This window comes from Python bivittatus, unplaced genomic scaffold (assembly GCF_059951505.1).
Source record: "Python bivittatus isolate LINGU-HERP-01145 unplaced genomic scaffold, Pbiv_v1 ctg000250_np1212, whole genome shotgun sequence".
Lineage (NCBI taxonomy): Eukaryota > Metazoa > Chordata > Lepidosauria > Squamata > Pythonidae > Python > Python bivittatus.
In genome coordinates this window covers 763,944-882,232 of record NW_028277057.1, presented here as the reverse complement: position 1 = coordinate 882,232, position 118,289 = coordinate 763,944, and the positions used below count along the sequence as shown (strand labels likewise).

Genomic DNA, 118,289 nt, shown 5'->3' with positions numbered 1-118,289 from the left:
CAGTCATTACATTGCCTGCCAGTAGGCTTCTGGGCCCAATTCAAAATGGTGATGCTTCATGGCTCAGCACCACCCATATATTTATAGGACCTTCTCTTTCAACCATAATCCACCCTTCCTGTGAAATCCTCCTGAGGGTCCCCACTCCACATGAAATGAATGCAGTGGGGGCCTGGAGATGTGCCTTCTTGGTTGTGGGCCCCCCGCCATGGAACTGTTTGCCTGAGATATGAGGAACTCCCTGAGACATGAGGAACTCCCTACTTGCTTGCTTTTCATCATTTTGATCCAGATGGTGGGTCTGGGCTGTGTAGCTTTTTTATATTACTTGTGTTGTTGTAGTTTCATTTTGTTATTATGGAAAACCACGTTGAGTCTTTGGAAGTCAGTAATATAGAAATGATGGTATAAAATAAAATAAAAAATAACGGGGGACTGGAGTGCAAAAGCTGAAAAAATGGAGGAATCTCAACTTAGAAGGGGAGATGGACTGGATTAGCAGGAGATCAGCTGATAAAGTGTTGCAAAGAGAATTCCTGGAGTATTGCCAACACCTAATTCAAGCAACATAAACAGATTCTACCCATGGATCTCATTGAATGCACAACAGAATCAAATCAATTATATAATAGGAAACAGAAGTACAATCCAGTGAGCCAGGACACTTCCAAATGCAGATTGTGGAACAGATCATGAATTATTGGTGCCAAATATGCAAGATGTGGCAGCAAGATTTGATCTGAAGGAGATAAGTCAGTATATATGAATAATGTAAGGAACAGATTCAGGATGCTTATGCAAAAGAGACTTTGATGAGCTGGGCGCAGGGGTGGGGGTGGGGAATGAGGAGGCTTGATAGAAATCAAAGCAGAAAAAAATATTCCCAACATGTCAAAAAAGAAAAGATCCAAGTGGCTTTCAGAAGAAACTATTATGATAAATGAAGGAAGACAGAGGATGAAAGCTTTGGATAACAAAAAGGACAAAGAACAACTGGATGCAGACTTACAACATCAAACAAGAAAGAACAAGGAAATATAGCCAAGAACGTCAACAAATAGAGGAACAAGAAATGGAAAATGAACTAGGAAAAAACATAGGAAAATGTATGACTAAGGAATACTCAAGAGTAATCACAGAAGGGCTATAATAAGAGAAAATTGAGGTTAAAAGAAGATGGGAGGGCTATAATTAATCCATTTGCAAACAATTAGACAACAACAAAAACATTTCCAGAGAGAAAATATATTAGGAAGCCATTCCATTAGACAGCGAAGTAGGACAGCCAATTGGCCAGCTGTCAGATCTGAACGCAGCAGGGGCAGATGAAAAGCACTGAACTGTTTAAAGCTGCAGGAGGTGAGGCAGTTAGAATGTTAACTGTTCTATGTCAACAAATATGGAACAAATCTGTGTTTCCTAAAGGTTGGAAAAGATTTTGTATGTCCTTACCTTACACCAAATACGAGAGATGCAAGAGAATGTGCTAGGGATTCAATCAGTGTATTCCTCAAAGCAGCGAAGATTTATTCATGTCCCACAAAGAATATACTGAGAGAGAGAAAAATGAACAGATTTCAGATGAGTTTTAGCTATTGGCGATCAGGTAACTAATATAAGATGGGCAATGGAAAGAGAGAGAAAAGGTTTACCTTTGCTTTCTTGGCTGTAGCAGGGCCTTTGGGTAGATAATCCTAGAAGATAGAATATATTATGGCTAATGGGTGCAGCAGGAAACTTAACAAAAGTTAAGTTTCCCTCAAAGGGAGGGAAAACATGTAGGGCATTGCATCTGGAATTCTTTCCAACCACTTTATGAGCAGTAGCTGTAGGAAGTGTTTCTACCTTCTTCTGCGTAACACAGTAATGTGTTGAGTTGTATGTTCTGCTCTCCCCTTGTGTTACATCTCTGCATTTGTGTGTATGTGTGCAGTGGGAAACACAAGATAGGTGGCATACACTCTACTCTGGGTCATGTGACCCAGGGAACTCAAAATGGAGCCAACAACAGCATTCTGAGTTGCTGCTCAACTACATCTCCTCTAATAGTGTTTCTCAACCTTGGCAACTTTAAGATATGTGGACTTCAACTCCCAGAATTCCCCAGCCAGCAGGCTGGATGGGGAATTCTGGGAGTTGAAGTCCACATATCTTAAAGTTGCCAAGGTTGAGAAACTCTGTCCTATAAGGATGAATTGGGATTTTTTTTGGGGGGGGCAGATTTCTTTTCTCTGCAGCTCCATAGCCAGATCTGACCCTTTTTTGAATGCAAGCTTTCTTTTCCTCTCCAAATTAAATTTGGTCCCATTGGAGAGCTGTTGTACAGATAGACAGAATCCGGACACACACACACACACACACACACACCCTTGACCTATTCTTTTCTCAACATGGTTGGTTTGGAAAAAAATAACAAGTGCTACTGGAAGAATTGAATTTTAGGGAAACGGAGCCTTTCAGAATAGGAAAGACAATGAGAAAAGGGCGCATTTAGTGCCCAGATCTGCTGAAATTACACAGAGAATACATGATAAGAAGGGCAGAACTGGAAGAGACAATAGCTGGAATCAAAAAAGGAAGCCAAAACAAAGTGTGAGATATTTATAGACAACACCATTTTGTTAGAGTAAACGTTTAGAAGAACCTATTAAGAAAGTAGGAATGGAAAGTGAAAAATCTGGTTTCCTGTTAAATATTGAGGACACAAAGAAATGCCCACTAGCATGCTTACTGAACTTTCTGTTGAAGAAGTGAAAGTGGTAGACCAATTTTGTTCAAAAAGAGAGAAAACTATTTATGACTAGAAAGATCAGAACAGTCAAAGGAATGGTCTTACTGGTGTAATGTATGGTTCTGAAAGATGGACTTGAAGAGAACAGAGGGAGGGAAACATACAAACTCTTCATCCTATGGATCTGGAGACAGCTACTAAGAATACCTCTGATTACCAGAATTTGTCCTTGACCAAATGAAGACTGACTTGAGCCAATGATCAGTCAGTAGAAGCTCCCATATCTTGGGCATGCAATTCAGCAGATGGTGGGCTGTATAATGCAGATCAGTATTTTTCAAACTTGGTAACTTGAAGAAGTGTGGACTTCAACTCCCAGAATTCCCCAGTCTGCATGCTGGTTGGGGAATTCTGGGAGTTGAAGTCTGCGCCTCTTAAAGTTGCCAAGTTTGAAAAATATTGATGTAGATGGATGGAATCACAGAAATTATAGGATTGTGAAATTGATGTAGATGGATGGATGTAGATGGATGGGATCACAGAAATTATAGGAGTCATTACTAGAGAGAGGCTGAAACGGCAAGATTTGAACATGTACTCACTGAGAATTGAGCCCAATTCAGTGGTGACATACTGATTAATCTGTTCCTATATGCCAGCCCTAGTTCCAATTTTTTTGCCAACAGAACACTGCCCATCAACCTTCTGAAATCCAGCAGAGGGAGCCATATAACTATTCAGCCACCAACCGCTTTCATTCTTTGCAATCTGATGAATATTGGGCATCAATTATATCAAAGCGTTCATCACTCTGTCCATCTGCTTCTGACCATCTGTCAGCAGAATACTCTCGGAAAACAGATCAGAAATGAGCCAACTTTAGTGGGGGGGGGGGAGAAGCTGTCAAAAGAGTTTGAAAATGGGCTGGATCTGCAGAGAAAAAGAAATCTGAAGAAATTCCCCCAACGGGAGAGGCAGAGGGACCTTCTGCCCTCCCTTCTGGTCATATGCACCAGCACTTTGCATCAACACATAGAAACTGTACATAAATCCACATCAATTTTTTTAAAGGTATTGGATTAGTATCTGTCACCAACTGCCACAACTGGCATTCAGTTCTTTTGTCCCCTTTTGAGGCTGGGGTGGTGATGGATACACGTCACAGGGAAAGAACATGTTTAAAGTCCCTGCATGCCCACCGTGATCCTAAAGGTTCTTGGTTTTCCTAGAGATGCTATTTAGGTAACAAAAATGTGCATGCTATTCTCATATTTCCACAATTAACATCCATCTAGCTTGGCCTTGGCTCTAGTGACTAGTTGAGGTGCCACCAAAGAAAAGACTCTGCTTTAGGGTTTCTCCCCACTTACATCTACCCACAGCACAAAGATGCTGTGGGAATTTTCTTCCCATGTCCCTCAACAGTCCATGAGTGGGACAAGCTTAAGACATCCTTAGTTGTAATAATATTAAAGTAGTCTTTTCCTCTTATTCTGGCACCATCCAAGGAGAGCTTTGAGGGATTTCAACACTGATCAGGTTTGTCACCCATTCCCTGGAGGACAACCAGGGGATGCAGTGAAGGAGAAGAGTGGCAACAGAAGCAGGATGGAGATCAGCAATTTCACGTTGGTCTCATTTTCTGCCAGCTGAAGGATAGTTGGAGAGCTTTTCAGCTAAACAGTGAGAAGTCCTCAGATATTCACTCACCTATACAGTAATGTAATAACCTTTCTTGTGATCAGCAACTAAGTTTAAATATGGTTCCATGGCAAGGCTTAGAGATCTTGGGGAAAATGTTAAAAGGTTTTTAGAGAAGTTGCCCCAAATAACAGAAAGCTGAAATACCATAAACTAGGATACAGGACAACTCACCTATAACTTGAAGACATGTACTGTAAAGGATTTGGGCTTTATATTAATAATTCTGCTAGGATATGAAGAAGGAGGAGATCCTTCGGATTGGAGCCTTCCAGGCATACCTTGAATGGGAAACAAATGGCTATCGAAGCTATTCTATATTATCTACAGGTGGAGGGCAGAGCAGTCTTACTTTTCAACTTTAGCCTGCTTCGTGGTTTGTTCTTTGAGCTCATCTCAAAGCAGCACAATTGAACTTATTAATTAGCAAGAAAAACTGGCTCTCCCCCTTCATTTGAAGCTGTACCACAAGAGACTTATGATTTTCATTAAATACACAATGGAATTATGTTGAAAGAGCCACTTTTTAAATAAAACCATTTCCCCCCTTGATTTATTTATTTACGAGGGCTTCTGTTTTGAACTTTTTGGGGGGAGGAACTCAAGTGTTTTCTGTAAAGAGGCAGAAGTCACTCAAACTGAGGCAAAGAAGAAAATTGTTCCCAGTTGGCCAGACCACATTTTGGGGAAAGCTGTTTATGCCCTATGCCACTGACATCTGCAAGCTGGAAATGGTTAGGGAGAATTTTTGCTGGATGTTCCCTCCTGATGGGTTTGGCTCAGCCTAGCTATATATCCTGACACCCTTCATTTTATCGCTAACCAGATAAGTAGGCATAGGCATGACCAGGGTGAAATCACAGCTTTAAGTATGTTAAGGGTTTCCAGAGAGAAATTTGAAGATTCTACTTGGTGGTTTTGCATTCCCTTTCTTTGGACTAGGTCTCTCTAAAAGATGGGTTGGAAGACTGAAAAAAATCAACAAACTTGTGTAGAATTCTCAAGGCTGACCTAATTTGCTGCTTCGGGCAATGAATAAGATGGCACTACTCCCATTCCATATAGAAAAGCCAACTGGGCTGGTAATTGAATCTTTCTTCAACTCTAATAATGGGGCAGGAACCTTGATGGTTTCTGAAGACAGGATGGGTCATGAGCATTATTCAGTTCTTTCCTCCAAGAACTTGTACCACCCATGAACATCTTAACCAGAAGCAATGACCTCAATCTGCTTAACAATAGGACCAGGGTTGAGAATTCTTTTCCCTAGCACTTCCTAGGAATTGCCAAGAGGCTGGAGATACGTTTAGTCCATCTTTCGCAATCTGGGTCCTTCAGACGTCTTGGACTACAACTCTTATGAACTCCAGCTACCTTGATTACAGGCTGATGTGGGTTGCAGCCCAAGACCTATTTCTACCTATTATAAATATGAAGAGAACGTTCAAACAATCTTAGAAGCGAGGCTGGTACAGAATGGTTCACTCTCTTTATATATCAAGGATGGGATGAGAAGCAACCATGTAGGATATGTTTATATATGACACCAAAAGTATTATCTTCAGTTCTTTTTCAAAAGACAGGAGGGAGAGGGCAGAAGGGACAACTCTTTTGCTTTCTGGAACATTCCCTCAAAATCTAACGAATTCAAATGCAGCTGCAACATGGCTTAGATTGGATTGGTGAAGGACACAGATTGGGAAAAATGGACTAAACGTATCTCCAGGGTGATCTTACAATTAGGAAGGACTCATTGGATGATCTGGGGTCAGTCACAGATTATTCATCTATGCTAAGCCAAGAGGTAGATTATCTATCATGCTGTACAAAACCAGCCATTTTGATTTGTAAAACACAGTTCCTGGCTTAGTAGGAGTCATCAGTTTTGGTTTTGTCAACGATCTATTATCAAGATAAGAGATTAGTAAAATGCAGCCACTATCTCTCAGCCTAACTAACCCTGCTGTGTGGTTGGGAGAATAAAATAGAGGCTGAGGAGAGCAGCACATAGCAGAACCTAGAGGACATAAATGGAACATGTAAATACATGCATACATAAAAAACACATTTCTATAATCCAAACAGGTGCAGCCATGTTGACTTGAGGGATGCCCTAGACTTCATATGACTTATCAAGGACTGAACTCTAAAAGAGAGCAGGAGCAGAACCTAAAGGGGTCCTTTTTTTTTTTTTTTTTGATTTTATGCCTTTTTTAATGGAGTGAAGGTATAAGACACTTATTTTGTCCCTTGAAATCTTCCTGTTGCTTGGTCATTTTTCCCCCTTGCCTGCTTTTTTTTGGGGGGGGGGGGGGTGAGTCAGAATCAGAAAATAAATACTGATGCCTTTTACACTGTGCCTGAATCTAATCTGTCTTCCCCAAGATAAGACCTCAACTGAAAACCTACAAGGGCTTTAAAAGTAGAAATGCATAGGAACACCTAATGATGGATCCCCATCCAGTCTTGTCCTTTGGGCTTTTAATTTCTTGATGTAATCAGTGGACCCCCTTCTTTTTCCCCCTGAGTTACCTGCAGGATATGGTCCAAAAAATCAAGATGGAACCAGACGCACATAAAAAACAGAGAGAGCTTTGATCGCTCCATCATGGTCGCCATCTTGATGTTTTGGACCACACCCTATGGACACCCCTGGTTACCTGGAAACTCTTTTAAGAGGAGCTGTCCCTTCCCTCCCACCAAGTCTGCATCTTGCCTGGAACAGACACAGCATGAGGATGCAAACGCTGTAACAGAGCAGAAGGGTAAACTGAAATTAATGTTTACTAATGAGAGCCGCCAGGCTCTCTGGGGACCAGTTTACGAAAAATAAATCACAGTGTCCTTGCTTTGGAGAACAGGATGTTAATTACAACTCACTTCCTTTTGGGACATTTACAGGAAGAGGCAGAAAGAATAACGGCCCATCAGTGCAAGCATTTATGGGACTTTTCTGGAGCTTTCAGCTGTTCAGTCTCTGCTTCGTTGAATGTCAAGGCAAGGTTTGATGCTGGCCCCTTATGCAATGTTTTGGGGGAAGCCATGACTCAGCCAGGTGAATTTTGAGATACCCCTTCTCTGACCTTTGTTCTTTCAGTTGCTCCACCCTCGACAGGATCCATTTTAATGCCTTTGCTGTCTCTCTGTGTTCCCTTGGAGAACATCTCTAGATCTTTGTTGGCCACTCTTGGCACCTTTTTCAGATATGGGAAAGGTGAGCTGCCCATCTCCTCTTACTATATTCAATCTTAATGCACTTCCCCCCTCCTTTTCTTGTTCTCATCCATTGAAGGTGATGGCTCAGTAAATGGAGTGCATTGAAAAACCCAAAATACTACTCTTGGACTTCCATTTTAGCTGATGCGTTTTTACTGCCTTGAATGAAACCAAAATGATCCATCTGATTATTTCAAAGATATAAACACTATGCAATTAATATGATTACTCATTGTGTGTGATTTCCCCTTCTGTAATGTTAAAGTCAATAGCAACTTTGGGAAACGCTGTGGAAACTGCATCCAAGGCTAATGTAAATAAGAACTTGCAGGGAGGGGAAACTGCAGGGGAGAGAAGACATTTCAGGAAATTAAAAAGATAAGAGAGTGGATCTCCAGGTTGCATCTTGGCATGCAAATGCAGGCTGAAAAACATTGCATGTCCTTGTGAGGCAATTTAGTTAGCATCTGTTTGTGTGTGTGTGTGTGGGGGGAATGAATCGTGAGATGTGCACATCTTGTGCTACTTTTTGAGGTGCTAAGAGACGATCATAACTGAAAAATGTTATACAGGAAGCACAAAGACAAGTCAAAAACAAACCCAACTCTGCCTCTTGACAGGCTTGGAAAAATCCAAGCCATATATATATATGGATTGTCCAGAGAGCTTGTCAGTCAATGGAACCATAACCATTTACAGTATTCTCATTCCACACTTAGTTGTATTCAGATGGGGGGCGGGGGCTGTCAAAAAGGTTAATATGATGTCTGGGCCCACATTTTTGAAGCCTTGTCCCTATTGTGCATGTGACACATGTGCGACCCATCTAAAAAAAAAAAGGCAAGGGCTTTGTGCAGTCTTGGCCACCATCTTGAATTTTTGATATACACCCCCACCTTCCCACGGATGCCCTTTGTTGTGCTTGTTGTTAAACTAAAAACTCTGGATCAGGTAGTAGTATGAAGGGAGGCGTTTCTTTTCTCTCTCTCTCTTTTTGACCCTTCCCTTCTGCATTTTTCTTGCTGAAAATCCGACCTCCTGAAAGCAACTTTTGAGAGCAAGCCGCAGGACCAACCGCAACAGAGGTTAGCATATTGTACAAATCTAATCCTGTAGCTGAACTGAAATGTAATATGCAAATTGGGTAAATGGTTCAATTATCCATCAATTACCAATTATCCATAGGGCACTCTAAATATTTCAGGTGTACTTTTAATATGTTCAAAGGGTAGCTGATCCTATATCAGGGTCCAAGTTGCATCTTTGCAATGCTTTCTTACTTTTTAAATTGCATTAGCTTGGAAGTAGCAGAATAATTAACAGAATAAGAGCAAGCATGGAACGCAAATTTAAGCTTTTCCTTCCCTCTGGCAGTTTTGAGGAAAATCTCTCTTCTGAAGCTGGCATTGGCTTCAGAGAAAATCTAGCACTGATGCCAATGATAAATTCTCCCTTGGTGTAAATAGCAGCTTTGGAAAGGGGAGAAAGATGTCTTGATTGTGCCATTGTGGGGGGAAAAGTGCAACCACACTCTTACCTGATGAGAGACCTCTGTACCTGTTATTTGTTTTTATAGATAATGAATATGCTTTTTGTTCATTACCTGCATTGGGCCAAAGACCATCTAGAGCAGTGTTTCTCAACCTTGGTGACTAGGGAATTCTGGGCATCGCTGGCTGGGGAATTCTGGGAGTTGAAGTCCACCCATCTGAAAGTCGCCAAACTTGAGAAACACTGATCTAAAGACTGGGTTTACCTACCAGGCTAAGGTGTGGTTTGCTTAACCATAATTTGATCAATAAATCATAATGGGCTGGGTCTGCTCAACATGCTAAATCATGAACCACTGTGTATAAATCACAGTGACTTGGTTAATACAACATTATAAGCCTAAATCAAACAAGCCACATTATAGCTTAGCATAATGCTCAGCCAGTGAGTAAACAGCAGAGAAAAGTGATGCATGTTAAGTAATCTTTCTAGATCCCCAAAGAGTAGAAACCTAGGTTCGGATCTCAGCTTCAGTTTAGGAATAGCTACAGGATCACTTTTAACGCTTTCATTGTTACCCTGCGTTTTTCCTATCAGATCTCATTCAATTCTCATTCAACTTTTGAAATGACTTTCCAAGGAAAAACCAATTTTAAAGAAAGTTACACAGCTGGAGCATTCTTACTGAAGTGGTCAAACAGTGTGTCTCTTTCGTGGCACCATCATTTCTCCAACAACTTATAGCCTACCTGGATTTCCAACCTATTCCACAAAATAGCTTGGAATGGGAACAAAATTTTCACACCATGATTTGAATGGGGGTAAGGAGCAAAATGGGTGTTTAAAGGTCCCCCCCTCAAAATCACCCAAATCTTTGGGGACTGGGGATGTAAGAGGTACAGCATCTCAAAAAACCTGGCCTAAAGATTCATCTTTCCACTACAGTAGTATCACATCACTAGTCATGTCCCAGATGGGCCCTTGCAGCCCAAAAAAGGTTGCTCACCCCTTAGGTGACTTAAGTACAAGAAATCAAGAACTCCTCTCCATGAATTCTCTTTGTAGCCTTTACTGCTTAAAATCTAGGGGAAGGAGAGGATATCAACCTGAGAACTGTGGCAACACTTGATTTTTCAGTCACTATGTACCACATGTCCTTGATGGAGCTACTTAAAGCCTCTTCTGTGGCCTCATTCTGGATGGAACCAAATTGGAATCTCTGAACAGAGTCCTACTTACTATCCCTGTTGGTACTTCCTTGACCAAGAGTGGTGCAGTGGCAAGTTCTGGCAGCTGTTTAATTTCCTGTAGTTCCTCAAAGCAACACAGCCTGAGGTTCTCCAGAGTATTGGGGGGAATATGAAATGGCAGATGAGATATATTAGTTCTAGCTGCTGCCGCCAGCCAAGATTGTAGCCAGGTGAATGGGCAGGTGTGATGGGCCAAATGCACCTTAAGGCTCTTTCCACAGAATTTTTTCCAAGCACTACCCAGACCTTTCTGGAACAGCTTAAACAGAAAATGCTTTGGGAATGATCTCTTTGAATAATCTTTTACTTCATGAGCTGTACCTTGCTTTGGTTTAGATGGATGAGTGGGGAGAAGAAGGAACAATTTAGCATTTTGATACAAAACAAGTTAACTTCTGGAGGACAGAAATGAAGCTGAGGACTTACAAACCTGTGGAGAAATTTGAGAGTTGGGGCAAGCATATACTCATAGAACCTCATCTAACAGGAGGACCACCTTTCAGAAGGAACCAACCCTTGGAGATATCTGGATTGTTGAAGAATCCTGCAAATCAGTTCCTTTAGTGAAGAACAACGGGACTTTCTAAAGTACAGGAAAAACTTTAATCATAGGTAAAGCATGAGCTGAGGACCTGCCTCATGGGGGGGTCTGGAAACTTGGGGTCAGTGAAGCATACTGGTGGACCCTGTTGTGGTCCTGACTGCCTGAGGGTTCTGACACCTTCTATCTCATATTTTATTAATATATCTTTATTTGTTGCTAAATTTATATCCCACATTTTATACAGGAGCTCAAGGCACATACACAGTATTCCTCTTCCTTCTGTTTTATCTCCACAACCACAATCCTGTGAACTAGGGCTGGGCTAAATCCAGATCTCCCTACCCTTAATCCAGCCCCTTTACCACTACATCCCACCGGCTCTTGGGCTGAGAAGGAGACTGGCCCAAAGTCCTGCAGGAAGCTTCCATGTGCTTATACCTGGGTCTCCCTGCTCCTAGTCCATCACCACCCTGCCTCCTGGCTCTACCGCTAGTGACTAAAGCAGCCTCCCCCACAGATGCCCTCCAGCTATGCTAGGTCTGCAATTCCCAGAATTCCCCACCAGCTGGTTGACCACCCAAGCTATCATGAATGACAGCTCAGAGCAACAGACTGGAGTTTGCAAGACGTCCTGCTTCTCGCCTCTTGTTTCTGTTGGCCAGGCTCTGCAGGCCCAAGGGTCCTCCTCCGCCTCCTCCTCCCCCCGAAGTTGCCTGAGGCTGCCAGATCACAAATGATAGGCTTCGCAGTGGTGAAATGCAAAAGGGTGGAAACTTAGATGAGGTTGAAAGGGAGGGCAAGCCATAAATGTGGGGTTGAGGGAAAGGGAAGCGGGCAGGGAAACACATGCTGAGCTGGAATATTACCCTTGGAAACAGACTTTTGGGGAAGGGCAATGTGGTAAGGCAATCCCACCAGAACTAGACCTGTTCTAAAAAATTCTATTTACCCCATAGATCTAAACCAGTGTCTCTTAAACTTTTTGCTCTTAGGACCCCTCCCCACTTTTAAAAATTATGGAGGACCCCAAAAGAGTTTTTGTTTGCATGGGTTATATTCATCAATATTTATTAAAAATTAAAATTGACACATTCATAGAATACTTGTTGAGTCATGTAAAAAGAACAGTATGAAACCCATGATTAATATAAATCTTTTTCATGAAAAAAACACTATTTTTTAACAAATAGAAAACAACAATGGAAAGAGTGACATCGTTCTAAACTTTTGCAAGCATCTTCAATATCTGGCAAATAATTTTGATTTCACAGATCCCTGAGAGAGGGTCTTGGGGGAGCCCTGGGGGTCCTTGAACCACACTAAGAAACACTGATCTATTGGCTCTGAAAGCAGATTCCTTGCCATTTTCTTTCCCCATGGTACATGGGGGGAGGCATCTGAGCCAGGATATTCCCCAGTTCCTGGTTCTGTGGGAGAAGCTGTGGCCCATGGCTGCTCCCCCAAGATGGGGCTCTTCCATTATGCGCTGGGTGAAGGGATTCCTTTTCGGTGACCCGAAACTTGCACCTCTCACCATCATGGCCCCATTTTCTGGTATTATAAAAGAGAAAGGAAACCTTTCCCTTCCTTGTTTATTTATAAAATGTACCTCCTCAAGGTTGCACGTTTTAAGGCAGCGTCAAAACCACCTGAGCTTTTTCCCATCCCCAGGAAACAAGGCTTCTGTGCTTCTGGTTTTTTCACTTAGGTTTCTTTTTTTCTTAAGGGGCTTGATCATTTCTTTCCAAGTTCTGCTTTGGCCTTTGGGGGCTTACTTTATGATTAGAGATGACAGATGGTGCTGTGGGTGGTTATTGTTAGTCTGCTGTTATTGTTACATGTGGTTCCATCACTTGGAAGCCCCCTTGGCTGTCCACACTTGATAACTGAAATAGCCCCATAGCAGAAACTCCATTTGGGTTTAATCAAAGCACAGATTTAATCCAACCGATTGGAAACTTCAGCTGGACTGTGTAAAACAAGACATTCGCATTCACTCTTAGCCTCCCCCGTCACTAAATATGAGTGAAAATATCATACTTGGTCTATGAAAATCTTACTAAAATGATCTTCTCTTTTACACAATATTTCAAAAGCATTTTTCCATCCAATCAAATAAGAGATAAACTGGGGGGAGGCCTGGCACCAATAATTTCATACATCTCTCTCGTGTCTCAACTTGCTTTTTCCCTAAATGGAAAAATGTCTACATAGGGAAGGTCTATGAACCTTGCTCATGGTGGCTCATTCAATAAACCATCGATTTGGGCTTATTGCATTGAAGTGAACAGGGCAGTAGACTCAGGGCAGTGTCATGTGAAACTGGCCCCACCAACCATGGTTTGGCTGCCTATATAGCTGGTGGGCCTTCTCACTTGAGAGTTATGTCTATGACCACCATCTTTTCTGTAGACTAAACATACCCAGATCCTTTAACTGTTCCTTGCACAATTTGATTTCCAGACCCCTCAGCGTTGTATACTTAGTCCAGTTGGCCATGGTCTGTTTTGAACTGCAGTACCCAGAGTTGGGCAGAGTATTCCAAGTGGGGTCTGATCATGGCAGAGCAGAGAGGAAGAATGACTTCCTGTGATCTGGACTGAATGCTCCTCTTAATGTACCTCAAGATAGCATGTGCCTTTTTTGCAGCTGCATCTCATGGCTGGCTCATGTGTAATTTCTTCTCAAAAGGAAATTCAGATCCTTTCCTTATGTAGTACTGCCAAACAGGGCTCCCACTTTCCATACTTGCGGGTTCTTTCCCACATCCATGTCATGAGAATGTACTTATAATACTCCATGGATTTCCTCTGTGATTTATTTTAACCAGTGGTAGTCATTGGCTGTTGGAAAATAAACTTTGGGAGGAGAACGGAGTTGCCAAAGGCATTGGTGGCTAAACCAGGTTGACTGGTGGCTGTGTCATGCAAATGTGGCTGTTTCTGAGTTTTTCACTTACCACACGCTCCCCAGAGTATGATTTTTGTGTGGGTGTACACAAGAACAAGACCATTAAATAAATGGATAAAATGAAAGACTTTCTAACCCTCATGAAACAATGTGCCTGTAGTTGAAGAAAAGCTTGAATCAAACACATAACACTCTGGAATACAAAGAAATTTCACACTCAAACACATTCGCTAGGCTCTGAACAAACCACTTCGTATGGTTTGTTTTTATCAGAATGAAAAATTGACATAATTATAATCTTTTCAGCAAGTTTCAGTACCTGCGTCTTTCACAGTGGCCATGCAAAGCATGTACTGCCAAGTGGGACTGAGTTGGATCAAGATTTAGTTCTAAGTAGACTAGATCCATAGAAAGCAGTGGGACTCATGATGAATTTTCCCTATTAATTTCAAAAGTTCAGATCTAAAAATGAACTGGAAATACTTTCAGACCACCACCTTCCATTCTTAAAGTATTTTAATTCCTATTGAAAATCCACTTGATATTGTTGTGGGCTGTTCAGACTATCTCAGATTGCTACCACCCCAATTATTCTTCTTCAGCCTTGAGGTTCCCACCTAAACATATACTTTTGCCACCTATTCCAAATAACAATAATAAATAAATGGGTGCCATTTCCCCATGTTTTTGTGCTCACTATGGTTTGTGTCTACAGTCCAGAGATTCCTGCATTTGAGTTCCTTTCTCCAGTCAACCCCAAGGAGAAAGAAAAACGAACATCCAGTGAGGACAGAGAACTTCCCTCCCAGCATGATTATGTGCTATTAAGTCAGTGTCAGCTCTTAGTAACCATATAGATATATTTTCTCCATGATGATCTGTCCCTAACCTGGTCCTTCAGGTCTTCCAATGGTGCACTCATCACCAATAAAACCAAGTCCCTCCACCTTGCTGCTGGACATACTCTTCTTCTCTTTCCTGTCATCTTTCCCAGCATTAGAGCCTTCTCCAGAGAACTGGGTCCTCACATAATGTGTCCTAAGTAGAATAACTTGATCCTGGTCATTTGTGCCTCGAGTGAGAACTCTGGGTTGATTGGTTTGATGATCCATTTGTTTATTTTCTTGGCTACCATCCCAGCATAATAAAGCTAAAACAGACTGATTGGAAAACAGTATCCATCATTATAGCTGTTCTCTGATCCACAGAAAGCATGGGACAAGAAAGCTTGTATAAATCCCCAACCATGGCATTATACAGTCTATGGGGGCTCATCACAAATTTCTCCCCTGATGAAACTCTGTCTGAAAGTGGTCTGGGGATCAACGATCTTTACCGAAATACTGCTTTCTACAAATCAGGTTCCCATTACAGGAGGCACAAGGCAGGTCATCAGTTGACAGTTGTCATGACTTGTACCTTTAGTCACTCTGTCTGGAATGAACAGTCATTGAATGGGCTGCCAGATGAGATTCTGGCATTGTTCCTTCCTGTACTTTTAAATGTTAACATTTAAAAGCTGTGGGAAGGAGAAATTCAGTCACCAAGCTCATTCTGGTACAGAAATGTTAGATGAAATTAGATCTTCTAAATATATTCTTACCATTAACTGTTGTATCACAACTCTCATGCTAGTTTGAGGAGACAGGACTTACAGTCCTGCTTATGCAGAGGACACTAGAGTGAAGACGGTTGGCCTATGAAACAATTTGTCCCAAGTCAAGAGGGTTCACAGCAGGATAAAAGAAAGTCAAGATAGCAGTCATGCTTGGACAATCAGAATCTTCCCCTTTTATATGCCTCATAAAAAGGGTCAGAGCTTCAACTGCATGGTCATGGCTGCCATCTTGACTTCTGCAAACCTCCCTTGCAGATGCTCCTATCTCAAGTCGAACTTCCAATATCAATCCAGACAGAAAGTCTCACCTCTCTGCTTTTTTTTCATATTGCAATGGTTCTGCTTTCTGATGTTCTCTAACTTCTCTCCTAAGCTGGGTGTAGGGCTGTCAGCTTCCCCAGGCTCAGAAAAGTATCTCAATCCAAACCAGAGACAGAGAAGACCACAGGCTTCCACTGAAGAAACATCATCATTATTCCTAACTATCAAAGAGTAACATATTCACTATGGTAGAAAATGGTCCTCAAAGGCCGTTTTGCCCCAGATCATTTCTATCCCAACTTGATTTGCTTTCAGTCACCCTAGAGAACCATAAGGAGCCTTTGGGGGGTGGGGGTGGGGGCCAGGAGCAATATGAGGCAAATAAATTGAGTCTTAGGTTTCATTGCCCACCCCTTCCATCTCTGTCTCCTTTCCTGTTATTGTTTCTTTCCCAAAGCAGAGCCTTTCCCCTTTTTTATTCCTTGGCTGGGAGTATTTATGTGGCTGGCGCAGACTGAAGGAATGTCCGTGTCTCCATAGATCATCCCCACCGCCGTAAAAGCTGGCAGAATGAAATGAGCTTAGTGTACGGGAAAGGGGAATTGGGAGGCGGGGGGAAAGAAATGATTGAAAATGTTACAGATTGGTCCAAGGCCTCATCTCTCTTTTGCAAGGAAGAAATGACTTCCCTTTCTCATCAGCTGATCCCAGGGCAGCCCTGTCTCCTTTTGGGTCCTGATTAAATCAGCTTCTGTAGCTTTTCACATATTTATTAGGCTCCCCGAGAAGAGCTGGGTGGAGAAAAAGGAGTCTACGATGTGTTCCCTAGACAGCCTCTATACATCATAAGGACAATTTGTCCTGCAGAAGGAAAGACTTGTGAAGGTCTTTCTTACAAGGGCCTGGTATAAGCAAGCAAGCAAGCAGACAAAGATTGTTACCAGTATAGGAACTAACCTAATTAGCACTGCATCACCTGAGGCCTCAGCAGCTTCTGGAAGCAGCTTCTAGAGATCATCATGAAGGCCACTTCATTTTCTTTCAACTCTGGGTGACTTCATGAACACTTCTTTGAACTTTTCTTCACAACAGTGCAAAAGGGGATTTCCATTGCCTTCTTCTTGGATGTGTTTTGGACTTCCCAGTCTAGCTTATAGCTTATAGGATTTGTTAGCAGTCTTCCATACAAAATTCCAACCAGATCAGATCCAACTTAACTTTTGAGATCTGCCAAGGTTGGCTCCGTGGTGTGTCTAGCTGGGTGAAACTTCCAAAAGCTGTTACCCAATAGTAGTTTTTAATGTAGCAGAAGGGGGAAATTATTTAAGATGTGAGAGGAGAATAACCATATTAATTCAGTTTGAGTAATATTAATTTCAATTACATGTAAGTGAAATGAAAGCAATGTTAATTTTTGTCCTAGTCTCCAGAATGTCACTTCAAGGTAGGGGGGTCCAAAAAGTCATGATGGCAGTCACAACCATGTGACTGAATTCCCTTCCCCCCCTTTTTTTTACATGTGTCACAACATGATTGTGGTGCCATCTTCACTTTTTTGACCCTTCCCCGCAGATATCCCTGGACTATAAGGCCATATGTGTCCAGAAAATGTACACCCTTGATTTAGATCAGTCTTCTCAAAACTAGTGCCTTCTTAATGTGAACCCCCTTTGAGGCTTCATACATAGACCCACCAACAAACTGTCTTAGATGAGCTATTACAGTACAGTATTACCCAACCTTGACAACTTCCAGGTGTGTGGACTTTAACTCCCAGAATTCTCATCAATGACCATGCTAGCTGTGGAATACTGGGATTTGAAGTCACCTGGAAATGGCCAAGGTTGGAAGACAGTGAGCTAAAACAAGGGAAAAAAGGAAGGCATTTGCTTAGCAGCTCTAGCCCATCACTTGTGGACCCTTGCAGAGAGCTTCTGTTAATCTTCTCACTCTAAAATATGTTCAAATTACAAATGGAGTCTACCTGCCCCTGAAACCATCTAGAACAGCCTGAAAAGTGGAACTAGACCAGTCAATCCATAGAGGGCAGAACACAATCACTTGATCATGTTAACATCAAACGTGGGGATTGCCCATATTGGGCCAATGTCCCTATGGTCACCTTCCTTAGGACCTGCGAGGCGTCCTAGATCATCTACTTTTAACATTAAAAAACACACTGAACTAAAAAAAAAACCTACAAAGGGTTCTAGCATATAGCAAAAGAAAGAACCAGCATAAGCATATGGCCAGTTACCTCCATGATCATTTTTAGAATACCAAACTGATGGGTGCTGTAACTCAACATTTTCTTCGGAAGTCTTCCTGCGTACAATACAGAAAGCTCTGCAGGAGGGAGAGAGGGCTAAGAGGAGAGTGACAGACAACCCGCTTAGTAATTTGGTGGCTTGTAACACGTTATTTTGTGAATGGGCATGCTGTCGCAGCAATGTTGTGAGAGAGCCCACCAAATGTTGCCAACGTTCCAAATGTCCCCAGCAGTTCAAAAAGTTGGAGATACTTGGGGGAATACCTATGAATAATAATAATTTAACCAAGTAATGAGGATGAATAAGCAGGGAGATCAATGCCTGTGGAGCCATTCATGCTAATTACCCCACCCTCCTTGGGCCAGCTTCTTCCCCCACTGTTTCCCAACCTTGTCCACTTTAAGATGTGTGGATTTCAGCTCCCAGAATTAGGGCACAGATGTGTTTCCAAGCCTTACCTAGATACCAGGGTACGTGGCAAGACTTTGTGAAGGTCATTTAGGACAGTGTTTCTCAACTGCAGCAGCTTTAAGATGTGTGGCCTTCAGCTCCCAGAATTCCCCAGCCAGCATGCTAGCTGAGGAATTCTGGGAGTTGAAGTCCACACATCTTAAAGTTGACAAGGTTGGGAAACATTGTTCCCCTGACTTATCTACTAAATTCCTAGAGACCACTTGCAATAACTACGTGGCTGCAACATTCACACTATTCATTGCACTTGTGTGACAGCAATGTAGGAACAGAATGCTGGAGTACGTGGACCTTTGGCCTGATCCAGCATAGCTCTTGTGATCATTTTAGGGCAGCACTGTCTGCATCTACTCTTGAGATGAAATCCATTTCACATATCCTGATGAGGAAATGACACCTCTCTCTTGGCTGACCTTAGTGATTTGGAAAAAAGCTAAGCAAGGCCAGAACTGGTTAGCATTTGGATGGAAGACCACCAGGAAATACCACAGCTGTAGGTTAGGCAGGGAAGCTGGAAAACCTGGAAAGAGGCAATGGGTCTACTGTTGCCCAGAGAATTGCATGGTCATGTCCACGAAGGACTAGCAGCTTGCTTGGCTCGGGGGTAATCTTTAAGTCTTCTCCTTGGTATTCCTGCTTTGGCCAGTTACTGGCAACCGCATCACACAGCCAGCTTTTTTAAACAGCTCAGAAAAAGAGCTGATTGTGGAGGGGCTGTTCCGTGCAGCACCTCTATGACGGCTGCAGTTGGGGTGTGTCTGCGCATGTGTCTCATCCTCAAAGGAGGATCAAACTGCTGTAATACAGCTGGTTTCTGTGGGCTCGACCAGAGTTTTAAATTACAGTACTCACGCTCCAAACCTGAGCCTCACCTTAAAACAAAGAAAAGCTTTATTTGGGTCAACTAGAAAAGAGCTGAAAATCTGTCATGCACAAAAATAAACACTGCGACGGCAGGCTAGCTAACACAAGGAGTCCTTGACTTGAAGCGGTTCAGGCTGCTCCTTGTTTGCTCCTAGCCAGAGCGCAGGCAGTGAGTACCACACCCAACCTGGGCATGTTAGAAGCTCGCGTTTCCCCTTTCCAGCAAGGCAAGGAGATCAAGGGAGAGGAGAGGGAGGGTGAGCAGACACACCTCTTCTTCTGAGAGCAGCCCTTAGATGACTGAAGTGCTGCTGGAAATCAATCCGATTCGGTAAAGTTGAATCCCTGTTCCCAGAAGATGTTGTAGGAGAGCCATGTTGGTCTGGGGTAGCCAAAAATCAGGAGGAGTCTGGTAGCCCCTTTTCCAACTACACGTTTTATTAAAAGGCAAAAGCTTTTGTAAGCTGCAGCTACCTTTTAATAAAATTCCTTAGTTGGAAAAGGGGCCACCAGACTCCTCCTGATTTTTGGCTCCCATTACTACACACCCACCTTAATGTAGTAATGCCAGCTGCCCTGGCCTTTAGCAATGGCACGTACCTCGTTTTTCTGTGGCCTGAAAAAGGATTTCATCTGCTCAGATGAAACGATGCTTTTCTGCATTTGAGATACCAAGGTCCTCATAAGAGACAGCTCGGAACCTCACAGGCAACCCTCAGAGGTCTGCCATGATTGGGGAAGAAATGTGGAACTAAGTAGAATTTTTAAAATGCATGCATATTGAATTAGTTAAATTAAAAAGCAAAGGATTTCATATCCGAGATGGTCTAAGCAGCTAAACTGTAGAGAGCAGAGGGAACGGCCTTGAGGGACAGGGGGAAGAGCCACTACCAAGACAATGGCCAGATAAGAGAGGACTGAATCCGGGCAGGAATATAACCTAAGTATTCAAGCCCCTCCCTAGTTCACACAAAGATAAAAGGTGGGAGGGGGGAAGCGCATTCTGAATTGCAAGATTCGGTTACTGTAGTTTTAGTAATACTGACCTACGTGACATTGGATTCCTAGCCTGATCTGCCTTGAAGGGCTGACATAAACTGACTTTGGATTCAGAAGATAAGCGGAATCCAGCCTGGTTAGTATTTGGATGGGAGATAATCAAGGAATCATCCCAGGGCAATAAGATTTATTGGGGAGTCCAAGAAGTTTTCTAGATGAAGACAATGGCTAACTACTTCTATCCTGTTGCCTCCCAAATTCTGTGAATACATCCACGTTGTCACCAGGACTTAAGCTCAGTTCAAGGGCACCATTTATCTTTTTTTTTTTAGAGATGGGTAAAATTTAAACTTTGCTAATTATGGGTCTCCCTCCTCATGTCTGTGCAACTCCTAACTCTCTGAACTGGTGATGCATGTACTTGACTTCACCAAATCATCTCTTTTCAGCAGCTAAAGCAGTTTTATTTTTCCCAGCTTAGCTGCAATTTACTAAGAAGTGCATCAAATGTGTATCTGAACTGGAGCGCCTACACAAATTCTTATCACACACACAAATCTATTCCTGTTTTCCACCAAAAGTTGGTGGTTTGTTTTGTTTTGCTGTGTTTTGGGGTCGAATTTAAGAGACAAATGAAAGGGAAAGGGTTATTTTTAATTTTTTGGAAACATTTAAATATAGAAAGTTGGCAACTAAGTTGCCAATTACCAATAAACTCAGACCTACCTTTGGAAAGAAGAAAGGTAATGGAAGAGCAAAAGTTGATTTGGATTACTGTTTTTATTGGATATTAAATGTTTTCGAAGTTGTGGCTAGGTTGACACATTGTACGTAATGTGGTCCTTTTATTTTCGGGTTGGCGTATTGTGAGAACCCAACCATTGTGGCTCACAAATCCTGGTTAAATAAACCACAACTTAGTGCAATGTGTGAATCCATTCCTAATATCAAAAATATCACATGCCTTACAGATTAAGCCAAGTCTGCAGCCAATATCCGAATTTTAGCATTCAATATTCAGTATTCAATATTCAGTATTCCAGTACAGTACTACAGGCAGAAATTCACTATATTCATTCAAAATTCTGAAGTAAAATTGTAGCTTTGATTGGGGAAACAGTAAAACGCTTAGGATCTGAAAATCCCAAAGTAACATTCAGAGATTAAAAATATGTGATTATAGATGTAGAGATGTCATTCAGTTTTTGACTGTGATTAAGATTTGTGGATCAAGATTGGGAAGATGGAAAAGAAGCAGATATCCCTTTGATTTTGGGCAGTGTTTCTCAACCTTGGCAACTTTCAGATGTGTGGACTTCAATTCCCAGAATTCCCCAGCCAGCACCGGACCATCTGTGTGCCGTTCCTTCTTGATCTGGGCCATTCATATGCATTCGTATCTGTTTTCAAATCCAAGAAAAGTCCCTGGGACTTTCTTTTAATCTATTTTTTTTTAAATCTATGTGGACGAATTGAATATTTAAGAAAATGCTGAACTCTCATTAAAAATGTTACTACTTTTAAAGTATTACTCTTAGGATTGGAGACAGAGATCTTATTTGTTTCACGTTCATTTCTCTCCTCTCACTTTGTCATCTTCAGTTTTAAAATTACAGTATTGCACACTCTTTTTCACCTAAGTGGAATTCTGGCATGTGTGTGCATGTGGATTTGACCACAAGGTTTTCCAGCAATGACTCTTGGCCGACTCTGTACACCCCTATTTTCTGGAAGGCAGTCTCTGTTGAATCAAGGAAACTAATCTCCTCTTGTTCAGGAAAGCCTTAAAGATGCTTTAAAAAAAATCAAATAAACCAAATGTCAATAGTTTAAAATTAATTTTTAAATGTAATGTTATTCTAATATTCTGGTTTTGTGTTTTTACTGTAAACTGCTGTGATACTTGGTGGGGTAAGATAATAATACATAAAAAAGCATACAATAAATGTGTTTGCTGTTTCTTCTCTCCCATACCATCAATGGCCTACCAGCAACTCTACAGACACACGGTCCCGCTTTTGGCCCCATCCCCATTTTTTGCCTCCTTTCCACAGCCCTATCAGGGCCCTCCTCTGACAGCACTGCCCAGTGGGATAGGTGAGTCCAGATGTGTGATGCACCAACTTAAATGGATTTAAAAGGGGATTAGCAAGCTAAGATTCCTGATAGTTGGGGTGGGTTACAGGAGGGCCCTTCTCTTTACTGATTGCTGGGGAATAAAATCTTTCTACTCTGCTTCCCCCATCAACCACAACTTAGCTACAGAAGACTGGATGCTTCGATCCCCAAAGTCTCTTCTTCCATTCTGGAGATCTATCATTCACTCCAGAGCAAATGAAAACCCCAATGTTAGATGGAAAAACTCAGTGGAACAAATCCAGGTAAAAGCCCAACAGCCACAGCATCAATTCTTGACGATTAAAATGTCATTTTCAGCCCGAGGCTCAAGATTGCATCCAAAAAGGGTGGGGGATATCGTGCAAGCCTTGGCCAACACCATCTTTTACATTAAACATCTTGCCAAAGGGAGCGGGCTCCAGAGTGCAGTGAAGAATGAAAGAGCTGTCCAAATGCCAACAGCTCAGTGATTTGAAGTGCTCAAAGAAACCTCTTCTTCATAAAAGTCGGTGGTATCTTTCAAGCATCTTTGCTGACAAGGAGTCAAAACATGGCGGTGTGCTAGAACTGATTTTTAAAGTGTGAAATGGCTTGAAAACAGGTTGCCAGAAGTTTTCCTCTCAGGAATAGGGGAAGAAGTTTCTCTGCCTCAGCAAAGGACAAGGGCTGGCCTGGGGTGTCCCAGGATGAAGAGGGAAAGATAATGCTGAAAAGTCAAGATGGCAGTTTTGACTGTGTGACTGCTATCTTGACTTTTTTGATGTTTTCCTCTGCGGGAACATCTGGGGCTGGCGCTTGAACGTTACCTCAACTGAGGGTGCATAATGTGAGTCCTTGGACCATGTGTGGTCCCTGAAAGTCTCAGATGTGGCCCTCAGAATTCTTCCAAAGAGTGAATTCTTCCAAGCTATGATTTTTACCTGCTGATGGATTAAAATGTTTTTAAGGACTTGGGGAGCTATCAAGTTAACTGCACTTAATGAAAATGAATTTCAGCTACACTTAAAGGGAGGTTAATTAAATCCATTTGAGTTTCTACTCTGGCCTTGTTGAGCTCTTTGTCCTGGCTCAGCTACACTTTGGAAGGTGCTTCTAGCACTCCAAGACCGAGGCTGACTCTCAGCTCCCTGAAGAAATCCAAGAAATACTAGAATTTCAGACAAATTGAATCTAATTTAGTATTATTTCCCAGCCTCTCAAGTTCTTTTATACAACAACTGCCGCAAATCCCAGTCAACAAAGTCAAATGGGAGTGGAGGCTTATTAAGGGAATTGTAGTTCAAATGATCTAGTGGGTTCAGATTGGGGAAGATGAATATGTACCAATAACAGTCACATTCTCTGAGTTGGGTTTATTCCTTTATTCATGGTATTATTATGCTGCTCAATTCCAAAATGGCTCTGAGTGATGTATAACATGTAGCTTGTTTAACGTTGGTTTAACCTGCGGTGTGCACTCAGTTATTAGAGTTTGTAAATCATGGTTTATAGCTTAATGCATTGCATGAATCCTTGTGTAGCTAAAATGCACCACAAGGATTGGGGAAACCTATTTTGCTTTTAAAGCCAAAGAAGTGTTTCCCAACCTTGGCAACTTTAAGCGGTGTAGACTGCAACTCCCAGAATTCCCCAGCCAGCCAGGCTGGCTGGGGAATCCTGGGAGTCGCAGTCCACACCGCTTAAAATTGCCAAGTTTGAGAAACACTGAGTCAAATCTTTAAGGGGCACAGGGAAGAGTTATTCCCACTTCAAACCACCCAATGAAGATTGATCATGTTCACTGCACAGGGGGTGGTACTGACAATGCCCCTCAAGCTTCTTGGTCAGTGGGGCCGGGCTAATGGGCATATAGAGAAAAAGAAAGGGACCTTAGATGTAGATTTCAGGAGTCAGCTGAGAAAATCACACTTTTTAGCATACTGATCGGACATCTCTCCCGCACGCCAGGTGGTTTCAGATTAAACATCCTCAGAAGATTTGCAGTGGAATGATGAAGTCTAGCAAATGCAATTCCTCCCCTCCCCTTAGTCTACATGAGGGGAAAATAATGCAGTGACTCAAATTCTATTTTATTTGTACCTATTGAAGGCATAGGAGTCTTATATTTTAATGAATGTAGTCTAGAGCTTACTAGTCAATTATTTCCATTTGGGGACACAAACTCAAATCCTTTTCTGTCCCATCCTCTCAGCCCTCATTGTCAATGTTAGCTTGATTTTATGTCAGTTTGAAAGCCACAGAGCACTGGTGTTGATAACAGCAGGCTGCCAATTGGCAGGGATGTGCCATGCAACTTTCCTACAAATCAGGTCAATTGTGTTGCCATGGTGAAAGGCTGTGATCTCATAAAGAATGGAATTATCAGATTATGAGCAGAACTAAGAGATTCCAATGAACGAAAGTGGAGAGGGGAGGTGGCAGGGGGATCAGCCAGAGATCCCATTATGAAGATCGGCAGAGAAAGAAAATTATCCCTCTGGCCTAATTCATGCAACATGCTGAGCCATCCTGTTGCTTCCTTACCGTTGCTTCACGCACTCAGTCATTATAGTTTGCAAACCACGGCTGACAGCTAAATGTGTTGTATGAATCCAGCCAATTGCAGTTTATTCAATAAACCATAGTTAAGCAAATGTTTTAATACTGTGAGCCAAATCTCTCTCTGCATATACTTACAACTTTCTTAGCAGAGGATACAAGAGAAGGACAGTCCTTTGTGTCAGATGGTAGTGTCATGATAGCGCAAAGTGAGACGTCCCCTAAGCTTTTGTTCAACAAGCGCTCATGATGCTTACTCAAATGCATGGGTAATTCCCACACACATGAACACCAATGCCTTTTGATAGCTGGTCGCTACCGTTTTTATACCACCCACACAGAGGCAGCTTAAAAAGTTTAGCAGGGTTCAATGTAGTTAGGAAAAACATCCAAATTCTGCAGCTGGTTGGAAAGAAGGAGCCTAGAGCCTAGATCTACTAAAGCTTGTTCTTTCCATTCCCAACATCTATTTTATCTGTTGTTCAATAGATGCTAGAAGAACAGCACAAGAGTGCTCACAATGAAACTATCATTTGAGCTGGTTTTCTTTGGAACTGCTATGCTTTTCAAAATAGTTCTCTTTCTAGCTTGATAAGAGGCAACATGTACCCACTGTAGTTGTAACACCAGCATGGTCACTTGCACAGGGAAAGGACTACTGAGACCACTTAGAGCTTTTATACCTTGAATTTAAAGTTTCCTTGTTCTTATTCCTGACTATCAGACTTGGGGTATGCATTATGCTAATGTAGCTTGTTTGGTTTTGGTTTAGTGGGTTGTGTGAATCTAGTCATTGGGGTTTATTTAACAAATTATGGTTAAAGCAATGGCTTAATTAAAAAAAACTTCTCATTTTCCCAAGCTTACTTTTCCTCCTTCAAATTATGGATAAAAGGTATAAAGGTGATCGGATTGTCATCTTGCAAACTGAGACCCTGAAAATGGAGGGAAATTGCCTTGGTGATTAATCTTAAGGGGGAGGAATAATGTGAGGGAGCATCTGCCTATTCTGAACACGCTCTAGCTCATCCTCATCGCTGTGTATGCTGGTGGCCTCAGTTTCATCTTCTTTCCTCCGACCAGAAAGATGATGTGATTAGAACTGTCCACCTTGATTTCCTCAGTTCAGATGACAATATGTATCATGGTCTGTATGCTAATTTTAAATCAAGATTTTGCATCCTGGTTTTCTAGGAAATGTTGAACTATATGGTTAAGTGATTAGAGTTAGCTTGTGGTTGGCCCCAGAGCATTGAGGGAGCATATAACAAAGCTATCTAGACATGAAACCTGCACAGCAAATAGTGGGGCCTTATCATTATTCCATAATGCAAACACAGGGTAATTTATTCACTGTAGTAACAACTCAGCTTTGGATCTCTTCTAATATTTTACAGACATCAAATGTGGCAGGAGTCCCAAAACTCTGCTAGTTAAACTCTTGACATCATGGCATGCATTTCTCATGTACTGCAATTTTGAAGGAAGCTAAGCAAAAAGGATGGTTGAAAGGGACCAGGACACACGGGGCCACGTGTTATGGAAATAAGGACCAAGAAGCATTGGAAGAAGGGAGAGGATTGACATGTGTAAGTCAATCCTTCCCAATCTGCCACCCACCGGATGTCCCAGAACACAAGGGACTCCTGTTGGAAGTTCATTTATCTTCCCTTCAAGATGCAGAACAGGAAGAACACTTTTAGCCTTACCTACTCTGGGAAGATGTCATTTAGATTTTGTTTATCACTGTTGATTTGAATTCAGCAGGCACTCTTGCTGGAGGATGTGCTCCTGAACATAAGCAGGGTGCTGAAAGAATACAAAGTATTTAAGTTGCAGAACATCCCATTAAAAAAAAAAGTAAAATATGTTGTCTTGGATGCAGACAATCATTATATCTGAAGCAAAAGCTAGGCTTATTAAGAAATACATGAGGATAGAAAAGCTCACTTTTATCTAAACTGCATTTTGGAGAGGAGGAGGGAGAGACAGGAAATTAAATACTAATATTTAAGTTAAGCCCTTATATACTAACTATAGCTCGTCTAGCTAGCAATAAGCCAGGTGAGAAAGATCAATACAAACAGGGACAGGTGAAGACCCTTCTCCTTATCTATCTCCAGCCATTTGCCCTAGTGGCCAAAACAGCTCAGAAGCCAGTTATGGGAATCGAACATGGAGTATGGCTTAGCCTCTGTCAATCAAACCATGTTGTAACTTACTCAGCAAACCTCCCATAAGCAACCCATAGCCTTTTAATGCAACAAATGACTCCAGGATTTTAAAAGCATCCTATGCCATGCTGAGCCATAAACAAACCACAGTAGTTTACTGTGATAGGTAATCCCAGCCGAGTGCTGACCCATTCTTTCCCAAAAAGCCGTGTTTGTAAAGGTAGTGGCCCCACTCTGCGTTGGAATGAGAAAGCACCCAGATGCAGGCAGGAAACTGCCCCATTACCAAGACAGGCTTGGAATGAACTACACCAATTTGGAACCTTTCTGATGGAGAACTGACTGATCATGTGCCGTCAAGTCATTTTCAACTCCTAGCGACCACAGAGATAGATTTTCTCCATGACGATCTTTCCCCAACCTGATCTTTCAGGTCTTCTAACATTGGACCCATGGCCACTGTGACTGAGTCCCTCCACCTTATTGCTGGTCATCCTCTTCTTCTCTTTCCTTCCACATTTCCCAGCATCAAAGAGTTGGGTCTTTGCATTATGTGTCCAAGATAGACAGACAGATGTACTATCAGTTGGAGACTGCATTTCATGACAATCTGTCCCTCACCTGGCCCTTCAGGTCTTCCAAGGGCCACTGTAACTGAGTCCCTCCATCTTATTGCTGGTCGCCCTCTTCTCTTTCCTTCCACCTTTCCCGCCATTAGAGCCTTTTCCAGAGAGCTGGGTCTTTGCAGAATGCGTCCGAAGTATCCGAGCCTGGTCATTTGTGCCTCAAGAGAGAACTCTTGTTTGGTGGAGAACTGTCGCTCCTGAAATCCTCAACAAGTAACCCATCGCATCTGGAAGGCCCACGATTGGTACAAAGTAACCCGCCCTCACTCGCAGCGGCCCTCCCGAGCCTGAAACGGGCCTCCTTCCCACCCCCGAGGAGCGCAACCTCTGCTGGAACGAAGCGAGCGCGGCCCTCCGATTTTCCCACGCGGGCTAGCCTCCTCGACGGGCGCGGCGGGGTGAGCCAATGAGCGATCGCCCGGGCTCCTCGGTTAGGAAAGAGTTATGGCGCGGCCACGCCTCTTGAGGAGGCCGGGAGCGAATCAGAGGAGAGGGGGCGTGGCCGGGTGGAATGTTGTGAAGGTGGAAGCGGAGCGCTGCGCGTTGCGAGTGAGCGGGCGGGCGGGCGGAGAGCGGCGATGGGGAGCGCGAGCCGGACTGGCGGCGCGCGGTGCCGTGACTGACGGCCGGCGGGGATACGGAGAAGGCGGAGGGATGTGGCTTGCCGCGTTACGGACTGCCCCGAGGAAGCCGGTGAGTGCGGAGTAATGCGGAATGCAATGGACTAAGAGGGAAGGGCGAACGGAAGCCCAGAAGCTATTAGGTGCGTTAAGGGCACCGCGCTGCGTTGCCCTGGGATTCCCGCCGTGTTTATTCCGGGAACCTCCTCTCGCGGTGCAAGTGGGATCTCTCGCCCTCGCAAGAATCGGATGATCCGGGCGCGGGAGCAAGGCGCAGAAAGCTCCAGTTCTCCGGCCAAAGGGAGAAAAGTGATAGGCGGATGGGGGGGAAAAGATAATAAAACCTGCACCGGGACAGAAATAACTTCGGTTGGAGAGAAAGGGCTGGTGCCTCGCAGGAAGTGGGGAGCAAATCGAAGTGGTCCCAGAAAGACGCGAAGGTGATGGAAAGATCAACAGGAAGGGTTAGAAAGACCTCCAGGAGGCTTCGGTGAAGGTTGAGGGTTAAGCTTGTTGAAACTCCTGAGTAGCCCAAAGAATAGTTCCGTTAATAAAACAAAGGAAAACCGCAGGAAAGCATTGGCTTGAAGATCATTGGTGGACAAAGATTTGGGCTTATTTCTTTGGGGGCAGAGAAATGTCTCCATCGGAAAGCACGCAGCGCCAAGAATCCAAGGAATTTGGGACTGCAAGCGTCGCTTTGAGTTTGTTCAAGGGCAGAAGACACAGTCACCTGGTTCCTTCGTTCTTTTAAAGTAAAAACTCAGATTCAAACCCAGCTCGAGTGGAAGAAAGGTAGATTCTCCACTAAGGATCCCGTAAGGATCCAGTACCCAGTGAGACTTTTATCTGTTACTTACCGGATTGTCAGATCGTCCCCTAGAGGTATGTGATAAGGGAATAGGGCTGTGTCAGGCCAAATCAGATACCAGAACAAAAGAAGAACCCAACACAGTCACAAACTGGAAGGGTGAGTTGATAAAATGACATAGATTTTTTTTTTAATCCACAGGGGAAGAAAGGGCAGTCTTTGAAGATTTAAAAAGAAAAAGAAAAAAAAGCACCAGGAAGTGGTAAGGAAAAAAGTAGCAATCAAACTCAGGCTGTTTACACAGACTAAAATAAATATGGAGTAAATATTGTAGATGATAAAGGCTGTGTGGTTCAGAACCACACCAAACTTTTGGAACTGAAGAAGCCATTAAATCAACTCTAACAAGAGAAACTGTGGAGAGGGGAATTTCAAGTGTACCCTAAAATGGGGAAAGAAATTGGACCCCTAGACATTGCCATCTGCAGCATTCTTAACATAGGCTCCAGTTCTGATGTTTGAGCTCCTGTTTCTCTCCAATGAATATAATTCCACCTTGTGCCTGAATAAGTTCACTTTCTGGATTGCTCTACTGATCAAATTGACTTCCTTTTCAAATAAGGATTTGGTGGGTTCTGTATGAACCTATGCAGGCCAGGAAAAAATACATGTTCATGACTCTCTTTGCCACGTGGCTTCTGCTTGTTTTGTTTGGAGGAGACCAAATAAGACGCTTTGCCTTTTTCTCTAGCAAAAAAGCTGAAATATTGAAGACCTGGCCTCGCTGGGCAGACAGGTTTCTTCTCAAGAACTTTGCAGATTCTGAGGAGCTCCAGAACAATGACAGGGGCCACAGTGACCAGTCTCCCAAAAGTCGGCGGGAGTTGAGGTTGAGTGTTTACAAGAACAGCAGGTGCCGTATGGAGACTTGCTTTGATTTTTCCAAATGTAGGGAACACGGGTTCAAAGTCTTTGTTTACCCCCTGGAAGGAGGGGATCCTGTATCAGAAAGTTACCTCAAAATCATCACCTCCATTGAAGAGTCACGCTATTACACCTCCAACCCTGAGGAAGCCTGCCTGTTTGTTCTAAATATTGACACACTGGATAGGGACCATCTCTCTGTACAGTATGTCCATAACATCAACGAGAAAATCCAAGGTTTCCGGCTTTGGAACGATGGGCGAAACCATCTCATATTTAACCTGTATTCTGGCACATGGCCTAATTACACTGAAGATTTGGGCTTTGACATTGGACAGGCTATCTTAGCTAAAGCCAGCTTTTATGTTGAGAACTTCCGCCCTGGTTTTGATATCTCCATCCCTTTGTTTTCGAAGGACCATCCCCAGAAAGGTGGGGAAAGAGGTTGGCTGTATAAGACTTCTCTCCCACCCAAGAAAAAGTATCTCTTGGTTTTTAAAGGGAAGAGGTACCTGACTGGCATTGGTTCCGACACCAGAAATGCTCTCCGCCACATCCATAATGGTAAAGATATTATTTCTTTGACAACGTGTAAACATGGGAAAGACTGGGAGAAGCACAAGGACAATCGATGTGACAAAGATAATACCGAATATGAAAAGTAAGTAAACACATTTTCTCTCTGAAGTGCATCATGCAGGGAGGCAGAGTGAGGTGCTAGATCTTGAATGTTGTTAATCATTTTTAATTAAATGTGCCCCAAGTTATAAGTGTGTAGGGTGCAATGTTTATTTTCAGCTTCAGGTACTGAAATGTTTAGGGCAAGCCCTGCTTATAGCTCAGATGGGTTTCTAAGTTGATTAGCTGTTGGAGTAAAGAAATTAGAGGAATCAGCAAATTTTTAAAAATGCAAATACTGTAGAGCAGTATTTCTCAACCTCAGCAACTTTAAGACAGGTGGGCTTTAACTCCCAGAATTCCCCAGCCAGCCATGCTGGCTGGGGAATTCTGGGAATTGAAGTCCACCTGTCTTAAAGTTGCTGAGGTTGAGAAACACTGCTGTAGAGGTTGTACAATTAAAAACTGGGACCTCTGGATGCCTTGTTTGTTGCGTGCACCTTATATCAGTTTTGCTTGAATGTCATTAAGATGTTTGCTCCAACTACGAGGGCTAAATTGTCCTTCTAATCTTTTCCACTTTCAGAGCCCAGGCTTGGAAAATGTGAAATGGAGCGTGTCTTTAAGCATAGATAGAATATTTTCCTCTCAATAGTAAATCTTTGCAGCCTTGCAGTTTTTGTAAGATGAGAGACAAAGGCACAAGAGATAAATTTCCCATCCCTTGTTCTGAGATTTGATGCCTCCACATTTCAGCATACAAATGTTTGTTATTCTCAGTATTTCGCATGATTTACAGGGCTTAAGCCATATGTGTTGTCTCCTGCAGCATCTCTCAACTAAAGGTCAGTAGAGATGGCTAAGTGATAATTTGGGTTTTTTTTCCCTCTTGGACTTCCTAACAACTAAATTTGAAGACTTCTGTGTGACTTTTAAGCTTGCATGGAACATTTATGGCACTGTTTGGCACTAATAAAACAATCGTGTTAGATGCATAGTGTTTCATGCTGAGTTCTGAAGCCAACAGTTGGTTTATAATCCTCCACTAACCTGCATATTTGATTTATTGAAATTGACACTTTGCAAATCATCTTCAGAAGGGAGGAGAATGTTGAGCACAGTTCATTGGCTCCTTTATCCATGAGATCATGTTTATCCTTTCCCTGGTATATTGATTCTTCTTGACTCAGTTTTAAAAGAAATATTTATCAAGATTTGAAAGGTACAATGACATCAGAATTCTATTTATCATTGTATGTCTTCTCAAATTCATTTTTTCAATAAATATAGGACAGAATGGGGAATTTGTTGATTAAGTTAGAGAACAATTCCGTAGATAATATTATAAGGTAAACCCACCGTATGCGTCTTAACTCTATTTGTGCAAAAGGTTGGTCAACATATAGGGTAGTGATGAAACCCTTTCATATTTTTTTTTCTGCTTGTTTTAAGAACGACTACACAGGGCAAATAGATTGCTTTTGATGCATAAGCCAAAATCTGCAAGGGTCCACACCCCTTCTTCTGTCTTTTCTGCATGAAGTATATGACAATACTTTGCATATAATACTATATTCTAAATAATCTGCCTTAAAAATATTTCTTAGACTTTTTTTGCTGCTTCGTCCCATAATATACAGTGGAGTTATACTAGCATGGCTTTGAGTTCTTGGTGTACTGACTATTTGATTTTTTTTTTCTCATTTGTAAGTCAGTCCTATAAAGACACCACCTTCTGGCAAACAGACGGATTCCAAGTGACAGAAAAACAAATCTTTGTGTGGCAAAGACAATTAATTCCCTGTCTTTATTATACTGTATACATGTTTTCCCCCGTATACTTCCCACTCATCCTTTAACATTTTAGTATGTTCTTTCTGGCCACCAATTTGCTGTAGACTTTAGTGTGTATGTCTGTTTAGGTAGGTAAAACATAAAAATGTTATGGAAAACCAGATTTGATCACAGGGTGTATGATGAATCAGGGAGGGAAGCTGTTTTATTTCTTTATTTCTCACTTTTTAAATCTTGTGCTGGTATAGAATGGGATTCTTGGTTTCAGGGAGAGTAACAGACGGTGAGCCATTTTTCTGGTTCCCTTTCTTTTACACCATCCCCTTATATGTCACTGCTCAGTTCTCTGGATGGGAAAGATAACGCTGAGGGATTTTCCAGGCAGCTCCTCATTAAAACTCAGATAATCTAACCCAGTATTTCTCAGCTTGGCCACTTTAAGTTGTGTAGACTTCAGCTCCCAGAATTCCCCAACCAGCATGCTGGCTGGGGAATTCTGGGAGTTGAAGTCTACACATCTTAAAGTGGCCAAGGTTGAGAAACACTGATCTAACCAAATCTGTTTCCATTTCCTTGTATATGACTCATCTCTTACCAGAATTCAGGTGTAAACAAAAATGTGATGAATGTTGTAGTGGTTTCACCAATACACATTTGATAAGATTCAACTTGAGGGGCCAGTTTAAACATGCACAACATTGCTTATGACTCCAAGCCAGGTATGTTAACTATCTTAACTGCTAAAAAAAGCAAGCGAATGGATGTTCATTTTGCTTGATCTTTGCAGATCCAGTCATACAGTATGTTCATAATGGGTTCGTCCATTTTGTTAAGCCACAATTTATTTATTGGTAACATTCAATGGCTAATATCAGATTTATGTTTATGTATCCATAGCTGTTGAATAAATCACCTTTGGCTGCGTTCAGACAATGTGGTAAGCCGTAACCCATGGTATATAAACCACAGTGGTTGAGTTCATGCAAGAGGCAGAGGTGAAACCAAACTAACCATGATCTGGCTCACCGCAGTGGGTGAATGCAACCATTGAAGTCACATCAGAGTGTGTGTGCCAACCAGCCCTTTGTGTTTCAAACTCTGTGTGGTTTTAGATCGTGTTCAGAATCCAGTGCATGATTCATCTCTTCTGTTCAATACCGCAGAAATGTTGGTTTGTGAGCGTTTTAATGGTTGCCTTATATGAACAGGATAACAGTCCAGAACAGAACATTTTGATGTAGTAAGAAAAGGAATTGAGAAGAAATGGTTTGGGGGTCTGAAATGCTGTTTGGGACTTATTCTCGTTCCTAGATACCATAGTGCTGATGTTTCATTAATATATATATATACGTATGCAAGGGAGAATGGCCCGGTTGTGACAGATTCTGTCACATAAAGCAGGATTTATTAGAACAAGCGTCACTTTTGCACCGTATCGGTTTTCTCATCCATTTTGCTGCTCTGTACTACCTTGTATCTGACGGCAAACGTTCCGGGGTTTACCAAACTGCCTTTTCTTCAATCTGAGCGACGAAACCATATTGTGAAGTCCCGATTAGAAATCCAGGACTGCAGAAAGAATCAGACTGCGGTCTGCAATCCTGAACTGGAGTTGGAATTCCAACCACCATTTCTCCCTCTGTATTTTGTAGTTTCTCGTTATGTCAAAAGTTTTGCATTAAAGGGTGCAAGAAAACCGGGAGCGAAAATTGGGCAACACGTTCTTAGCTTAAAAGACAGGAAATGTTATATTACGCTGAATTTCACAACAGTAATGAATGTTGGTATGTATGACCAGTTCTCGTGGGTGGAACCAATCTTATCGATCTTCCACCTTTTATTTCAACAACTAGGGCTAGTCCAAGCTGACTGAAAACTCTTGATTCTATCTCACTTTGGTATATAATTAAATTGTTTCTACAAATCCTTGGAAGATAGGCACTTTGTAATTTGTTTATAGACTTGAGACTTTCAATCCATTTTCTACGTGATGAGCCAGTAGTTGTGAAACTTTTTTCCAGCTAATGTTTATTTGGTTTCTTTACTTCTGATATTCAAGATCTTAAAGCTGGCTTTTTTTGCTGTTGAATTTCTGCATATAAATATAAATGCATTGTTTTCCTCATCCTTCTGTTTAGCTTTCTCCAATTTGTGTGGATAGATTTTGCTTAATTTGAGTTGCTTCTTTTTTTGCTTTGGAGAGGGGAAGGCGGGCCCTGAAAACAACTAATAAATAATTGGAACAAAATATTTACTCCTTTCCCACGGACCATCAACTATGCAAGGCAGCTTTAGTAGGCAACGTGTAAAACTAAATAAAAATGGTAGTTGTAGTGAAAGCTGTGAAAAGTAATAATTTTGCAGAATAATAATTAAAAACTTGCATCAGTATAAATTGTCACCCTTGAATCAGATTCTTGAACCAATGATCAAGTTATTTTTCATAAGGTGACAGCCTACTAATTTAAATAAAAAATCAAATCAGTTTGCCAAATCCAAACCCATCTGTACACATACTGATTATTGATAATTTGAAATTGTATTCAGGTAAATTAGTTTTTCCCACGTTTTCCCTGCAACACCTATCAAAGGCCAGGTCTAGCTCTTGCTTCATGAGATTACAGATGTGTGAAAATAGAGTGGCAGATAATAAATATAGAGATACATATATCTGAATTCTGTGGCTGCAGCCCCCCAGTCCTGTCCTTTGGCACAACCCATCATTGTTTATGTTGGGTGAAGCTGCCCATTGTAGTTGATTTGATAAGCCGCAGTTGAGCAAATCATGGCTCACTGCGGTGTGTGAAACCATAGATTATGCTGAAGCCTGAGCATAGATAGATTTACACTATTAATCATTTGTGGGGAAACCCCTTTCTCTGATTCTTTTGCCTCCTGCTTCCTGGGGGTTGCATTTTCCTGCCCAAAGAGGCTGCAATCAGTTAATTTGCAGGCTAAGCTTTGTTTCTTGGATCTCCTGTGGAGTGTAAAACCAGCCAGATGAGATAATGCTTCTGTCAGAGCATCAGAGAAAGGCTGCCAAAGGCTGCGTATGTCCGAGAGATCCCCTTCGTTTGCTAGGACTAGAGTTGCGGTGCAGCATTACAGCACAGGAGCTGGTCCCAGTGAGGGTCCCAGTTGTGTGGCTTCTTAGCAACCAACAGCAAGGACATTTGGGGCAGTGCTGCTCAGCTGGAAGGAATCCGCTGGCTTGGAAAGAATGGCCTTGTGTGCGTTGACGGAAGCCTGCGGCCAGCTGTCATTGGCCGTGTAGAACTGGATCAAAAAGGAGCAGCTTCCAACGATGCTATTTCATGAGAGGTAGATACAGGTGCCGGATCGATCCATCAGGAAGTTTACCCATATGAGCTGCGGTGGGAATGAGGACCAAACTAGGAAATCTTGTGGCATGAGCTGTAGGCTAATGCTGGTGTGAGGGGTACTGTACCGTTTTGACTTTCAAGATCAAATGCTAAAATACAGTTTAGACAATATACTGATGTTCAACCAGTGCATGCTGTTGGGGAATTCTGGGAGTTGAAGTCCACGCATCTTAAAGTTGCCGAGTTTGAGAAACATTGCATTAAACAGACCACAACTTAGCCTAATGTGTGAACCCAGTCACTATTTTAATGAGGATAAAATATGGGATGCAGGAGAGAGACATCTGCACATGATAACTGAGTTCCTTGGAGAAAAAGCAGGATACAAATCAAAAAAATAAATCAAGAGTCCACTTTGGTCCTGGAATGATTAAATTGTTTTCTCATATATGTACCGTTTCTCCCTCTTCCTCTGGATCTTGTTTGCAGCTGGGAAGAAATACTGATAGCAGGGTGAGGTACTGAAAGGATATTGAGAAAAATAGATGAATTCATTAATTTTAAAAAAAAATCTGCATCTTGATTTATATCTCAGTACATTAAGCCCAAGCACGTCTGGTGGTGCATTTTTCGTATCTGTGTATTTTTGCATGAAAGGCCCAAGAGAAGGCGAAGATGCATCATTGCAAAGAGGAGACGAGCAATCGTCTTGCCAAGAGCTGAGATGCTCGGCGAGGCTGCAATATGAACAGAAATGCTTTTTTTGAATGCACCACATATGTCGTCAGATAGCTGCCAGATCCATAGCAATGTCTTCTTTGCTGCTTGCAAGATTTTAAAAATACCCCTGGCTGCTAATTAGCAGTTCATTGCTTTTCCCCACCTTGTCTGGGCATTCATTTTAATATTATGCCCAATATTCGCTTGTAAATGACTATATTCAAAGTGACCCAAGCAATTCTCTCCTAAATATTTACTCTGTCAATTCTCTCCCCCCCCACACACACATGGCAGGTGTTCCCTTTCATAGTTTGGCTGCTGCTGCTGCTGCTGCTGCTGCTGCTGCTGCTGCTGCTGCTGCTGCTGGCTTCTGCTCTGTAGGCTTAACAGCCTTCATTGTGTCTCTTTGGTTTGGCAATGGTGGCTTACAGTTGTTCTCACAGGAATTCATAGGGCGAGCACTGGATCTTCACCATCTTTAGGATGTCTGTGTGGTTGTCAGGGTGGGCAAATAAACAACAGGGAGGAAGTAGTGTGATAAAAGGGTGAAGAGCAGGACCGAAACAACATTGGCCGTGCTAAGTAGGGATTCTGGCCTTGTAGCCCTCACGCATCTGGAAGAAATCAGATGGAGGAAGGCTAAGTTAGTAGGTCTGATAGGGAGGCAAGGTCATAATTATCAGCCCTTTGAGGTAGGCCAGGTCAAGGAACAGACACAGCAGGATTCTAAGAATGCTTTATTATAGCGGGATATAAGAACAGAATCTTGAAAACCCATTCTCATTTCTCTCTGTTCCAACTTATTCTGAGCAAAATCAAGGCGGGATTATTTTGAGTTTCCTTCTAACACTTTCTTCAATCTCTGGACTTGTCCGAGTCCCTCCTTAACATCTCTTTCATTCCTTCCTTAAAGGTACTTCTAAATTCTTTTACAATGATAGGGCAAACAATTAGCTTTCAAAAAGGTTGCTCATTCTCCAATCTCACTGTGCTGGCCTTCTACCTTTTTCCTTCCAATATTTCTTCATCCACAACTGTGCTTCAACTGTAGGCTGTAATTCCCTACTGTTGCATTCCTACGTGTCATTTTCTGGACCTCCAGATTTCACTTACATATCCAGAAGAGTTGCCTATCACATGGAATGACTAGTTCTCGGGTTGGTAGAAATCCAACAGATGTGGTATAAACTGGTGTTTCTCAACCTTGGCAATTTTAAGATATGTGGACTTCAACTCCCAGACTTCCCCAGCCAGCAAGTTGGCTGGGGAAGTCTGGGAGTTGAAGTCCACACATCTTAAAGTTGCCAAGGTTGAGAAACACTGATATAAACAACTCGCTGCAGGATCCTTGGCTATCAGTGAGAAGCTTCACCGGTTCACAAGAGAGCAGTTGGCCTGATGCATTTTGGGTTATATATTGATTTTAGGTGGGAAATAGTCCCACTGCAGAGGTCTTGACTTCCATCCCTTTCTTCTCAATAAATGTTGCTCAACCGAGTGTGAGAATTGTGCATTGAAAATAATTACTTTAGGTTTTAGACAGCTGCCAAGGAGCCTAATACCCTTCCTGAGATCTTAAGCATTTCTTGTCATCCTGCCTTGTTTCCCACTTAAAAGACTAATGCAGCCACCATGCATTTGCCTGATCTTTTTGTTTGCAAAAGTCGCTCTTTTCCCTGCTGATTTAAAGGAAGTGGATGATATTGAGGCAGACAGCTGGTTGCAGTCCATGGTCCGTTGCTCAGCTTTGTGAACTGGTGGTTGCCTTAGCAGTTTAGCCATTTGTGTGGAGCTCTCTAGGTCTTCGAAAGAGTGGAAGTTTCTTCTCCCCACTTTTTATTAAGCAGCTTTGCTCTAAATAGAGTTATGACAGTATAGCCAGAGTAAATAACTGGGAAAGAGTCATCATTATTCAGTAATAGGAGAGGTCTTCTGGAATTACTGGGGAGTGGGGGAAGAGTTATTTCTGAATAGTCCCTAGTGAGTCTTCTTCCTGCTAATTGTGTTATACTCGCAGATGCAGCCAAGGGTATTTCTTCTGCACCAGCTGGTTCCTCCAAAAGGAGAAACCCACCAGATTTGCTTACCTTCTGCCCAACCACCTGCAGAAATCGGAATAATGCTTAAAAGCAGCCATATGGCTCTTTAATGAAAACATCCCTTCCAATAGATTTACTTTGGGATGTGTGCAGGATGCACAGTAGGAAGGCAGATGGAATCAGATCAAGAGCCACAGACTGAATCGGCTGAAGAGACAAGCAGGGGGAAAGAGGAAGTTCTGATTGAAGGGGGCTAACCGCTGACCTCACGCTAGGTATTTCTGAGATGAGAGATTCTTGATGTCTAGTTTGCATCCTAATATGGTTGAGCCTCCTGTTGGGGGTGAGAGCAGAGAGAGATGAATTTCCTTCTCCTCCCCTCTAAGTATGTGCGATCTCTCTTTGTTCTGGGGGATGAAAGTAAGCCCTGGAGACCTTGATGACTTCTGCATCAAATATTATTATTTACTGTATTTATATATAGTACATTTCAAGTACTGAATTTAAGAGCAGTCTCTCCTATTAGGATGTCCTCTAGAGGTTTGGGACTACAGTTCCTATAATTCTCATCTGGCATGCTGAGTATGATAAGAGTTGGAGTCTAACATATCTAGAGGCATCTGGTTGGGGGAAGGATAAGAACAAACTATACATTTTTAGGTGTTATAATCAGTTTAACCATCACATCTCTACACAAAGCAGCAAAGATCTTTAACTGGAAATTCTCAGCATCTTCAAGATAATTCCTAGGATTATTTCAAGGCTAGTTATGACTGGAATAAATTGGAGATGCACCGAGAGTGAAAATAGCCCTTACTGTTTTTCAAAGGATGCAGTTAAATTAAGAAAGTTGTATGTGTTTGTTCGTAATCATCTTGAAGAACATATGCATAGCATCTAACTGTCTGAAGAGGGAGATTGTCACGGAAGACAGGAAGCACACGCGCTGGATGCAGAAATTGCGGAATATAATCTTTGGCATCTCTCTAGTTAAAAGGATCTGATTCCAGAGGATGAGAAAGAAGCATACTTTTGCTTAAGATATGGGGGAGCTGCTGGCATTCAGAATTGTCGGTATATTTTGCTTTGCTTAAAAAAAAATTCAAAAGAAACAGGTGAAATAAGCAGAGGTATTTATTTATATATAGCTTTCATTTTATACAGCTTTATTGTGTGTGTGTGGGTGTCTGTGTGGATGTCTGTCTCTATCTATCCTCTTAAGTTGGATATCTGTGTCACTTTAAGATACCATAATGGGGAAATCTCATTTTTTAATACTCCCCCATATTAAAAAAAAGAAAAAAGTGCATTGTTAATTAGGCCAGCATACCTGGGAGAATTTCTTTTTTTTTTAAATACTCAGCTTCAGCTTTCTCTTTACTGGAATAGAGATGTTTAGGCTTGGTTCGGTTGCATGCAAGGCGATTCCAGCTGTGATTCTTTTCTACGTCTTGCCTGAAGTAGCCAAGCGTATTTTGCTGCTTCTCCCACGCGCTCTTGTAGCTCCAGATTTGTTTGCTTAGGATTGAATTAAGAGGGGGGAGGGCTTGGGAGGGGTGCTATGTTGAGGGATATTCCAAGGCCACCAAATCATATGATTTTTTTTTTTTTTTGCTAAAATTATCATATAATAAGGCAGATGCATTGAAAGGACAGACAGTCAGACAATTCAATGAGTGTTCCATTTCCAAACAGGAACTCGTCAGTCTAGCCAGGCAAGATATACATGGATGTGTAAACTCTGTGTCCTGTGAAATAAATAGACCAAATGAGATTTCCTGAGAATCTTGAAGTCATGCAGAATTAATTGAGTTTTAACTGGCTCTTGCAACTCAAAGTCTGTTGCAGACAATGGCCTGATAGTATGCATGTATGAGGCATTAATGCATGTACACATGTACACAGCACATTAATGTAGGCACACGGATAATTATTTTCTAACTTTGAAAATAGGTGCCAAAGACCTAATCTTTGACATGCAAGTGCAGAACCTGACCAGAAACACAAAGAACAAGTCTCTGCAGCCCTCCTCTGACTCCCATGACTATGGCTGGAATGCTTTCATCCCTCGATTACACATTGCTGAACGTTAGAGTTGTGCATGGTTTGAAAATCATTTAGAAGACTTGCTTCAGAATATGTGGGACTGTGAGTCTGCATCTCTTAAAAAGAGCTGTGTCTCTTTTTCAGGCTCCTCCTCCTCCTTTTGGGGAAAGAAAAAGGCCTAGCTACTTTAATGAGTCATCATAAATGCAGCTCATGAAAATGGCTGCAACTTTTCTCAAGTATTCTCAAGTTCAAGCCGTAGTGAATATTTTTCTCTCTCTTCTGCTTTTGTATAATCTAAGAGTGTGCTGAAACTTCTTTCTGTTTTCTACTTGCAGGCAACACAACCAGAAGTGGGGTATTTTGGTAAATTTTGGGGGTTGCGTATCTTCTTTCTGAAGTAGAATTAACTTATTAGTATCAGAGACTAAGCTCCATTTGGGAGCCAAGAGTTGGCAACCACCATATTTTCCCCAGATCAATCTGAAAGTTGTGCCATTTTATGGCATTTTGTGAGAAGGCAATGTAGAGGACATGTCTACTACTACAACAACAAAAAAATCATAGTCACTAGTGGGGGCTACCAAAATGCTTTAAAACAATGCATTTTAGCTTTAGGATGTTCAGTAGGATTAAAATGCATCAGTATTAAGGAGAGACATGGAAAATGGGTGTGGGAATCTGACAATTTGCCCTTGTTTCTTGATTTGAAACAGTTCCGCGTTGGAAGTTAAGGGAAGCAACAGAGGTGAAGGTGAGACTGTGGATTTTTTCAAGATTATTAATCAGTGAAAGACAGGATCCCCGCATACCCCTCAACTACCTTGGAACTAAAGAACATGGAAGAATACCACATCCTGATAATGACAAAGTTGCTGTTATATTATTCCCCCTTTTAAAACGAAATCGATTCCCATCAGGTCCAATGAACAGTTGAAAGAAGAAAAAAAACTGCAGAAGAGTTACTTTGTCTGATACTGTGTATATGCATGCACAAATAACTCTTTCTGCAGATTCTTTAGGTTGTGGTACTGATGTAGATTCATCCATCCTATGCAATGAAAGAATTTGCCAGGTCAGAGAATCCCACCTGAGTTTGCAAAGTGCCATGCTCCTGCTTTGCTTCTTTGATAAAATAATAATGCCATAGTAATTCCCCTAGGATTAGGTTTTTGCCCCTTTGGCAATCTGCAAGTTATTTACTTCCGTCGTTGGACGTATGGGATCATTTGCATGGCCATTAGCATTTCATTTGGAAGAGACTGTCAGCGACGGCCTCAGGGAACAAGAACCTGAGAAGGGTGTAGAAGTAGCGCTTGGTGCAACCTTTATCAGCCTGTGGCACTGAAGACTTTACGAAAAGTTTGGATTGGGTGTTCAAATGCTTCCCGGAGGTGAACACTGACATTTGGAACGCTAGCACATCAAAAAGAAGCATTTTAGCTTATTTTGGTCCATGGCACACTCTGCTTGATTGCTTCTTTCTCTTAACCTACGAGAAATCACTGTGATTTCTTATTCTGAAATAAGACACTTCTTTTTTTTATTAAAACATTTATTAAGATATATAAAAACACAGTTAAAATACAAATCAGAAAGTATAGAAAAGAAAGAAGATAGAACTAAAAGAAAAAGTCAAAAACTAAGGTAGTGAGAACAGATAGAAAGATGAAATGGAAAGTGACTATCTCCGATACAGATATGGGTGCCTAGAATTTAAAGCTATTTTTTCAGGTCACTCTAGCAACACATCAGGATTGGAGAAGAAGAGCAAGAAATGATTTTCTCAGAACTTAGATTAATACGTTTTTTAGGAAGTTATTTGCAGTGATAACACTGGAATTCTGGCAAGTAATTTTGCTTTTAAATGTGGAAATTATTTATAGGCAGTTCAAAGCGTTTAACTTTGGCTTTCTTCCTCCTCTGTTTTCGGTGTAAAAGAGAGGGTGCTGATCTCTTCTAAGAAGATGGGCGAGTCTGTCCTTGGGTTCTGTTTGCATAATGATTCCTAGCTGTGTCATCAGAGTGAGTGTCCTTGGATAATTGTTTAAGCTATTTGCATCATCAGACCTCATGGCAGAAGCAACCGATTGTGTTAAAATATACTAGTGATTTTCTGTGCTGGTAAGGGGCATGGAGGTGAAGTTAATGTGAAGAAAAATAGATGGAGTTGGATATGTTTAGCTGGAAAAACAAAGCTATCCTCAGATATTAGAAGTCAGGCACATGGATGATGGGACATATGTCTTCTCTGTTGCTCTAAAATAATTGGGGCTGAACCAGTGAGAATAGATTGCAAGAGAAAGAATTTGGGGTAAACATGAGGAAGAACTTTTTGATAAAGCAAGCTATTTGACAGTGGAACAAACAATTTAGGAAGATATTAGAAATCTTCTTGGAGATTTTTAAGCTGGCTATCTACCTATCATGGGTGCTATAGCCATGGATTTCTGGTATTAGCAGGAGATGGGACTAGATGATCTTTGAGGACATTTCTAACTATATGATTCTGTAGTAATACTGCCAAGTAGTTGGTGACTCAAATGAAATCTTTATTAGGATCATAGACCAGCATAGGTGACTCCAAGTTACAATACAGTGAGAGGCAGGAAATTCTGTAGTTGACTTAGACTTGGGAGTTGGTTGTTTGAACTCAGTTTCTTGTGAACAAAACCAACATGGGCCAACTGGTAGGTTCCTAGTGTACTGGGGATTCAACTCCCTGAATTGCCAACCAGTATGAGCATTAGCTATGTTGGTTGGGCATGTTGGGATTGATAGCCCTCACACATCTACAGGATTAAGAGAAGAAACCCTTAATACTTCTATCCTCAGCTGGGGGATAGCAGTATTTGCTTTGCTTCTTGTCTCTCTTCTTAAAAGGCAGCCTAGTTCTTTTTTTCAGTCTCCTTGGGGCTTGTTGTGGTTCCGAAAGAATTTGAGGCCCTTCTTCCTTTCAGCTAAAAATGCATGAAAAGTCAAAGCTGGTTTAGCAACCATTGCTGCTGCCGCCGCTGTTCTTATTTGAAGTTGGGCAAGGCTTTGGATTGAGCTACAAATCACAAGAACTCTTTGGGGGCAGAATACTCCCCCTGGAAAATTAGGTCTTGCAGAAATTGAGCCCTTGTACTTTTGTACAGAATGCCCTCAAATTGAGCCACAATCTCTGTATGGAGAGAAAGATGTTTCATTACGTAAACTTCATCTTGGCACACGGGTTAATTACTCTTGGACTCAAGGATCCATGTTGTAAACCAGGAGTATTATTATTATTATTATTACCACCACCACGAAGTGCTATGGTCCATCAGTTATTTGTTGAGAGCCAACTGCCAAAAGGCTGAAATTTCAGCAGTTACAAGAGTGTTAGAAGTTCAGCAAGTGAAACGTTCAACTTTTATCTACAAGAAAAATGTCCCTAGTTGATTTTTGTGCTTGTCAAACATCTATTAAAAGCAACAGAGTTCTGTAAGGGGCAGACGGAAGATGGTAGGGATGGTGAAGAAGAAATAGGTAGTACTAGATTGAAGTATGCATTCATTTGTAACAGGAAGAGTTCTGGTGTTTTTGTAGTCATTTTTACCTGGTATGTTCCAGTTGATCATTGTTCCATTTAAGAATGAATATGGTTGACCAGTGGGGTTGCAATAATAACGATCCACAGATTATTTCAGATACTCCCCCTGAAAAGTCAAGCCGTGCTAAAATGAGGTTGGGTAGGCTTGTTCAGTGTATAATAGCCAATGCATTTTAACGTTGGTTGAACCAGGCCAACGCTAATGCTTGTGTTAAGCATCATATTGTTTCTTTGTTTGGTGTGGCAAGTTATGTGAATTGTAGTTTATTACCCTGGATTCAGCCAGTTGTGCAAATTCATATGCTGAAGCTTTACAATCCTCCCCCTTTGAAAGAAAATTTGAAATTCAAACCAGCTTTCCTGATGAGGTTTCACTTTTAGAAAGCCCTTGCGAGGGAACAGCATGGTTGGATATTAGAATGTCTGTGGCTTATTTCTTTATTTTATTCCATTTGTACTCACTTGACTCCCAATGACTCTTGTTGCTCATCCTAAATTCCTGTGTGTGGCTCGTGGGGTCCTGGGCTGGAGTCATATCTCCTTAAAGTGGGTCTTCTTTTTCTCTTGCACACGATGCCTCCTAGAACAGGCTTGGACAGGCTGTGAGCACCTCCAGCCAAAAGCTCCCAAGAAAGATGCCGAAAGAAATCCGGGCTGGCTCTGCCAATGGTGTAGCTAGTTCACTGCAAGCATGGTGGGAGAATTGTGGTACTGTATGTGGGACAAAGAACTGGCAGTTTCAGGGAAGGCTGGATGCTCTCCAGCCACCTGACACTTGTTCTCCATCCAGCCACAGGCTGTTTGCTGCTTCTGACCACAGCTGCACGGATGTCACCCAAGCTTTCCTGCTGTCAGCTTGTCCCAGTCCTCTGTCCATGTTTACAAACATCTCACCTTTGGAATGAACTAAAATGGCCCAAGTCCCCCCAGCCTACCCTCATTTTAAAAAGATGTCCGTGTGTGCGTGTTTTTGTCTATGGGGATAAACTCTTTGTTGACATAGTCTCGGTATTTCATACCTTCTAACTGTGTTCACACGATAACCAGGTCTGTTACAAATCTGATGGCTGCCTTTAAATCAACACAGAAACCTTGACTAGTTTTTGTTTATGGCAGGGGTCCCCAAACTCTTCCCCTCATCAACCCCTTGATGAAGTTTCAGATTGTTCATCGACTCCCCAACATTTATTATATGAAAATAATTTAATAAATACTACTTCAACTAATAGTACTACTACTACTACTACTACTGCTACTAATAATAATAACATTGACCCCTTGGATAATCCCATCGACCTTTGGGAGTCGATATTGACCACTTTGGGGAACTCTGGTTTATGGCTTCGTGTGTGATGTGAACCTGTGTTGTTTTCTTAGTCCAGTGTTTCTGAACCTTAGCAACTATAAGATGTCTGGACTTAAACTCCCAGAATTTCCCAGCCAGCCATGTTGGCTGGGGAATTCTGGGAGTTGAAGTCCACACAACTTAGAGTTGCCAAGGTTGAAAAACACTGAGGCAGTTTACATACAATGAATGCATAGGTCCATTCATTGAACAGGGTAAGCTTGTTAACACAATCTGTTTAAATATAGAGGTTAAAGAGATTGTCATGAACTTCTTAACACATTAAAAGTGGGAAATTGCTTTTTTCTCAGCCAAACGATTTTGTTTGCACTTAATATTTCCTTTATAGCAGTCTTCTTCATTTTACCACCCTCCAGATATTACAGCAGGCAGATTGCATGTTGGCTGAGAATTTTGAACGTTGTAATTCCAATACATGTGGAAGGCGTCAGTTCAGGGTCATCCTGCTTTGTAGAATAACTGTTAGAACTGGGTGTGAAATATTTTGAACACTTGAAAGCACCATGGAAATTCATGTATTGATTAATTTATAAAAACATTTATATTTCATCCTTCTGGTATCTGCATAACACTCAGGGCTGCTAAGAACTCAAAAACTAAAAGCATTTTAAAAATGAACAAGGGAAAAACAATGTCAGGGAAAGGTCATAGAATAGAGCTGTACCAAGCTTTCAGAGCAAAGTGCATATGCCATGTGTGCTCAGATAGCCAGGAGCAGCTTCTGAAGCACCCATGCAAATCTCACAAAAGATGCAGCTGCTATGATTTAAACAGAACTATCATATTTTGGATACATTATGTGGAGTCCCAGCTCCCCTGAGAAGTCCATAACGCAGGGAAAGGTAGAAAGAAGGAGAAGAGGATGACCAGCAGCAAGGTGGATCAACTTTATAGCAGTGTTGGGATACCTGAAAGGCCAGGTTAGAAACAGAAAATCCTAGAGAAGGTTTCTCTATGTGGTTGCTAAGAGTTGGCACCAACCTGATAGCACATAATCAATTTTATTTGTGTTCCCAGGTGTTGTGAATCACTTCTTCAGAAAGCTATGCACAGCTCATTCGATAATATACAAAAAGAGAAAGGAAGTCTTGACACAGGGTCTTGAGGCTGTTAGGGACTGGACAGGAGAAACATCCTCAGATTAAACTCTACTAAGTCAGATATGCTGTTTATTATACATTTTGGCACTCATGAAACTTTGGTTCCAATTTTAGGACTAGATGGGATTGTGCTCTCCCCAAAGGAGCGGCTCATGATTTTGGGTTCTCCTGGAATTGCAGTTTCTGCTGGAACAAAGGATGGAGTTCATGGCCAGTGGGACCTTTACCCAGTTGTGACTGCTGGCATTCCAGATATGGTCTTACCTGCATCAGGAGGTCTTAACACAGAGATCCGTGTCCTTAATGCTTCATGATTGGACTATTGCAAGATGCTCTGGTTGGGTCTGCCTTGAGGATAACTCAAAAGCTATAATCGGTACCCAATGCAGTGGCCAAACTACTAGCAGGGAACATCTGCTAATGCAGAACACTATCTCATTTATGGTAGCAGCACTACTCATAGTTGCCAGTAGGCTTCCAGGCCCAGTTAAAGTACTAGTGACCTATAAAGCTATGTGGGACAGCTCCAGGTCACATCATGGACCCCCTTGTCTAGAATCAATCTCCTGCACATCATGTCAATGTTGTCTAGATACCACCCATACAAGATGTAAGAGGACAGGATGTTTCAGTTGTGACCTCAACACTATGGAATATGCTGTTTCTGAGGATATACTTAGCCCCTTGCTCCTGGTATTCAGGAGAAAGCTTAACCTTTTTATTTTTAAATGGTCTTTTGAAAGTTGGTGTCTACTTGCTGTTGCTACACTGCCATCTTTATTACTGTTGGGAGGGTGGGATTAATATGGGGAGGACTTTTTTTATGCTGAGGTTGATGTACACTATCCAGAGACATTAGATTGGGATGGTATACACATTTAGTTAATACATAAATAAATGCAGTAGAAGTAGCCTAGTTTTAATAAAAACTGTGGACTAGAATGGGAGAAATCAGAGGAGGGTTTTGATTCCCTATGAGACCTGTTTTTCCTGAGGGTAGAAGTCTCTGCTTGGATTTTGGGATGTCAGAAGCATAGGGGAAAAGGAAAAACTGAGGAGGTTGCCTTTGGCTAAGATCAACCAGTATGAGGAAAGATCTAGAAGATGGAACTCCCTTCCATGCAGATATTCTAAATCCGTATTTCTCAACCTCAGCAACTTTAAGATGTGTGGACTACACCTTCAGGAATCCCCCAGCCAGCATGCTGGCTGGGGAATTCCAGGGGTTGAAGTCCACCCATCTTAGAGCTGCTGAGGTTGAGAAACACTATTTTAAATGACCTTCACACATCTTGCCATATACTGTACCCTGGTATCCAGATAAGGCTTGGAAATGTGTCCATGCCCTAAAACAATGAAAACCATTTGGCAGATTTCTACCCCCTCGCTTGTCACTACCAAACAAAAGTCATTTTATTTTAATGAACAAAAAGAGGAGGAAGAAGACAAAGATGAATCAGAAAGTTAAAAAAAAAAACTAGGAGTGTTGGGAAATCAAAATGAGATTTTGCCCTTCTTCATTTAATTTTACGTTTTGCTTAGTACCATTTGTTTTATCCAGCTTCCGTTTCCCTTCCCGTCTTTGGTTGTCTCCTTTGTATCACTTTGCAGTATCGCTTTGCCAGATTGCAAAGGCATAGGGACGGTGCCTCTTATCCTGTCCTTTGTCATTTATCATGGATAAGAATATCATAATTTTTCATAACATATTGATTTCCAGCGCTTGCACATATTTGTAACCACATTTGAATTGACCTAGTAAAGTGCGTGCCTTAATACGGATTTTTGTGGCATAAGAAAATGCCTCAGATTTGCAGCCGAGCAAAACTAGCTCTTAGCTGGCTGGGGAGACTGAGGTGTGAAGCCACTGTTCAAATCCTACATTCCTAACATGGTCTGAACAAACCGGTGGTCCACCCAGCAAATGTTGGCAAATTGGCAACTTTAGAGAGCCAGCATGAGATTACAGAGTGCGGTGGGGAGTTTAGCTCAACCATCTGTTCAACCTTAACTGTCTCTTGAAGGTTTGTACCAGAAGGTGGCCTACCTCCTCCCTAAAGTAGAGAGAACCCTTCCACACGGGATCACACTAGCTTCTTTGTTCTCTCTGCCCCACCGTGCTGCTGATTGGTGGAGCGCACAAGATGATGTGTCCAAACTGAATGCAAATATTGGATTTTTCCACTGTGGTTACGGGCACCCTGCAGTGCATTTACCTCTCCTTTTATAGCTTCCACAAAGATCTCTTTCATCCCATTGCATTTCATAAAGGCTATGGGCAGCTGCTAGGTTCCAGGCTTCCAAAACCAAGATGTGGTAGGAACCAGAAACTTTCTTCCAGAACCACCATGAACTGGGGAAGATATTTGAGGGACAAGCATAACAGGAGAATTTCATTTGGTCTGCACTTTTAAGTCAACCCACCTAATTATCTTTCAGTATCTAGCAGCTTCAGCCAGCCATGACCAAATGTGAGGAATGATGGGAGCTGTACTTCAGTAACATCTGGAGGGCAACAGATTTTTCATCTTTATCTCATAATACTAAATAAATTACTTTGTGTGAAAAATATATTCCCCAAGCAATTGAGAACATGGCTTCTTTTATTGAAGGAGACGTTTCTTAAAGTCTGTTATTGCATTCTAGGAGATCTATTATGCGCCACAGGTGAATTTACTTAACACATTGTGATCACAGTCTCCTTGAATATTTGATATGAGGCATGTTAGCCAGCATGTGCAAGTTTTGCAGAAAACAAAATCTATTGTCTGTGCTAGAACATCTCAGAAAATCTGGGCCTAATAGGAAAAAAAAAAGGGGGGGCAAAGGAGCCCACATGGCCTTTCAAAATCCTGCACCAAATTTATGACCAGATAAATTGAATGGCCAGGATCTCTCCATTTTTCCAGAGGCAGCAGAAATTCTCCAGTAATTTCTCACGGGCATAACTGTCCCTAAGTGGAGACCAAAAGACAGCTCCTACAAAAGGTCCTTCAGAAGAGTTCTTTCAGATGTCTTCCCTTTGTATTTAATGAGAGACAGTATAGTATTGTGATGACATTGTTGGACAAGGAACATGAAGACCCAGTTCTTGTCCATCCTCTATCACAGTAGCTTCCTGAGGTGCTCTGACTGGTCCTTTTCTCTCAGCACAGTCTATCTCCCAGCATTGTTGTGGGGAAAAATAGGAAGAGGAAACGCAACGGATAGTTCCTTGAGCTCCTGAATCAGTCAGTCAGTCAAATTAAATAACTAAATGGCAGTATAGGAAGCCAGGAAGGTTGCAATGAGAAATGATTCTACAATGAAAGAAAGGACATTCACTTCATCCACATCTCTTGCCCTCTTTGTCACCGAATTGTGCAAGTCTCTCACACTCCCTGCAGAAGAATGGCCAGAATTCTCTTTTTTCTTCTTCTTCTTCTTTGAAGGAAATTAGAGCTGGTAAGAAAAAAATGCAGGAGAACGTCTTAGGATGAGCACTTTAGTTCCGACGTATTTAGAAGGGCCAGACTGGGAAAGGCTTGGCTATTTTTTTAAAGCTGTACATGGATTGGGACCACAGCTTCCCATATCAGCAGAGGCCTCACCCTGCACCGAGAGGGAGCGAGTGCCTACTTGAGAGTCGTCCTTTTCAGTCGTAGCCTCAATTAAGCAAAGTTATGGAATATCCTCCTCAGAGTGACCTGCCTGGCACCTCCCTTGTTATCCTTTTCTGCATGTAGTGAGGATCCTTCCACTCTGTTGGTCCTTTAATTCCTCTTATTTTTTGGCTGCTACACTGGGTTTTGGGAAGCTGGTACTTCCACGATAGTTTTAGATTTTAAGATGCCTCTTTCAGCTTCTGCTGCTTTTTCGACAATTGCTGTCCCTCTCCCCTCCCCCCCCGCCCCAATTCGTTTTATGACGTTCTTCCTTTGATTTGATACGGATTTTATCTTTTTGCTGTAGGGTTGGGTTCTAGGGTGACTAATAAATCTCTGGAAGTAAGAAATGAGATAGAATTTATGGGCAGATCCCAAAGCTGACTGAAGCGGGAGCCACCGTCGGCAGTGTGCAAAAACACCTTTGTTCCTGTTTGCGAGTCAGACAACGGGAGGGCTGATGGCAAAATCGCCTTGTGCACATCTTGGGGGAAATCATCCCGTATACAAAGGCGTTTTGTGGTTTCTCTTCCTCTCATTACTGAGAACGTTTGTACATGTGTGGTGAGGGGAAAGTCAGCCTCTTTAACAAAATGGAGTGGAAATTTCTGTCCTCCACTGGTGTCAGTTTTGGCACACAGGGCTTTCTGTGTCAGACCCTCGCCAGGCCCCAAATCCACTCTTTGCGCCATGCTGTGCTTAGATGCCAAAAGAAGGATGTGTGAAACAGACAAACTTCAGGCCTATCCTGAGTTGTTTCTACATCCCAAGGAGTGGCTCCAAGACTCCAAGTCAGTGTTGTCCAAACTTGGCCACTTTAAGATGAGTGGACTTCAACTCCCAGAATTCCCCAGCCAGCATGGCTGGCTGGGGAATTCTGGGAGTTGAAGTCCACTCATCTTAAAGTGGCCAAGTTTGGACAACACTGCTCCAAGTGGATGTTCGGTGTAAACCCATCGCAGTACAAATGCCTCGGCAGAACAGGATGTGATTGGCTTGGAAGCAACGTTGAGGATAATCCAACACCGCTGGAGGGCAAACTTGCTTGGCTTAACCAAGTTGGACCTGATTAGTATTTGGATGGGAGACCACTGGGAAACCCAAAGCCTAGTATGCCGATCTGTAATGAGAAGGGATTCATTTCATTTGCTCCCCAAAGCCCCAACCTTTGCAGTTTATAAACTAGGGGAAAAGAACAAGAGCAATGAGCAATTGCAACTACTTTCTAAACTTTTTGTTTAATCTTTTCCCAGGTTTGATTATCAGGAACTGTTGCACAACTCTACCTTTTGTATCATCCCCCGAGGGCGGCGTTTGGGATCCTTCCGGTTCCTGGAGGCTTTGCAGGTACGTTATGTTACTAGATTTTTATCCCACCTTTTTATATATAACTCAAGGTGGTGAACATACCTAATACTCCTTCCTTCCTCCTCCTCTTTTCCCCACAACAACAACCCTATGAGGTGGGCTAGACTGAGAGAGAGGGACTGACCCAAAGTCACCCAGCCAGCTTTCGTGCCTAAGGTGGGACTAGAACTCACCATCTCCTGGTTTCTAGCCTGGTGCCTTCATCAGTACAGCAAACTGGCTCTCCATCATAGGCTTAAATTGTTTTAAAAGTTATTTCTACTTCTTGTAAATATATGTGTATGTATGTGTGTGTATGGGGACGCGGTGGCGCAGCGGCTTAATGACGCTGAAAGTTGCCGGCCAGAAATGGTCGACGCTTCAGCGGTTCGAGTCCAGCCTTCGCATTAAACAGGGTGAGCTCCTGTTTCCTCCCCAGTTCCTGTCAACCCAACAGGTCGAAAACTCACGTGAGTAGATAAATGGGTACTCTCACTCCGGTGGGAGGAAAAATGCTGGTGGCACCTTGCAAAAAGGAGTCGGGAGCAGTTGCCAGGAAGCGCGAAAAACCGCGTGCGCCTGAAAAGGGTGCGAAGCAATGGAAACCCCGCCTCCTGAGCTCGCCAGCTGGGCTCTGCTCTAGGAAGGAGGCTCTGGCAAACCACTTCCGAAACAATTGCCTTGAAAACTGCAAGGACTCGTCCAAGCAGTCACTGCAGAGTCGGTAACGACTGAGCGCAGATTAAAAAAAAAATTAAAATGTGTGTGTATAATTGTATACACATACACACACACACCGCACACACACACACACATACACACACACACGTATATAGTAACAATACAACAGAAATGTTAATATTAAGTCATCAGTTGAAGGTCGAAACCTCTATCATACAACCTTTTTCATCCAAAGTTGAGTATTAACATTGAAAAAAGAACCACTACGATTTCTATGTGAAATGTAGTGGTTCTTTTTTCAATGTTCATACTCAACTGTGGATGAAAAAGCCAAATCCTTTTATGCTTGTAATGCTGACCTCCTAAATTGTAATTAATATTGATGGAATATTTTTCTTTCCCTTCCTTTAGTATTCTAAGCTGTCTAAATAATGGAATGTTAATAATCTTTATTCATATTATACCAACATCCCTGTATTGGAACAATACAGTGTATCAAGATTTATAACAACATAATGAAAATAATAATAATAATAACAACAACAACAACATCCTTACACCCTGTTATATCCTGCATGTTACATCCTGCGATGATACCTTTAATATTATTAAGCAACAACATCTGCCTATCCCAAGTCCTTGGGAAGGACTCCGTAGGTAGACAAAAATGCCAAATCCAGTCTAAACATCTGGCTGACTGTGCAACCAACCATAGTAATAATAATAATAATAATTCTACTTCTTGAGAACTGTCTTTCCAAAACTATTCCAGTTTTCCAGAGCCTCCCTCTCATTTCCCCACTAGATGAAACAATCCGATGAAATCCTTGTTTTAAGTGAATTTGCTAGCATTACAAGAGTGCTAGACCTAATTTCAGAAATAGCCTGACTGACAGGTCACAGACCTGGAGGAGGGGTTGCACTGAGCAAGGCGCTGGGAAAGCTCCCTTCCATTTCCGCCACAGTTTCAAAACAGCGCTAGACCTGGTTCAGAAATAGCCTGGCTAACAGGTAAGAGGGGCAGAGGAGGGGGGCCGAAGAAACTAGGAAGGAGCAATTGGTAACAAGTGAACTGGCACTGCTGGAGCTGGACTGGCTCCAAGTAGCCTCCAGAGTGGGCAAAACAGCACAGAAATAGACAAAAGAGTGCCACTGCCGATTATTAGTGTGTGTGTGTGTGTGTAAGCCAGTCAGTCTTGACTCCTGGCAACTGCTTGGTCAAGTCCCTGCAGTTTTCTTGGCAAGATTTTGGAAGTGGTTGGCCCTTGCCTTCTCCTTCCAAGGGCTGAGAGAGGGTGGCTGGCCCAAGTTCACCCAGATGGCTTCGTGCCTAAGACGGGACTAGAACTTATGGTTTCCCAGTTTCTAGCCTGGTGCCTTAACCACTACATCAAACTGGCTTTCCACTGCCAATAATAAAAATAGTAAAATATATAGCCATGTGAAACTTCTTGTTGGCAGAAGCAGCAAAAAAACCTGTCATGCACTCATTAGTGACAGAGCCAACAACACACAAGTGTCAGAACCCAGCTTCCTTTCCTGCTGTAAATTTACTTGCAGCACAGGGCTGTCTTAAACACAGGTCCAGCAGTCTTTCAAAAGAGCACTAAACTGTGTATAAAAGGAGCCCACGTAAGAGCTGACAGTGCCAGGCACTGGACCTTTGCAGAAGTCCAGTCTCTCCTGCCACCAAACTCAGATTGCTGCAGAAGGCAGTGCCCAGCAACTAATCAAAGCTAGGCAGATCCCAATCCCAAACTGTATCATCAACCATGTTGTGGATAGAGCTTACTAGATCATTCCCACAGCTACAGTTGTATCAGGAGAAGAGGGAAAACAACACTTTAAAATGGGAACCGCTAAAGATGACTTTAAGCTGCCTCAGCTGTGGTCTGGATATGAGATGAAGGCAACCTCATTAGGACGTGGCTTAAAAAAAGTGATGACAGAGGTGCCTTTGTGCCACAGTTGGGGACATGAGGATGAAGTCCTTGGTGCTCTCTGAGCTTGGTGGTTTGCTTGCAGACGTTTCATTACCCAACTAGCTAACGTCATCAGTACAAGTCACTGATGATGTTGGGTAATGAAACGTCTGCAAGCAAACCCTGAGCTACATATATTCTCTTCTATTGGAACATGAGGATGAGCCCAGTAACATACCTAATCTTGACCTACTTCTTGGAGTGTTAAGCTGGTTCTCAGTCTAGATCAGCTTTCCTTATCAGGGAATCATATTGTCTCAGGGGCAAAACTGGGGAAGGATAATTGATATATTTGCAAATGTATGCAAGTATTACAAAATGCTGATAACGGTTTAGTGACACCCCCCCCCCCCCCGCAAAGGAAACTGGATAGGGATAAGTACCACATCCTTGAAATACAGAGAAGATCCCTTGAACCTAATGCTCCCAGGTCACTTTCTCCCTTCTCTCCTGCATCCTTGTGATGCTTGTCCTCTTCTCTCATTGATCCAGGCTGCTTGCATCCCGGTCCTGCTCAGCAACGGGTGGGAGCTGCCATTTTCGGAGGTGATTGATTGGAGTAAATCATCCATTGTTGGGGATGAGCGGCTTCTTCTGCAGGTAACCATGTCCACGTTATGCAAGGGTGAGCGGGACAGAGCCTAGCCAGGTCCAAATGATGTCTCACCACTAGGATTTTGTGGCAGTATGCCCAGCAAGCTGTGGTCTACAGGAAGCCTGATCATGAGGTCATCCTAGCAATTGAAGAACAAATGCCAGCTCTCTTGTTTCCTCTGAAGGGAGGGCACAGAGAAGTTGCACAAACAAGCTTTCTGTTTATTAACTTAACTATTTATGATGTGTTTATTTCTTGTACTTCTGTATCATTCCTGCCTCGGTGGTTGACAGATTGGCTTATGCCATAACCTGAAAATGTGGACGAAAGCACAAGATAACTCTTACTTTAAAAAAATGCTACAGAATAAAGCCAAAGTTAAATCAATAGCCAAGGAAATAGCGGCTTTGAATATTAAAAAAAAAAAAAGGCATGGTTTTTAAAATTTAAAAAGTTTGGCAATGCCAACCATGGGGACAGGTGAATTGCACAAACTGTGGACCGCCGCTGAAAAACACTTCTTTTTGGCAGCCATTTTCCTCACTTCATGTAGCGGAGGAAATGTGAGGTCAGGCCAGCGAAGAGGCAGCCTGTTTACTAATCTTTCCCCAAGCTACCAATATTAACTTAGTTTTTATTTCTAACATTTTCACCTGTTATTTAGGCACAAAAACTCTCAGTTCAGTTCTTGTTTGTAAATTTTACTTATTGATCATTTTTAAAAGAAAAATCAATAAACAAGTGAAAGGCGAAAAGAAAAGGGGGTGGGAAAATGGTGCAGAAATGTTCAGTTCTTTTCCTTCTTTTATCAGTGTCTTCTTCTAGAGGTTGGTCTCCTCAGAGCTATTTGTTCTGATGGCAGGACGTTGCGTTTTTTTCCGAACCGTATACAGGGACTTTCGGCATCTTTCAACACTGAATTTTCTCAGTCTTTCCTTGTATATTTGACTGAAGAGGTCGATATTTCTTGTTGCCTGCCTTCCCCTCTTGATGCTTCCATGTCCCTTCACTCATACAACTCTCAGCAGTTTACAGCATAAAATAGAATACATATGAGACATTACAATAAATCAGAATTTATAAAAAAATATGGAAGAATAGTAATCAATACAGTGGAACCTCGGTTTACGAACTTAATTCGTTCCGTGACTCTGGCCACAACCCGAATTGGTCGCAACCCGAAGGAAATTTCCCCATAAGGTTCAATGTAATTACCGTTAATCCGTTCTGGCGTGGAGGACAGGGAGGCGGCTATTGCTTGGAGGGAGAGTCCCCCTCCCTATGACCACGTGTCAGGGGCGGAAAATGGCCGCGGATCACGTGTCAGGGGCGGAAAAATGGCCACGGACCACGTGTCAGGGGCAGAAAAATGGCCGCGGACCACGTGTCAGGGGCGGAAAAATGGCCGTGGACCACGTGTCGGGGCGGAAAATGGCCACGGACCACGTGTCAGGGGGGGAAAATGGCCGCGTATCCTGTTCGTACCCCAAGGCGGAGTTCGCAAACCGAGGTAAATTTTTGCGGCCGGAGCTGGTTGTAACCCGAAAAGTTCGTTAACGGAGGCGTTCGTAACCCGAGGTACCACTGTACTAGCAAGATAAATGCAACTTAATTTTAATAATAACTATAGCATCATAAAACTGGGTTGTAAGGGTGCCTTGATGTGCTTCTCATTCTAAGCTGTACCAAGGAGAAGCTTTGGAGGTGGCAGTGATGGTGGTGGGAACAGGCCTTGGTCCTAGCTATGATATCACCAGGGTGCGCACAGTGATTTGGAGGACCACAAGTTTGAGACCTCTGTTAGCCCCATCAGGTAAACCAGACCAGGAAATCTGCTCCACAGGAAGACTAAAGCAACTTTCATTGAGAGTATGGCTCAATAACATGATATAATATAATAACAAAATCTTGCAAGTCTGGTTATACTGTACCTCCTCCCACTTCTTATACTCCTGTGAATTAGGGAAGTGTTTTCCTGAGCTGCTTCCACAAATTTTCTGTCTGTTGTGGACTTAAGATATATTTCCTCCCTTGTCATTTTGGTAACAGATCTTCCATATCACTGTCAAGATCTTCTTCCTTACTCTCTCTAATCTCTGATCTAAATCAAACTGTTGAGCAATGTGGAAATACCCTTGACAAAGATATGCAGAAGCTCTTAAAGGGAGGAGAAGTGACAGCAGGAAAATGAGTGAAAGAAACTCAAAATAACCCTGCCTTGATTCTGTTTAGTATGGGCAGGGGGGGGGGGGACTTCGTTAGCTTTCAAGATTCTGTTATTATACCCTACAACAGTAGTGTTTCAATAATCCTTGTGGTGTCTCTTTTCTGACCTCAAATGGCTGACACAAACAAGGAGGGAGGGAGGAATTAAAATTTAGGATTACGGTATGTTCCAATGCTTAAAATTAGTTTACTTATCATGATCATTTGTAATGGGAACAATTCAGATAATTTAATGGAATAGCTGTTGGTTAGGTGAAAGTTGGGGAGAGTTCAAGGTAGCCAGCCTCTCTTTTTGCTCCATAGCTTGTTAAAATCTTGGCTTGACCCCCAGATTGGAGGTTTCATTCACAGGAATTGTCACTTCAGTTTGATAAGGCTCTAATGCAGGGTTTCCCAACCCTGGCAACTTTAAGATGGGTGGACCAACTCCCAGAATTCTCCAGCCAGCCATGCGGGTTGAAATCCACCCATCTTAAAGCGTGCTGGCTAGAAAATCCTGAGAGTTGAAGTCCATACATCTTAAAGTTGCCAGGGTTGGGAAACACTGCTCTAATGTGTGAGCTTTGGAGCTCTTGTTCATTGTTATCTGCTATCTTAAAAACCACCTGAAAAGTACATTGCCCTTTGTATAAGATGGTTTCATTTTCCTAAACAAAGTACAGCAGTTATTTGGAATCTGGAGGCATTCTATTAGTTTTATTTATTTACCTCTTTACAGTATTTTTATATGGCTTTTCATTGATTATGTCTCACTCATTTGTTGTTCTTGCTGCAGGTAACTTAAGATTTGATTTAAACAGAGAAACTGATCTAGTAATGAGTTGAATTCTGGTAGCTGAAGTAACCTTTGTTATGACATTGCCCTGAGCGTCCTGGGTAGATTGTATTTGTAGCAGTCACACTCCTTCTTGTTGTTCAGAGGAGTATCAGTCCAGCAGATAAATAGCTATAATATGCATACATAGCTTAGTCAATGCCTATACTGCAGTTGGTTGGTTTGATTCATCCTTCCTTGATGCTTTTTGTTGTTGAAGCAAGATCTTTTGGTGCTTCCCTCCATCAAAACAACAAGACTTTATTTTCATAGACTAGCATAAAATACAAACAAGGAAAATTACTTCCATTTTAATAATTTCACTGAAACCTATAAGCAATAAAGGATCCCTAAGACCTTGGATGACTGACACAATGCTACAAAATTAAAAGATTAAAATATCTCTACAAAAATTATTATTGTTGTTCCCTCCATCATAAATTGCTCTGCATTCTCACCTTGACATCCTCTGTTCATACTGCTTTTTCACAGATTCCATCTACGGTTCGATGTCTGAACAACGACAAGGTCCTGGCCTTCCAACAGCAAACCCAGTTTTTATGGGAAACATATTTTTCTTCTGTGGAGAAGATTGTGCAAACCACTCTTGAGGTAAGCTGCAGGAGTGTACCCACAGTTTGCCCCAATATTTTATCTGTAGTTACTTCCATTTCTGTGATTGAGTTCACATGTCATGCTAAACTGTAGTTTGCTAAATAAATTACAGTTGGCTAGATTCATATAACACAAGCCATAAAACATGGTTTATAGAGTGCAGTGACTGGGTTCACACAACACATTAAGCCATAAACCCTCAAACAAACCAGCTAGCTTCATACAACATGTTCAGCACAGAATGGCTTAGCATGATGGTCAAAGGAAGCCACAGAGAGCCAGTGATTTGGCTATCAGGTTGGGTGCAACCCTCAAGGTCTATCTCCCTGGCCCATCAAACTCCTTCCCACAGTTCTCTCTTTGCTGCTAGGTCTGGGCTGAGCAGTTGGGGGAGAGAGAGTGGGGACGGTGTGGTTAAACTTCATGTAATTCCCTCTACAGCTTCACTGATCCTTGGGTCAAGCCTCACACAACTGGGCAAGATCACATGTGGATTGCTGATATTGTACCAGCCTCCATGCTGCACAGCAACCTCCCTGTCTGTTGCTTGATACTCCAGTTAGGTTGGCAGTGAAGTTCTCCAGATCTATGAGTGCTGGGGGACTTCAACTTGCCTTCCTTGGACCCAGAACTGGAGGGAGTTCATGGGTGCCATGGCAACCATGGACCTGATCCAGGTTATTGAGGGCCCAAGTCAAAGTGAAGGTCCCACTCTAGATCTGTTTTTGTCCCAGGACAGTGATGACATAACCTGGAGTTGGAGGACATTATCAACAGTCGTTTGTCACAGTTGGATCTCTCCCTGTTAGTCTTTAATTTCTTTGAAGCTGCCCCTAGCCACATGGAGGAATGACCTATTTGATCAGTCTGACCTAGGTGTCTAATGGGTGCACCTGGGTTTCAGAGGGAACTTGGGGTTGTCTCTGTTCAACCAAGAGCCTTTAGGGGCTGCTTGGAAACAGAGGACAACAGCAGCCTTGGATCAGATCGTGTAGAGAGCCCCAACTGTTTTGGAAGCTGCATTGACTTTCAGGTTCAATTCAAGGTGCTGGTTATCACCTATAAATTCCTATGTGGCATAATTTGTGGGATCTTCTGTCTCCTATCGTTTCTGGTCATCCCAACAGATCTGGCAGGGTTGTTATGCTCTAGGTCCCTTCTGTGAAACAGTGCCAAACTGTGGGGTCCAGGACACTTGTCTTCTCTGGAACAACATCCCCCCTGAGATTTGAATGGCCCCAATCATGTTAGTCTTCTTGCAGAGCCTGTCTTTTCTTTTAGGCATTGGGCCAGGATGTTAGGTGTGTAAAATTGGTGAAGTGTTTTTTTCCCCCAATGGGTTATTAGGAGCCTTGGTTGCACTCTATTGTTTATGTGTGATTAAATTATTCTGTGTTTTTGGAGTAATAGAGATTTCAGTTTTGTTTTGTTTTTTACTTTTGTGTTATGTTGTTCGCATGTTTTTATGTATTGCTAGCCTCCCAGAGTCATTATATTGAGATGGACAGCCATATAAATCATATACATCTTTGCTGGCTTTTCAGAACCTTTGAAGACTGAGCTGTTTTGGACAGTTTCTCCCTGATTTGATGTTGACATCATAGTATCTGTCTAGATGTGAATGCCTACGGGCTTAAACTCAAGAAGATGATTTAACCCAAATCTTAACTCCTGTATAATGTTTGGTACAAGGTGAATTCCAGCCTAGCATATTTTGCCTAATGTTTTAGTCATAGTTAGCGTTTATGTAACACTTTCAGAGCTTTTTCAGACTGCCTCACCTACAGTTTCTTATTAAGGCAAACAGTATGCCTGCCGGTAGCCAGCGTGGCCAGTATCTTCATACTGGAAATACAAAAGAGGAAACAAGAAGACAATAATGGCATGTCAAATTTGAATCTCGACTTCCTGGCTACTCTTCCACACTAGCCCAGCTTTTTCTACTTGAAGCCAAGAAGAACAGTTGAGATTGATCTCACATCCAGGAGACGCCTTCTTCTCCAGCAGGTGCAGATGGCTCCGGGGTGTACTGCTTGTATAAAGACAATTATCTTTCTCTTTGCTAGATAATAAGGGATCGGATATTTCATCAGGAATCACGCCCAAAGTTCTTCTGGAATACACTTCCTGGAGGTTTGGTGGCATTGCCAGAATACTCCACTCATCTCAGTGACTTCCCTTTCTACTATCTGCAGCAAGGTACGGGAAACATTCTTTTGCTATTTCTAACATCATTTTTTATCCCTACTCTTTGTTTCTTAAGAAAACACTTGCTGGGGTGATGATGGACCTACCACAAAATGTAGCATGGAGTTTTCAGTTTCAAGGATTTAGTCTCTCTTCCAGGATACTCCATCACGCACCATCACTCCCACCCCGTTTTCCACTTTCATCTTTAACAGATGCTTAGTATTATCATTAGCTTGAAAGTGTATCTGCTTGCTTGTTGATCTATTTTAGGAGGTGTTGTTGTATCCTTAGATTTCCCCCCTAAAGTATTTTTGTACTTACATAAATTTTAAGGTTTCCCTGAGTAAGCTGATACCTATATCTTTTTTTTTTTAATTAGCATTTACCCACTGCATTCATTATTAGAGGGAGGGGTTGTTATGACACCCTCAGTGTCTAGCCTTATAGAGGGTAAAGAATTGTAGAGCTGATCTTGGAGAAGGTATGAGAAAGCCATCAAGTGGGGAAGGAAGAAGCAAGGCATTAAGGAGAGACTTGGAGAAGAGATTACACAGCCCAGAGTTTGCAGGAAGTATGAGAAAGAAATAGCCCTGCTGTGATTTTGTTTACGCTAAGATGGGACTGAGAGAAACTTGGACAGGCTTTCCAAATTACAATAAAGGACATTCCTGGAATCCCTGCCATGCCTGTTTCTTGGCCTGGCCTCCTTTGAAGGGCTGACAAAGAGTTACATAACTAACACAGAGCAGCCGTTGCTCCCAAGAAGCTTACAACCAGACATTTGGGAGAAAAATTAAAAGGGAGAAACAAACGCAGTAGAGAGGATGGAATAAGGGCAAATACCATCATGCGTCCATCTCTCTAAGTGCCAGGCATGTCCAATGCAAGGGCCCCTCTTTTGCAAGGCTGGTGGGCACCTCTGGAGTCTTAACAGCGTACCATGGGCATTGTCACAAAATAGCTGCTGTGCCAGTCATAAGTCATCTATTTCCCCAAAGGCAAGCTGGTGAAATCGGTGCCTCTTCCAGAGTCAAGGATGCTCTCTTATGCTTTAGTTTAGTGATCTTTTTACCAGGGCAGATGAGTAATTGTCCATGCAAAGCACTGAGCAATAGCCACTCCCTCTTTTTATTTATAAGAAAGCCTCTGAGATTCATGTGGAGCAACCTGATATTTTAGGAAGGAAAGAGAGTGCTGGAGGCATTAAATTAAGGTGGGTTGTTATAGATTGGTCAAGGTGTTAGCTAAGCTGTAAACAAGCATAGCTGACATTGCTACTAATGCTATCCTTATGACATCTTCCCTCATCCCTCTTGCTTTCTTCTACTGTTTCCATTAGCAATGAATTATGAATTGCAAGTTTCCTGGGGTGGAGACCTCTCTTCTTTTATCTTCTGTACACTGGTACAGAAGTTCTTTTTATCTCATCATGTACACTGGTGGCACTAACTCAACCACTAATAATAATTTCAACTTGGTTAGATAGGAATTAAATTTCAGCAGGTAAGCCAAAATGGAAGGTAAGTTTTGAGGAGGGTTTTAAGCATCCCAGGCTCACCACGTCTCTCCTCTAACAGGATCCAGCCCCTCCAAGAAGTTTACAGCATTAATCTGGGCTGTCTCACCAATTGTCTCCCTTTCCCAGCCCATCCTCAAGCTCATCCAAGCTGTCTCCAGCTCCCAGCACTGCGCCAAGGTAAAAGAGAAGTCAAACGTTTCTTGCTGTTGCTGTGGTAGAAAAGGAGAAAAGCTGTGGCCAGCAAGATTCTCTGTTCTTCGCAAAGCTGTTAAAATGGGAAGGACTTGGGTCATGCTTTCATGCTATGCTTTCATGCTTGTGGTATCATGCTAGAGGCATCTCATTCTAGGTCCTTTAAGGAAAATAATGCTTTTTTTTTTTTTTTAGCTCTTTGGGGTTAATTTCCATGGTCTCCCATGCCAAAGAGGAGTCAACCCTACAGTGTGAAGATCTCTGCTCTCTGTTCTGTTAGCACATCTCAGATGCATCATGTCCTGCTACTGTATTTTAATAGTTATGAATATTTTTCAGCATGGTTATAATATGCTTGCCTTCTTTCTTCAGTTCTCTTTATTGCTGGCCATCCCAGATCTGGTGATGCAGGTAGCATCTGGAGAAGGTTGAGCTGTGCTGTACCTTCCTTTTGATCAGCTGGAGGTGATGGGGTTAGAAATCAAATCTCATTTCTCATTTGGAAAACAACACACTCTCAGATCTCAGCATCTCAAGGAAAATATTCTAATTCAATGTCTTTCCTGAGTACTAATATATTTGTTTTACATTCAGGAGCATGAAAAAAGATCACCTCCACCTGAAATTTGTAGCACTACAGTACAGTACTGTCCTTTCCAGCATCTCGAATTTCTACTGCCTCTTCCCCATCACTCTTATGTTTAATGGCAGCTCTCACCTCCTTGCTGCCCTCTTAATCCAAACATCCCCAGGCAGGCCCCCAGATGCACTGGACTACAATTCCCACATTCTCATTCATGCCTTTTGTCATGAAAACTGCTGGGAGGTGTGATCTTTCAGAGTTGTGCTGTAGAAAATCCTGTGAAGCTCTGGTGCCTTTTCCATTCCCCCGTGTATTAGAGAGTGGTGGAGGGTGTGGCAGCCTTAGGATATAACTGGGTGGGCTAGTAACCTTTATTGCTGTCAGCAGGTCTCACCTTCCCCTCTAACTACAGGGCAAGTCCTGTCAACAGCAACGTCTCTGCTGCAGATGAGCTCAGCTAGCAGGCCGCGCCCATCCTGAGCATTTCAGAATGTATGGCAGTAAATAGACTCTTCTTAGTTTGCGAGCTCAAAAGTCTAAGCAAACCATCCTTGAAGCTTGTCTGCTTTAGAAGTAAAGGCTCATGTGACTTCAGCAGATGCGTCCCAAGGAAACATGCATTGGTCTGTAATCTAGTGCGCTATATAGAGGCCAGTTTGGTGTAGTGGTTAAAGGTTCTGGATGGAAGCTGGGAGACCATGAGCTCGTCCTTAGGCCAATTATTATTTCTCAGCCCTTGGAAGAAGGCAGTGGCAATCCACTTCTGAAAATGTTGCCCGGAAAACTGCAGAGAGCTATCCACGTAGTTGCCAGGAGTCAAAAGTGACTCAGAGGCAGAATAAAAGAAGCAAGCAAGAAAGAAAAAGATGAAGTCTTGGTGTTCCTTTCAGGGAGGTTGAGTGACAATTGCTTGGTGCTGTTCCATAATGTGAAGTATTGCCAAGCATTGTTTGCAATATGAATGACTGTCCTGCATTTTTTTAACCAATTCTCTTTCACTTTGAGGAAATCAGGAACATGTCTGCAAAATTCTCCTGAATAGAGTGTGATGGTATTGAACTTGTTTAGACCTGAGGCACCCAATGGGAATATGTGAATGTCCTGCCTTTCCTAGTAGAGTCATGTCTCCAAAAGTTGGCTGCTTCCTGGATTCCCATGATTTCATTAAATCCCAGAGGGAGAGTTTGGGAGGGACTCTTTTTCAAAGGCTTTTTCAGGTTGGGAATTGCAAGCAGGTAGGAAGGCTTCAGAGTGATGGAAAACTGTCTAACAGAAAAACATGCAGCAAGAAAAGTACAGGTAGTCCTCAGGTTACGACCATTCATTCAGTTACCATTCAAAGTTCTGATGGCACTGAATGAGTCTTCAGAGTTCTGGCCATCACAATGTCCCCAACCGTCACGTGATCACGATTTCTGACGTTCCCTGCTGGCTTCCCACAAGCAAAGTCAATGAGGAAGCCAGCAGAAAGTTGGAAGTTGGAAGTCGTCGTCACATGAGGTCCTCGCTTAGCAATGGCAACTGGGACTGCTGGAACTGCTGTTGCTAAGCAGTGCGGTCATGGGATGTCGCGCTTCATGACCGCATCACTTAGCGACAGGAAATCTGATCCCAATTGCCATTGTAAGCTGAGGACTACTTGTATCTTCCACCATTCCACCAATACTCCAAAAAATGTACCAAAGAAAACTTTGTAAGGAATTCTCAAGCAATGGTGAATAAGGCAGAAAAACAGAAACTTCTTTCCAGTGAAAGAAAGCAATGGAGAAATTGCAAGTCCTGTTTTAATATAGCATAAATGTGAATGGCTTTTGGCTGTCTCTCAGTTGCATGACCTAATTTTAAGAGGAGAAAAATGGAACAGTGTAGCCCACCATGAACCCTGGAAATAGAATAGGGAAGGGAAGGAAAGGGAAGGAAAGGGAATGCCCTGAAAGATGCATGCTGAAAATGCTGAAAGGGCTTCATGGTGCAAGCATTCGTGAACAAGATATACTGCTACTAAAAGGGCCCTCCTTTCGCCACACACCCAGAAAAGAACTTATGATGAAGATCTCAAATATTCCAGGTGGGAAAATTTCATTAGGAAAGATCCACATCTCTGTAGCTTTCATTGTAACAAGCAATTGGAATGTGTTTACTACAGCAACTTCTTATCTGCTCCTTGGTTGTATAATTTAAATTTGCTGCAGGGAACCATTAGCATTTTGGGGTCAACTGTTCCTATGAACTTAAAATGCTGGCTTGAGAACTACCTTCTGGAGCCAAAACGTGGCAGCATTTGCACACTGGAATTCCTGCTTCCAAACCCCAGATGCTGTTTGAAAGCAGGGACTTGGGCAGCTTGCCAAGCAGGATAAGGAAAATTGTACAAGCTGAAATTCCCGAGGCAGTCTTGTGATGAGACAAAGCCAGAGGACCACCCCAAACAGGGTGGCTTTGGGGCATCAGTGTAGGAGGCTGAGTACAAACAAGGTGATTTAACACAACAAGAGTTTGCTGCATGTTTTCTTAGATAAGACCCATAGAAATAAGCAGAGCTTTTGGGCTTTGGCACAACTCCTGTCAATTTCAGTGAGGTTCTATGCCAATGGGTTTCGTTCCTCCCCATGGATGGGAGGAGACATGCCATTTGAGGTGTTTGCTGCAGGAACCAAAATATGCTCTTAAGATAGCCTTGTGAAATTCTCTCTTCTGCCTAGCTCTTTACATAGTCCTCTCCAACCAGTTGATCCCCAGAGATGGATTTCAGCTTCCATAATCCCCAAGCAGGCTGGCAATTGGCCAGGTTGGTTGAGAAGAGTGGGTGTTGCAGTCCTGATGAGAGAGGGTCCTTATAAAACCTAAGTAGACATGTTTTTTTCCAGCCAGGGCTGTACTTTAATTTGGTCTGGCATTGGAGACCAAATCAGGGAAGTCTTGATTTCAGGGAGAAAGGCCAACATTTTTGCTTGTTTTCTGAGTTTTGTTGGTGGGTTACAGCAATGGATGCCTTAAAATAGGCTTAAGGCACTCATTTCACTCCTTAAAACCCCCCACATGGAAAAATTCAGTCTGATTTTTAGGGGAATCGGGGACTTTTGGATGATAACATGAGCATGTGCCTCTGGAGAAAATTAAATATCTTTCCACCCTTCCACCTAATCCCACTTCAGGCCTTTTGAAAACCTGGCTCTTCCTTCTGGGTTTAGAGCCAGGATGTTGGTGGAATCTGATTTGTTTATATGCTGTGCTCTGCAATGAATTGAGCAATTGATTATTTTTACCTGGCATCTTTTATTCTTTTAATTCTTTTAAATATGTATATTTTAGTTTTTATGCCTTGTTGGTTGCTCAGAGTTAAGATGGGTGGCCGCATAGATTTGCAGAATGAACAAAGAAATAAATAAATACAGTGTGGGCCACAAAATTAAGATGATTGTTCTGTCCTGTGTTTCAGCCGGCTAACCAGGAAGTTCTGTTTCTTGTACAGATTTTAATCTTATGGAGCTGTGAGAAGCCAGCTCCACAGAAGTGGCCACTGACCACAGTTCCCTTGACCGTCATTCAAAGCAGCAGCAAGGTAAGAGGCCATCCAGATTGGCTTTGATTGTCATGGAGAACATTTTAGGAAGGAAAGACCTTGCCAAACTCTGCTAAGACCCACACTCCAGCAGGAATCCTGCTGACGCTCAAAACACCCCAGTTCACCTCTTTATCATTCAAAGCCAGCTCTCCTCCTTATCATTCAATCTGCATTTTCTGAGCATTCAACCAGAGATCAGTGTAAGGGCAAGAGCAGATCTTCCACTTGACTTTTCTTGCTCTCTAATTTTGAAAAGTGTCCTAGTGGGCAGGTATTCAAGAGGAAAGTAGCAATTCCAGTAGCAAAAAGGAAGCAGAAATGTAACCTGAGAAAACATCTCAGACAAGACCTTCCCTAGTTCTCACCAAGATAAAGGGAGGGAGGAAGCACATTCAGACTTGCAAGATTCTGTTCTTGTATCTTACAATAAAAGTAGTATTGGTCTACATGACTTTGGTTTCCTGGTCTGGTCTTCCTTGAAGGGCTGACAGAAAGTGCTTTTCTGTTCCCTTCCTTCTCCTCTCTTCTCCTGCAGGTCAGCGAACGGTTTTTGCCTTACTCTGCTATTGGGACAGATGCCGTGCTGAGCCTTGATGAATATGCCAGTCTTTCAACCAGTGAGGTGAGAAAGTTCTCCAGAACCTTTCTACTCCTGCTGTAGCCATGGAGCTTGGATATGTGAAGGGGCAAGTGATTACTTAAATGCAGAGTAAGGCCTAGAACCTGGGACAGTTCAGTTGAGAAGTAGTCAGTCCACTGCAACTGAGAGGGGGTTAGGGACCCTTGAGAAATGTCATTTCCCCTTCCTCCAAATGCATCTCTCTTACAGATTTGACAAAGCATATGCTGTAAGCCTATATATTTATATATGTGCAATATTTTATAATTAAATTGTTGACATTTAAATTGGCTGACTTAGAAATAAAGGGGGAAAAGGAATTAAGTGTATACACTAAATATGCAATTCTGATGTCTAATGAGTTATCCAGCTGTGATTCCCCATTGTAAAATGCTTGCTCAGATATGGAAAGGGAAAGATAAGTCATCTTTGCATGCTCTGCTTGCAGAAGGTTCTAGCTTTAATCTGTGACATCTCCAGAACTGCTTAGGAGAGACCGTAGCTGATCCTAGAGAACTGCTGCTGGTGAGAGTAGGTCAAGCCTTTCCCGACCTGAGGTCTTCCATTACTACTTCCGGAATGCCCCATCAGCATGGCTAGTGGCTGGCAATTCTGGGAATTGCTGCCAGTCACAGCACTTCTATGAGGTTTCCACCACTTCCATCTCAGCTTGAGCTCACTTTGTCATCCCTCCTCAGCAGCTGAGCTGATTTATTTTCACCTCTGCTGTCATTCTCCAAAACTTACTAAATCCAGTTTTCAGTAGAAATGCTGGAGCTCTGGTGGATGGACCATTTTTCCATTGTTGGGAACTCGCGCTTCATCCTATCGCCTGACTCATAGCTTCTCCCTCTCCTTCCAGAGATTAAGTTCAAGCTATTAAATTTCTTTTAATAAATTGAGCAGAGGAATAGTGCCTTGGTAGCCTGCAGCCCTTCCTTATTGTTAATGTTCAGAGGTGTTAAATGCCAAACAAAACAGACTGTAGACTAGGACATGGGTCATCAATTCTGGGCTAGGTGAACCAACACGGTTTCCTATGTTTCTTTTTCCCTCTGGCCATGGGGTTAAGCAGAAGGTCTTTTATGACCTCCACTACCTAAGAGAAAAGACTTCTGGAGAAGAGGTTCAGTTAATACCAGGCCAGCCCTCATCTGCTGCTTGTTTGTAGGTGCACCTGGGACTGTCCTCCTAGGCCTTGTATTCAAATATGAGCTCAATGCCAGGCAGATGGCCTTGGGCTTGTGAGGCATAGCTCCTAAATTTAGACAGTTGGGGAAATGATGAAGGAGAAGTCTCTTTCCTTTAAGCAGGGCTCAAGTGGGTAAACCATTTAGGGTGGGGCAAAATGGCTCTGATTTTGGTGTGCCTTTTTTTCTTGGAGGACAAACAAGAAAGAGGTCTAGGTGAATGCATCAAGCATGCAGTTGCATATTATGGATGCCATGAGTTAATACTGCAGAGATTATGCTACTTGGAAAAAAGAAGGAATATAGTTTGATCGTAGAAGACATGACTTCCACGTAGACAACCTTAAGTACCATCTTACAGATCCGCTTCCCCCAAATTCTTTTCCTGCTCTCTTCCTTACTTTTTAGGTTGACTTTGCCTTTGTGGTATGGAGAAGTTTCCCTGACCGGATTGTAGGCTTCCCGATGCGCAGCCATTTTGGGGATATCAGCAAGAACCAGTGGAGCTACACCTCAAAATGGACCAATGAGTTCTCTATGGTTCTCACTGCAGCAGCATTCTATCACAGGTACCCTTCCTGATTACAGAGTCTCCTGGAGTTGGAAAGAGCCATTGAGGCCACCAAAACCAGCTCCTGCTCAGTGCTGGAATCCCAATGGATGTCTCTAAGATATGGCTGTCAGCTGACGGTTGAATCCTTCCTAGGAAGGGAAGCTCAGCATCCCCCTTGGCTCACACTGCCGAAGAAGCCATTCCTAACCTTCAACTGGAACCTGCTTTCACACATTTTAAGCCCGCTCTTCTGCCTCTTGCACTCTTGAACAGATGTGGGAAAACATCAAACATCTTTCAGATATGTTTGAAGAATTAACAGGGTAGCTTGATGTCATGATGATTAATCCAGGGTAACCATAAGATTGGATCACTGGAGCAGATTCTGTGTGGATTCGTCTAGAAACTATGACTGGAGGCTTTTCCTCACATACACCTAACCATAGCCTAAGAGTAAACTCTCTTTGATTGATTGATTGATTGATTGATTGATTGCCACCAAGTTGTTTTCAACTCCTAGTGGCTATATAGATTTTCTCCATGACAATCTATCCCTAACCTGTTCCTACATTCTTTAATTCTCTTCAAGTATACCATTGTTGAAAGTCTTTTCACTTGATTCGCCCCCCACTTCCCCCTCAGCATACTGGTGATTATCCCCTTTGTGTTATGGCTACATATTGGCATTTTTGTATATGGCTATACATTGGCATTTTTAAAATTGAGCTCTTCCAAGCATGTCTGTAAATCTATCTATAAATTAAATCAATAATTCAACCCCTTCTCCAATGCTTGGTTAGGCAGTCATCAAAGAGAAATCCTATTTTTGTGGTGATACCTTAGTTTGTGGAAACAGTTGGGAGAAATAGGGATTCTTAATCTCTCCCTCTCTTTGGTAGATGTCAGGGAATATTGTGCAGGAGTGTTTTAAGATGAGGACTTTATATAATGGGTGTTGAGTTTATGCACTAAAATTATCTTGAAGAGATGGGATTCCAGCATGGTGGAACCACAGCCTGTTGATCGGTGTTCTGACTTTGATGCCGGGAACTCTAAATCCTTAGGTGTGCTTGACAGCTGATAACCACTAAATCAGTCTTTTCCAACCAGCCATGTTCCTTAATACTTGATGGGAATTCTGGGAGCTGTAGCCTTGACACGTGTGGAGGGAGCAGGTTGAAGATAGGAGCCCTATACATTTCTGTGGGGATCTTTTTGCCCCATTCTCCCCACCCCTATGTTTTCCTTCCCCAGATACTATCACAGCCTCTTCATCAACTATTTGCCTGCCAAACTAAAGACCTTTGTTGATCAAATTGCCAACTGTGAGGATATATTGATGAACTTCCTGGTTTCTGCTGTCACCAAACTGCCCCCCATCAAAGTGAGCCAGAAGAAACAGCTCAGGGAGAACCCATCTCAACAGGTACACAGGGCATGGACAGGGAGGAGGGGGACAGAGGAGCAAGGAAAGGAATTATTGAAGATTTTTCTTCCAACACTTCTTGATGCCCTTTAAATATTACTTAGCCCAGCCTTCTCCCATTTGGTGCCCTCCAGATATGTGGGGATTTCACTCCCATAATGGTAGTATTGGCTAGTGATGATGGGAATTGATACCCCAATTAATTTAAGGACAGCAGATTGAAGCAGCAGCTTGTTGACACCAGTCCAGCATTCTGTTTCCACACAGCCTGACTCAATACTTCTCAGTAACTCCCGAGCTGCAGATGATAAAATTCTCTTTCTGCTCAGTGTTTTCTTGGAACTGATATGGGCTGTTGATTATACAACTGCTGGTTCTTAAATCATTTTTTTTTCCTTTGCAAACCAACCACACCTGTGCTAGTCTTTGGAATCCATACCTAGCAGAGGTCCATGTGACTCTTTTGAACCTGGGTTAGTTGTTCAGTGTGCAGAACCAGTAAGCCATGAGCACTCTTTGAGAAATAATCACCGATAGGAGTATAGACCTGAAGCTCTTACTGCACCTGGATGATAAACACAGAAACCTCCATATTTAGAGGGAGTTCACCTCTCAATGATGGTTGTTGTGGAGCAACAGCAGAAAACAGCTGTTGTCTTTGTCATCCTTATCCAGCATTGGGAATTTTAAAAAAAAATCAGGTCTGGTATAAGGAAGCACTCCTTGTGGAAAGCAAAAGAGGGCAATTGCACAGTTCAGGATTGCACTCCCTAACAACACACCTGAAATTAATGCTCGGTCTCTTGTTTCCTTGTCTCCTGAAGCTATTGAAAAGTGTGCCCCCATCCAACAGCAGCCTGCATTTTGCTCAACGCCAGGAGTGTGTCAATCGCTTTGCTGCCTGGTTTGGCTATATGCCTCTGGTGCATTCTCAGTTCCGCTTGGACCCAGTGCTCTTCAAAGACCAGGTATCTGTGCTACGGAAGAAGTACCGGCAACTGGAGAGGGACTAGCTCTGGGGAGAAGCACACTGCCACTCTCTGGGAACACGCTTGGAGAAAAAGACACCAGCCACGCTGGACTGTAGCCACACAGACTCACTACCAACCCCAGGCCAATGGCACTATCGCAGGACTTTGAGTTGCACTCCCTGCATTGGTGCCCTTTGAACTTTGGATACTGAAAGGTGGAAACTCTTGCTGGTAGCCAAGGTGATGCCAGATGAATGTTCAGTCTTTATTGGGTTTTACCAGTATAAATAAAGGTTTGCAGAAAACAACTCTTTCTTGTTTGCCTTCAACGGGTCTCTTTTTCAGATCAGAGATAGAAATGCTGGCTTTGGTTTCTGACACGGATAGGTGGCGTTGGCTCAAAATATACGGGGCTGATCTACAGTTTGGTCCTACAATTAGCTAGAATTGCAGGTGGTGAAATCGGACAAAGGATGTATGTTCAAATTCCTATTTCCCTGCTTCCCAGCAGATGCAGCGTCTTTTTTTAAAGGACGAATAAAACACGACATCTTTTTGGAAAAGGAAACAATCTGCGCATGCTGAAATCATGGTCTCCTCATGCTGACTTTTTCTCCAATAGTTGAATTATGCAGGAAGGAAAATCCTTCTTAGTGAATCATGCAACTTTATTCCAAAGCATGCTTCTCAGAACTTTCTAAAAAGTGTTTCTCAATCTCAGAGCCTTTGAGATGCGTGGACTTCAGCTCCCGCTGGGGGGAGATGGGCGGCATACAAATTTAATAATAAATAAATAAATAAATTCCCCAGCCAGCATTGAACCACCACAAAAAAGGCAATGAAATCCTCCTGCTTCGCCATAATTTTTTTTTTTTTAAATTGCTCATCACCAGAAGGCAAATAGACTATATCATAAAGTAATTGGTTGTGGGGGGAGAGAATTTTTATTAATGTTAATAATGAAATCTGTATCAGTCCTCTTCTATCAAGTTTAGTAGGGGTATAATTCTAATTTTATTCTAATGAGTTGCATGAGTTATTTTCTGTAGCTGCTTGTGATAATACAGGCAGGCTGTGGAAACAAAGATTAATATGATGGGGGGATACTTTCAATACAAGGTTTCTTGGGGGAGTGATAGTTTGGGAAATTCTGTTCTGATAAATGAATAGCTGAGAGCATTTAAGCCCCTTGCCAATTTCTATTGGCTAGACTTCTCTTAAAAGCTCAGAAGAGCCAAAAGTTTTGAGCAAAGGGTTTTTCTTTTCTGACAATGAACAAGGCACACTGTTTCATGATAAAAGAAACCATCCTTTCCTCCAGTTTGTAAGCTCTACTGCAGTATTTCTCAGTCTTGGCAGGTTTAAGATGTTTGGACTTCATCTCCCAGAATTCCCCAGCCAGCTGAAAATTCTGGGAGTTGAAGTTCACACATCTTAAACTTGCTAAGATTGAGAAACACTGCTCTACTGGCCTCTAGGGCAGAAACGAATGTTAATTCCGTGAAATGTTTGGAAGGATTGGGATCCGTTTGAATTAGCAAAAGGGAATGTACCAATTGCAATGTGTTTGAGCCAAGGTGTTGAAATGCATTATACTAGCCCAGCCCTGTATCTTTGGCAGCTGAGCTATTAACTTCTGGCTTAGCTATGGTGCAAGAAAAAAACATTGCTGTGAATGCAGTTTTGCAGCAGGAACACTGGAGCTTGAAGGGGACACTTTCTCATTTGGAGGAACGCATGCCTTGCTTCAACTCCTTGGCGGTGCTCCCCTTTCCTCCTCTATAGTGCCACACTACTCAGACGATGGTTTTTCTAACAGAGCAAAGGGTGGCTTTGCAGTTCCCCTTTAGAATGAAACTTAAAAAAAAAAACTGATTGATTAAACAGTACAAAAAAAGCAGGTCTCTGGCTAGCAGTCAGTTTTTGCATTCCCGTGTTGGTCAGCTGAAACACTCTCCAGGACTATTCTGTTGGTCCTCTGCCTGATGAGGACAATTTTGCAGTGTTTTGAAAACGATCCTGAAGATTTGAGGAATGAAAGCTGTGGCTACACAGAAGTGCCAGGAGATACTGATTTGGTCCAGGACTTTCTAACAGGGAGAAAAAAATGGGAAAGGAAGAAAAAAGAATCCTCTGCTATGATATCTGCTGAAAAATTAGGCTAATTTTTGCTTGTTTGCTTTGGGGAGGGATTTGGTTAATATTCTTTTGGCAAAAATATATGGGAATGAGGCTAATCATTCCTTGGTTCCCTTTCCTGTTGGGGCTGACAAAGTTGCTCTGAAGTGCTTCCCACATCTGAATGGGTGATTAATGGAAGTCAATAATGTCACAATTAGGTGTCAAACCAGGGAAGATCTAGGAATTGACAAAGAGAATATCAATCGATATTTAAAGTTATTGCATTTAAATGAACCACCCTTCCCATCTGGAAAGTACCATCTTGGGTGCCGAGGGTCCACATCTAGTAGATTTCATAGTATATCGAGCACCAGCTTTCTCCAACATGGTATCTTCCAGAAGGGTTGGACCACAGCTCCTGAATTCCAAGGAGCCTCCAGAAAGCCTACAAGTGGAACTTAAAGAAAACCATTCTGTTTCACTGCTGGTCTCTGGCAAACCAATGTTTAGCTTCAGAAATCTGGGTATAACTATTGAGACGGGTAGCCAGCAATCTCCAAATCACAGAGAGATGAAAGGATCTTCCTTCTCATGCTACACAAACACCAGTGGCTGGTGACCCAGCTGGGAAAGTAATGTTTCCTTCCATCGATCGCCAAAGCAACACCAAGAGCACTGCCTTAACTAAATACCTCTCCTCATGAAAAGACCATTCCAGGCCTGGCACAAATCCTCGCCCTGAGAGCCAGGGAATCCGTCTCTTTCCAAACACACCATTAGGGAAGCATTGGCAAAAGTGACATAAAGAACAGCTTGTTATTTGTGAGCACCCCACAAATAAGGCCTTAGTGTAAAAATCTATCAATCAACTGATCCTTTCCTACTGCCTGCTGTCCACGAAGCAGCCATTTTTCCTTCTTTAAATATATTTTTTAAGTGATTTCATTTCTGAAAAATGCAAAAGACACAAAGCAGCAAATTAAGTTCCCTGCTTAGCGTGTGCTTTTCGAATGGGTGCTGAGCAGATCCACTTCGGGGGACCAGTTGGTGCATTCGCAATTTTCGAAGCCTGTTACAAAATGGCAGCCGGTGGGATGGGACCCACCATAAAACAGCCATTTGCCATAAATATATTAATTAATTAAAAGAACAGCTAGTGAGATTCCTCCTTGCCACTTTGGTTTGGTTCTTCCCTTGACAAGTGGCAGTATTTCTGAGTGAAGCTCTGGGCCGCATCCACCCAAAAGTTTATTATCTCAGGATGCTTATGGGATCTATATGGGCCCCACAGGCGCTCTTGGAAATAAAAACAACGTTGGAGGCTGATGCTTAGCTTTGGGGCACGTCAGCTTCCCTTTTGTTATTATATTTAATTAAAATACTATTTAGGAAAACAACACAACCTCAAATTTAGTGGGGCAGGAAACAAGGCAGATGCTAAAAAAGATTTTTGCAGGCACATTTCTGCCTATAAACATCACATTGCCAACATCATAATTTCCTTTGGCAAAATATAAGCTAGCATCTATTAACCCTGAATTGAACTGATCTCTTCTAGGACCCTACAGGCCCAGACAGATGGAAAAATACCACTTTAAATCACACACAATAATTTGAGCCAACTGTGCACCAATCTATGTTTTCCCCTTTTTTAAAATAATGATTTAATTTATGCAAGATATTGCTACGCATATTTCTATATATCATTTTTAAAAGGATTGCAGCACATAAGGCTTTTACTGTAGCAGTATTATCTTCCAAAATCATACAATTTGACCTGCAGTTTCAACGCTCCTTTCTCTAAGATCAGCATCTAATTGGATAGTCAATAATTTAATCACAGGTTCTCAGCTTTTTGAAGCCTTTCACTATTTCTGTGGTTTTCTCAAAATTGCCACCAGTTTACCACTTCTGCTTACTCATATAATTTCCTTAATAGTTGAGACTTATTTGGGTTTTTGCTTACTTTTCCAGATTTGAAAATTGTACTTGGTTACTGGACATCGTACAACTTTCATCATAAATCACATGATTATTAGATACCAAAATAAAACTGGATAATCAAACCAAGTTAAAAAGGTTTTCTTTCATTGGTATCCTGCCCATTCTTTCCAAGGAGCTTGGGCAGTATGTGGAACTATCTCAATTTATTCTTACAACCCTTAAGATAGGCTCAGGTGGATTGGAATGAAAAGAGGCTGTGTTCATCTCTGCAATCAGCTGCGGAAATTGACTAGGTCATTTTTGCACTGTTGTTATTCATTAGCAGTGCAGAATCTCTGATACAGGGAGTCAACGGATCCAGTCTTGACCACAGAAAAACAAGACAACGTTTACCTGCCTTGGGATCCATCCTTACCTGAAACTTTATCCCACTTGCCTGTGAATCCATTCTGACCTGAAATTACACTCGTCCATAGTCTCTCACCCTTCAAGGAGGAATCTGCTTTTCCTTAAGGTTATTAAAAGAGTGGATATATTTTAGGATCTGCCTTTGCTAACATGACGTCTCTGGTATACTAGATTGTAGCTTGGTTCATACAACAGGGAAGCCATAAAGTGACTGATTTTATGTTATTTATTTATTTCAATTTGGATGCCTCCCAACTCTAACCAACTGTGGATTTTGGTTTTGTGTGAGCCCATTCATTGTGGTTTGTAAATTATGTTTAGTGGCTTAGCTTTGCAGGGAGGCAGATGGTTTACTCAACAAACCATGGTTCATTAACTAATAACTTAGCATGTTGTATGCAGTAGACCAGCAGTTTAGCTGGTGGGTTCATACATTGTGCAGAGCCACAAACCATGGTTTACACACACTGAATGGTTTCCACATTTGAAAACAAGCCCAAACAAATCACATCATCATGGTTTAGCATGACATTCAAAACCAATCAGTATGACTATACAGATGTGCTGAATGGATAGTTATTGTAATTTTGACTTCTGGAAATTACTGGAATGGGGAAAGTTAACAAAGATGGTTAAGAACTTGAACTTGGAAGTTCTTGCCAATTATATCAGTCCTGGGAGAACTGGGCAAAATTCTTATTTATTCTAAAGTCCATACATTATATAATTATTATATTAATCCCTAAGCAGCATACAGATGAAACAGGGTAAAAGATAATACATAAAACCGTTTAAATAAAGCACTTGCTGACAGAACACATCCACATAATTAACATTGATAAAAACAATACTAAACATCATCTCTCTAAGCCATTTCTAATATGGCATCACTACCAGCCTTCCATGCAGGTTGTTATTCAGAGGAATTCTTGAGATAAAGTACGTGAAAGGCTTTCAACATATTAAAATACAACAGCAGTAATTAAAGCAATGTATTTTTGTTCATCTCTTACAATCATGAAACAGAAGTCAAAATGGAAATACCAGAACAAGAAGAATAAACCAGTGGGGAGGTTTATTCAGTGCTACTGTTTAGCAGGTGGATATATAAGGGTGCTAGATGTGGACCCCAATTCAATTCACAGACCCTTCCCTGGGTCTACTGGCAAGAGGAAATCAAGTGTGGCCGTAACACAAGTTAAATAAATCTCTGATGCCCTCCAGTGGTTGGCTGGAGGATTTGATTTAGGCTTAATCAGTAAGAGCGGGCATTGCTTTAAAAGACACATTTGATTCTTGTAGCCTACAGGCTTGTACAAACCATGCAGAATTCAATTGGAATAATCAACTCCAGAAATGAATCCAATTCAACCATTTCCAGCTGAACAGAAAAATCAGTTGGAGCGCTTGGTTAAGTTGGATGCCCCAATCCAGTTACTGGATTTGGATTTTTGAATCAGTTGGAAAAAGAAACATGACTGCACATATACAAAAGCATCTGAAATGGGCCTCATCAATTCAGAGACAGCTGATTCAATTATCTGAATCGACTTCTCCGTTTCATTCAAAAGCAATTTAGAGATTTAATCAAATGGTTTTCAAATCAGGTGTCCAAACTGAATATTCACACAGCCATAGTAGCCAGCATGCTTCCCAAACCAGAGTCGGCATAATTTCAAATTTAACCCCATACATGCACAAACAACTAAAGGGTTTTTCCAATGGACTTACCCATTGCTATGAGAAGCCATACTGTGATGCCTCGATGGCTGCCATTTCAGTTTTCCAGATAATACTATAGCAGTGAGATAGGATGGAAATTAGCTCACCATTATACTGAGCTAAGAGTAATGAGAACAGGCTTTATATTGTACCAACCATGGCTGAGTGGTGCCAGAAGATGCTGTAAGACTCCCCCACTAGTGGTTATAGCATCTCCATAGCATCACTCATCTGTGGTTGAAGTGATAGAAAGCTTGACCTTGTTACTGTTATTTTGGCACAACAATGGTTGGATAAGTCTGAGACACTGTACAATTTGGGACAAGATCAGTGTGGGATACTGGTAGAGCCCTGAGATCAGTCACTACCTACAAACGTTGTTCTGACTCCAAATCCTGTTGGAAAAAGTTGCACAAGGGTTAGCATGCTACCTTTTCTTCCCTCTCCCTTAACAGCAGCCTGGCTTTCAACTGGTAGACATTGAGCTGTTCCCGTCATTCATCTCTGCATCCTTAAAAGTTTCATCTGCTACAGCTTTTGAAGGCTGTATTCACAGATCACATAAGACCAGACTAAAACCAGTCACATTTCAGCTTAGCACAAGGGCTAAATCTTCCCTGCACTCCATCATCCTAAGCCATAATACAATTAATAATATAATAATATGGCTAATAGAATACAATAGAATACAATAGAATACAATATAATCATATGGCTTGCTCAAGTTTGGCTTGGTTATTTGTGAACTCAGCTCACTGCCCTTTGTAACCCATCATTTATGGCTTACCATGATGACTGAATCCAGTCATTGTGACTTATTTATCAAAACACGGATAAAATCCTGGCTTGGTGTAAATAGTATTCTGGTTTCAGTATCACCCTGCATAGGGGCAGACCCTTGGGGGGCAGGAAGCAATTTCCAATTTCAAAAAATGAGAAGTTCTGTTTCTGCCTATTACATGATCTTGCAGTGACAGGAACTTATAGAAACAGGGAGGGGGGGGGAAATGTAAGCTTTTTTCCAAAATGCCATGAGCGGGCAGATTTCAGTCTTGCCAAATTAACTTTATCTAGGCTAATTAAATTAAAGTTATTGTTTAAGGAATAAAGCCATAGTTCAGAGTTAACAGAAATCTGCTGGACAAGGCCTCTTTCCCGAGTCTGGCACAGATCTGTTGGACTTGGACTCCTGTAACCTCCAGCCAGTCCGACACAGCTCAAGAGCACCGGGGGAAAGCTATTCTAAAGGGCACAGCACTATCCATCATATCAAACAGCCTTCATCAGCAAGTCATGGGAACGGACATCTGCTGATGTGATAATAAAACAAATCTATTTAGAACTTAATGGCAGATTATCTTAACAAGTGGCCACCAACCTCAGCATTAGGAAACAAGGCTGAAAGCCCACAGGGAAATGAACAGGACCATTACGCTAGTTTACACAGAGCGCTCAGACGTCATTCGCTGGGGCAGGATTTATGTCATCCCACCAGCTAGAGAGAGGAAACAGATAAAAGGCCACATCCTTAAATTGCTACAAGCAGGTGACAAGAGAAACTGATGCTAAAGTTGACAATGTAGACAGTGAAAGTCCAAATAGAAAAAAAGAACTTATTATTGGAAAGCGATTGAGAAGAATTAGTAGATTCTAGAAGCAAGAACTTCTGCTGAGAAAGCAGAGGCAACCTGTTGGGGGGAGCAAAGAATCAGGAGCAGCTATGACTACACAATTCAAGCATCACCCCTTTTTCAGTGTGATGTCATGGCCACCACCTTGACTCTTTGGAGCCCTGTGTGGTTGCCCCTGCCAGAAAGTTTGAGTTTTTTTCTCCCCCTCTCCTACTTCTTTCCAACAAGAGACACAGAAAAGATCATATTTAACTGCGATAGTTCCATTGTGAGTATCAAACAGGGCTGTGAAGGACCTTCAGTTGAGAGCAAAAAGATGCTTCAGAGCCCATGAAGGCACAATTCACCACTCATCTGGAACTGCTTAAACCAAGTGCATTTGTCCCAGGATCACACAGAGATGAATTCCCAAGAAAAGGCAAGGCTGCTTTAAGGTGTTACAGCTAGGCGCTCTACTTGCGTTCACCCAGATTTTAAAATGGTCCTAGTATCTTCTGGCTCTAGAACACCAATGAGGCCTCTGAACATAGTGGATATAAGGTTGTGCTTATTGTAGGAAATTAAAACTTGAGAGGTGCTTTAAGAAATCTTGCCTAGTAAGCAGATATGGAATGATGCATAAAGCAGATACCATAACCACATAAATAAATAGACAGGGTATTCCTGCCATTTCATTTGTTTGTTCTTATAAAACTATCTGGGAAGGAAGGAAGGAAGGAAGGAAGGAAGGAAGGAAGGAAGGAAGGAAGGAAGGAAGGAAGGAAGGAAGGAAGGAAGGAAGGAAGGAAGGAAGGAAGGAAGGAAGGAAGGAAGGACAGACAAGAGAAAGAAGGTTCTTTGCTTCATCTCATACAAACTAAGGATTGCACTTTCAGTCAGATGACTCCAGAAGAAGGATTTGGCCCAAAGGAGTTTGTAAGTCAGGATACTCTGAGGTAGCAGCTTTGACAGGGCTGAACATCCGTCTCCAGGTTACTTAGCAACAATCCTCAGTGAATCAGTCTAAGGGGCTCTGGCATTTTTGGCAATCCTTCATGTCCTCCGAATAGTTCTCTATCTGGATTGTTGTTGTATGGAAACTGAAAGCTGTTTGCAGTCGGCAGCTCGCTTCCTTCAGGACAGTCTGGGCATCAGCATCTTTATCTGGGACAGAAAGGACAGAGTAAAGCAAAGGGCGAGGTACAAATATGGTGAGAAAATCAAAGTTTCCACCCCTCTCAAAGGCCAGCACGCAAATGGTGGGCAAGGATGGTACAGACTTAGTCTGAAGTATTTGGAAAAAATGCCTTAGGTCTCGTGCAAATGCAAGCATAGCACTTCTCTACTATTCTTAACAGCCACACTACTTTTTTTTTCAGGTTTCTGCATAAGAAAGATGGTGTGAAAGTTGCCTTCACAGCAGTGAGCAGTGACACTGTTTTTCCAGCCTTGGGAAGAAGCCTGAAAAAGTGGGGCTATTTTAATGAATAGCAGTGTGGTGTTGCACTCACGTGAATAATATTTAGAGTGTGCACAGTCCTACTGGATTCAGACTGGTAGATCTTCCATCAGTCCATCAGGAAAGTCTTCTTCAAGTTAAGCTTTATTCCTGGTGACTTTAGATCAGTGTTTCTCAACCTTGGCGACTTTAAGATGTGTGGACTTCAAGTCCCAGAATTCTCCAGCCAGCATGGAGAATTCTGGGAATTGAAGTCCACGCAACTTAAAGTCGCCAAGGTTGAGAAACCCTGCTTTAGAGAAATATTTATGGAGTTTTCTCGGCAACAACATAGATGTTTGTTCCAAGGTTTTTTTCTAAATTCCCAGTACAGCCTGTTGCTCCTTGGAAGACTCCAATCATTTTCCTTTTCCTTTTTAACTTTATTCAATTTCACTTACAGTACTGGGAAGAGGCTATAAAATAATTATTTCATTAAATTATCTAGGGTCCCAGAACTGGGTAGTGAACAATCATTATGTCCTTGTTGCAGTAGTTAATAAGTTTAACCAGGTGGGATAAAAAAAACATCTTCTGCAACTAGAAAAACCCTCCCTTATCATATCTGCATGCTTTAAGGTATCATTGGGACTATCAGAAAAAAAAATTAATGCAGGCAGTTTATGGCCATCTCCCATCCAATTACTAGCTAGACCCAACCCTGCTTAGCTTCCAAACCCAGACAAATCAGCCAGATGTTGCCACTCCCATACAGGTGCCTTATTTTTCATGTTTTAAGCACCAGCCTATCCCATTCTCCGAAAACTGGAAGAACACAGTCCACTATAGTTATTGTGGATGCATCCATTAACCTTGTTCCATAATTTATTTCTTCATTATTTATATGTCACATTTATATAGCTGCCGTCTCACACAAAGTGACTCTGGGCGGTGTACAATTAAATAAAATAACAAGTGGATAAAAACAAGCATTATAAAAAGATAAAAAGTGATTATTAAAATAAAGACATTATCAAATTATCAAATGGTGCAAGTTCTAAACTTGCCTCATAACGATGTAACTTACTGATTGCAATATGGACTGACAGCACCGGCTGGGACACAGTTAGAGCCCAAATGTGAAGGCTATGAAGAGATTTCACTCCAGTTATGGAGAGCAAGATGGTCTTCACATCATTGAAATCTACAGTTTTTGGGGTACCTATGCAACAATATGGAAAAGATAGCAGAAATGGGTCAAAACAACAGGATGCCAAGGATCACTTGGTTTCAGATTTCTGTTACCCCTTTTATTTCCTTTCTTGGGTGACTCAATTACTTAAATAATAAAATACTGCTTTTGGAGTCTGTCTCAACTGTGAAATTATCTTATCTTCTTTTCTTGGAGAGTCCCAAAGCTGAGTCTTCCCATCTGAGCAGAAGCTGGGTGAGACCTTCTTTAACTGAGTTTTTAATTTATATAAGGCAGTTTTTCTTCAAACTGACTTTCAGGGCCCAGCAATACAGAGGATAGGATAAAGTCAATAGCATAGCATTGCCCAGCAGGAATTCCTGGGATGAGCTAAAAGTCTCAACAAATCAAATTAACGTCTTTGCATTTTACATGGATTGTGTGCCTTTTTGACTTATAATATCTTCCCTTCTCTAGAACTCAGCTCTTCCACTGGCTTAGCAAGCCATTTCAGATCTGTGTGTATATGGAGGGAGATCCAGTCTGCTTTCCTTCTGGGCTAATCTTTGTCAGAGTGGCTTGTAAATTGCTTTCTGGAGCTTGCAGTGGGGTGGCAGAAGGGATGAGCAGGCTGCTATCCCTCCAGTTGGAAGACAAAGGTTGGGAGCAATGCACAATGCAGATGTGTAGCATCCAGCTGTGGGGAGGGACCTGGGCTTATAACAATCCATGATGCATTCCTGCCACTGCAACTGGCACTGTGAAAGCACTAAAGGAGCTTCCCTCTGGGTGGTATACTGTGTCATTGTCGCTGTTGTTGTTGTTGTTGTTGTTATTATTATTATTCCTACTCCATCACACAGGTCAGCCTGGGCCTGCTGCCTTCAGAACCCAACTTAACTCTCTCAATCCCACCCCCTGCCCTAGGAAATGACCTTCCATCAGCACAAGGACAACATCTCGGAGGATGCTCAACGTTGTTCCAAGGACCAGGATGGAAAACACAAAGGTACAAATAGGATCCACGTATTTATATTCTGGCTAGAAAGAGAAGAAAACAGTCCATGAGTCCTCTCTTTGTTCAAGGGCTGAATCCCTTTCTATGATCTGCTTGGTATTTACCCCATCGGTGAGAAATAGCTGATATGTAATGGCAGCACTCTTACCCTACAGTAGAAGAGCCCATGGCCTTCCTGATGTTGTTGGGCTCCGCCTCCCAACACACCCTACCAGCTTAGCCATGAAGAATAGAAATCATAACCTCCTTAACTTCTGAAGAACCAGAGGCTTCCAGTTTCTACTTTAGAATTAGCAGTTCAACTCTACCACAGAGGAGGTCTGCACAGGAACAGTGGGGTCACTGCCTTTTTGCTAAATCAGGGGTAGGCAGCTTGTAGTCCATATGCAGCCAAAATCCACATTGCCAAAATCTGACAACAAAATATCTAATTTCCTACAAAGGAGTTGTCTCATCCCTACTCCCTCAAATTAAGTCATGGGAAGTAGGTATGAAGTAGGAAGTCTCTGGTAGCTGAATTGCTTCTGCTCTTAGCCTCAAAACTCTTCAGTATTCCTACAGAATGAATGAGTGACTTAATTGGTTTTATACATATTTCCATGTCTTGCTTTAAGTCTGTGGCCCACTAATCAGGATTATAATGAGAGATTTGTCATGGCAGTCTCGTATAATCATTGGGGACTATTCTATTATTGAGAGAGAGAAAATCTCTCTCTGTTGGAGCTCTTACCTTGAAGTAGATTATGATGGCTGCCACCAAGACTCCGATGCTTTGCAGAAGATCTCCAACTACATGGATGAACGCAGCTTGGACACTAGTATTTGGTCTCCCCTCCTTGTGACTATGATGGCTGTGATCATGTCCTGATTGGTGTAGGATAATGCCCATTCTATAGAAAGACATTAATAAAGAGCCAGTGTAGCACAGTAGTTAAGAGGCTGGATCTGGAGCAGGGAAATCTCAGCCCTTCAGGGTAGACCAGACTAGGAAACCAAAACCACGTAGGTCAGTACTACTTTTATTATAAGGCTACAGTTACAGAATCTTGCAAGTCTGAATGCACTTCCCCCCTCCTTCCCTTTATCTGAACTAGGCTTGCTTGAGATGTTTTCTCATGTTACATTCTTGGCCCGACTCAGGGCTCTTTTAGCTGACCATTGCCTTGGCAGTGGCTCTTCCTCCTGTCCTTCAAGGCCATTCCCTCCACCCTCTACAGAAGATCCAGGTTCAAGTCCCCACTCAACCTTGGAACTTACTGATCACCTTCTCTCTGTCCAACATACCTCACTGGGATAAAATGAAGGGATGTTCCCCAGATATTTTATCTGACCTCCAGAGGAAGCAATGCAATAAACAAATAGATATTTATAACAAGACAAAATAAAAGATCACATAGATTCTCAATTCCTTTTGCCAATAAGGCATTCCTCATCTCTTTCTCTCCAAGACTTAAGGAGGATACTTCATCCTGATTCCCTGCTTCTGCCCCATAGTATATCTGCTCTCCACAGACAGCAGCCATTACAATAAGAATCACAGGACTGGAAAGGATGGGACTGGCTGTTCATCAGAGCCCACTTTGCAACAAAGACACAAGCCAACCGAAAGGTGGAGAAGCCTCCTAAGGGCAAGGTGCTCCAGATCAGTGTTTACCAACCTCAGCAACCTTAAGATGTATGGACTTCAACTGGGGAATTCTGAGAATTGAAGTCCACATGATCTAAAGGTGCCAAGTTTGGGAAACACGGCTCCAGATTCAAGAAAGAAGCCAAGTTGCCAGCCAAGCCAAAACGCTGTGAATATGAAAAGCTATCCATGATCAATTTGGGATAGCTGTTATTCTTGGCATAAACAGAAGGAAAATGCAATTTCACTAGGAAACAAATAGACACCTACACACCAGATACAGTTGCCTCTCCAAGATGCTAAATGAGGACTGTCTGAGGTTAAGAAACAAAAACAGACTTAGAAAGAGAACATACGAGCATATGCTTTGATCAAGCGTGTTCGGCTGTCCCCTTATCTAGAAGCAGAACTGCCAGTCAGTCTATTTGGCTTCTGAACTTAGAATGAGAGGATTTGCTATTTTTATGGTCGTTACTTGTTTTTGTACCAGGCAGCAAGCATGCAAATAAATAAATAAATTGCACAGGCTCTTTCTGAATGTTAGGGACAAATTACAAATTATCTTAGCTGGGCAGTTCTTCCCAGGGGCAAAGCATTTCCTGTTCACAAATGGCCAGCACCAGATTCGGACCCTAGGGTAGAATGGGGGAGCTTTAATTCCTTGCCCCTTACCAGATTCTGCACCTACAGCTTGTATTGCAAAATACAGCATGGTTCATTTCAATGGAGACTTTGGCTGGGATGGGGACCATACAATTGCACATGCGGAGGTCCAGATCCAGATTGGCAATACACGGAAGTGAAATTGTTCCAAGTTCCTTAATGGGCCTCTTTCCTTGTCTCGTGCCCCTGTGTGGTGTGTGTATAGGTAAGCCAGTGTTGTCCAAACTTGGCCACTTTAAGATGAGTGGACTTCAACTCCCAGAATTCCCCAGCCAGCATGGCTGGCTGGGGAATTCTGGGAGTTGAAATCCACTCATCTTAAAGTGGCCAAGTTTGGACAACACTGAGGTAAGCAGTTTGTCTTTTGTTCAGGAAAATGCACACTTCCAAACAAAGCCCTGGGTTACAGCCACCTACCACTTTACTTTTTGCGGGGCCCAGAAGCACTCTTGCAGATAACAGCAGTGTTAAGAGGTGACCCTTTACTTTGCATATCAAGCACCCTTCCAGCTTTTTTTCCAAAGAAAAGAGCTTTAAAACCATCGGGAGAGGCAGAGAACTTGGCAGACACTGAGGCTGGTATCCAGAGGTGCACAAAAGATACCTGCTCCAGAGTGTCTGGCAAATGCCTTTCCTCCCACCCATTTTTTTTTTTAGCCAAATTGAATCAGGAGCCTTTCAAATGCCAAGCAGATCAAAGAGAACCTCTATTTGGCCCACAAGAAGCTTCCATGTATTGCCAGGATCAGAGCCCATCAGCTGGAAAACTCCCTGAGCTTTTCTGAAGGGTTTTAGGAAGTTGTTCAGAAATTATCCTGAACCTTCATACTTACATGATGTTTACAGCCACAGCACAGCCGGAAGTGATCAGCATTGCATCTCCTTCTATCTCATAGTCCCCAGAAATCAGTCGCTGCACTGCTAGATAAACTAGCACACCAGTTACCACCCAGATAGAGAGTACAGACAGCAGGGCTCCCAAAATCTCTGCAGCAAAAGTCAGAAAAATTTGGTTGGGCGTTAAAGGTTGGAAAACTCCCAAGCTTGCCCTGGCTGACTCACTGATCCAAGGTACAATTAATGAGAAGTAGATCTGCCAAATACTCATGAACTAAATGTTCTTTCAGCAAATCAGTTCATTCTGCCATTAAATGAAAGAGCAATTGATTCATTTCAGCCCAGCCCTATCTGAGCAGATGGCTTCCATGGTGATCTTAGTTTGGTTTAGCTTCTATGCAGTTAACCATGGTATAATGACCAAACCACAGTTGGCTCAGTTTTCATATGAAGCCAAAGCTTAACAAATGACATTAACAGCTTTGTGTTTTTATCAGCTATTATGTTTTTACTGTCCTTTATGGTATAAACTGCCAAGAGTTGTCTTCTGGATGGATGGATGGATGGATGGATGGATGGATGGATGGATGGAAGGAAGGAAGGAAGGAAGGAAGGAAGGAAGGAAGGAAGGAAGGAAGGAAGGAAGGAAGGTCCAGCCAATATGTCTGTTTTCCTGGTTTTCCCCCTAAGCTCTGTAATAAGGAACATAGGAGCCATGCTGGATTCAACTATTCATCAAGTGAAAGAGAGTTGCATTAAAGGCAGGAATTCAAGTACCAGGTGAAGAGTTTTACACACATCCTTATAAACAAATTTTGAGATTTGATGGCATCTATATTTCAGCCAATGCCTACAGTGTGGGCATTGGTCTCTTAGTAGGGTTAAGGGACCAATGGAGAGGTGGTGCTAAAAACCAGTGACCAGTTGTGTTCCAGTTAAGCCACTATAGGTAAGTACTTGCAAGTTTGGGGGTGAGTGTGTATCTGTTTGTGATAAGACAATACAGGCAGAGGTTCAGGGAGCTGCCTGGATCACTGGGGACAGAACAGCTAGAGGAAGCTCCTGGGCAAGAGGAAGACAAGGAACTGAAGACAAGGGCAAGGGGAAGACAAGGAACTAAGGGAAAGTCACTGTACTGGGAAGGCAACAGAAAAAGTGTCATTGAAGATCGGCAATATGCCATCCACAGCAGGCCGAGCAGGTGTCCAGAAAAAAGACACAGGTTTTGTTTATAACTTTGCTTTACAAAGGGAAACTCAAGAGCAAACCAAGAAAAACTTTACAAAAACACATATTCTGATGGAAGTATCAAAAATCAAACAGTATATGTACATTTATGTAAAAAAGACATATTCCATTTCTGTATTTTTGACATGAATGTGAAAGACTGTGCATTAAGTGGTACCACTTGAACAGTAAAAGTTAAATGACCAAAATAAAGGACAAAAGTGAGTTTTTAAAAAATAAATAAATCTAAAGGACAACTTTCTAAAATAAAGGACTGTACTTTATAATAAAGGACAGATGATCACTGTAATTATATATGGCGTATATAAATAAATACATACATACCTAACTCTTCCCCAAAAGAACAACATAAATTACAAATGCACCCAGGTCTACTGTCCATACCAAAAGCCCATCAGAACAGGATGGTCTTAGCCATTTTGCAAAATGCCAGCCAGGTCAGAATGCCACAGGAATATTGCAAGGGCAGGGTATTCCATGATGTGGGGGCCTCCACTGAGAAGATGTGCCTCTAAGCTCTCACTCTTTTTCTCTCATGTACAGAAGGTGCAGGAAGGGCCGATTCTGGTCATGAGACACCACCCTGGGAATACAGGCATCTGAAATACTTCATAGAGGGAATAAAAGGGGATGTAGAACTTGTGCATAACTTTACCCAAGGTTGCAAGTCCCATGGATGGATTCTGGCACTCTCCCCTCTCTGATGCCAGGCATTTCCACTCAAGGGTATCCACAAGGTATTATCAAAAAAATTCAAGATGGTGACCATGATGATGCAATCAAAGCTCTGTTGGTTTCTTATGCATGCCTTTGCTCCCTATTGCAACATCACACCACACCAGTTGAAGACAACAGACAATTGCCTCACACCGAGCAACGCTGACAATAAGGAGCAAAGAATCACTGCTCATCCTCAAGAGGTTGCAGATTGGGGGCCATTTTTCCTTTGTAGCGCTCCTCCATTTTCTAACTACAGGGAGCACCAGTTGGCTCCAAAGGAAGGTGAAGATACTTGCCAAGCACTGCGCAGTGAGACAAAATGTTCTACTTACAGTTAGTGTGAGGGTGAAGCTGCAAGGAAGGGCCAGCATCCCTTCAATTTCACCCTTACTTGCTTAAGAGGGAGATGCAAAGCTTTCAAAGCAGCATTCCTCTTAAAGGACCAGCTAGAGTAGCTAAACTCAGAAGCCAAGAGGGGAGCCAGGAGTTTTCTCCAAAGGAAAAATGGCCCCATCAGGTCAGCAGAAAACCAGCTGTTTCAGCTGAAAACCAGCTTCAAAGCCATTCTTGTCCCCACCACAGCTAAACCACAAGGAAACTGGCTTAGCTGCTTAGAGAAAATGCGGGATGACCCAGGTGTTGAATCGATCTGAGAGGGGTGCAAATGAATTTGTGTGGAAGTCCCCTCTGCAAATATTGTGCTAATATTTGGCCTGCATTGTGGGGGTATGAAAAAGTTGATTGAGATAACAGGCATGTCTGGGACACATGTGAAATGTGGCACATAAATTACTGATTATTATGGTTGGTCGCACAGTCAGCCAGATGTTCAAACTGGATTTGGCATTTTTATCTACCTATCAAGACCTTCCCAAGGACCTGGGATAGGCAGATGTTGTTGTTTGATGGTGTTAAAGGTATCATCGCAGGACGTCAGCTGTTCCAAGTAAAGCTGCCTTTTGCAATGGACTGATGATTTTGTCAATGCCGATGGTCTTTAATATTATTATTATTATTAATTATTATTATGGTTGGTTGCACAGTCAGCCAGAAGTTTAGACTGGATCTGATTATTACTAGTAGTAGTATTAGTATTAGTATCAGAAAATAAATGAGACTTAATTCTGTTCTGGGCCAGGTGCGTATCTTTTCTTCTTAAAGCGGAAACAGTTCAATCATTGGAAATTCTATTATCCCTGCTCTGAAGTCTGCATTTGGTGGGCCATCAAACCAACTCTACCCGGTTCTCAGTTCAACCCTGTGTATATTTACCCAAACATAAACTACATCCATCTTCACGGGGCTCACATTCCAGGAAGCCCACATCCCCCTACAGCTCCGGATTACCTGCTCTATGCCATCCAAAATTCATCCTTTTAGTAGGCTGTCGAGATGACATCCAGAGAGAAAAGAGGCTGATCATCATGCTGGCAAAATCAGTCAACAGGTGGGCTGCGTCGGTCATAATGGCCAGGCTGTGCGCAAAGTATCCTCCTGGAGAGAATAAGAGAGGGTTATGGGCTGTGCCCCAATTTTCCTTCCTGGTCAAGAGTCTCTGCCTAGCTTTCTCACTGCCATGCTAGATTTCTACATGCCTGGAGCATTTCAAGTCAGGAGCGTGCCTGCTCAAGGTGTTCATAGCAGACACGATCTTAGGGATGTCTGCCAGCCCCACGAGGTAGACTAGACCAGGAAATCAACTCCACAGGAAGGCTCAAACTACTTTTATTGAGATTGGCTATAACAGTGTTTCTCAACCTTGGCAACTTGAAGACGTGTGGACTTCAACTCCTAGAGTTCTCCAGCCAGCCATGCTGGCTGGGGAAATCTGGGAGTTGAAGTCCACACGTCTTCAAGTTGCCAAGGTTGAGAAAGACTAGGCTATAATAACAGACTCTCACAAGTCTGATTGTGCTGTTACCTCTTCCTCCTTCTGATACTCCACTGAATCAGGGAGGTGTCAGCCACTTCTGGATATTATCTTGTTTCCCAGGGCTTAAAAACATTTCAGCCCCTTTTCTCTAGGTTCTCACCTATCTCCATCAAGGTCATCTTTTTTGACTCTCTACCAAGTTGCCCCAACAATTTGTACCCATTCGCCCTCGATTTGGAGGTGCCACTGGATCACTCCAACCACCAGCTCTCCTCCAAGAGCGGCCTCCGAGGACCCCGCCGAGCATTCAAAATGTTGCAGCCCACCTGCAACTTCCCCCGTCATGAAGACCAAGCAGATGACAGAGGCCAGGTAGAGCTTCTGGCGAGCTCGCTTCTTCTCAGCATTATTGCCACTGCTGGATGCCCAACTGGAATGGCAGTGCAGGTTTCCCTTCAGGTCCAGCTCGACAGATGGGAGGCCGGGTACGTAGCCAACCACTGAACCATGGAAGTCCTTTCCTGAGACTCCTAAGTAACACCTGGGTTGTAAAGAACACCATTTGAAGAAGAGATTCACTCAGAGATAGTCCACTTCCAAAGCATTAATGTACATACTGACGAGCTTCTCCTATTAGCCTCTCTTACTCCACTGTGCCTGCATTGAGGGCCCTATTGAACTTCACTGACTGGGAATTCTGGGAGTTAAAGGGCAGCACATCTGGAGGGCTCCAAGTTCAGAAATCTGCTGTACCGGGTTAAACGTTGTAAGCCCCTGTTTCCCAACTTGCTCAGCAAAGGCCATGTTGGCTGGGGAATTCTGGGAGTTTTAAGGGCAGCACATCCGGAGGGCTCCAAGTTCAGAAATCTGCTGCACCAGGTTAAACGTTGTAAGCCCTTGTTTCCCAACCTGCTCAGCAAAGGCCATGTTGGCTGGGGAATTCTGGGAGTTGATGTCTACACATTTGGAAGTCAGGCAGCTTGGAAACATTGAGCCAAACACCAATTTATGAACCAGAATGTCTGGAATTGCTCAGCATACTACACCATAAGCCATGGTGCACAAGGACATGTTTTGCAGAGAGTGATCCGATTCACACATCCCATTAAGCCATAAGGTGGCTGGTGGGATGACCAGCTGAACTCCGCCACAGTGGTTTGCAAAATGGGATATTTTATGACCCAAGCTGATTGTTTAAGATCCATACCAATGGCTTAATGACTTGAAGTGTTGCGTGAACCCAACTAATATGTTCACCGAACATCCAATTGTGCATAATAACTCATGTTATTGTGAATCAGGCCAACTGACTTATCTTTTTCTTAAATGTGGTTTTCAACCTTGGGCACAGAACTCCAGATAAAAACCAGCAAGTACAAAATAAGTAGAAGAGTCCCTTCTGACAGTTTGAAAACTGGGGTTGCCCCAAATCATGTTTGCCTTATTTGCAGCTGGATCCTGTTCCTGGCTCAGGTACAGGTTCTCACCTGCCTACAGCAGTGTTTCTCAATCTTAGCAACTTTAAGACGTCTGGACTTCAACTCCCAGAATTCCCCAGCCAGCATGGCTGGCGAATTTTGGGAGTTGAAGTCCAGACGTCTTAAAGTTGCTAAGGTTGAGAAACATTGGCTTACAGAGATCTGCCCTGTTGCTGAATGGGGCGACAGTGAAAACTTCTGCAGGTGCCACATCCTGTGTGCATTCTTCCCAGAAGCACAAGTTTGACTCTTGATTAGAAGACCTTTAGTTGGATCCACCAGAGCTTTTTATATTTTGCCATCTTCACTCCGAATGGCTACCTAAAATTGACTGGTTGAGAATTCTGGAGCTGCAGTTTGAACCAGGGAATGGGTCCCAGAATGCAGTGCCAGATAGAGAAAGGCAACCACAGAGGCTTCATGGGAAACGCCACCAGCAACTTCAAAGAAGCATTTCTCATCGGAAGGGAGCAGGTCAAGGAGAGCTCAAATGCCACCTCCCAGTTGCTGCTTCTAGCTGCTTAACAACCCTCCCCATCCTTCCCCAAGGACAGATAATCCCTGGGTTAAGAATCCCCGGGTTACAGACGACCCATAGTTAAGAACAAAACCTACTGTAGCAAAATTCGAGTTAAAAACACAATGATTCGAGTTAAGTACTCAATGGTTCGAGTTCATTACAATGCTACTTATACAGTATTATACAATAATATTGTTCTGGCTTATGTACAGATTCAGCTTTAGGACAGATCTTGGGAACGGAACTCATTCTTAAACTGGGGACTACCTGTATACACTGAATGGCATTTAGGCAATGAGAATCAACTCAACTGGGCCCTGGATGGGTGAATTAGAGCAGCTACTCCCTCTCAGCCAAGCCTACAACCCAAGGTTGTTACAGGATAAAACAAGGCGGCGACTGTCGGGAGCAACAGTGTATTTTTTCTGACGAAAGCTAGGCTAGAAATCTAATTTAAAACGTAATAGCTCAGAACCTGCTGGTTCTACCTGCCCTTCTGAAACTCAAATAGTGCTGCTTTCCAGTTCAAGGGGTTTTTACACAAGGTTGCTACTTAAACCAAGAGATGGGGGATATTCCAAATGTTGCAGTGACAATTCCGACTAGTGTCCTCCTTCCAGCCACGTTAGCTGCAGGATCCCACTTTGACTTGAACTAGCTCAAAACAGTTGGCCGTTCTGGTCTGGTCCCGCTCTCAGGGATGAGCGTATTAAAAATTAGAATCTACTGCAAAATAATCCCTTGGGAAAAACCAGAGTCCTCCCACCCCCGAAACGCTTGAACATCTTTCTGATTGCATTCAAAGGACGTCAAAGTTGTTTGCAGGAGATAACAACTTTCTCACACACACCTGGGGAGGCTTGCAGGATTCTGGCCGCCATCTTTTTCTTTTTTGGAATAGGGCTTGTTGCTGCCTTGCCCTTAGCAGATACACAACAGGCAGAAATTCAACAGATGAAGCCTCCCAAATAGTTGCTTCATGCTGAAGAACCCCTCCCTTCCTGAACATCGGGGGGGGGGCAATAAGTCCAAGGATCCCCCTTATTTTTTGTCAACGCTGATATTATAAAAAAGGGGAGGGGGAGATATTTGAACGCCTAATCAGAAAGTTGAAATGGAGCAAACAACTAACTCCAAATGTGGGGCTGTTTATTCCAATCTTTTTGCCGAGTGGAATTAAAGGGATTCATTTGATTGGGGGCATGGGGGGGCACCCTTCCAAAGCGAATGGAAGTTAGCCAAGACTGTCATCCGTCAGGGCATTTCCCCATTAACCGGAGCAGCGGGCCTTATTTCGGATCAGATGGAGATTTACTTCCGAGGAAGCCCGGGCTGTAGGAGGCCGCTTTAAGGCTGGGACGGCCACGCGCGGGAGACTCGACGACGGGCGCCGGCTTCGGCGGCGGAAGGGAGACCTCGGCAGAGGCGGTCGGCATCGTCGTCGGGGCGGAGAAGTCAAGCGAACGGGCCCGCGGAGCCGCACTCACCTGCTTTCCACTCCATTGAGCAGATGGCTTTTTTCCACCCCGCCGCGACTGGGATCCATTCTTCGCGACAGGTGCGCTGCCCCCGGCCGCGGCTGTTCGTCCTCCTTTCCCGGCTCTTCCCGCCCCGAAAGCCGCGCGTCGCCCGCCGCTCCGCTGCCTCTTATCTCGGCTGAGCAAGCAGCAGCCCGGGTGAAAACGCCGCGGACTCGTGCGCAAAGCCCCGGGGGGAGACGCGGGCGCTGCGCTCCGCCCGCAAAGTTTGCCGAGGCGGGGAGGGCTTGGCCCCGCGCCCCGTGACCCTCGGCCCCGCGCCCGGCCTTCCGTGGGAGCCTCAGAAGAGGGGAGTCGAGGGAGAGGCCGCCGCCGCCGGCCCCGCGTCGACCCCCAACCACCGGGGGCTTTCTTCTGCTGCTCGCATCCCCGAGGGGCCCTCCAGGTCAGCCGCCCCGTCCCGGATGCGGGTAGATGGAGTTTGTCGGCCAGGTTGTCGGGCCATGTGGATCTGCGGTAAACCGTGGTTTGGGATATCCTTGGTTAGAAGTGGCTTCAGTTCTGCCCGTTGCTCACGGAGTTCCTTCTGGCCGCGAATGTTGGATCCCGGCTGCGCAATTTCTCTTCGTTCCGAGCCGAGACGCGCCTAAAAACTATGAAAAGAAGCTAAACTCCCTTGCAAAATCCCAGCCGCGTGCACAAATGTGATGGGGTCCGACATCCTTTGCACACGCGCCTGCTTAAAAAATTGCGCAAACGCAGCCGCCATCCGCTGCTGCTTCGCCTCCCCACCCTCAGCCCCTTCCACGCTTCCCTGCTAAGCCAACAAGGGATTTGTTTGTTTCGCGTCTGAGGTCTTTTGCAACCCAGTCATCGTGGTTTATAGGACGTGGGTCGTGGCCTGGCATAGTACAGGAGTCCAGTCCAAGGCAATCCTGGTTGATTCAGGAAATGATGGTTTGCCAAGCCCCAGGTTAGTAGGATATGTGGACCCAATCAAGGAGCCAGGAAATCTTGTTGCAATCTACATCTACATAAGGGCAGCTCACCCCAAACGCTTTGCTGCTGGGGCTGATGGAAGCTGTAGTCCAACACATCTGGAAGCTGCACATTTGGGGGAGGATTAATAGTGTAGCACAAAACCTCATAGTACAGTGTGTAGCCTCAGTCTCTTTAGGTGCGGGAGCTGGTGTAGCACTCCTGCTAGGTGAACAGACTGAACGTTAAGCATAAGTGCAAACCGTAGGAATCAGGTTGGACTGATTTAGTGCTTCCTGCAGTTCAAGTGCTTATTGTATTTATTATTCATTTGACAAATGCACAGGCCACATGCACACTGAACCATAAACTAGCCAATTGTGTTGCAGTTTTGCAGTTTATGGGTTAATTTGCCAGGCAAAGGCAGAACATGGATTTAACCATGTAAACCAAGGACAGTGTGTCCTATAATTCCTGACTGCACAGCCAGGAATGTTGTAAGAGCAGATGACCTCCTACAGCTGGGCTTGCACATCATGCTAAACCATGGTTTGCTTGGCCATGGTTTACTGAGTAAGTCAGAATGATCTATATCGGTGTTTCTCAACCTTGGCAACGTTAAGATGTCTGGACTTCAACTCCCAGGATTCCCCAGCCAGTTGTAAGAGCAGATGACCTCCTACAGCTGGGCTTGCACATCATGCTAAACCTTGGTTTGCTTGGCCATGGTTTACTGAGTAAGTCAGAATGATCTACATCAGTGTTTCTCAACCTTGGCAACTTTAAGATGTCTGGACTTCAACTCCCAGGATTCCCCAGCCAGCCATGGGGAATCCTGGGAGTTGAAGTCCAGACATCTTAAAGTTGCCAAAGTTGAGAAACACTGATCTAGATGCATACAATATGCTATCTAGAAATCATGTTTTACAAACCAAAAACATCTGAGTCTCTACAGACAACCCTATTAGGCTCAGTGCAATGACTGAACCTATTATGTGAATGATTCCTGGGCACACCTCCTAGAGAACAATACTGTAGCTTGAAGAATGGGAGACAGGGCAGGGAAAACCTTACCCAGTGCCAGTGAGAAGAGGCCTAGTGCCTCTTTAAAATAGCTTCTGTTGCAGAAATTCAGACTGGGATTCAGCTTGATTCAAAACTCAGCAGCAGGGAGGTGGTTCTCAAAACTGCATTTGCTTCCTAGGGTGGCCCTGGAAGCTGCGCAACTGGAAAACATCCCTGAATGTGTGTAGAATGGGGTTTTTTCACCCCTGTTTGGAATCATTTGTTCTCCCATCCCTGGGGAATGACTGGAACCAGGAAATGTTTCCAGCACCTTGTACGCCCCTGAAGCTTGGCATATGGGAGACACCAAGGGAGGGAATGTCTCCCTAGCTGCAAGGCTTCTTCACCAACACTGGCAGGGCATGCCACAGTATATAAACAGAGAGCAAGCCCCATCTCATTGCAGCACGGAAGATGTTACCTAGCCAGGGAATGAAATGTTTGCAAGAAAAGAACCAAGCTCAGAGAACCCCAAGGATTCCACAAGGTTTCTTCTGTTGGTGTCTGATCATCAAGGCTGCAGAATCATCAGCCTTCCAGCTGCTTCTGAACTACAGTTCCCAGCATCCTTCCCCACTGGCCATTCTGCCTGGGACTGCTGGAAGTGGTAGCTCAGCTGCATCAGGAGGACCCTTCCCTTGCTCAGATGATCATCTTCTGTACCCTCTAAGGCAGTGTTGTCCAAACTTGGCCACTTTAAGATGAGTGGACTTCAACTCCCAGAATTCCCCAGCCAGCCATGCATGGCTGGCTGGGGAATTCTGGGAGTTGAAGTCCACTCATCTTAAAGTGGCCAAGTTTGGACAACACTGCTCTAAGAAAAGCACTGGCGTTGGGGCACCTGCTCTCTGAATGTTCTCACACAGCCTTTCTTGGATGATGCAGTTTGTCCAGCCAGGTGAAACAAGAGGGAGGCACCCGCTCTCCGCATGGGGCAGGGAGGGGTGGGGTAATGGTGGCTATAATCTGGTACAGCCCGAAGGGGGGGGCTGCTCCTTCAAGGACTTCACAGCTGGCTATGACATTGCTTGGGAGCAGAGAAGGGATTCCCAAGGGGAAGCCTCATTAAGTATTTGGGGGACCCAAACTTTGAGCAACAAATTTTTTCTTGGTTCCATTATCGGTCCCCAATTTATTCAGTTCTTTTGATCTTCTTTTTCCAAGGGCAGCTGTTTGCATACACGCACGAATGGTTTGAAATGCACATGTTCCTTGTGAACACCCATATAAGAAGACAGAATACAAAACGTTAATTCTTAATAAAGCTTCAGTCTTAAAGGGTGTGTTGGTTCCTGGACTGGATTGTGCTGACCATCAGGCATTTGCTAAGGAAGGGCAGAAATGTAGTGATGGTTCTTAACATAGGTGGTTCAGCTATATTTTGGCTATATTCATGGAGCACAGGCCTATTGTTAGCTGCGGACGGAACTTCTGTTTTTTCAGAGGCAGTTTTATCTCAGTTCCAGCCGCGAGGAGAGGAGAAATAGAAATCGTCTTTAACTTTAAACCTGCTTATAAATACCCAGAATAATTAACCTGGATCCTCCCTTTCATTGGAGCAAGTGCTTTTGTTTAATTTAGTAAAAAAGTATTTCTGTCTCTCTGCTTTCACAGAATTGACAGCAATTTGATGGCAGCTGCATTTCCCCCCAGTTCCTGGTTCTTTGCTCTTCACTTTCGAAATCGTGAAGAACTGTTCTGTTGGTGGGTGTCTGGCTGGTTCATTTCTCTTCTTGGCTGGCGTGCAAAACAAAACATTCCCGCCTCTTCAATACTAAGTGATGGAATGCCTGCCAAGGAGTTGATTTTAGAATGGAGAGGATTGTGTTCTTGTGCTGTAGCAGACTGTTAGAGATGTGCCTCCTACCATCCATTTAATGTTTGCCAAGCCTTCAATAAAATCATCATCATAACAGCAGTGCAACCTAGTAGTTCCTGTTCCAAAATAAACCTGTCCCATCACAGTTTATTTTACAATGGAAATTAACAGCTTTTGGACTGGTCTTTGTCCTTGACCCACACAAAACTTGTTAGCTTCTCACTTTCCGTGAAGCTAGACTTTCAGTCCAGGTCTTCAAGGTTTTTGTTCCAGAAGTTGGAAGCAATGTTTGGCAGCTACCCTTGACACTGCTTGTGGTGTATCTCAAGTTCTACCACAGCCATCAGAGGTATACTGGATTGAAACATGGAGGGTCTATTTTAGCCACCAACAGAGAAAACAGCTGTTAATTATATATATATTTTCCACCCTGTTTGCAAGTAATCCTTTGAGAGAGCTGCCCAAAATAGTGGCCATTGCAAATTCTTTTGGCAATGAGTTTTACAGATTGTTTGCCCACTGTTGCAAGATGTTTGGCCTCAAGATAAAATTGGAGTTCATTTTATTATGTAACTATATACAACAAAGAAGAAAAACCAACAAACGTCATTTACATTTAGTTATAGGCAGACAATATTTTTCATCTCTCTCCTTAGATTAAAAAGCACAACAAAATTTACTTCTTGCTTCTGTTTGGCTACATTCTGTCTGCTCACCGAAACATTTTAACTAATCCCCAGAATCAATGTCCTTCAGTTTGTGGAAGGGTGTGCTCTGATGTGAAAATAACAAGAGAATCTTATATTTTCTTTATCCCCCCCCAAAAAATCAAGTATCCTGACAATTATGTACAAAACCCCACAACATATAACATGTATGAAAAGTTCCATTTTGCACCTGTGTATAAAAGTGTCTCTGTGCATTTTTTACCTTCCTGCATTGCCAAGAATTCTACATTCCAAATGACCCTTCTTCAGCTGAACTTTGCCCTGTTACTTGATGGGCATTCCATTTGGGCTTCCCCCCACCCCATCCCTCCTCTTCCTCCTCCCTGTCCAAATTCTGCAGCGCCAGATTTTCTTCTTGCTTTCTCCTTGGAATTTGATGTTCCTTCTTGGTTACTGTGCACCTGTAGGAAACAGATACAAAACTCAGGATGGAAGTGAATGAAACCATTTGAAGAGAAGACATTCAACGTTTTGGCCACAACCCTGCAGCCACCCTTTCTCACAGTGTGATTTGCTAGACCAGCCCTGGGGGGTTGGCATATAAAAGAATGTCATGCTATGATAAAATCCTTGGAGAAGAAACTTAATGTCCTCCAGAAGTCTTGAACTGCAACTCCCACAATTGCTTGTCATTGGCCACCCCAGCTGTGACTGATGGAAATGGAAATCCAGAACACACGGAGGACCCCAAGCTGCCTACCAGCCCCATGCTTGATTAACATACTATGATGTTTCATTTTTCTCCCCACCTATTTTTGAGTTTTCAGCCTGAGAATGGACTTCAAGGGCTAAAAAAACATAAATCCCTTCAGTGGTGCATTTAGCATATGAACTCTACTCTGCAGGCTGCAAATTCAAAAGTAAGCAGGGAAAAGAATGAACTTTGAATGGAAATTTAATTTGAATTTGAGAAAAAAATAAGCTGATACTGGGCACCAACTTTTGAAGGCAGCATCTAAGGCTTTTGAGTGCCTGCAGGTTGTCCATCTCTATTCAAAATACCACCAGTTTACAATGGCCAAGTCGCCCTCCAGAAAGTGTGGAATGCAACTCCCATCATCCCCAGTCAATAGGATGCTAAAAAGTGGCAAGGTGGGGAGATGAACTTTTTCAAGGGTGTATTCCTTTGAACAATCTAGTTAGCGTTTAGTTAGTAACACCAGCCATCTCTTCACAATTTTCAAACCAAGGGCTCTTCCAGCCATTTCATCTCCCACCTTTTCTCAATCCACTTTTAAAATGCATCCAAGATTGAATTGGACTGGTCTGACCACTTTCAGATATTAGTGCTCTGCAAGCATCCGCATGTTGATCTGTTGGCAAGCCTAAAGTTTGCAGAGAGTAAGAGATCCATTCCTACACCTCAACTCTTTGCCACCTTCACTTTTTAAAAAAACAATCATTTGTGAGTGTGTCCTCATGTATTTGTGCTCACCATACTCTGAGCCCTGGCACACTGGCAAATCTCCTTTCAGCTCCATTTCCTAACATGCTGGCATGCTTCTATAACAAACTCCAGTGGAGCCAGAATGGTGATACAGTACACATAAGTGATGTCATCACAGTGTCTGACATAGTACATAAGTAATGGCATTTGTGTGATGAGGCCATCACTCCCCTGTGTTATTTGCCCATGCTGGGAGGGAGGGCAAGTCAAGTGTCCAAGAGGAGCAGAAACTCAGAGCTCAACATGGCAATATGTGGCCGTTTCTGAAGCAGCACTGAGGTCTTGACAGCTTTTCCCAAGCTCAGATACAAGGTTCCTGAAAGTATATTGAAATTACTTGCAGTTGCAAGTCCCCCAATTATGTTGTCTTACGATGCAAGCAGTGCTCATAGAAGAATATTGGGACTTGTGCCTCTGTCTGGAAGACCCACTATTTCCCATTTTGTACTTACCATCTATTTGCCCAACTTGCCGATTCTCTTCTGTTTCACTTTCCTCATTGAGTTCTTCATCTTCTTCATCTTCAGGGGGAAAAAAAGGGGGGGGGGAATAATTTAGATCCATGTTCCGGACCAACTCATGTGCTCTGCAACAGAGCTATGGCCTCTGTCTCTTAAGAATCTCAGAAGCTTATAAAGTTTTTGGAAACTTTATTTCTAACTCTGCTGTGACCTATTAACTTTGTACCTCTTGCCACACAACAATTTTGTTAGTTTCCTCGTGCACTGTAACACTAGAAAGCACCACTTTTCTCATGGAAATCACCAGACTTTAGCCCCAGAACAAGTACAGAGGGAAATTAAAAGCAGCAATGAATTTGCTCTCCAAAATCCCCCAGTATGAAAAGCTGGTGAATGTTCTCATAGTATGCTCAAATATTTATGATTTGCTGAGCATTTATCTGCATTTGACACTCCTCCCCATGATAATCTAATGTCAGTATTTGATGAAATATATTTGATATGCATGATGCTGAGTATTATTTGAGAGTCGATATGCAATGGTAATAAATCATGGTAGCTGACGCACCATGTTGTTTGTTTCAGTGATTTCCATATTATTACACATTATATTTTTCTTGGTCTAAAGAACATAATGTTTAAGAAAGGCTGCTCACTGTTCCTGCCACCCAGACTGCCTTCAGTTGACTGATGGGTTAATAGTTTCCCCATCAGAAGGAATGTATTTGATAGATCAGGAGATCAGAAGAGCCATGTTGCTTTCAGAGATATTAGCTTCAGGTTACACTTTTTATATCCTGAACGGGCACCTCTCAGTTATCGTACCTCCCTCAAAGTCGATGCTTCTCAGTGCTTCTGTGACACTTTCCAAGTCTATGGTGAAGTAGTCCATGTTTTCAAAGCCTGGCTCAATCTTCTCCAGCTGAGCACCTTTTGACGCATCCACAATTCTGGAACACAGATCGGAAAGGGAGTTGCCTTTCACCTGCTGTTAGAGAATCAGCAGCAGCTCTGGGGCTGTCATTCGGACAAATGGTGTGGTTCTCTTTTATGGGTCTTTCCACCGTTGTTGGAATCAACCCAGAGATTTATGAAGGATGGCTGGCAATATTTTAGATCAATAAAATAAGCAGAAGGAATGGAACGAAAGGAGGGGTGGTTGGTTGAATTCTTCTTTCCCTTTTTATAAACAACCCTGCATTAAACTTTCTTTGGGTCTACCCTCCATTCCCCACAATGCCTCACACTCAAAGGTCCCTGAAAACCATACATAAAATAGGTTTGATTGGCTAAAGGTGTATTTTTTTTAGTAAATGGAATGATAATTAAGCTGCCCCCAACTTTCTGTTAGCAGGAGCATTGCAACTGTACAAATAAGCTAACAGACTTGTTCATCTACAAGTCAGCTTTAACTTAAGTTAAAGTGTCATGGTGTTTACCCAACCACACAGAGTCCTTCCTGCTTGGCTCCTCTGTTAATTTATGAGGATTTACTGTTCGTTTACAGAAATGGCAATTTAGAAAGGTATTTTCAGGACTTACGTTTTAATAAGCTGCTTGGCAGTCTGGAATGAGAAAGAGAAATGTCAAATGAATGAAGAAAATTAAGTTTAAAATTGGGCAATCAGTAAAATCTTGAGTCTCCCAGAAATTATTGCTTGATCACACTGATAACATTTTGAAGTATCAACACTGACTTGAAGCACACAAACAAAAAATGTTGAAGTGTAATTGTATAGTTGCAAGATGTTGTAATTAGATTTTGTTTTGTTTTACTTCTATTTGACTTACGACCATTCATTTAATGACTGTTCAAAGTTATGACGGCACTGAAAAAGTGACTTACAACTGGTCCTTGCACTTAAAACCATCATAGTGTCCCCATGGTCATGTGATCAAAATTCAGGTGCTTGGCAACCAGCATGTATTTACAATGGTTGCAGTGTCCTGGGGTCACATGATCACCATTTGCAACCCTCCCAGGGGGCTTCTGACAAGCAAAGTCAATGGGGGAAGCTGGATTCACTTAACAACTGTGGCAAAAAAGGTTGTAAAATCAGACACCTCACTTAACAACTGCATTGCTTAGCAACAAAAGTTCTGGTCCCAATTGTGGTCATAAGTTGAGAACGACCTGTATTCCACTTTGGGATTACTCTAATTACAATGAAAAGCAGAGATCACAATTCACCAATCAAATTAATAATATCCACCCCTTCATTTCAGAGGTTCAAAGCAGTTTTACATTCAAATCCCTTCCTATTTTATCTTCATGCCAACTCTTCCAGAAGATTCAAGTGAGTGGTGGTAATTAGCACCACTAAGATCAACTGGTAAACTTCCTGGCTGACCAGGGATTTGGATCTCCTAGTCAAATCTCCAGTTCTGGCTATCTTGGTGTGGGATTATGGGAATGGAAATCCAACACATCTGTAGATGAAGTGCCCTCTAGTGCATAAAAGTTTTCCTCACCATGAGAAAAGCTGCTCCTCCTTCTTCCTCCATAGACTGAATGGCATTCTCGACCAGCTTGGAGGACTTCTCCAGTTGATCTTTATACTGTTGGATGAGGTTCTGCATGAACCCAGTCTTCTCCTTCTGCTCCTTGGAGATGCGCTGCAGAAGGTCCGTCCTCTTCTCCTCAAGGACAGCAATGAGGATTTCAAACTTCTCACACAAAGCCTGCTTAGCTGATTGGCTGTTCTCCTGCCACAGAGAAAGAAGCATCAAAGAAGAAGCTGAGCTGGTCCCTTCTGGACAAATCTCACTCATTCAGCAACTATCTGGCACTCATTCAAAGACCCCAGTACTTGATTTGTTCAGGGGAAGGGCTGCAGCTCTAAAAATCTTGGTCCCCAGCTGGTTCCAGCTGGAAAATATGTTCTGCAGAACACATTTGCGGAGAAGAGCATGTCAATCCTTATAGACATTTTTTTTTCCAGTTCGGCACCCTTACTGCCAATGTATCGATTCTGTATGTGGGCGCTGTAGAGTCAGTCCTGACTCCTACGCAAGTCCCTGCAGTTTTCTTGGCAAGCTTTTCAGAAGTGCGTTTGCCCTTGCCTTCTCCTTCCTAGTTCTGAGAGAGAGTAACTTACCCAAAGTCACCCAGCTGGCTTTGTGCCTAAGGTGGGACGCATTCACAGTCTCCCAGTTTCTAGGCCAGTATTTACACCAATCTATCTCTCATGTATTGACTACAAACCCCATATTTTCCAACTCAGAATTATTAGGTTATACCCAACATAATTGACAGAGTCTTTGTAAGTTTATGCTAGAGCAGTGTTTCTCAACCATGGCAGCTTGAAGATGTGTGGACTTCAACTCCCCTGGCTGGGGAATTCTGGGAGTTGAAGTCCACACATCTTCAAGCTGCTATGGTTGAGAAACACTGTGCTAGAGGCAAAATCAAACAAGGACTTTCTGACTTGCAATCACTGCTCCATCCCCAGCTTTCTCATCATAAAACTCTTATGTGGGAATTTCCCTTTCTTCTCCTGCTGCGTGCACAGAGAAAACAATTAACCAAATGAGTTAAAGAGCAAGTGGATGCATTTGCAACATTTTAAGCTTCCTCCATTTTAACCTTAGTGAGTTAGTATTTCCCTCCCCCCGGTTAGTGGGCTGTGCAAACTACCCTGTTGGGTTAGTTCGTGATTCACTATGTGGGTTTTCTAGAAACCCCCAAATTAGAAATTCAAATATTAGTTCAATAATCAGGTTAAGTAAATGATGCAAGCACTGTTTTTGAGTCTATATCTGGGATTTTAGGTTTCCAGGCAGACGACCAGCTCTTCCATCTAAATAAACTTCTGCCCAGATTTGGAAACTGGGAGAAGAAGGCCACTGGGCTCCCTGCTCCTCTCTTCTCTGGCAGCACCTGTCTGACCAACCATCGCTCTGGGTTGGATTTCTCTTCCGCTGCTCAGATTTCCAGGGGCTCAGCCATTTGTCGCGTTCCTCACCTCCGTCGTTTTGCACAACTCCTCCAGCTGGCTGATGATCGTCTGCACCCTGTCGTTCCCTGCTACCAACATGGAGATGCAGTTGGTTAGCTCCGTCTGTGAGAGAAAATAATAAAAATAGATTTGACTCTCTAAGCCCCCTTCTCTGAATCGAGGCGCGTGCTGAGGTTCTTCTTGGTCAATTGTGAGAGAGAAGGATGGAAAACCCCACTAAAGAAGTATAAGTGAGAAATCCTATGACTCAAGACTGCAATACAATTATTGCCAAGACTGAGTTGTTTTCCTCTTTGCTCCTCTTTCTGACCATATTTATTCCAGGGGCTGTTTTCTTTTTAATCTTTGATCATTTTTCTGAGGGTTTGAAAGATTGAGGAAGACCTGAACTCAGTTAACTGAGATTAAGCCTAGTGGTCAATTATAAATCCTTCTCCTGCAAAGTCCGTTGGCTTCTGGCTGGCAGAATATTTTTAGCCCATGGCAGAAATGTGTTTTGATGATGCTGACATCCATGCAAATTTGGATGCCAAGGCCAACCACCCTTTTGCACCAACTGGCTGAACACTACAATCAAAAGTATTGTTTGAACTGGTTGTCTCACTGCCAACCTGCTGGGCACAGTTTAGCCTGGATTGGTTTCACAAAGTGGTGCACTGAAGTTCTAAATCTGCTTTTTGGATCTTGTGGGTGAGAGGCATAAGCTTTATCACAAACTCTGACAACTTGAAAGTTCCATGCACAGACCCACATTCAAATGTTCCCCCAAATCACCGATTCAATGTAACACTGGGATAAGAGGAGAGGAATGGGAGATGGAAAACTCATTATTGGATTGGCAGGATGGCAAAGACTGCTTTTATCTGCTTTTCTCATTTTTCCAAACCTCTGCAATGCCCCTATGTGTGGAAGAAAATATAGGCACCAAGAATTCCAGATTGTTGTAACCATAACTGAGTCTATAGAAAAAGGGGCCAGCAATTGATCTGTTCAATCTCTGGGAAAGGTGGTGGACTAACTGTGGAGCCCATCCAAGATGTTTAGAGAAAGACCTTTGCTTCTAATACAGCTGCTTTCTTGGGAAGGAAACCCCTCCCAACAGGGTCCTCTGCCATTTCTCAGCTCTTGTGGCTCTAAATATATCCTGCTGATGACTGCTTGGGAACTGCAGTCTTCTATGTATTCATATCAACTGCATTGGGGTCAGACGCTATTCCTGAAAGGCACAGTGTGACACGGTCTCTAATTCACCTCTTAGCCCAAATAGGAGATGGACCTTCTGCCCCAAAACTTCCTCTGCATACCAAAAGATCTCAACCCCTCTAAGGTGAAGGAATCCAATCCTTTTGATCTCTGGGCACATGGTCAAGTTGCAGGCACGGGTGGGGAGATGTTCACTTCCATAGGGGCTGCTAAGCAGTATTCCAGGAAGTCTTGAGACTGCTCAGAAGTAGGAGGGTGGCTGTTTGTGCATGTCCAAGAAGATGTCATGAAAAGGTTCTGCGTGTGCTAAGATTGAGATGCACACTTAAAAAGAATTGCTATCATTTAAATAGAAATACTGATCATCTCCTCTTAATGGGGAAGATAGTGATGAAGGGACCCATGTGCTTTCCTTGTGGGTAACTTCAAGGGTGGCTGCACCTGATCCTCCTCTTATGCGTCTTTTTCATTAACCGCAACTTGGAGTAGATGGCAGAGAGAGAAAGAGGATTGCCCTCTTTAAATAGGACATATAGCTATATCTCATCAGTGGTTCTCCAAGGAGTAGATTGAGAAGATCTCAAAAGATCACTTAGGAATGGTAACTAATTAAAAGGGAATTAGGAGGGGGTGGTACATCTATGTACTGTATATGTATGTGTATTTTCCCTTTTTTTAACCCCCCCCCCCCATGATAGAACAGAGGTCTTTCTTATCAGTTTGGGAGGGAGGGTTTGAAAGCATGCAAAATATCTACAGTAAGTGTCAAAGTTGCAAAGTTCGGCCCTGTGCTCCCAGATTAGTTGAAATCATCCAAGGGCGGCAAAGCAGGAAACGTTGCTGTGGTGATGGCATTATATTCCCTCCCCACCATCTGGCCAGAATGAGAGCAAAGTAATGCCCTCCCTTGAGGTTCTTGATTAGCAAAGACTATTTGACAGCATGCTGCCATGATGCTATCATCTTCACACTGTGATCCCTGATTAGTTGGGATCATAGGTAGAGAAAGAATAGATCCTGAAGCCACATCAGTTTTAAGGCTGAATAATAGTGGCTCTCAGTTTATAAACATACATGAAAAATGGAAAAGAATGTGATATCAATGTATTTATTGGAGGAAGGGTAAGCCCTTTCAATCCTTCTAAGGTCATTTCTCCACTAGTGGAGAATACCTATGGCTTCACCTAGTCATCATAGAAGGAATATAAAGTCTGTCCTCATTACAGTTATATCAGCTAAACAATGGTTGAATGACTCTCGAAGATGCTATGGGTCTTTCCCTCCTGCTGAGTTGCAGTGTTTTCCATCCATTCGTGAAAACTATAACAGCATGAAACTTGCTGTCCTCCCAGCTAATTCCTGTCTCTGTTGCCTCTGTTCCCATTCATTGCCAGCACCATGACCTCTGGTAACAGGTATAATGGGTAACAGATTTTATCAACACAGAAGTGTCAGGATAGTGGGGAGAAAGAATATTTAACAATGATGCAGCTGAGGATGACTTAAGGTTGGCTTAATCTCTGTCATGGGCTGGGGACGCAACGTTGTGGAGACACAATAGAAGAAAAAAAAAGATGTTGCCAGGACATGTTTGTGACATGGTTAAGTGAAAGAAGGGGAAAGCTTTGTAAGTCAGTAGTCGAGAAATGGCCTAAGGCATATTTTTCATTGGGAAAATGCCTAGGAAGCAAACACTCGCACCATGATCCAGGTCATCACACAACAAGAAGGGAGCAGTGAGTGGGTTTGAGGGTACCTTATTAAAAATGGGAGAATGAAGGCTGGGCGACCCTGCCAAGAGCCCACAGGAGCAATGTAAAATAACCCAGTCCTTTGTCCTAAACAGAATTTCCTTCAGCAGGAATTGCTTGGAAGCTGACTGAGGCAGGAAAGGGACAATTGGAGACCAAAAGCTTGACATCTCCTAGCCAGAGTACAGAGTAGTTGAAAGTAGCTACTCTAAAGGTTGCACTTGTCAAGAGAGGAACCAGCAATTCTCAGGCCAGAGAGAACTGTTATGTAAATGTCTCCAACTCTCTGGGTGGGAAAAGAATAACCCATTGACTTGAAAAGCCAGAAGGAAAAGGCCTAGAATGTAAACTCCAGAGTGGATGCATATATACTGTTGGATTTTTGTCTTCTGAACTAGGCATATCTTCTGCATATATATATATGGTGTCTGTCTGCTCTGCAGTAAAGTAACTTATCTAGCTGTATCATGTCTTTGAAGCCTCTGCTGTAAGCAAGTTCTGGAATTTGGGTGGCAGGGTCAAAATCCGCAAGGTGGGTGGATAGAATGGGCAGGTAGAAAGCCCTGCTCCTTTTGAATATGTATGTAACACCAATGAAAGGAGTGAAGTTTACGTCATGATGCTCTGCCTGCCATCCTGCAATGTTGATGCCTCCCTCCCCTGCCTCCTGGCAGATGACCATGAATATCAGGTTGAACACTGGAGAGTTAAGAGTGGATACTATGCCTGCGGTGAAGTTTGGCTCATACCTTTTGTCCCTGAAAGACGCTTTGAAGAGGCGCCACTTCGCAATCTTTGTGAGCTCCAAAGACTTTGCACATAGAGCAGGTAGGAACCTCACAGGTCAAGCAATAGATGTTGATCTTTTCGTCTTCGTGTTCCTTGCACATTGGGTGGTTTCCCTTCTTGAGGGGACGGCTGTTGAAGACAGGAAGGAAATGAAGAGTCCAGATGAGAGTGTCTCTGTAGTTAATATTCAAGTAGTAGTGGGAAAAGAGATTGAAGGTCATACTCAGCCCCAAAACTCTCTAGGTCAGTGTTTCTCAACCTTGGCAACTTGAAGATGCGTGGACTTCAAGTCCCAGAATTCCCCAGCCAGCCTTGCTAGCTGGGGAATTCTGGGAGTTGAAGTCCACGCATCTTCAAGTTGCCAAGATTGAGAAACACTGCTCTAGGTAATATTGAGGCAGTTGGTGTATCTCTCTCATTTGACATCTCATGATGATTACGCCCCACTACTTATGGCCACTAGTTTGCATGTTTGAAAATATTTTAAACTGGCTGTTGCTTTATTTATTTATATTTATTTATTTATATTTCAAATTTGTCACCGCCCATCTCACTGCAGAGCGACTCTGGGCGGCTGACAGTAAAAAGGAATACATATTAATTAAAATAGAACAAATATTAATTAAAATACATTACATCATAATACTTTAGATGTTTTATTTTAAATTATGTAAAAGTTTGAAGTTGAAGTTGAAGTTAAATAGTGGATTTAGTAAACCAAGTTGAAAGTGTGGGTTGGTTAAAATCCCTACAGTTCCAATATGTATGTGGGGAGAGGGCTGCTTTCTCATCACCCATTATCAGTTTGTGTTTCCCTGTCTGCATTTTTGTCACACACTTAACTGGGTTACTCAGTTTATCCATTCTCTGAGTCTGCATATCCTAACCACATGGTCGGGGTTCACACAATATGTTAAGCCACAAAACCTAGTCAAGGTCACCACTAACCAGACTTAGCATGTTGTTGGGTGAGTGAATCTGCTTTACGTGTCCTGCTTAAACATGTGTGAATGCTGTTCTCTGGGTAGAAAAATCAGACCAAGTCCATAAAAACTGTTGCAGATATGATGGCTTTGACACTAAGGGGATGAAGTTGCTGATCCTTCCTTCGTTCAGTAGAGTGTAGATAGCCTTCTGTCTAATATTAACCTCCCCTGTGTAGTTATGTTTAGATCGCACTTCCACTTCTGTCAAAGTAGAGCCCTTGACTTTATTTTGGAAGCTGTTTCCTTTCTTTGCAGGAGGACTTATGATGACAGCCCCCTCCCCATAGTATCAGCAGCGACGGCAGCAGGACTTCTGCTCCTATATTTGGATCCCTTGCTAATCCATCCAAATTTCTGGACCCTTCATGGATATGAATTAGTCAGAGTCGGTGGGGGTTTCCTCTATAGGGTTTTTTTCAACAAACACCACGATGATTGCTTTTGTTATCATGATTTGAGGCAGTATTAATTCCTACTTTTACCAACAATGGGTGTGAGTCTGGATATTTGTAGGAATGAATGAATGAATGAATGAATGAATGAATGAATGAATGAATGAATGAACGAAGGAAGGAAGGAAGGAAGGAAGGAAGGAAGGAAGGAAGGAAGGAAGGAAGGAAGGAAAGCAATCTAGGTCAGGCCCAAGGTCCAACTAGGTGCTCTTCTGAAAAGAGTCAAAACCTTCAGCCTGGATTTTGAAGTTGGATTAAGCTGCCATGTTGAGATGGGTTTTATTGGATAGTATCTACTGCTTTTGGCATTTTCAGTCTATGGTAAATTTCTTGTTGATCTGATTAGTCTGTCTGCAGATTCCCCCTTGGCAAAAGCTAGGCAAGCCCCCAGGATGAATCCCAGTTATGATGGCCAGCTTTTCAGTTCTATTGAGCAGGGTTCCTCAACCTTGGCAACTTTAAGATGGGTGGACTTCAACTCCCAGAATTCCCCAGCCAGCTTGCTGGCTGGGGAATTCTGGGAGTTGAAGTCCACCCATCTTAAAGTTGCCAAGGTTGAGGAACCCTGCTATAGAGTCCTTCCTTCCTTCAGCTACCAGATCTGAGCTGCAGAAATCCACTAAATGGCTACCAAGAGTCACAGTTTTCAATATGCCTGTGTTGCCATCTATTGGCTGTCCGGATTTTTGTGGCCCAGACATGATAGCTCATACCTTCCTCTAATGCTGGGAAAGATGGAAGGAAAGAAAAAAAGACAACCACCAGCAGCAAGGTGGATGGATTCAGTTAGTGGTGATGGGTGCACCATTGGAAGACCTGAAGGACCAGGTTGGGGACAGATCTTCTTGGAGAAAATCCTATGTATGTGGTTGCTAAAAGTCACAACAACTTGATGGGGCTTAATCATTCATCCACATTTCTCTAGCTGCTGCTCGATCTGGAAATGATTGTTAAGAAATTATTGGAAGGTGCTAAGATCTGATTGCTTCCCCCTGCTCCCTTTTAGGGGAGAACGTCTTTTCCAGGGTATAATAAAATAGAAATTCACACCAACCTAGAATATTCCTGCTTATAGATATCAATGATATTCTCTACCAGCAGATTCCGCTGGAGACCATAGACTCCATGACGGTCCAGGATGACTTCATGTCGGCAAGAGGGACAGCGGAACCTTCCTCCTGATATGGTTGTTCCTCGGCTTGTTTGCCAGTATGGATTTGCAGCCTAGAAACACCATCAACCATGTTAATCCAAAAATCAGTGATTTTCACAAAATTAAACAAAGTACACATTTTTTCCAAACCTCGTGCCCTCCAGAAGTAATGTACTTCAGCTCCCATCAATCCCATTCATTTCAAATTCAACACATCAGGGAGGACCTAGCTGGGGAAAGCTGCAAAAATTCAAAATAATCTGATTTCTTCCCTTCCCCCACCCCTAAAATTATTCACAGTTGTCCTTTTGATAAGACTGGACATCTCCCATCATGCTTTGCTCATAAAACAGAGAGTGTCACTGGAACACTGGCCACTGCCAAGAAATGAGCTAACTGCTCCAACTGGAACCTATTTTTGGGCACGAATTGCAGTGACACCATTTTGTCAGAGCTGGGCATTGCCCGGGAGAACTAAATTTCAATTTGCTGAGTTATCTAGTCTGATCTGGTTTTATTACTTTATGTGCCAATTTTTACATGCCAATTTTATGCACCTGAGCCCTAAAAAAAGGGTGAGGTAAGACCCCAAGTAAATATCAAAATAAAATAAACAGCACTTGCAGCAAGATAGGAGTTTATTTCTGATTTACTTAGCTGAAAACATAAGAATAAGAGTTTCGGGTCCATCTCAGTCCTTGAAGGACTTAAGTTTCATCAGTGGCTCATGAAATCACATTAAAAAAAGGTGGCTATCCTGAATTATTGATTTTCTTGTACATCTTTCCTAGATCTTTTACTAGATATTGAACATGGAAGAATCATATAAATTGTCTTTACGCATTACCCTAAAGAGTGACATGAATTGCCAAAAAAAAAAAAAAAGGCCAATTGTTCATAGGAACATAAGCAGTGCCCTGCTGGACTGGACCTCTGACCTATCTAGTCCAGCAGTCTCTTCTCACAGTGGACAACCAACTGCACCAGGACGTCTCCCAGCTGATGGCCTTCAGAGGCAGTCCCACTGCTATCAAGGCCTGATAGCCACTGATCCCCGTGACTTTCATGAATTGGTCCAACCCTTTTTTGAAGCCAGCCAAATTCATGTACTAATATATACTTGTAGATACAAATATGAAAAAAACACTCTATTTTGAAGAGGAATATAGCCTATTACCTATCTATCCCAAAACAATGCTTAGTGGACATGGGATGTTGACTGGTTAATTGGGGAGGGGGACATTAACTCAGAAGTATGGAGAATGGAATAGATGACGGCATCCATTAGTCCTGGATATACTAATCACAAGTTCAGTCCATTCCTCCTTCATTTGTGTAACCCTATCAGCTTTCACTATGTTCCCTGGCAATGAGTTTCTTGTGTTATATGAAGAAATATTTGGAGAGACAGGACATCTGGAACCAGCACCAATCAACTGGTTGAAAGAAGATGCTTCATCTAATCCACTGCCCACCTGATCTTATGCAGAGTTCAGTGGTTTTAGGCAATCTTCCATAGGAATGGATTGCTTGTTGTTGTATGCAGTTGAACACAGAATTCACATTTGAATGACAGTAACTGTCTGCTTCCACGTTGCTAATGTTGGTATTGCCAATGGTTCAGTCATGGCTTTGAGGGAAATCGGATTACAAGACGAAGTACTGCATTCGTTTCTAAAACCTTTACATCAGTAAGAGAAAGGCATCATATGTACACAAAAGGAAAGCCTTTTTCTGGAATATTCCCCAAATTTAGGAATACCCACCCATCAGTTAGTATCAACATTATGATCAAGGAAAATGTTGGAATTATCAAGCAGACCTCTTCTGATGTTCACAAAGATGGAACTATATGACCTGGCCCATTTTAATGTAGGGATTGGTGGTTTTCAGATTCCTTTGGACCTGTGGTATGAATCAACTCCATTGGCAGCAATATATGCCTCATGCTGATTTAAGATTCTGGGACTCAAAGTCCCAACACACTTGGAGGGCATTAACTTGTAAATACTGATAAAAATGTATTCAGTAAATCATCATCAAGTAAAAATGATTCTCCTTCTCCTTAAGGATGTTAATTCCACTTTTTTAAAAAATAAGTGAAACAAAGTCACATGTGCATTTATCACATGGCCCGATACACCAATTTTTTTACAGCATAGAAATGATACACATGGAAGAAGTCATTGGGTGAGAAGGAAATAAAGCAGCTTTCTCCAGTCAAGTACCGCACAGATGTGTTGGGACTATAATTCCTGTCAACCATAGTAATACATCTAGGATCTCCAGGATGAGAGAGCAGTTAAAAACAACCCGTTGTTTCAACAGGCAGGCATCTCTCTCCCCTCTACCCCTTTGCCTGCAAGCCCCAGTGAGATCTTTGTGAAACCAAATTCATTTTATCCTTAGCTTCTTGGCTTTCTCTCTGCCACTCCATTTTGTGTTGCCTTGGAGGTCTGACAACAACAATCAACAAGTCAGGAAGGCAACGTCAGAAGTACAACAGGCCCCTAGAGGACCAGCGCTGAGCTCTTATCAGCTAGTCCTTAGCCAAAGCCTTTTGAAGATGTGAACTGATTATCTGAGGAATGGTTCCAACGTGGCCTCCAAGACTTGAAATTGGAGGTGCAGGCAGTCTCTGGAGTACCAGAGCCTTAAAAAAAAAAATAGTGGGAAAGTGGAAATTTTACGGCCAGGACAATTTCATTACATTTAACATAAGCACAAATGCAAGTTTGCTACATCTATATCCTTGCTGTTTTCTTATTAAAAGTTGCACAGTGATGGCTAACGAATCTTTCAAATGGAGCCGAGGCTGCTACACATTCGCTTTCTGCTATTTTTTTTCAGATGACTGAGAATGCATTTCCCTGCATTCTCTACTTAAAAGGCCACCTGGTCCAAGTCCAATTTAAAAATAAAGTAGTGAGAGTTTTTCTAACCTTGAAACTGCCCTGGATGACAAAAAACCAAGCAAGCACACGGTCCACTTGTTATAGTTTTACTTCAATTGTGAAATGCATCGTATGATTTACATATTATTATATTATATTATATTATATTATATTATATTATATTATATTATATTATATTATATAATATAATATAATATAATATAATATAATATAATATAATATAATAACTTATTTATATATCACATTTATATCGCTGCCCATCTCATGCAAAGTGACTCTGGGAGGTGTACAACAATTGAATAAAATAAATGGATAAAAACAGGCATTATAAAAGATAAAAAGCAATTATTAAAATGGAAACATTATTTAAAAAATTTAAAATTTTAAAACTCAAAACATATATTATAAATATATTTAATATTTAATATAATATTTAAAATTATATTATATTATATTATATTATATTATATTATATTATATTATATTATATTATATTATATTATATTATCAAGTTGCACCCACAGATAATCAGCTGAATTCTTCCTACAGCTACTGAGTAAACATGTACAAAACTGGCTGAAAGGATGCATGCTGACCTGAAAGACATCATTAGCACATTTCCTGCAGAGGTTGTGCTGGCAAGGTAGGATCACCACGGGCTTGGAGAACATCTCTAAGCAAATAGGGCAGATCAACTGTTTTTCCAGATTCTCCATAGGGTTATTGTCCCGGAAGATGCTCGACTGGTAATCCATGGTTCGGTTCAACACTTACAAATTATATCCTTAGATTCTGGAATCTCTCGACCAAACTCTTAGGGTTCTCTTCTGGCAGATGAGCTCGAGTTTTAGAAGTGAGCCTTGCTGGGGTGGCTTTCCAAACTAAGTCACTGGGTTTTCTGCACTTTGCCTGCCTCTCGTCTATTTATAATTTATCTGGGAGTCACATGCATTTTGGCTGGCGGTCATTCGGGAAGAGGGTCGTGTTTCCGAAAGGCTGACACGCTGTCACATGGAGGGAGGGTTGAGCAGTTGCCCCTCTGGTGGGACTCCTGTAAACAAGGCAAAGGGGACAATCTGTTCAAAAGCTGGGAAGCAGATTTCCAGGGATGTTATATTATTGATCTCTTTTGCCTGCCCAGTGTCTTTTGCAACAAAGAAACTAGAGCTGTGGTTGTGTAAACTGGTCACTCTTTTCAGGGAGCTGCAGAAACGGTGACTCAGTATCCTTTTTTAATGTAAATATCCAGATACTCACTGATTTACTAACAAATACCACATAATACTATAGTATAATCAGGTACAAAATAACACTGTAAAATATTATGAAATCTCTGCCAAAGAAGAACATATTGCTTCATCCTTGGATTAGTGGAAAAGATCGCCTTTTCCAGGTCAGATAAGTGATACATTTCCAAAAGCTATTAACATCCTTAACATCTGGAATAATAGCACTTTTCCAATTTCTCAGTATTGTTCTTTTAGCCAACCATCCCCCCACCCCCACCCCCCATGCACAATACAGCCATAATTCTTAATAGCCAAATTCTGAAGTTTGGGTATATAATTCAATATCATATTCATGAACCCTATTTTTTTTTATATCTCCCAACAAAGAAAATCTGACGTCCAACCTTTCGAGTACGTTTTTATGGAGTCCAATACATTCCAAATACAATTTTTTGATAAATCAACTTTAATCTCAAATGATACCATTTTAACATTTTTAAGAACATGAAGCCATCAGTGGGGCCTGGGAGTTTCCAATTCTTTAGTCCATGTTTGAAATATCCCAGAAATGTCCATTTTGCAAATATTCTTGTGTTTTGATAAAGATATGTTATGGACTTTACTTCTGCCATGGATTCCATCAAAGAAGAGAGCATCTCAGGTGCCTCTGAAATGGCCAAAGTGTCTGGTCCATAATCAGCAGTAAAACATGCTTAAGTTAAGAATCTTACCACTGTTGTAAACTAGGAAGACCAAATTAAATTTGAAGTTGGGAAAAATCCTTAAAATAATCATTACATAATCATTGATTTAAAGCCACTATCCTGGCTTCCACCCATAATTTCTAATAAAAGGTTTTGCCATGTATTTTTAGAGTAGAATTTTGAGTTAAATATTCATGAATCTCATTATTAAAACCCAGCCTATGCCCCAATAGTCACCCAGTATCCTGAATACAACCCAAGCAGGATATGTTGCCCTGCCAGGGTCTCCGTGGCCTCCCTTCCCTATTTCATAGTCCAATCCAACTAAAATAAAAGCATCAAGCTTCTGACACAGAGGATGGGCATCATTTGGCTTCTGAATGACATCATGCACAGCAGAGATCAAGTTCTATCTTTCAACCTCTATCTTCCCAGAACGAATTTGTTGTGAAGCTTAATTGGGAGTCCTCCAGAATCCTCATTTAAATGAATGAAGATGCAGAAAAACACTTCTCATTCAGTTCCAAGTGAATTTCTGAAAGGACATTTGGGAGGGCAGTCTGCTAGCATAGACAAGATTCTTTATATTGATCAGGGATGTCCAGCAGAGACAGATGTCCCAGTAACCAGTGGTAAGTATGGCTTGAAGCAGCCAATTTCTCTGAAAAATAAATGAAAGTTTGCACTAAATAATTTGAGTGTCTGTAAATATTTTGAATGAAATCCTGTTTACTATTCCACACAAAGAAGCTAATAGATAACTCTAGGTCTGAATGGATCAGAGGAATTTATTTCTCCAATAAGCCAAAAATTTGGAAGGAGGAGCCTCAGTTAATTTGAGAAAATAAAATTACCTCTCTTCTATGATGGTAATGAAATCTAGATGTTGGGAGTGACTCATTGCTGAAGGCTGACCAATCCCTCTTTATTACGTGGAAATCATTTGCCCTTTAAGACTCTTTTATGCATTTCTACTGATAAGGGGAGAGAATTATGCTTATTTTTTTACAATAATTTTATTAGATGTTGCAATTAAAAAGATAAAAGCTAATAGAAACTAAAAAGAAGAAGAATTAGAAAATGCAGAAAAGAAATAGAAATAGAAAGAAAAATAGAAAAGAAAGAAAAAATAAGAATATAGTAAAGAAAAAGAAAAGAAATATATAAAGAAATAACTTCCCCCTTCATCACAAGTATAAACAATTTTAGTAACTTATCACCTTCTCCTAAAATACAACAAATGATCTCTTCTTCCCATATCCCATCTCTTATCTATAAACAAAAGCTTCATCATTTCAGTCCTGGTGTCAGCAAAAGTCCATTAAGGATTACCAGAGATAGCAACATATCTATTTTAACCTTAATCAAATAAACCAACATTATATTCCTTCACTTTACTTTTAACAATCTTGATTTTTAATCCCTTCGGATAATGTCCTAGAACTTGATTTCTTTTCCTTTTTTTCTTTGTCTCTTCTCAGAAAATCCTTCAAAACTAACAAGCCTCTTTTGTGAATCCAATATAGGAAGGTCATCGAAGTGACTCTTCTGATTTGTTATTTGTATGTCCCTTTTAATTATGAAGATATCAGCAGGTTTCATTTGTATATTCATTATATCATCTTTTTTCCAGATCATTCTTGTAGTCTGTCATTTTTAAATCCATGCTGAAATCAATTTCAGTCTTGTCCAGTAGAAGCTGTTCTTCTTGCATAACATCACTTACACACAATCTATCTATAATGGCAGACATTCTTTAAATTCTATTGTTCATAAATATCCCTCAATACATCCAATGTTAAAGTATTTTGCTCCATTCTGTGTTAGCAAGTCAAATTTAAGTGTACTTCTCCTTTAATTGTAATCTTTAATTCCTTCTGGTTCCCTCTAGTATCCAACTTTTAAAGTCCCATCCTATCATGTTTTTTTTTCCAGAACAGCCATTTCCCACAGGAAGGATTCTTATAATTAATTTCAAAATCTTATTTCAAATCTATCTGGACCCTCAGTTCATTATAACTTTCTAAAAACAACATTCTAATAACCTTTTTGCTGTTTATTCTCCCAAAAAGGAATTTTTCTAAGTCCTTAAACTCATACTTAAAACTTCTTTTGCTAAGGATTGAAGGAAACTCAATTAGCGAATGCCATAAAACTTGCCGTTCCATAGGTTCTTAATATTTGAAAAGCAGTAAAAAAGTAATTTCAAAAGTGATTAAGATGTGAGGCTTGGTGGAGCTTTTTGTCCATAAAGGTTACATTACGACTGTGAGCTTAGATGGAATCCCTCAACTCCCAGCCGTTTGCTCCCCAGCCGACCACAAAAAACTGCAGTCCACTCATGAGAAGCAGCTGTCCGGAGTACATGTGGGTGATCTCACAATCTCTCCTTTCTCTGGGAGAGATTTCACCACTCCGGATTTACCCTCTGGCCACCAATCTCCACCGTACTGTTGTCCCCACTCCTTCAAGGACATCTAACTCGCCATGCCTTCACCAGAAGTCATGGGAGAGAATTATGTTTAGCTTGCATTTGAATAAGAAGTTAGCTAATGTGGCAATTTTAAACCAAAACATGAACTGAAAATTGGGCATCCTTTAAAAAGTGTAATTTTCTAAATTTTGCTGTGCAGTTTTTTTTTAAATAATCTTACTAAAAAATCTGCACAAAAACGCAGGTGTTCATGAAACAAAGGTCCAAAAATGTATTTAGTGGGTGCGAACTATCTGCAAAAATTGTCCATAGGCAACACTCTGTACACAGGCACAAAAATATACAGTAATTTCCTCCTCCTGATATATTCAGTCATCATCATCTCGTACATGTGAGAATGAATTCTTCCTGTTTAGGATTTGGGGCAAGGTTTTTAGCCTTAAAGAACTTTGGTGATTCAGGTATTAATTCCCCTCCTTTGGGAAAAAAAATAAATGCTTGATAGCAGTCAGAGGTCTTGAGGTCAACTGGGACATATATTTTTGATGTGTGTTCCAGATCTCTTTGGAGTGGAAAACTACCCCAAGATAGTTTTAACCTGTTCTGTTCCCCTCTGTGAGCCAACTTTGATGTTAGCTTCTTTTTTAAAAATGCCCAAATGGGAATTTATGCCATAAGGGACCCATTAGATCACTGCAAATCAATTTGTTGAGGTCCATACTAGTTGCCCATAAGGGCATAAAAAATGCTGTTCTCTGATGAAAGATATAGTTGCTCAAAACTGGGGTGTGGGCTTGGAGACTGTTGATTAACTACCGGCTTAAATACTAGTTTTTCCCCCAGGTTCATTGCCTTCATTTTTGCAGACAATCCTTCAAACTGGAATC

General features: G+C 42.4%; 3 protein-coding genes across 3 annotated transcripts; 1 reads left to right on the top strand and 2 right to left on the bottom strand.

Annotated features, from left to right (window-relative positions):
• Positions 1–28,325: 28,325 nt before the first annotated feature.
• On the top strand, positions 28,326–71,740 carry EXTL1 (exostosin like glycosyltransferase 1). Its single transcript, XM_007428067.3, has 12 exons — positions 28,326–28,475; positions 29,415–30,798; positions 51,618–51,711; positions 54,867–54,974; positions 58,502–58,621; positions 60,691–60,823; positions 62,392–62,510; positions 66,581–66,670; positions 67,209–67,295; positions 68,891–69,051; positions 70,290–70,461; positions 71,286–71,740. Exons 2-12 carry the CDS (start codon positions 29,861–29,863, stop codon positions 71,472–71,474), a joined length of 2,211 nt encoding a protein of 736 aa, XP_007428129.1. The 5' UTR covers positions 28,326–28,475; positions 29,415–29,860; the 3' UTR covers positions 71,475–71,740.
• Positions 71,741–76,586: 4,846 nt separating this feature from the next.
• On the bottom strand, positions 76,587–93,496 carry SLC30A2 (solute carrier family 30 member 2). The gene is made up of 8 exons (XM_025166560.2): positions 93,339–93,496; positions 90,180–90,394; positions 89,328–89,474; positions 86,009–86,162; positions 83,616–83,775; positions 82,803–82,908; positions 81,763–81,897; positions 76,587–80,401 (listed from the first exon to the last, which is right to left on the bottom strand). Exons 1-8 carry the CDS (start codon positions 93,395–93,397, stop codon positions 80,256–80,258), a joined length of 1,122 nt encoding a protein of 373 aa, XP_025022328.1. The 5' UTR covers positions 93,398–93,496; the 3' UTR covers positions 76,587–80,255.
• A 4,660-nt stretch (positions 93,497–98,156) lies between these two features.
• Positions 98,157–113,949, bottom strand: TRIM63 (tripartite motif containing 63). Its single transcript, XM_007428070.3, has 9 exons — positions 113,632–113,949; positions 110,022–110,191; positions 107,490–107,658; positions 103,793–103,888; positions 102,300–102,533; positions 101,370–101,392; positions 100,653–100,777; positions 99,819–99,887; positions 98,157–98,320 (listed from the first exon to the last, which is right to left on the bottom strand). The coding sequence occupies exons 1-9, from the start codon at positions 113,788–113,790 to the stop codon at positions 98,310–98,312; spliced, it is 1,056 nt and encodes a 351-aa protein (XP_007428132.1). The 5' UTR covers positions 113,791–113,949; the 3' UTR covers positions 98,157–98,309.
• Positions 113,950–118,289: the final 4,340 nt, after the last annotated feature.

What these genes read in the sequence shown, in the direction of transcription:
- SLC30A2 (XM_025166560.2), bottom strand. Translation starts at nt 93,397, where the DNA reads ATGGATCCCAGTCGCGGCGGGGTGGAAAAAAGCCATCTGCTCAATGGA. An exon ending in GCTGTGGCTGTAAACATCAT is followed by an intron (nt 83,776 to 86,008) that starts GTAAGTATGAAG and finishes GTCTTTCTATAG; the next exon opens with AATGGGCATTATCCTACACC. An exon ending in GTCAGTCCATATTGCAATCA is followed by an intron (nt 80,402 to 81,762) that starts GTAAGTTACATC and finishes TTTCTGTCCCAG; the next exon opens with ATAAAGATGCTGATGCCCAG.
- EXTL1 (XM_007428067.3), top strand. Translation starts at nt 29,861, where the DNA reads ATGCAGGCCAGGAAAAAATACATGTTCATGACTCTCTTTGCCACGTGG. An exon ending in GCTCCCAGCACTGCGCCAAG is followed by an intron (nt 62,511 to 66,580) that starts GTAAAAGAGAAG and finishes TTTCTTGTACAG; the next exon opens with ATTTTAATCTTATGGAGCTG. An exon ending in TCATTCAAAGCAGCAGCAAG is followed by an intron (nt 66,671 to 67,208) that starts GTAAGAGGCCAT and finishes CTTCTCCTGCAG; the next exon opens with GTCAGCGAACGGTTTTTGCC.
- TRIM63 (XM_007428070.3), bottom strand. Translation starts at nt 113,790, where the DNA reads ATGGATTACCAGTCGAGCATCTTCCGGGACAATAACCCTATGGAGAAT. An exon ending in GCGTCTTTCAGGGACAAAAG is followed by an intron (nt 103,889 to 107,489) that starts GTATGAGCCAAA and finishes TTTCTCTCACAG; the next exon opens with ACGGAGCTAACCAACTGCAT. An exon ending in AAGCATCGACTTTGAGGGAG is followed by an intron (nt 99,888 to 100,652) that starts GTACGATAACTG and finishes TTCCCCCTGAAG; the next exon opens with ATGAAGAAGATGAAGAACTC.